Source organism: Mytilus californianus, unplaced genomic scaffold (assembly GCF_021869535.1).
Source record: "Mytilus californianus isolate M0D057914Y unplaced genomic scaffold, xbMytCali1.0.p SCAF_14, whole genome shotgun sequence".
NCBI classification, from domain to species: Eukaryota; Metazoa; Mollusca; class Bivalvia; order Mytilida; family Mytilidae; genus Mytilus; species Mytilus californianus.
Window position 1 is genome coordinate 37,525,837 of NW_026262626.1, and position 138,099 is coordinate 37,663,935.

General features: G+C 32.7%; 4 protein-coding genes across 5 annotated transcripts in view; 2 read left to right on the forward strand and 2 right to left on the reverse strand.

Moving 5' to 3' along the window:
- LOC127724492 (uncharacterized) overlaps nt 1–10,009 on the forward strand; it is a 10,122-nt gene extending 113 nt beyond the window's left edge. The window contains exons 1-4 of the mRNA XM_052231480.1: nt 1–289; nt 2,817–2,879; nt 4,855–4,916; nt 5,159–10,009. The exon at nt 1–289 is cut by the window's left edge and continues 113 nt beyond it. Of these exons, the coding sequence (XP_052087440.1) occupies nt 1–289; nt 2,817–2,879; nt 4,855–4,916; nt 5,159–5,218 (474 nt within the window). The 3' untranslated portion in view covers nt 5,219–10,009. The remainder of the gene's footprint in view (nt 290–2,816; nt 2,880–4,854; nt 4,917–5,158) is intronic.
- Nucleotides 10,010–16,856: 6,847 nt separating this feature from the next.
- LOC127724482 (protein arginine N-methyltransferase 3-like) lies at nt 16,857–46,686 on the reverse strand. The gene is made up of 11 exons (XM_052231463.1): nt 46,560–46,686; nt 41,987–42,258; nt 39,469–39,574; nt 38,804–39,026; nt 36,507–36,648; nt 35,515–35,702; nt 33,011–33,189; nt 28,903–29,090; nt 26,687–26,824; nt 19,226–19,313; nt 16,857–16,995 (listed from the first exon to the last, which is right to left on the reverse strand). Exons 1-11 carry the CDS (start codon nt 46,642–46,644, stop codon nt 16,886–16,888), a joined length of 1,719 nt encoding a protein of 572 aa, XP_052087423.1. The 5' UTR covers nt 46,645–46,686; the 3' UTR covers nt 16,857–16,885.
- A 4,526-nt stretch (nt 46,687–51,212) lies between these two features.
- On the reverse strand, nt 51,213–103,148 carry LOC127724481 (cold shock domain-containing protein E1-like). The gene is made up of 18 exons (XM_052231462.1): nt 103,080–103,148; nt 102,109–102,297; nt 94,499–94,624; nt 93,983–94,079; nt 82,648–82,808; nt 79,479–79,633; nt 78,760–78,961; nt 78,042–78,205; nt 73,691–73,862; nt 72,862–73,005; nt 71,707–71,848; nt 69,900–70,021; nt 68,540–68,712; nt 67,723–67,849; nt 55,886–55,997; nt 54,507–54,694; nt 53,707–53,870; nt 51,213–53,097 (listed from the first exon to the last, which is right to left on the reverse strand). The coding sequence occupies exons 2-18, from the start codon at nt 102,145–102,147 to the stop codon at nt 52,944–52,946; spliced, it is 2,442 nt and encodes an 813-aa protein (XP_052087422.1). The 5' UTR covers nt 102,148–102,297; nt 103,080–103,148; the 3' UTR covers nt 51,213–52,943.
- Nucleotides 103,149–103,299: 151 nt separating this feature from the next.
- Nucleotides 103,300–121,257, forward strand: LOC127724490 (charged multivesicular body protein 2a-like). Of its 2 annotated transcripts, none has more exons than XM_052231477.1 (6): nt 103,300–103,407; nt 108,845–109,041; nt 113,193–113,372; nt 114,406–114,536; nt 118,186–118,247; nt 119,156–121,257. In XM_052231477.1, exons 2-6 carry the CDS (start codon nt 108,868–108,870, stop codon nt 119,284–119,286), a joined length of 678 nt encoding a protein of 225 aa, XP_052087437.1. In that variant the 5' UTR covers nt 103,300–103,407; nt 108,845–108,867; the 3' UTR covers nt 119,287–121,257. The 2 variants fall into 2 exon arrangements, with proteins under 2 accessions (XP_052087437.1, XP_052087436.1); XM_052231476.1 differs by having other exon boundaries at nt 103,309–103,407; nt 108,859–109,041.
- The last annotated feature ends 16,842 nt before the right edge of the window (nt 121,258–138,099 follow it).

Below are 138,099 nucleotides of genomic sequence, written 5' to 3' on the forward strand. Positions count from 1 at the left end.
AACGAAAGTGATGTTGATTTGACTATCCAAGCATTGGATGATATAGAAAAATTGGGTGTAGAATATAGAAAACAATTGCGTATGGTTAATACCCGTATACGGAATTTGCAAGAAGACAAACTTATAGAGGCAACATTAAATGAACAGAAAACTGATATTATCTCAGGGAAACTAGAGAAAATTGCAGCTGGTAACAATGAAGTGACGATTCTATTAGCAAAATTTCAAAACAACACGAAAATATGGAAAGAACTTGCAAATCTACCTATGAAACGTGAGGAAAAGGGAAGTAAGTGCAATTTGAAAAATTAGAGCTATTTGTGGAATATCGAGTAAGATTCCTAATTAATTATTATATTCATATTAGTTAGATATAAAATAAAATAAATGTTAATAAAGAGATGCGAAAGATACTTTCAAACTCATAAGTCGAAAAAAACCTGACAACGCCATGGCTAAAAAAGAAAAAAAGACCCAACAGACAAACAATAGTACACAAAACACAACATTGAAAACTAAAGACTGAGCAACACGAACCCCACCAAATACTGGGGGTGATCTCAGGTGCTCCGGAAGGGTAAGCAGATCCTGCTCCTCATGTGGCACCCGTCGTGTTGATCATGTTAGTACAAACCCGGTAATAAGTCTAAATCGTAGGTCACATTCTGGAAAATGGGAGGGGATTGTAGTTACGACATAACGGACATATCCGCTATCATCTGTTAAACGGATATTCCATAACGGTCAACCAACTCGTGCCAAATAATGCATGTTACATAATGATGGCATCCGTAAAACTTTCGAAAAGACTATTTTAAATCCTTACTTAAACAAGCATTCTGAGAGTATTGCATGGCACTACATAGTCCCTTACCGGTTAAAAATTCATAGTACTGGAACAAAACTTGATCTATAAGTTGTGATGGTGTAAACTATATAACAGATATCAAGTCAATATATTCAGGCATGACGAAAATAAGTGTGTAAAACTGATTATTTAAATGAACTTTCTAAGTCCAAGGACCACAACTCTGCACAAAATCATCAGACCGGAACAACATTCGAACTTGATCTGTAACTTGTCATGATAAAACTATATACCACTTATCAAATCAATATCTTCAAGCATGACAAAACAATAGTGAGAAAAACTTATTATTTAAGTGAACTTTCTAAGTCCAAGGACCATAACTCTGCACAAAATCATCAGACCAGTACAAAATTCGAACTTGATCGGTAACTATAACTACATACCAATTATCAAATCAATTTCTTCAAGCATGACAAAAACAAAGTGCGGAAAACTGATTTGCCGGACTGACGGATGGACAGACAGACAGACAGACAGACAGACAGACAGACAGACAGACAGACAGACAGACGGACAGAGTGCAAACCTGAAGTCCGCTTCGACTTCGTCGGTAGGGGACTAATAACGTCTTTGTAAGCAGGAATCTCTGTCAATGATATCATAACGGGAAATGCAAACCAGGGAATATCTTTTCAACGGGGAGATCTATTATCCATATGCATGTTTTCCTGGAATGTTGCTTCATAGGTAATAAAAGCTCGCAATTGGTTAATTTGAAATCAACTCTTTCGTCATGAATAATGGTCAAGGACGAAACATCAATAACCGAATCTAAGAAGCAGTAGGTAATGAAAGGAAAGACAATTTAAAACATCACGTTCAAGTTGTTTTCTATGATCATTTTCTTTATATAGGATAAATCAGTTTTTACCTTAATTTCACGTTCTTCCATGAAAGTACAGACCCTGCAATCCCTCTACTTATCTTCCGAGATATACAGACCAGAATACAACAGACAGTAATAAACAGTTAGGATAGTGATTTCGCATTTTGGACTCGGTGGATTTGTCATATATAAAAGTTATTGTGCAATACAATTGATTTTCAGAAAGCAGAAGAATAAGACAGTTGTCAAAATTGGTGTATGTGAACATAAAGATTGTAGTTTTTTCATGTTTTATTGACTATTTTCTGTTTGAAAATCTTCTTCGAAACTGTACCATGTCAGGATATGATAGTTGTTTTCTGCTCGTTCTTTTGGTTGATAAAGTATAGCGTTTGATTTTGTCGGTTTGTTTGGACTTCCCCTTTTTGAATTTACCTTGGAGTTCGGTATTTTTGTTAATACTGTTTTTATAGTCATTCAGGTCAAGTAATTATTTCAATGATTACAAACTCACAGGGATTCAAATTTTAGTTTGGAAAACATTTTTGGATAACAGCTTCGCCCCGCTTATTTAATATTTGATGTCACATAAATAAAGATTGTTGCCATGGATACTTCGAAAAGAAATAATTCTTACTATTTAAGATATTGTAAATCCAAATCTATGAAAGATATTGATCACATACATATGCATATAAAATTATAAGACACAAACAGTAAGCTTAATATGTTTATTTACAGGACAAAAAAAATCCTTCGAAAAGGCATTCCAACTCATTCGTCCCTTCCTTCTATTGTTGAGTCGGACATTTGATTAGAACATCAGAGCATCAGAAAAATACTAGTAATATGAAAGATAATATAACAATGAAACAACTACTCAACAGACGAATATGTATTGACATTGAAATCTTTTTGCTTGATCAGTACAAAGCTCGACATTAATAGTTACCTGAAAGTCAGGCAACATGAACATGTGAAACAATTCGATTTTTTAACGCGATCATTCAATACTATATTTAACTCAATGTGATTTCATTCTTTTTTACTTTTTTATTTATTTTAGTATTTACATCTTTTCTTAGTACTGTTTATTTTTGGTTTGTTTCTTATTAACAGGGCAAACAAATCAAGAAACAGACAGTGGATTTGGCAGTGCAACGTCAAAGGTTCTCAACAGTAGTAAGTGAAAATCGGATAAAAAAACTAAACCAACAAACGCTGAAGTTAACTTTAATTTTTATCCCATGAATCAGCTGATATTGAAAACTTGAAAGGAATTGCTATTATTAGACTGTATTTGTAAATTTATGGGGATTTTCGAAGGTTTTTTTAAACGATATAAATAGGTTTTCATAAGAAGGAAGAAATCTTTAAGATTCTTCCTGAATGGTGATGTCATTTGTATCGTGGATTATGTTGAAATTTTTTTAAAGAAGAAAATAAAATATAATAATGAAAGTTGACCGGAGCTTAGATTTCAGTCCTGGTGTGTACGAACGCATGCAAACTGACAGACCGGAATAATAAAAATAATGACGATATTAAAAAATGACAAGATGCACCTACAAGGTTGCTGATAGGTTGATGGGTGCTTAATGTCCAGAAGAAACTTGTAAATTCATATCTTTATATATTTATCATACCCGGAAGCATTATTCTGACTATGAATCAACATGTCTTTGGTCTTTCCGTATGAGAAAGTTATGACATTTCTGCTGCACGAAAAGAAAGTCATGACATTTCTGCTGCACGAAAAGAAAGTTATGACATTTCTGCTGCACAAAAGACGAGTTTGCTGCCACGAGATCTGATCATCATCCAGCAGATTTGAGTTTAAGTTATAATATTCTATCTGTTAACGATTTTCTCTTTCGTTTTAAGGGCCACACAGGTTCACAGTAAAAAAAAATAAACGTAATAAGATACATCGTTTCCGCCGATCCGTTCCCCATTTCACTTAATGAAATAGGATATTTGAGTTAGCTTTAAAAAAATTAATTATCATTTCTGAGGCTTTTTTCCCATTTTGTCGATTTTACTTATTTCTATCTGAATTACAAAACTCTATCCATGTAAAAAAACAACTGTAAAACAGAGATATAGATTTCATAAATTAATCAAAACTTCAATTTTATAGAAATAAGAAGATTTAGTATGGGTGCCAATGAGACAACTCTCCATCCAAGTCACAATGTGTAAAAAGTAAACAATTATTGGTCAAAGTACGGCCTTCAACACGGAGCCTTGGCTCACACCGAACAGCAACATAAAAAGGGCCCCAAAATGACTAGCGTAAAACAATCCAAACAGGAAAGCCAACGGTCTTATTTATATAAAAAAACGAGAAACGAGAAAAACTTAAGAACCAAATCAACGAACGACAACCACTGAACAACAGGTCTGACTTAGGACAGGTGCAAACAAATGCAGCGGGTTTAAACGTTTTAACAGATGCCTACACCATTTTATTACAAATATAGAGATTTGTTATGGGAGTAAAATTACACATAAAGGAAGGTATCAAAGTTGGTATTTCCCAGCCATCGTTTTATCATCTATATCAAACTACAAAGTTAATGAATTGTATTCTAATCTTTTCTTTTTCTTAATTTTGGGTAAAAGATTTGTAAAGCTTATGTTCACATTGTTGTGTTCGATAATTGCGTCTGGTATTTTTGGGATTTAAAAAAAAATTCTCAAATTCAAAGTTTGAAACAAGATTATAATTCTTACATGTAATTTTTTACGACTTTGATCGAATAAAAAAAATTGAGTATCATTCCAAATGAAAAACAAAATCGCTCATTCTCCGAGAATGGAGTTAAAAAAACTGTTATTCTTTGCATTTAGATTTCTATCTCGAGTGGAAAAATGTCATAAACAAGAGAATCTTATGGTCAACAGATATATAACATCAACAATATGAAAATAACACTTTATAAATATTATGCGTCTGAAGCGTTTTTCTTTATTTTCCTTCATCCATTTTCTTGTCCTGAACATTATTTATGTACTAGCGTTAATTTTACATCAAATGGAATTTAAGCTTTATATATAAAAAAGAAGATGTGGTATGATTGCCGATGAGACAACTCTCCACAAGAGACCAACTGACACAGAAATTATAATGGAATATGTATTATGTTCGTTTTAGATATCTTGAGTGGAATACAAGATACAAACCCACCAGGAAATGAACACCAGTATTGTTCAGAGGCAAGTTAAAATAATTTTTTAGTATAAGTGCTAAATGTACAAGTGATATGAATAATGTGAATTATTTCCTTACCGAGGTATGCAATTTGATGAAATAGTGTGTGGTATAGATTAATTCATTTTTATAAAAAAAATTTGTTTATCAATATTCATTTCCGAAAATATATCACTTAGTTATAATTTTTCCATAATTTGTAACAATGCATGCTATTTTTTCACGTATTACGTATACTCCTTTACAGGTGGATGGCGAAGGTGATGATAATACAGAAAATGACAAAGATTCTGACACTGAATGTTGAGAGCAAACGTCTGATGCATAGGATATGGTATTGCACTATACAAACATGCAATCATTGTATTGTATATTGTGGATTCATTATTTTTGTGGGATACCAATTTTCTGCAGAATTAGTGGGTAGGGACAAACCCCGAATTTTAATGTTAAATAAAGTACAAATTTCCCATAGACTTGTATGCAGACGTTGTCTAAACCACGTAATCTCCTATTCACTAACATACAAGTTTTCCTCAATCCACGAAAATTGGTACCCACGAAAGTAGATGAATCCACAGTACATGTTTGTAAGAAATTAAAATTGTTAAGAAACTTAAGCAACTTGTGATGTAAAAAAAATACCCGAACCATACTGAGACATATATTCGAAGGTAAGGGTATTCTTTATATATAGATTATAACATGGCATTTTTCATATCAGACCCCTTATCAGCCCTAGGTCATGATATCAGCCCGAGAGCCGACAGGCTCGAGGGATGATTTTGACCATGGGCTGATAAGGGATCTGATATGAAAAATGACATGTTATGTTCTTTTTATCATATACTTCAGCAGAAGCCATACAGACATGAAAACTTTTTTAAAACTTTATAAAATTCAGTTATTGTATTATTTGTTTTGCGTTTTTTAATAATATATTTTCCTGTGTCCTAATATTCATTCTGTTATTCTACTTAGCTATGTTTTTCACTTAAATGTACCACTGAGGTTTATTTTCCGGAATTTGCAGAATGACGTCGAAATGCTTTGCGATTACGTTAAAGAAAGGCATGCGATGATAACCGGAAGCAGTTGATATAAACCGGAAACAGTTGATTTTCACCGGAAGCAGTTGATAACAAAAGTCATATCACACGGCGAAGACAATTCTTCAAATTTATTGAATAAATATATGTATAAATTAGTTTTATCAAGAGGTACAATTATACCATTATTTTCTACAAGTATATGATAAATTATGAGATATCTTTATATAGAGTTTATGAAATATCTCATGTAATTCACAATAGACAAATATTTCATATAATGTATACGATATTTTATAAACGAAAATCGAACTTATATTGATAAAATAAAAAAAGAGATATCTTTTATTTTTATTGTATCTTACAAATTTTATCGGATAGCTTGTGAAAAATAGATCATATCTCATATATGATAAATTGAGTATTCTATATATGTAAATACGTCGCAAAAGCTCACATCTATCACATAGTATTCTTCATGGCTTAGCTTTGGAAAGTATCTTAGGAAAAACACATGTCCTAAGACTATTTTAGGACATGTCTTAGTTCTAAAAGTATTCTAAGTTAGTATACACCCAAAGTTTATCATTGAGTAAGGACATCAAAATGCATAACTTAAGATGGTCATATGATAACTAGAAATCAATATTTAGTTAAAACAGTTAATTTGCTATCCCTTTAGTCGTTCCATGCTTTATAGATATAGGTGCAAAAAAGAATATTGTTACATAAGGTTTAATTATAAATAAAATATTGTATGTCAATATGGTTATTTTCTACTTAATTTGTATTACTCCTTTTTATGAAAGGGTATATTTGAGGGTTTTTTTTTTTCATTTAAAGAATGTTATGATTGTTTTTATTTGAATGGTTGGTATTTATATTTGTATGTGTGCTTGGATGTAAGAACAACACTTTGTATAGAAACTTGGACTAATGCATATATTTGTTCTGTATGCCATACATAACATTCACTCATATACTTTTTCAAAATAATGTGATACAGGTGCAATTGTTATCTTAGCGAATATGCAGTCATCAAATATCAATTATTATAAGACTGTCGCAAAAATGTTTTTGTCTGAATGTTGGCCATTATTCCCGGTTTTGTTTTCTGTACATTCAAATTTTTATGATATGTTTTTTATCTGACTTTTGACATTTCTTCGTTCACCTGCTAAGCATTGTAGAAAATGTTGCTTGCCATCTATGTATATTATTTTTTACCTGAAACGGATACGATTTTATTGGCATATCCAGTGCTTTAGATAATTCCGGCCAGTAAAGTTTTCATGTGATCTTCATAAGGACATTTATTATATTCAATGTAGATATTACAATGTAAAAGATGCACTCATGTTGTAAAGCTCACTATACATGACTTTATATATGTAGATATTGAGTGTTTTGAGTGAGGAGAAATAATTTAAAAATCAGTTGTGTATAAGATATTTTTTATTTGATCATTATCACTATCATTTGATCAATCAACATGCACCAAAATAATGTTTCGTTTATGTTCAATGTAAAACAGATTGATTTTCATTTATCTATGTTTTTTAAATGTACACATTTCCAATTTTTTTGTTTACTCTTAATTTTGTTTTGAGCATCATTTTTAGAAATGCTCTTCTTCAAATGTACATTTGCTGCATCAAATGAATTTCGGTATTTTTTAATTGTACAAAAGGGATTTCATTTTTGATTTAATCCAACATGCTGTCATGTTTAGAATGTCGATGAATTATTCATCAAGCGACTAACCAGCAATACAGTTTTTTTTAAATATCAACAGCATTTATTATCTTTTAAAATTATAATAGAAATGAATGTGCATTCATTTAATGCGTTCGTCTAAATATTCTCTAATGTCTTCTACTATATAATTGATGCTCACTTTTATCTTAAAGGAGCATGAGCTGTCAAATTCGTGTTCATCGGTTTGACGCAAATTCTCATATTTGATTTATAACATACTAAAACGTACGTATATTTCCAAATTATAAAATGTCTAAAATAGTCAATTTATAATGCATGGGCTAGATAATATGTATCAGCATTTCGTGTGTATTTTAGTCTAGACGCCATCAAATTAACTATCGAGATGACCTCCGAAGACTGCCGACGGTCATATAATCCGATAAAAACATAAATATAGATATAAATAGATAGATAGCGAACTCGTGCAATTGGATTTTTTTAGGTCTGTTAGATTTCATTTTATAGGTTAAAAATATATGTTAATCATCGTTTTTACCTGTATAAGAATGAGTTTTTGTGGTCGAATCAGTCAATCAAATGGTTTACTCTTGTTTCACTTTCAATGTTGACATTCTTTTCCTTTTAATAACTGAACACGCCTAATTCATACGTAACCCCTCTCTAAATGAAGGTCACATGAATACGGATTCAATGAGGTCGAATTATTCACTTGCAAAAAAAAAGAAAAGTCGGACTCACCGTTCACGAACATCCCCTTACATTTTTTACTTTAGCCCTTGACGACAGATTTTAGTTGTGGATCATTTTTATGCATAACTTTTAAAATAATATCATATGTGTGTGAGTGTTATCTAGGGTAATTAGTCTTCAACCTCTGAAAATTTTTAGTCTGCCCTTCCATGAAATATTTAATTAGAATTTTTTTACTGATTTTTAACGTACAAAAATTCCCCCCTGACAACCAGAAAATAGTGAAGTTGAGAAAAGGCCTAAAAGTACATTGAAAGGTGCTTAATAGCTAGATACGATTCTTATACGACAGTTGTGTTTTATACAAATACAACTGTCATGTAAAGATCGTAATAACACTATGTGCATTAATTCGTCGTTTTTCAACAGATAAATTGACAGCTCGTCATCCATACAATGGTTTCCATTTTCGCGATTGAAAAAAATAGGTGGTGTAATGGGGAGATAATTTTGACAAAGTAGAATCCTGACCTGACTGTTTAGAACTCGTTGAACTGATATAAGTATAAAAAATATGGCATATGCAGCATTTATATTTCTAAAGTTGTATAAATGTATACAGTGTAAGTAACCAGCGACAAAACTACATTTTATTCAATAGACTATTTTCATATTACCGACTTTTGACTCCGGATTTTATTATTTTTCGACAGGTTACCTATTCTGTGGTAAGACATTCTAGTACTCGGTCAAGTAAGAGCAACCAGAAGAAGTAAAATCAAACATATAATCGGTGCAATTTTGGGGGAAAGTTTTCTGTTTTCCGATGATTTTGTCGTGTAAAAAAATATAAAACAGTAAATTTCTCCCCTAATTTGTAAAGAGTGTAAGCTTGATTTTACTTCATTAAATTGCTCTTACTTAACCTGTCGAAAAAAGATAAACTCCGGAGTCAAAAGTCGGTAATATGAAAACAGTCTATAAAAAATGTGTTTTCTTAAAATTCCGTCCACAGTTATTCCTGTGATCTGTCTTTAATGCTGTTTTTACTGTATATACCGAAACTAATTGATTTCTATTGACGAAACGAATCATTAAACGGGTATATTTATAGCAATAACATATCATTTATAAACACAATTCTGTGGACAAATTCAAAAGGACTAGAATGCATTTTCAAGCCGTTTCTAACGTGCATCATAGATATAAAAGGCTACTATATTTATGCATACATTGAACATGTATACATTTATATACTCTATTTTTGAATTTATTTATGTATCGCTGTAAATATAAATGATACACATAACATTTTAGGCATATAGATGCGTTTCAAGGATCAAGTTCTGCATAATAATATGAAATACTGCCCAATTCAATCTATTTAAAATATAGATCTCTGATTTCGGTATGCTTCTAGGAGCACACGAGACATTAATTTTAATCAGATTGCGTCCAATTACGTATGTGTTGTCCTAATCTCTCCAATGAAGTACATAGTATCTTAATCCGTGTTCTTCCTACCATTTTATAAGGTTTCTATATTAGTTTTTACTATTATTATTGTTGTTGTTAATGTTGTAGATACTACAATGGCTTTGTAACGAAACTAATAAAATTGTGCAATGATTTAAAAAGTATTTTAGCTTTTTGATTTATTTGTCTATTTATTTCAATTTGAAAATAATGGAAAAAATTAATACAATACTAAGTTTTAACAACCAATTTAATGATCCTTTGTTATTGAAAAAAAACATCCCCCACAAAAGCCTGAGAAGAAGAATGGTTGGTGTATTATTGAACCTACCTAAAACTACACCAACAACTTCTTGACATAGTTTCGATCATAATTTACATCAAACAGTAGACAAGTTAACATGCAAAGACCGAATCTAAGAAAAAAATGACATCTTCACCACCAATTGGTAAGGCAGACCATGATATAGTATATCTTGAAATTGACATATGGTTGAAAATGGTAAAGGCACTAACTCGTAAAATTATTTAATAAAACCAAATTGGAAAACATAAAATCTTATTGAAGTATAAACAGCAATACAAGAAAAATACAAAAACAGTAGTGTAGATAAATTATTGGAAAACTCTTTATAAACTAGATATATTAAAATCTTTTAGAAAAAAGTTTCAGACAACATCATTACCTACAAACTAAAGGAACTCACTTATACTTTTTTAATACAAAGTCTCTTGAAACTGCGTGGAGTAACACCTAAGGATTGGAAACATGCAAATGTAGCACCAGAAAATCAAGGTCTTGTGAAACACAACTTCTATATTTTATTCAAGAAATGACAAAGGGAAACAATAGTAACAATCAAACTGACTTAATCATAATGGACTTTGCTAAAGCTATTTAGACTCAGCGGCAAGATAGAAGTCAGATCTGTTCATGGCATTTCCCTAAAATAAACTACTAGTATTTCACAGATGTTCATTTTGTGAAAGATAGAACATTCAAGAATAATTTGAAAGACTTTAATATCTTAATGATGGACTATTCGGAAAATGATTGCATTTCCGTCTACTTTTTTCATAGAATTATGTTTGGATATGCATGATAAAATATGTCTAACAGTAATAATATCGCTTAGAATGTGTACATATAAGTATAATGTTTTTTTATAAATAGCATGTGAAAGTTTTGTGAGAAAAAAAGTACTTGACAATGTATTTGGTGTCGATTTGATCGATAGATATACATTTTGAACTTTATGGTGTTGTTTTTTTTAATTATTAATCTAACGATTGTTTATTTCATACAAAATATCGAGAGAATATTCGCTTCAGTATTGTTATGATAACAGTATTCCACTTAATAGTCGGTTATACAGAGCAAACTATTATGAACGATAACACCAGCAGAACCCTTGGTTCTTATTATATAGAAATACAATTAAAGCAACACATTGATTCGATTCACTGCCTCAACTAATATAACCAAAAAAAGTCTAGTATCGTTCACCAAATCCGTCTTTACAAATGACAACACTGTTGCTCAAGAAAACGCAAAGTTTTTTCTTTTAATTACTTAACTTCAATATTTAGTATTAATCAACATCCAAAAATGATTATTCAATTAAAAACAAACTCTAACATAAACTTTCGCATTAAAAAAAAATACTTAAATTCGAAACTTTTACTACTAACCTTACTTGACTACTATAAAATCGTTAGACTTAAAAATATATAATTAAGAAACAGTTACTTGAAAAAAAATCTTTGAAAACTGTTATCACGACAATACTGAAGCAAATAATCTCTCGATATTTTGTATGAAATAAACAATTAAAAGAGTAACAATAAAACAATCTGTAAAGTTCAAAATGTATATTATATTGATCCAATCGACACCAGCCATTACGTTGTCAAAAACATTTTTCTTACAAAACTTAAACTTTCTATCTATTAAAATATTAGACGTAAAGTTTTGCAAATTAACTAGTGTCTCTTTTCCAGTTTTATCTGGTGTACTTGTCATTTTGCTTAGTTCCTTCTGTTACCTATTCTAACATCGGACTCGGCCTTTTAAAACTGAATTTTACTGTGCATATTGCTGTGTGTTTGTTTATTCTACATTGGCTAGAGGTATAGGAAAAGGGTTGAGATCTCACAAAACATGTTTAACCCCGCCGCATGTTTGCGCCTCTCCCAAGTCAGGGTTAGTCTTGTATGTTTTTTTTTTAAATTTTGGTTCATCTATATGTTTCAGAGTTTAGTGTGACGTCCATTTTCTCTTAACTAGTACACATTTTTGTTTAGGGGCCAGCTGAAGCCCACCTTCCGGGTGCGGGATTTTCTCGCTGTGTTGAAGACCCATTGGTGTCCTTGGGCTGTTTTCGGCTCTTTGGTCGGGTTGTTGTCTCTTTTACACATTCCCCGTTTCTATTCTCAGTTTTAGTGGATCACTGGCGTTTACTATTCAAATGACATTTCGTGGCTGCATAACCATGGTGATTGACACATTACCAGCGTGAAAACAAATTTCGTATTTAACCATATTTCTCGAGTTTCAACTGTTTCGAACCGTTTCAATAACATTTTGCATAATTTCGAGCTTCTCCGTAAATCATAAATTCACCAAAAAAACAAGGTATTTGTCTTTAATTGTTACTGAAAAGAGGTTATGCAAAACGGAGGTTTTGTTGCAAAAATCAAAGAAAAGGCAACAAGTTTAAGTTTCAGATAAATTTATTTAAGAAAGATGTAATTAAAGAAAAGGGTTCCAGAACAATCATCATTTCCAAAAAGGATTATAAACTGCAAGAAGATGTCACGAGTGGCTAAAAATATATAAAGGACAATTACCAACACTGTTTACAGTTTATAAATTCGATGTGACTTTTTAATATAATTATGTAGAAACTCATCAAAGATACCAGGCGCTTATAATTTTTTACGCCAGATGTAGATAAGCTGATGGTCTATGATGTTGGTTTTTTTTAATGAAACCATGGTTTGAGGAAACTGATGAATTATTCAAAGAGATCAATAAGTTTAATAATATGTATAACACTTTTCCCACATATCAAAAGTTGATAGAACAAGGATAAATCTTTTTTTTTCGGATTTGTCAATGTGTATAATGGAACTATTCACTCACACATGATTGAAAAAAATCATCAAGGATACCAGATTAATAATTAAGTACGCCCAAGTCACCCCCATTTTTCACAAAGCTCGTACAGAGACGCTTTAATCAAAATCGTTGGAAGGCCACACCAAATACGAGTTCCCTATTATTTCAGTGATTTTGTCAAATACCCATGCAAAATCCCTAAAAACTTTAGTGGTTATGCAGAACTCCTGAAATTCCAGGGATTTTACAAAATCACTTATAATACAAATTCACTGGACAGATATATTTTTCAAAAGATAAAACTTTGACTGAAGTGGACTATATTTTGCAATACTAACGACTTCTTTATAAAGATTGATTGATTTTTGGTTGCTTAACGTCCAGCTGCAAACATTTCATTCATGTTCAGGACAACCTTTATAAAGTCACAGACAGCTGAAATATATTTTTATTTCGTTGATTTCGTTTTTGTAATGTGCTTTGACCCATATGGGATTACTGCAAAACAAATTTACTCCTTTTGAGGAATATAAAATATCTTTATAACACAAAAATACAATTTTCATTCTTTTAATTCAAAATTGATAAAAAATAACAATTTTAGGGTCAAAATCATGATTTTAGCCTGCATTTAAAACTACATTTTTATTTTTATTACAAAACATTTATTTCTATAGGATTGGTATCTAAATTTGTTTGTGTGTTAGGATGTGACTTCAACACAAAAAAAGGCGAGCTATTTGGTGTTCTTCTTTTTTTTTCTCGTCTGGATTTCCCAGCACAATGTCTCAAATGGTCTTCCAATAAATGTGATACATGTACCAGTGCAAATTTGATCTTACCCAATATACAGTCGTTGCCTAGGATCAATTAAAATATTCAACAAGCGAGTTCAAACCAGCCATCAATATCAAGTTTATTGACTGTCACATAAATGTGTTTGTCCCATTATGTTATTTATTGTTTCAATTGATCTCTGTTGGTTTTATTTTTTTCATAAATTTATATTTCTATAATAATCTTTTCAATCTTACTTTATGCATTTATTCGTTGTTCTGTTTTTATAGCCCTGTACAAAATACACATATGTAAGATATGTCTTGTCTACAACGAAATTATCACAAATCAATACATTGACTATTAAGGCCAGTTTATTTTTTATGTAATATGCATGAGGACAACGCTTCTTTATGTATATATATATTTTTTATTTATCTTATTTAATATAGAAATTATGTGTCTGAAATTCAAATTAATGAAAATAATTTAAAATCAGGGTTTTTTTAAATATTGTCTATTTAATCATTGTCACTAGTACTTATCCTTTTGCCCAAATATTATATCCAATATATCGTATTCAAATAAATCAGAACTACTATTCAATTAATCAAACATGAATATATGTGTTATGACTTGTGTAATTTAATTTGGTTTTGAGCATCTCTGTACATATTTTCTTTTTTAATATTTACATTTGGGGAATCACATTTATTTTGAAATCTTGTAATTTTGACCACAGCCCCTCCTCTTTCACAATAGCCGAGGTATAAAAGTTCAAAACAATCTATATTTTTCTTTTGTATTAATCAGAATCTTAATAAAAGAGGTGTCATTTAGAATGTTTGTGATATTAAAGTATGCATACACATAAGGTCCACAAATTGTGGGTTTCAGCACAATTATATACTTAATCCAAAGTAGTCATTGTGCAGTGTTTCAAAATATTTATTGAGTAGGTAACCAGCAATAAATTGTGAAATATTTTTATGATCCTACCCTTTAAAAATTACAATATTATTAATATGTTCATCCAAGGAGGTTTATCTAAATGTTGTCTGTTGTTTTTCGATTAATCGATGCTCATTTATACATTAATGTGTAAATGCTGGTTTAATTCCATTTTTATTTTTATCTATGATCTCTCTTTATAATATTGACATTTGTTTGTGCAACTTTTATGTTGCTTTTATTCTATAGAAAATGTGTCAACTTTTCCAAGATTGTACATAGTACATAGTATCTATAAAAAAATGTTGTGGTATATTATGCAGAAGTAGAAGCTTTGAAATTTGAAATACACATTTTTGTTTTACAATCACAGTATATGACCTGAACAAATCTGTCAAAGTGATGAGTTTGACTTTACCATTAAGAACCCTTTATTTAGTAGATTCCTTGTCAGCACCAACCCTTTATCAAGTAAATTCTGATTTAACAACAAAACATCTAGAATACATTTTCAATAGGTATATATACATACTCCATATGTAGGTGATTCTGGAATATTGCTTAATGTAATATGAAAACTTAACAATCTGAATGTGGTGACAAATATATTGTCATTCTGTGAAAGTATGATTTCGATTGTAGAAATCTCATTAAAAACTAAGTAAACTAAATCATGAAATTAAATATCCATGAAAATACAATGTTTCCTCTATCGACCAAAATACCAATGAAAATAAGTGAATAAGCAGTATGGCCTTGTAATCACATAGAGGAAATTTGGGAAACAAATAATCAGAAAGCAAAGTTTCTTGAAAAACAAGACATATGAAACATTTCAATAACAGACGTTTGTCTTATTTGGGGTTCTAAGACGACAGAAAATGTGAAAATTAACAGAAATTGAGTCTCAAGTATCAAAGTCTAAAATGAGTTAAAAGTTAATAAACAGATGCTTCTAAATTAAGTGATAAGTGACCTAATGATTCAATATGAGAGCATTTACAGTTTTTTCCTCAATTGCTTTCAGTTTGAAAGCTGCAATGATTCAACAAAAGTTAAGTAGATACAAGGTGAACTTGGGAATACATGTACAATAATCAGTCAGGAGAATTACATAAATGAGTGAACAAGAAATCACTGATTCAAGTAACATTTTTTTCAGAAATGTTGGAAGAAAGAGTTGTCTTTCTTTAATAATCACCTATTTAAGTGGTACAAATAAATCACTAGACTAAGTGATTTAATTTTATTGTAGCTTTAAATATATAATACTAATGATCCAGGGACTAATTATGTTGCTAAAATTATCAGAAACAACATCTGTGTTTATAGGATGACCGGTCATGTCAGGTGATGACCTTGTACTGAATCTTGGATAATGACATGAAAATCACTTGTTTAGGGCTATTCCATTAAGATGTATGTGGGAGGGTAGGAAGGGAAGTTTAATTATTGAATGTGGGTCATGCGTCTTTTTTCAGTATGCATCTATTACCATTATGCAAAATTATCTAAAAATAGTTCTTGGTTGTAGGGATATTTTGAAAGTCCCTTCCTACCCTCCCACATACATTTTAATGGAAAAGCCCTTAAGTACCATACCTCTAGTTTTAAAAAAAAAATCTTCTCTAAGTATTATTTTTTTAATTATCCCCCACTAATTTCAACACCCCCGAACAGTGAAATTTTGGTCGCGAACAGAAAAATTTTATCACAAAATCTGTAAGATGAAATCTTGAATTTTAAAGGTAAAATACTCCCACTGCTGGGAAAAATCTGTTAAGAAATTAATAAATCATTATGCAAAGCTTCATTATAGCATTTTTTTCGACAAATATAGAATTTACAGATGAATGGTTGCATCAAAGGCATAAACCTTGCTACTTAATAGATGCAAAAGGTTCATTTTTTTTCCAATTTTACTAATAATTACATATAATCTAAACCTGTATGTTTAAAATTTTGTTAAAACTACAAAATCACAGAATTTCTAATTTGCTACTTAAATGAGTGATTAATAAATCACTTATTTCAGTAATTCCCCTGACTGATAATGGGACAACAATGTTACAGCAAACAAAATAAATCAGCTTACTTTGGTGCTCAGCATTCTCAAGACAACTGTTGCTTATTGATAAGAAAATAGAAGTAACAAATAATACATGATTAAAAAGGTATTTATTTTTTTTTATTGCATGAGATAAGTCTGTGATTGATTCTGTATTCTGAGTGTTATCAGTAATGATCTTGGATCTTGTCTATTCTTCCTGCAGTAGACTGTGCCATTCACTATATCACCTGAAAATTATATAAAATTTAACCATTACAATGCAGTAGCATTCAAAAGCTGAGGAAAGAAAGGGCAAATACACTATGTTTAAATAGTCTTCTTAACTCATTTAAGATCATCATTTATACTAGATTGCAGTCTTGGCCAATAAGGCCCATTGTAAGACTAAATAATTCCATCATTGTATGTTCTGTTATATTTGTCATTGGTGAACGTCAGCAACCAAAGTGTATATATGCTTAAACTAAAGTCATGATGTCATTATTAGTGTATATATAGATGTCATTAGTGTATATATATATCAGCAGGGTTTAAGAACATCCGTTGTTTGACCTGCTAGTCAAATGCGTTTTGTTAAAATATACTTTTTCACTTTTTTGGTCTTTTGGAAAATGTTGTTTGTGCTGTATTTAGACCACTCTACCAAGAAATTTGTTTTGCATGCACACGTATAAAAATTGCGGTTTTTATTCAACGCAATCATAGGTTTGAACATTGTTTTCAATTTAGACTTGTATATATATATATATATATATATATATATATGGCCTTCCAAATACTGTTTCGATTCCTTACATCACTAAAGAGACATTAATTGTCCAAATCCAGATATGGTGTACAAATTTTTGCACCTTTTGTTTGCGGTATACCATCTTTTCCGCAAGTTTATTGTTTTCTGTTTGGTATTAAAGTAATAGTTAAGATCCATTTTGTTACATCTGGTGATCCGTTTATTTGGCAATCCCCAATGGCAGTCAGCAGGGTTTTAGAACATCCGTAGTTCAACCTGCTAGTCAAATGCGTTTTGTTGAAATATACTTTTTCACTTTTTTGGTCTTTTGAAAAATGTTGTTTGTGCTGTATTTAGACCCCTCTACCAAGAAATTTGTTTTGCATGCACACATATAAAAATTGTGGTTTTTATCCAACGCAATCATAGGTTTGAATGTTGTTTTCAATTTTGACTTATTTATATTTTTCCGTTTGGGCTTGTATTATATTTTCTTTCAGGTTTATATGATCCGTTCATCCTACTTCGACTCTTTAAAATTCAAGAGTCTATCCTTAATTGAGGTAAATCATATGGCCTTCCAAATACCGTTTGATTCCTAACATCACTGAAGAGACATTAATTGTCCAAATCCGGATATCCCACAAAGGCTATATAGTTCTGGAAGTGTTGAAGAAAGTTCTAAACAGTACCAAAAATAGAAATGGGTTTCTACAGAATTAATCTATGTTTTAACCTTGCTAATAACTATAACTTTAGAGCATTATTTTTTTGGTGAGCGAGATAAACAACTTTACGCATAAATTTACTCCTTCAAAATAACTTGTATAAAAATTAACACCTAATGACTATACAGTACCTTCTATACCAATTTAAATGCTATAGATATATAGGCAAAATTGGACAAACCACAAATTCAAATATCCACAAAAATGCAATTTTTCTTCAATCCACGAAATTTGGTACGCATGAACATATATAAATAAAACAGTACACTATGACTTTACTCATCATTAATATAAGTGGTAAAATGTACAACCATACACACTAATAATAAAATTTCAATGATATTTTCAAACACTTTCTGTGTAATATTATATAAAAAATATCAATTCTGATTAACTTTGTCTGAAATTTAGTCAAACAAATTATATCTACAAATGTAGATAGCAAATCTTAGTTTCTTACCTAAGTTGTATTTGAACATTTGAACCTATATTTCTTTTCATTTTTTTTATATAGACCACTAGATGTTTTTGTTATTTGTCTTAAAAATGACTAAATTGTTTACTCATTGTTGTACATCTTACATCTCATTTAATTCATATTGTACATTTTACCAACAGCAACTCTCTTGTAAGATAGACAAAGGTTTCTCAATTTGTTTTATTTGATCATCTTATCTTAAGGCAATAGGTCAAACTAAAGTTGGTTTTATGAAAGAGTTACATCAGTTGACCAGAGGTCAATTGTCATAAATGACATCATTGAACAATCAATTCTTACTGTGATGTAATAACATAAGCATTGCAACACTGGAAATGTACAGGAAAATGTACACATTTAAAAGGCATCTATTGGTAGAATGGAATCTTATCACAAATCAAATTTTGTTATCCAATATAGTCGTCCAAACACTGAAATATGTAGACATAGAAAAGTGACAATGTATTGTCATCATATGAACTAAAAAGCATTCTTACCATAAACATGCTAATATACTTTACCTTTTTGTACAGGTATAAATTTTTCTAACAGGAATACAGTCTGTTTCCAATGGGTTGCTGTGTCTCTAGGTCCAGTAGAAAACATCACCTGTATACAATAGAGATCTTCATATCACAATACAATTTTATGAAGAAACAGTTGTCTCCTTTTCAAACTTTTCATAACCATCTGTGTTTTATAAACTGGACAATTAATAAAGTGTCTCCATGAAGGGTTATAGAATATAAACTATTGGAATGAGTAAATTACCTCCCTTGTATTTATAACTAGTCTGGCATTTTACGTCAATAAATACGTTACCATCATAAATTCTGAGTACATCCATCTGCGCAAGTCTGACAGGCAGAAAACCCCAAATAAAAATATCATCCAATGAGAAGAGGGATGACCAAGCAGTGCCCGTATAACCATGCCTTTATATCATCCATTTAATTTCCGCCTGCGCATCGAGACACACGTGTTACAACTTACAGAGAAGACTTTTAAGTTTTTTGTTTTTTCGATAGTGAATATTGTAGGTATCCCCATACCATTGTTTATTAATTATTGTTTTTATAATATTATATTTTATAAGTATTTAACTTCATACTTATTTAATTATGGAGTTTAATGCTTCCAGTCCTTTCGAGGCCATTACAGGTAATGATGTTTTTTTAGACGGTTCGTTACCCTTTACTGTTACCGCAACAACGGTAAGGCAGGGAACCCCCCTATTAGTAGTCAACTAACCGACGTTTTTACTTCGGTGACTACTAAGACCGGTCAACAGACCCTCAATACAGGTTCTGTCGGTTATCATGGAGGTGTCCCTACCACTGTTACGCACACTTTTTCTAGGCCAGTTGACACCACTGGGTCTATTTCATCCTACCCTGGTATTTCTATGGGTCTAAATTTACCTGGGTCTAGAGCGCCAGCGTCATACTGTGGCTTCACTTTACCTGCTTCGGCTAGTAACGCCATGTCTTGGTCTAGACCTCCTTGGTCTCAGGGTTATCCTTATTCAGGCTTTCCTGGTCAGGGGTTTCATGGTCAAGGGTTTCCTGGTCAAGGGTTTCCTAATCAGGTTTATCCTAGTCAGGTTCCTGGTCAGCCTTTCCCAGGTTTCTGGCCTTATTGTGGACCAATTACCACACCAGTTATTGTTCCTCAGAGTACTACATCTAATCTGTCAGTTCCTGCTCCTCCTTTAGCAGTGTCAGCTAGTAGTTGTAGTAGTGTATCTGTACCTGCTGCTCTGTCTACCTCTTCTGTTAGGCATCAGTTTAATCAGGTTACTGACTCTGGCCCCTCTTTAGATGGGTTTAAGAGTATTCTGGACGACTTTCGTCAGTCTATTTCTTCTGAATTGACGTCTTTCTCCAACCGCCTGGGTACGCTAGAGAATATTGCCAATAAGTCAAATTCTCCAGTGATTTCACTCCTTCCAGATCATAATATTGGAAGTGACCGGGAGGACAGTGATGAGGAAGAACGCTTTTCGGTGGCCCCAGGCAGTCAGGAAGAAGGTTTTACTTCTGATGAAGAAGGTGATAATCCAGCTCAGGTCTCTCGGAATGTTTCTTAACCTTCTGTTCCTGTGTCTATCTCTTCTTCTGTAATTGGCCATTCTTCTACCAATTCCAGTAAGGATCCTGAGGCAGAAGATACTCCTTCTACTTTGAAGGATCTTAGAGATTCGGTTTATACCATTATGAGAGACGTCAACAAGGTACCATTTCAGTCTCCTCCCAGACCCAAGAGACTTACCTCTACTTTCGAGGCTTCATGTGGTCTGTCTATAGACAACGCTAAGTCACATACTAGTTTTCCACAATCCAACCGTATGTCTACTTCTCTGCAGATCATCAATGATGGGATTGTGGCTAATGAGTCCCAATTTTCTCAAGTGAGTGGTTTTGGGCTTGCCTCATTTACTAAGCAGTTCCGTTCTAAAGATTATGATATCTTTGATTCTACCTTGGGTAAATTGGTACCTAAATGTGACAAGGTTTTTTCATCTTCGATTGCTTCTAAACCTGCCGATGGACTGCGTCTTTCTCAGTCTGTTTGGTCCAAAACGGAGAACCTTCTCAGGAATGCCTCATGTTTTAGGCACTGCTGAACATTTTTTATCTGCAGTTGCTCCAGTACTTAAAGACTCTTCTCTTCCACCAGAGGTCAAGCCTTTTCTATTACAGGTGGACTATGCTTTGGGTGCCTCTCAGTTGTTGATTATGGGTTCTATAGCCAACTGCACTTTATCCAAAATAGCTGAAATTTGGGATAAAGCAAAGGTTTCGGATAATCTTAAGGATGCTTTAATTAAGTCTCCTTTAGATGATAAGATTTTCGGGTTGCCACTTAATGAAGTACAGAAGCATCTCAATCAAATCCCAGCTCCAGTGAAGGTGAATGTATCTCTTTCTGGAAATAATTCTAAACGAATTAGTTATTCTTCCGCTGGAGGCTCATCTTATAATTCTCAAGAGAAGAGGAGGAAAATGACTAATGATGGAGGTAATAAACCTAAGAAGTCTTCATTCCCTAAGTCTAAACCTAACAGTTTTAAGAGAGGTGGCAAGAGGGCCAATCCCTTTTCCTAGGAAGTTGCCCCCTTGTACGTTACTGTCAGAACCCAATCCAGAGATGTACTACAAAACTCCTCTTTCTCAATTGCCAGTAGCGGGGAGGTTAACTCATTTTCTAAAAAAATGGACAAGTATTACCTCAGATTGTTGGGTTCTGTCAGTAATTCGAGGGGGATCGTCTCTTCAATTCAAAGAGCAACTTCCTCTTTCTTCTGTTCCTATCCCACTGTCCAATACTCAAGATCCACAGAAGTTTCTTCTTCTGTCAACAGAAGTAGAGACTCTTTTGACAAAGAGGGCAGTGGAGGAAGTCCCTGTATCTTCAATAGATCCAGGTTTCTATTCTCGTCTCTTCCTTGTTTCGAAGAAGACAGGAGGAATGAGACCAGTCATCGATTTGTCTATCCTCAATTCTTACATGATTATTCCCCATTTCAAAATGGAGACCAATCGTTCAATCAGAGCTTCTATTCTTCCAGGTATGTGGACAACATCCCTGGATCTGACGGACGCTTATTTTCATGTTCCAGTTTGCCATTCATACCGCAAATTCCTTCTGTTTGTTTGGAAAAAAAGGGTTTACCAATTCAGAGCTCTCCCTTTTGGTCTGTCAACTGCACCACTAGCCTTTACCAAACTCATGCAGGTAGCCATAGCTCACCTTCATTCACAGGCTATTCAGATTCATTCTTACCTGGACGACTCACTGAACAAGGAACTTTCTCCCTAGAAACTCTATCTCAATACCGATGTAGTCATCAGATTGCTTCTCTCTCTGGGGTTTCTCATCTCTTGGAAAAAGTCAGACCTTATTCCGTCTCAGGACTTTATTTTCCTAGGCGAACATTACCTCACTCATCAGTGCATAGTTCGACCTCCTCAGGAAAAGTTTCAGAATCTTTGTTCAAAAATTCATCTGTTTCTTTCTCAAAAAACAGTTACTGCTCGCCAGTTTTCACAACTGCTAGGTCTCTTGAATTCACTAGCGGATGTTGTTCCACTTGGTCGCCTCCACATTCGACCTCTTCAATTTTATCTACATCAACATTGGCTCCCAGCTTCACAGGATTGGGAATTTCCAGTTCCAATCATTCATCAGGAATTGTATCCTCATTTGGTTTGGTGGACTTCCCAAGCAAACGTTTTGAGAGGCCAACTTCTGTCCTCTCCAGTTCCAAATCAGACTCTGTTCACAGATGCCTCCAACCTCGGTTGGGGAGCCTATCTGGAAGGTCTTTCAGTTTCAGGAGTGTGGACTCCAGATCTTTTGAAGGAACACATCAACATAATAGAAATGAAGGCAGTTCTTCTTGCACTGTCTCATTTTCAGCCCCTACTGCAGAACAAATCTCTTGTTCTAGCATCGGACAACACCACTGTGGTGGCTTATTTGCGAAACCAAGGGGGAACTCATTGTTACGAGCTGTTCCTTTTAGCAAGAGAAATCCTCCTTCTTTGCAATCACCTTCATCTACAGATTGTAGTTCGTCATGTCCCAGGGAAACTCAATGTGTTAGCAGATGCTCTGTCCAGGACACTTACCCCAGTCAATACAGAGTGGGAACTTCTCCAATCAGTATTTCAGGCAATAACACTTCAGTGGGGGTCTCCTCATGTAGACCTGTTTGCAACAAGCCTCAATTACAAAGTTCAAGTGTTCATGTCTCCTGTACCAGATCCGAAAGCTTATCCAGTAGACTGCATGAGTGTTCCTTGGGACGGAATGTTCGCTTACACCTTCCCTCCGTTCAGATTTCTGTCAGAAGTTCTTCGGAAGATCTCAGCAGAGCAAGGGTTGATCATTCTTATTGCTCCAGCTTGGCCCAAACAAGCCTGGTTTCCAGATCTTCTTCATCTGTCTTGTGCTCGTCCACTGGACCAGTACGACACAACCTTCTGTCCCAGTTCAAGGGCAAGATTCTTCATTCCAATCCAGAGAAGCTACATCTGTTCGCGTGGCTTCTCTCAGGGATAGCTTCAAGGAGAGAGGTTTTTCTGAATGTGCAGCCAGACATCTCTACCGAGCAGTTAGAGATTCCAATAACATCGTCTATGATGCCAAGTGGACTATCTTCAGTAGTTGGTGTAGTGAGAAGGAAATTGATCCTTTCCAAATTTCTGTACAGCAACTAGCAGACTTTCTGATCCACCTTTTTGAAAAGAAAGGATTATCCCCTCTACAATTAAAGGCTATAGATCAGCTATTTCTAGGACGATTCAACTGTCTGGAGGTCCAGATTTTGGTAATAAAGAATTCATTTCTCTTTTAGTTAAGAATTTCACTCTTGAACGCCCTAGACAGAGTGTTTTAATCCTGTCTTGGAATTTGAGTGTAGTTTTATCAGCTTTAAAAACCTATCCTTTTGAACCTGCTGAAAAGGTTGAAATCAAGTTTTTATCGTATAAGTGTTGTTTCCTTCTTGCCTTGGCCTCTGGTAGAAGAAGAAGTGAAATTCATGCTTTTTCACTGCTGATTACTGCCTTCGTTTTATTAGGGATAAGTCATCTGTTACTCTATTAACAGATCCAGCCTTTTTAGCCAAAAATCAAATTCCGAGGAGAGGTTCAGAACCAATAGTGATTCCAGCCCTTCCTGATGATTCAAGTTCTAAAGTACTCTGTCCTATCCAAGTCTTACTTTTATATCTTCAGAGAACACGGAGTCTCCGCACCTCCTCGCCCTAGACAGAGAGTTTTAATCCCGTCTTGGAATTTGAGTGTAGTTTTATCAGCTTTAAAAACCTATCCTTTTGAACCTGCTGAAAAGGTTGAAATCAAGTTTTTATCGTATAAGTGTTGTTTCCTTCTTGCCTTGGCCTCTGGTAAAAGAAGAAGTGAAATTCATGCTTTTTCACTGCTGATCACTGCCTTCGTTTTAGTAGGGATAAGTCATCTGTTACTCTATTAACAGATCCAGCCTTTTTAGCCAAAAATCAAATTCCGAGGAGAGGTTCAGAACCAATAGTGATTCCAGCCCTTCCTGATGATTCAAGTTCTAAAGTACTCTGTCCTATCCGAGTCTTACTTTTATATCTTCAGAGAACACGGAGTCTCCGCACCTCCTTAAATTCTAGGTTATTTATTCCTATTTACAAAGGAAAACAAGATTTGTCTGCTAAAACCATTTCAACTTGGATCTGTAAAACTATTCAATTAGCTTACAACTCTTCTAATGAAGAACTTCTGAATAGTATGCATGTTAAAGCCCATGATGTTAGAGCTATTTCTACCTCCTGGGCCCTTTTTAATAACGCTTCTTTAGAGGAAGTCTTATCTGCAGGTTTCTGGAGAACTAAAAATGCTTTCATTTCTCACTATCTGCAGTCTTTATCTACTCAAGCTCAGAGTTTGTACTCCTTAAGACCTTTAGTTTCCACACAAAGAGTTGTTTTTCCTCCTGCATCTTCTGGTTCAGGGGATTCAGCTTTGCGTTAGATTCTATACTTTACTCAGAATTTATGATGGTAATGTATTTATTGACATAAAATTGTACATTTTTAAAGTAAAATGAGATTTTATTAAATAAATACTTACCATCATAAATTAAAGGTCCCTCCCAACCTCCCCTTCATCCCCTGTTTTTTTTCCTAGGGCTTCTTGCTTACTTTAGGAAATTAAATGGATGATATAAAGGCATGGTTATACGGGCACTGCTTGGTCATCCCTCTTCTCATTGGATGATATTTTTATTTGGGGTTTTCTGCCTGTCAGAATTGCGCAGATGGATGTACTCAGAATTTATGATGGTAAGTATTTATTTAATAAAATCTCATTTTACTTTAAAAATGTACAATTTTAACATGAAGTATAAAAAACAGGGATGTGATATAAACACCATGAAACAAGTTTCTACACTTTACCAACCTATCCTTTTAAATAATAATGTTAAAAAAAGATGGTTGAAGCCATATCACATCCCTTTTTTTTATACCTCATGTTAAAATGCCAGACTGGTTATATATACAAGGGAGGTAATTTACTCATTACAATGACTTATATTCTATTGCCCTCCATGGACACACTGTATTAATTGTCAAGTTTATGAAATACAAATGGTTATTCTATAGAAGAAGTCATAGTTAACTACTTTCAATTCCAATTTAAAAGACAATAATGACAGATCATTCAGTGTAATCATTTAAAAATAGCAAATAGCTGAGAGGACTTCGCCTCGGTTGACAATATTTTCTCCACCAACAATTTGCTCTATCACCCTCTCAGCTTTTTGTTATTTATATTAAGTTATATATAGTTTAACTTTTACAGCATCTTGTTCTTGCTGATGTGCACTATTTAAATCAAAGTTGTTGATTGATTGCTGCTGGCTTAATGTCAAATGACAAGTATTTCATGCATAATCAGGAAAATAAATAATGCTTAATAGGTAGGTTGACAAGGCTGTAGGGAGGTAAATTTGGACTGCCACAGAATAATTAGGGTATATTGGTTGGGATAGAAATTTTGCCTTACACCAGATCAAATACAGCCCCCTAAGAGAAGTGTTTTAAGTGTTAAACATACAGAGAGCTTCACATTCATTCTACATGGGGCTTGGGGTTTAATATTTCTATTCCCATTGGACTAAAATGTGGACTAAAATGTGGACTAAATTTATGTTATGTTTCATTGGAGTCATTTCCTTTGATTATTTTTTCTCATATTCAGAATCCTTGACTTTTTTTCAGGGATGTTTACCACTTGGTGAAGGTTTAAAAATAGCAGAAAATTTGTTGGGATTGTTTAAATTGAAAGAATTTGTTATATTGACTTCCGTAGGAAAGTGGTTGTTTATACACTGCACACAGGTTTCCAGTTCAATTATGGACAATTTTAGCAGAGTTCCCTGAATTATGAACTTATAAAGTATAAATTTACCATCTATTTACTTACCTTATTGCCACAATTTTTATTAAAGTGAATATCAAAATAACCAATGACAGCAGTTATCTCCCCTTTTGTTGTCAATGACAACTGGAAGTCTTGTTTGAACTGTAAATCACTAATACTACAAGTGCAGCAGTCAAATTCCTGCAATAAAAATCTCTAATTTAACATCCTCCTGTTTTACATTGAACTAGAACACACCTGCGAGATCGCGTGTCAATGACTGAATAAACGTACCTATGCCTTATTTTTAGCATGGATTTTTAGTATTCGTACTGTCATCTTTTGCTGATGTCAGTGTAAAAGTGTTATGTGGACTTGCTAAACTAAAACAAAGTCCACTTATCAGGAAAAATTACTGAAGAATAAACACAAGTTCTGTCAAATTTTCTTCTTTAGATGGTATTTCTTGATTATGAAGAAGCTTCTATCCAAATTTGAAACATCATGATTGTTTATCAAAGTTATTGATATTTTAAATAAAATCATGAATGTATCGTATGTAAATGATATTTGCCAAAAAAAGTATATCTATCAGTAAAAATACTGAATAACTTAAATATTTTCACAAAAGTTCTGACATTTAAAAGCTTCTGTCAAAGTTTCATCAAATTCTATGAAGGTTTGATAAAAGTTATTGAAGTCTTAAAAAAAATGTTTAATTCTAGAGTGTATCTAAATATTAACTGTAAAAAACAACGTAAAAATAAGAAGGTGTGGTATGATTGCCAATGAGACATTTATCAATAAAACAAAAGATAAAAAATGTTACCAAAAAATATTTAAAAAATTTGGCTCATGATGTCTTTTGATTGTGAAAAAGCATCTTTAAATGTGGTTTCACATTTTAATTTTGATAGCACTATTTGTAAACAGCATATTTACTGAAATCAATATAATTAACCTTGCAATTTTGCCAATTCTTCAAAACTCGTAATAATAAAAAAAAATTATGTGGTTTCCATAGAATTCCTGTACAGTGTATAAATTTTGTTCCAGCCACCTTAATATATAGTCATTATAACTGACCTACTTTTGATTTAAGAAATAATGACTGTTATTATCCCTACTATTTGGTACATTGTTGTACAAGAAGAACATTAAGATTAGTTAATAGATTTATTCAAGTTGACATGCTTTATCATGGCTATTGAATTTTGTAATTCTATGGCTATTGTAATTGAATTTTAAAATTATGGAGCAAAGAACTATTGATCATTAAACTCATCATCTACCAACAGGGATGATTGTAGGGAGGAAAATCATTTTATGAAATTCAAATACAATAGCCATGGTAAAGCAGGTCAACTTGAATAATCTATTAACTACTCTTCATGTGGAATTCCTGAACATTTATATGAATGTTGGAAATACAAAAAGGATATTAAAATAACTACTTGATGTATTTGATATGTATAGTATTAGAAAATATTGAGGACTACATATTGAGGCTGCTGGAAAAAAATGTATGCACTGTACAGGAAAAGGTCAGAATGATTAAAAAGATAAAGAGAACACTGAAAATATGAGCTGCCAACATCCTTAAATTCAAATAATTTCTTTTGATACAAATATCCTGTAAATTTTTGCTTATTTTTCGCGGACAGAATACAATCGCCAAAATAAATTCCACCAATTTAAAAGTGTACATGCAAAGGTGTTGATAAAAGTTTTGAATCCGCCAAAATAATAACCACAAAAATATTTCGTATGCCTTATTCAATGATAATCGCGAAATTTTAAACCCGCGAAAATAACCCGCTATACGGTACTGTAAATTCAGAAATTATTGCGAGGTTTTTATTATTGCGAATAATGTGACTCCTTGAGTATCGCAAAAATAAGAACTTGCATTCTGATATCTTGTACATATAGCTTTGTGTAGCTTTTCCTAAAATCCCAATAATTAAAATTGCATTTTTGTTCATTCTTCAAAAATCACAATAATAAATGCACGCAATAATTTCTGAATTTACAGTAACTCCTTTTGATACAATTTGTATCCTTAAACTCAAATAATTCCTTTTGATACAAATATCCTTAAATTCAACTAATTCATTTTGATACAAATCTTCAACCTATCTTTTGTTTTTCTATCCTTGACAACACAGAAGCAAAACTATGACATGAAAATGCCATCAATCAGTCTTTATCACATGAGGACCAAATATTACTTATTAAGAATTAAAAAAAAAATTTGTTTTCAGAAAAATCAAAATCACCTTTATAACAGCAGGTTCAGAAATAATTTTATCTGGTTTCACAATATCTACACTGGCTTCTTTTACAACCTCAGATTGCATACAACTCATTTTAAAACCATACACATCTTCCCAGAATGAAATGTGTTTATCGTGGAGGTCTTTATTGTCAATAGCTACCAACTGGATGTTACATTTATCTGGATATACTGTTGTAAAACAAAAATCTCACATAATATTCATAAAGCAATTAAGTGATATTTGTTCAAGATGAAGCAATTCAAAATATATTATTTGTTTTTCTTATTTTATTATTTCTGGTCAGGGCTAAACAAAAATACCTGTGGTTATGCTAACCCTAACTTTTTGAAAAAATTAAATTAATTACCTACCTACTGTTAACTGTTAACAGAAACACAGGTTTAATTTTTTTAAGCCTTTAGGAATTTAGTTCTAAAACTGGTACAAACAAGCACCTGGATAATTGATACTAACTTTCATTTTTTATCAAATATAAAGATACATGTAAAGAATAAAATGCTTCGCTGGGCGCAGCATGATACGACCGCAGAGGTCGAACCCTGAACAGTTGGGGCAAGTATGGACACAACATTCAAGCTTGATACAGCTCTGAATTTGGATTGTGATTAAATATTTGACACAGCATAGGTTTCTGACACAGAAAGAATGTGGTCTAAGAACTTCAATTTTTTTAATTTACCTATTATGGTCCAATGTCCAAAATCAAAATACATGGTTAGATTCAGCATATCAAAGAACCCCATATATTCAATTTTTGTTGAAATCAAACAAAGTTTAATTTTGGACCCCAACTTGGACAAACTTGAAAACTGGTCCCATAATCAAAAATCTAAACACATGTTTAGATTCAGCATATCAAAGTACCCGAAGAATTCAATTTTTGTTAAAATCAAACTAAGTTTAATTTTGGACCCTTTGGACCTTAATGTAGACAAATTTAAAAAACGGGACCCAAAATTAAAAATCTAAAAACACGGTTAGATTTGGCATATCAAAGAACCCCAATTATTCAATTTTTGATGAAATCAAACAAAGTTTAATTTTGGACCCTTTTGACCTCAATATGAACCAATTTGATAGCGGGCCCACAAATAAAAAATCTAAATACATGGTAAGATTCAGCATATCAAAGAACCCCATATATTCAATTTTTGTTGAAATCAAACAAAGTTTAATTTTGGACCCCAATTTGGACCAACTTGAAAACTGGGCCAAAAATCTAAAATCTAAATACATGTTTAGAATCAGCATATCAAAGAACCCCATATATTCAATTTTTGTTGAAATCAAACAAAGTTTAATTTTGGACCCCAACTTGGGCCAACTTGAAAACTGGTCCCATAATCAAAAATCTTAACACATGTTTAGATTCAGCATATCAAAGAACCCCAAAAATTCAATTTTTGTTAAAATCAAACTAAGTTTAATTTTGGACCCTTTGGACCTTAATGTAGACCAATTTAAAAAACAGGACCCAAAATTAAAAATCTAAATACACGGTTAGATTTGGCATATCAAAGAACCCCAATAATTCAATTTTTGATGAAATCAAACAAAGTTTAATTTTGGACCCTTTTGACCTCAATATGAACCAATTTGATAGCGGGCCCACAAATAAAAAATCTAAATACATGGTAAGATTCAGCATATCAAAGAACCCCATATATTCAATTTTTGTTGAAATCAAACAAAGTTTTATTTTGGACCCCAATTTGGACCAACTTGAAAACTGGGCCAAAAATCTAAAATCTAAATACATGTTTAGATTCAGCATATCAAAGAACCCCATATATTCAATTTTTGTTGAAATCAAACAAAGTTTAATTTTGGACCCCAACTTGGACCAACTTGAAAACTGGGCCCATAATCAAAAATCTAAACACATGTTTAGATTCAGCATATCAAAGAACCCCAAGAATTCATTTTTTGCTAAAATCAAACTAAGTTTAATTTTGGACCCTTTGGACCTTAATGTAGACCAATTTAAAAAATGGGACCCAAAATTAAAAATCTAAATACACGGTTAGATTCGGCATATCAAAGAACCCCAATAATTCAATTTTTGATGAAATCAAACAAAGTTAAATTTTGGACCCTTTGGACCTCAATATGGACCAATTTAAAAACGGGGCCCAAAATCCAAAAACTTAATACACGGTTAGATTCAGCATATTAAAGAACCCCAAGAATTCAAGAATAAAACCCCATTGAAATTGATCAAGAAATAAGCAATTTATACGAAGTATCTTCTTTTGCACAATACTGTGCAATTGAATATTTCTTGCTATTGCGCAATACTGTACAATTGACAATTTCTTGCTATTGCGCAATATTGTGCTATTGGATATTTCTTGCTATTGTGCAATACTGTGCAATTGAAGATTTCTTGCTATTGCGCAATACTGCGCAATTGAAGATTTCTTGCTATTGTGCAATACTGTGCAATTGAAAATTTCTTGCTATTGCACTATACTTATTATATAATAATTTACACATCCTGTTTGGTGTGTATCTCCTACCATATCATTATTATTTGCTTTTAAATATAAATCAGAAATAACCAACTTAAAATGGAAAATTTTAAAAGAAAAAAAAAAGGAAAAAAAGAAAAAAAAAAAAAAAAAAAATCCCCCCCCCCAAATTTTTTGAACCCCCTTATGATTCATCACCCCCAAACTCAATCCCAGCCTTCCCTTTGTGGTATGGTACCTTGCAGTACAATTTCAGAGAGATCCATACACTTGAACACAAGTTATTGTCTGGAAACTAGAAAAATGTGTTTTTTGGCCCCTTTTTGGCCCCAAATTCCTAAACGTTTCGGGCAATTACCCCCAAACTCAATTCCAGCTTTCCCTTTGTGATATGGAACCTTGTAGTACAATTTCAGAAATATCCAAACACTTACACACAAGTTATTGTCATGAAACTAGAAAAATGCTTGTTTTTTGCCCCTTTTTTGGCCCCTAATTCCTAAAATTTTGAGGCAATTACCCCCAAAATCAATTACAGCCTTCCCTTTGTGATATGGAACCTTGTGGTACAATGTCAGAGAGATCCATACACTTACACACAAGTTATTGTCTGAAAGTTACAAAAATGCTTATTTTTGGCCCCTTTTTGGCCCCTAATTCCTTAACTGTTGGTACCATAACCCCCAAAATCAATCCCAACCTTCCTTTCGTGGTATTAAACCTTATGGTGAAATTTCATGGAGATCCATTCACTTAAACTAAAGTTAGAGTGCGAAAACCAATGTGTCTTCGGACGACGCCGGACGACGCCGGACGACGACGACGACGACGACGACGACGCCAACGTCATACCAATATACGACCAAAAAATTTTTAATTTTTGCGGTCGTATAAAAACTTGTCTAACTAAATTCTCTTGATCACTGTAGTTTTTGTACAGATTTAACAGGCAGGACTGATTGCTATTTTTTTCTTTCTTTAATGGTCTGTTTTGTCTACAAATTATTGCTGTAATCAACCATTCCAACTTTTGTAAGATAAAAATGTTGTTGTTTTTTAATGCTTCCAGAGTCTCCTTTTTCATGTTTTCTAATGTATCCACATTCAGTGGATGTCGTTCGTTGTTATTTGTATATCATATTTGTTTTTCATTTATTGTTTTGTACATAAGTCAGACCGTTAGTTTTCTCTTTTGAATTGTTTTCCATTTGACATTCCAGGGCCTTTAATAGCTTGCTATGGGTTATGGGATTTTCTCATTGTTGAAGGCTGTATATAGCACCTATAGTTACTAACTTCTATGTCATTTGGTCTCTGGTAGAGAGGGATGAACACTAAAAATTCAAAAAAAGAAAAAACAACTCATGTAAAGAAGCACTCCTACATTTTTGGCCTGGTCTGAGTTGCATCATTTTCACTCTATCTCTATTCATTTCTGTTGAAAAATTGAGTTACAATGTGTTTAATGTACATACATTTATATTAGGTTTTGGATTTTCAAATATTTTGGCCTCAAGCATCACTGAAGAGATATTAATTGTCAAAATATGCATCTGGTGCAGAAAAACTGGTACCGTTTATGTTATTATATGTACCTTCTTCTACAATATAATTACCTGATCCATCAGCTTTCAGATATTTATCTCTTGCATACAAAACAGAATCCAACATGGATTCAAACAATAAGAAATATCCCATCCATTCTGATATTATAATGTCTACCTCTTCTACAGGAAGCTTAACATCCTCAATTCTGCCTTTTAATATGGTTATCTTGTCCTGAAGGTTATTTTCTCTGAGGTAAAAAATCAAAATCTACTAACTGATTGTATCAAGGAATTTTCTCTGAAACTTCTGAATTGAAGATTTATAGAATAAAAGAAGATAATGGGGATACTTCAATAAGACTGCAACCTAATGACAAAAATAACCAAAATACACACAAAAGGACCCATGTTATTTTATCAAATTTTTTTCAAACAAATTGTGATTAATTAGGCATTTGATCAATTAATAGATTGTTGGTGTTTACACCACTTTCAGCACTGTTGGCAATATCGTGGCAGTCAGTTTTTATTGGTGGAGGATGCAACAGTGCCCTCAGAGAACCACCCACCTTTGGCACGAAAACTTGGCAATCCTAGTCAATTAAGATTGGAATAAAATTGTATGAGGTCAGGAAAATTGTCCATATTTATAAATTGGTTTTTTTTTCCCCAAAGAATAAGGTATTGATGGTAATCTTTGATGGGGAGACTTTTTAATTTTTTTCACATGTCTAGACTCTAAGTACTTAGACCTTGACCAATTTTGTAGACACTTGTATATTGTATACCCCACATCTACTGTAATTCATATTAAAAGATTTTTTATTAGTGGCATCAATATATTATTGTGCATAAACATTTACATAATCTTTATAAAACAAATGAAACTACTGTGGTCCACCGGTTCACTATTATTCATTGATAGTAATTTTCGTGGATTTCGTGGATAAAGGATAAAGGTAAACATCAAATCTTATTGTTCAACAAAATTAAATAAATTTTTTTTATAGGCATGCACTGTGAATTCATTTTTAGTCGTGGGATACCAATTTTCATGGATTTCGTAAACGTGAACCACAAATTTAAATGTTCAATAAAGTATAAATTTTGTATAGGGTTGTATGCAGACTTCAACAAACAATGAAATCAAATATTCATAAAAATGTAAATTTCCCTGAATCCACAAAAATTGGTAACCATGAAAATAAAGGAATCCCAAGTATGCAGAAACCATCAAGTCAAGTTTCAGCGAAAAAGTCAAATTTTATTTAATCCACAAAAGTTGGTACCTATAAGAATTAATGAATCCACAGTATTTGTTATTGAAAATGATACAATTTATGTTAATTTGCATTTTAAGAATGTCTATGGTTATCTATTTCATTGAAATTATTGGTAAGTTTGTTTCTTAAAAAAATTCGTAAGGGTTCCGCGGAACCCAGTGTCTCGCCTACTTTTGCTGTTAATCGCAGGCTCAACAAAAATGAGGAAAAAAATTAATAAAAATATTCCTCTCTATACTATCTTTTGATTGTAAGTAGCTTCTGTCCAAGTTTGGTAAAAATCCAGGATAGTTTATGAATCTAATAAATGTTTTAAAAACTTAAAGTGCAGACTGTATGTAATGTTAACTGGAAGAAAAACTAAGTCCATTTATAAGTAAAATACGGAAAAAATGGATTTTTTTTTAACTTTTTTACAAAATTTACTTCTGGATACTATCTTTTGATCATAAACACGCTTCTTTCCAAGTTTGGTAGAAATCCAGGATAGTTTAAGAAAGTTATTAAAATTTCAAAAACTTTAACCACAGAGTGAATGTAATGTTTCATGGCAGAAAAACTAAGTCCATTTATAAGTAAAATACGGAAAAAATGGAATTTTTTTTTTACAAAATTTACTTCTGGATACTTTCTTTTGATCATAAACACGCTTCTTTCCAAGTTTGGTAGAAATCCAGGATAGTTTAAGAAAGTTATTAAAATTTCAAAAACTTTAACCACAGGGTGAATGTAATGTTTCTTGGCAGAAAAACTAAGTCCATTTATAAGTAAAATACGGAAAAAATGGAATTTTTTTTTTACAAAATTTACTTTTGAATATTATCTTATGATCATAAACAAGATTCTGTCCAAGTTTGGTAGAAATCCAGGATAGTTTAAGAAAGTTATTAAAATTTCAAAAACTTTAACCACAGAGTGAATGTAATGTTTCTTGGCAGAAAAACTAAGTCCATTTATAAGTAAAATACGGAAAAAATGGAAATTTTTTTTTTACAAAATTTACTTTTGAATATTATCTTATGATCATAAACAAGCTTCTGTCCAAGTTTGGTAGAAATCCAGGATAGTGTAAGAAAATTATTAAAATTTCAAAAACTTTAACCACAGAGTGAATATTTGTGGACGCCGCCGACGACGACGACGACGACGACGCCGACGGAATGTAGGATCGCTATGTCTCGCTTTTTCGACAAAAGTCGAAGGCTCGACAAAAATTCAAGCTAGAATTGATTTTGAAATTCTAGTAAACTCAGCAAACATTGACAAATTATCTATAATGGAAAATCTTACCTGACTATATCCATAGCTTGGTAAACAATTTCTGATTGGTCAACAGCTATCACATGTTTAGCTCCAGCAGATACAGCAAACATGGATAGAATACCAGTTCCACAACCCACATCTAGGACAACCTTATCTTTTAACAGATCTTTGTTCTGGTACATAAAATCACGATAACTTTCTGTTCGAACTTTGTCCTACAAAAATAAGAGTAAAATTAACTGATCAATTCATTATTGCTATGATGATTAGTATGAAACATTATATAAAAGCACTGACAATCTCCTATATTCATAAAATCAATGATGTGATTAGATGCTATTATTAAGGGTATGTTAAATTGTAAAAATCTATTCATTGATATTTGAACAGAAAATTCTTCAATTGCTTTAAAACAAACAAAAATGTATAATATAGGTCAACTTTCACATGTGAAAAGAAATAAGTCTATTGCCTATCCTAATCAGTTCACTATTCAAGAATCTTAAGGATTGCGGCCATGGGTAATTTCATTCTTTGAACACAGAATTAAAATAATGTTATATTTTTGTAAAATTATTTGTTGCTGGGGACTTGTTTACCAAACTTAATCATTTTGATAAACAAAATATTACCAAGAATGCATTAATTTTCATTTTTTCAAATGCATCTATGATAAATAAGATTATATAAATCAACAGAAATCTAATTCATCAAAAGAAAATAGAGTTTCTTGCATTCAGAATGTGTAAAAATAGCTTTAGTTCATCACAATAGGATCAACTACAGTAATACTGTAAACATACTATTTAAATTGTGAACACAAATTAACATCACCTACGGAAAAGCTGAAAATTTTTTAACAACTGAAATCACAGTTTTTGACTTTGAATGTAACACAATAAAAATTGTTTGGTATCAAATTTCGTTGCTGTGGTCATTTGGTGGTTGAAACATTTTGCAGTATTAAGATTTCCTCCTGATATATACATGATATACCTTCAGCATATAGTGTTAATTACCTTTAACATATCTTCATGAATACTGAAATGAGCATACGATCCAAAATACTCCTCATCTTCATCTTCTGTCAAAGTATGTACTGCACTCTCTGATTTGATTGGTTCATTTGGCTGTGACATTACCAAATTCTGTACCATAGTTCTGTTAATATATATGTGTTGGTTATTGAGTGATTACACAACATCCTCATGTCAGTGATGATGCAATACATTGTAAATTGTTATTAAAACAATTACTCAGGTCTCCCTTTAAGTTGTTCTGAATTCTGAACTCACTGTGATACAATGTTGCTGTTGTATTTATTGCATTCGATGATTGACTGTACAAGTCCTTCACCACTTAATAAATCCCTTTAACTATTTTATTTTATTTCAAAATCATTTATTTAGCTCTAAAATCTAATTTCAAAGTATTTCTGTTACAGTTACACAGTAAATTAATGTTATCTTTCTGTAGACACTAACTAGAGGCTCTCAAGAGCCTGTGTCGCTCACCTGTATTTACTGATGCTTTGGAAATCATGTAAAATAAGGTTAAAATCATAATTAATAGTTTTAGATATTAGATATTATAATGATATCTAAGATAATAACAAAAAACTGCAAAATTTTTGTAAATACTAACTCAGGGGCAGCAACCCAACAACGGGTTGTCGGATTGGTCTGAAAATTTCAGAGCAGATAAATCTAAATCTGATGAACATTTTTGCCACCTGTCAGATTTGATCTAAATGCTTTAGTTTCAGAGATATAAACCAAAAACTGCATTTTACCCCTATGTTCTATTTATAATCAAGTCGGCCATGATGGTTGGAAGGCGGGGTCATCGGACAAATTTTTCAAACTAGATACCCTAATAATGATTATGGCAAAGTATGGTTAAATTTGTCTCAGTAGTTTCAGAGAAGAAGATTTTTGTAAAAGATTACAAAAATTTACAAAAAATTGTTAAAAATTGACTCCTAAAGGGGTCGACTGACAATTTTGGTCATGACAACTTATTTGTAGATCTTACTTTGCTGAACATTATTGCTGTTTACAGTTTATCTCTATCTATAATAATATTCAAGATAATAACCAAAAACTGCAAACTTTCCTTAAAATTACCAATTCAGGGGCAGCAACCCAACAACAGGTTGTCAGATTTGTCTGAAAATTTCAAAGCAGATAGATCTTGACCTGATAATCAGTTTTACCCTTTGTCAGATTTACTTTAAATGCTTTGGTTTCAGAGATATAAGCCAAAATCTACATTTTACCCCTATGTTCTATTTTTAGCCATGGCAGCCATCTTGGTTGGTTGGCGGGGTCATCAGACACATTTTTTAAACTAGATACCCTAATGATGATTGTGGCCAAGTTTGGTTAAATTTGGCCCAGTGGTTTCAGAGGAGAAGATTTTTGTAAAAAGCTAACGACGACGGACAACGACGACGGACGACGGACGCCAAGTGATGAGAAAAGCTCACTTGGCCCTTCGGGCCAGGTGAGCTAAAAATGACATAAATATTGAATATCATTTTATCAGTAATAAAAAACATTTTGTTATCAATATATTAAAACAAAACTAATTATTATTGATATATACTTATGAACATTCAAGGTCCTACATTCTATTGATATCTATATTTTGGAATTGCTTTAGATCATGTTTTCTCCGACTGTTTGTGACATCTTAACAATAAATCCATTGGATGTGTAAACTTATACTGATTTTATATTTCAAGTCCTAGACACACAATTCTGTTGTTAGTTGGCTTTGGACTAGCTTTTAGTAACTGTGAGTAGTCTCAGATTTGTACTTCGTGTCTTTAGTGTTTGTGTTAGTTGTTTTTGTGCTTTGTATTGATCTGATGAGTCAAGCCCTTTTCAACTGATTTTATAGTTTGTTCTTGGGTTATGCTGTTACACCACTGTCTCATGTTAGGGGAGGGCACCCTCAAACTTGGTAAACCCTGCCTCATTCTGAGTGTGCCTGTCCCAAGTCAGTAGCCTGTAATTACATTTGACATAACATTGCCATTTTATAGCTGGCTATGGTGTGTGTGTTTTGCTAATTTTTCTAGGCCAAACAGTGACCTACAGTTGCTAACTTAGACATCATTTGGTCTCTAGCGGACACAAGGTTTTGACTAATGAATGGATTGGTGTTTCTGATTGGTGGTCTGAGTTACTGTATATATTATGGATTCATAAACCAGCTTCAACCTTCAATAATTTTTTTGTAATAAGGGCTTTGTATTATATATTTAATGACGGTTTCATCTGCTGTTTTTCATAAGAAACAGAAAAGTTACCTCATTTTCTGTAGGTCATGTAAAGCCCTCTGCAATTCGGTTTCTGCAGATTCTGCTCTCTCATTGGCTCCTTGCAACTTCAAACAGAGGCCATGATATTCAGATGGCGTCATGACAACAGGTGTTAGTTGTTTATGTCCCTGTTCACTGTTATTTGAGTCTACACTCATTGCTTCATTTTGTACATCTTTCCCAACTTTTTGACTGATGAAATATTCAATATCTGAAAAAAGTGTATAAATATATTAAGTAGATTATTATACAGTCTATGTATGTTTATTCTAAAAATTATTAAATTATTGGCGATTGGAAGGCACTTTTCATTTTACCACACCATGCATCAAATTCAAAACGATTATGTCCTACATTAAAGTACGAAACTTCCTTCCAAAACAACATTAACCAATATAAATGGTATGCTGATCTCTTTGAACAAAAATATTTTTTTGTATAGACCATAGGTTAACTTGTCATTTTTATTCTTTTTATATGTTTTTGCTAACTTCAAAACCAGCATCAATAAAGGTGAACTGCAAAATGAGTAAGACACACATTATCATATGGTGTGGACTTAGATCTGATAAAAAATTCCTTGGTTTTGTTATGCTGTTGGGAAACTCTTTCATTTATGAATATACTCCGACACCTCCTTTTATTCTTATTACCATATTGAAGAAGTCCATCCTCCATGTTGTATGGTTTGAGGTAATCATCTGAGTCCCATGGTGGTTTCTCTCCTTTCACTTGTGTAATTTCAAGAGATGTCGGTTTCTGAAAGAAATTTGTATCTTTAACATGTTTAATTAAACTTGAAATCTAAGATTGTGCAAGCATGTCCAATTGAAAAATGTCACATGACCAACACTGTACAATAAGTTGCATTTGATATTTCGTCATTATTCCTTATAATCACCTAAACATTAACCTCAAGTTTCCTTAAATTACAGGAGTTTCTTCCATTTAGATTGGGGGCCTCGGTGGCCGAGTGGTCTAAGTAGTTACTACTGTAATCACTAGCCAGTCAACACTGAGGTTGTGAGTTCGAACCCCGCTCCTGCGGGTGCACTCGACTCCAATCTTAATTGACTAGGATTATCAGTTTTCCTATCGACGGTCGGTGGTTTTCTCCGGGCTCTCTGGCTTCCTCCACCAATAAAAACTGGCTGCCACGAAATAGCCCAAAAGCAGTGCTTAAAAGTGGCGTTAAAAACACAAAAAATCAAAAATCAAAATCAAATCCATTTAGATTGTTTACAAAAAGAGAGAAACAGTTATTTTTATGCAACATGATTATGAGCTGAAACGGTTCTGCCCTGTCAAACAAGTACAAATAAACCTTTCAAGCAACCTTTTTATGATAAAAGTCCATGCATATTTATACAGCATTGTTTTTAAGTAAAGATGAAAATAACTATGGCATATAATAAAAAAAATAAAGATTTAGTATGTAAATGAAGATGAGCTTAAAAATAAATAAAACTAGAGGCTCTAAAGAGCCTGTGTCGCTCACCTTGGTCTATGTGCATATTAAACAAAGGACACAGATGGATTCATGACAAAATTGTGTTTTGGTGATGGTGATGTGTTTGTAGATCTTACTTTACTGAACATTCTTGCTCCTTACTATTATCTCTACCTATAATGAACTTGGCCCTGTAGTTACAGTGGAAAATATTTTGTAAAAATTTACAAAATTTTACAAAATTTATGAAAATTGTAAAAAATTGACTATAAAGGGCATTAACTCCTTAAGGGGTCAATTGACAATTTTGGTCATGTTGACTTATTTGTAGATCTTACTTTGCTGTACATTATTGCTGTTTACAGTTTATCTCTATCTATAATAATATTCAAGATAATAACCAAAAGCTGCAAAATTTTCTTAAAATTACCAGTTCAGGGGCAGCAACCCAACAACAGGTTGCCTGATTGGTCTGCAAATTTCAGGGCAGATAGATCTTGACCTAATGAACAATTTTATCCCATGTCAGATTTGCTCTAAATGCTTTGGTTTCAGAGATATAAGCCAAAAACTGCATTTTACCCTATGCACTATTTTTTAGCCATGTCGGCCATCTTGGTTCGCGGGCGGGGTCATCGGACACATTTTTTAAACTAGATACCCTAATGATGATTGTGGACAAGTTTGGTTAAATTTGTCTTAGTAGTTTCAGAGGAGAAGATTTTTGTAAAAGATTACAAAAATTTACGAAAAATGGTTAAAAATTGACTATAAAGGGCAATAACTCCTTAAGGGGTCAACTGACCATTTTGGTCAAGTTGACTTATTTGTAGATCTTACTTTGCTGAACATTATTGCTGTTTACAGTTCATCTCTATCTATAATAATATTCAAGATAATAACCAAAAACGGCAAAATTTCCTTAAAATTACCAATTCAGGGGGAGCAACCCAACAATGGGTTGTCTGATTCATCTGAAAATTTCAGGGCAGATAGATCTTGACCTGATAAACAATTTTACCCCATGTCAGATTTGCTCTAAATGCTTTGGTTTCAGAGATATAAGCCAAAATCTACATTTTACCCCTATGTTCTATTTTTAGCCATGGTGGCCATCTTGGTTGGTTGGCCGGGTCACCGGACACATTTTTTAAACTAGATACTTGAATGATGATTGTGTTTAAGTTTGGGTGCATTTGGCCCAGTAGTTTCAGAGGAGAAGATTTTTGTAAAAGTTTACGGACGACGGACGCAAAGTGATGAGAAAAGCTCACTTGACCTTTCAGGTCAGGTGAGCTAAAAAAATGCTTTAACTTACAATATGAAAATACACAGGTCCTTTCTTTTCCTATTCATAAAATTGCTCTAAAAAAGGCCATTCTAAAAATATTTATTTTAACCCCTGGGGCTCTTTTCACAAAAATGGATCGTACATGTAAGTTTTACTGAAATATTCATGACTTACGAGTAATTTTTCTCGTAAGATTTTTTGTGAAAAGGGTCACAACTTCGAAAATACAAACGTTCAAAGATAGGGTCAAATCTGTGTATTGTTGAAGGTTGTACGTTGCCCTCTGGATGTCTTTCGGTAATTTTGTGGTTGTTTTGTTGTCTCATTGACACGTACTCCTTTCTATCAAAATACTCCTTTTGGGGATTTTGTCTTTTTTTTTATCAATGAATTTATATAAACAGTGAATAATTATGACAGCAAGCTTTACCTTTAACCTGATATAGTTGACCAATCTGATATACTGAATACAATCTAACTTCCATTTTCTACCAATATCTATGATGTTGAAAAAGTGTTCTTTTTCACAATGTGTAAAAACTTCATTTACAGAAGGAAATATCTGTTCACAAAACAAACATTGATTTTCTTCTGGATTTTCATCTCCATCTTCATCCCATACATCATCATCATCATCGTCATTTTCATCGATTTCTTTGTCCTCTTCATAGTCAATGAGCTGACCTTCATAGTCTTCAAATTCTTTCAATAGAAATTTTTTCTGAACAATAAGATCAAGTAGGATAATTCATCTTCAAGTACCAAGAAAATTCCCCTTTTTTATGAATAAAGTCCCAATACTCCAAAATGTAAAATCAGAAACTTTAAAAACTCGAAAGGAACCTTATGTCAATATATATCAACAATTCACCAAAGTTTCATGATAATTGATCAAAGCATTTTTGAGTTATAGTCAGAAAACTGGAAAATACCACATTTTTTAAGAAAAAAATCCCATAACTTGAAAATGTAAAATCTAAAATTTATAAAAATCAAAAGGGAGCTTATATCAATTGATAGAAACAATTCATCAAAGTTTCATGAAAATTGGGGAAAGTGTTTTTGAGTTATCATTATTATTATTTATTAAGTGTTGACAACGGATGGACAGACAGAAGGACGGACAGAAGGACAGATAGACAATGGTATATCATAATACATTCCGTCTTAGACGGGCATATAAAAGATTTTGTGGATTTGCCAATGTATACATACAAGCCTATTATAAATTTGTATTTTGTTGAACATTTAAATGTGTAGTAAACATGGTAGACTAAATCCATGAAAGTTTTTATCCCACAAATAATAATGAATTCACAGTACCGGAGAGTATGTGTGCATTTGGACAATAGAACTAATTGTGAACCCTTGACCTTTGAAGCATACATCTTAACGTGAAAGTACAACTATACTATTTTATTATAAATCTTTTTTTTAGATTCCATGAAACTAAAAAGGTTATCATAATTTATAGACTATAAACTCAATTGGTAAATATGAACAATTGATAGACACAAAATTTTCAAGAGCCCATAAAATAGTGGAAAACATTATTACCACTACATAATTTTCAGACCTGCCTACTTTCCCGTTTTATAGGGGACATGCCCTATTAGAGGTGTTGACCTGATCCTTATAATACTCAATTATTTAGACTAAATGTTTTAAAAAAATACATTCAGAGGAGTAAAAATTACATTTAATAGATATAGGAAGATGTGGTATGAGTGCCAATGAGACAACTCTCCATCCAAGTTACAATTTATAAAAGTAAACCATTATAGGTCAAGGTACGTATTCTCATTCAAAACAATTGATCTTCTAATTTAGTACACTAATGACATGTATAGATATGCATTATGTTCTCTTGTGTTTAAAATCCCCACTGAAGCTTTTGAAAAGTTGGCAGGTTTGAATTTTCATTTAAGAAAATAAACCATCGCATGACATGGATTATCAATTGTGTTACCTTTCAAGAACATTAATAAAAAAAAGCCTTTGGATTTCCTATAAAATTGTAAGTCACGGACTACTTCTCTTTGAAAAATTTGGCATTGCTTTTTTCAGACTTCTAATTATAAGGTGTCCATTTATTAGTCAGTTCACCTTAAACCAGAAATCTTGGTCGGTTCGCTCACAATAACATCCGCCCACTTCCCTGTTCACCCATATAATCATTTTATTGTGTTTATTGTGTTGTAATATATATGTTATAATATAATGAGGTATAATGTTCAAATTATTTTTTTAGATAGGCTGATGTAAAAAATATTTCAGAGGGTTTAATTTGGTCGTGTAGGTTTATATTGGTTTGGTATAAAATGCAATATAATAATGTTATAAATAGACTAATATACAAAATAATTCAGATGTTTTAATTAGGTTACATGTACTTTTAGTTTGGTACGAAATGATTGATTGGTTGATGTTTGCTTACAGTCCAGTGCCAAATATTTCATGCATGTTCAGGATGAGAACAAAATAACAAAAGTTACAATAAATACAAGAGTTAGTTCCTGCAATAGAGGCTGCCCTGGATGAACTTGTGGAAAATTTGGACTGCAACTGGAAATAGAGGATATATATATACATTGTAACTGGATAGGGACAGAATTTTGCTTTGCAACAGGCCAACTACTGAACCCTTAAAGAGTTGTTGCAAGGGTTCTTAAAATGCAAATACCATGGCGCTCTCTCTACACAAGACGTTGGATTTAACACATTTATTCTGACCGGATGTGGCTGCATACTTCTACATGATGCACAGCCAACTATGTATGCCCCACTTTGGCAAGAGTTTAACTGTCGAACATATTTATATTTCCTTGAAATCCAATACAATCATTAAATAGACTGATATAAAAACAGTTCATATGATTGTTTCATAGAAGAAAAATATATGTAATATTCTAACATGACGTTCTTCAAACGCTTTGAGTACACACCCGTGGTAAAATATGAATATATTGTTTGGGCTGTTCCAATCGTACTCCCGCGTCATATGTTTTTTTATGAATGAGCTGCCCGACGTCATAGAACGATGACGTAAGAATATAAGCATTTTACGGGAAAATACACGCTTGTGAAACCGAAAATCATCACAACAAGGAAACGTAAATAAACGATGCAAAAATGTGTTATATAAGCCATTTTTGTATACATATAAGACATATAAGTACAATTATCATTTAGATTCATCCAAACCTATCTAAACATGTTATTGTAAATAGTTTAAGCATGTCATTTATTCAGTTTGCTCTGGTCTTTTACGTCAATTTAATAGTGCGTTTAGTTATGGGAACGGCAAATAATGCCTTCATCTAGAGCGCTTCGATCCAAAACAATTGCCGTATTTGTCCTATTAGAATCGAAATAATTCATGGGGGCTTGAATATATCGTGATTTTACCACGGGTTGTCCCTTTATGCTGATATTTTACCCCTGGCTATCGCTCAGGGTAAAATATTTGTCATAAAGGGCCAACCCGTGGTAAAATCACGATATATTCAAGCCCCCATGAATTATTTCTTAAACAATGATAATTTTGATGGTAATTAAAGAAAATTAAAGTATTAATATCATTACATTTTTACAGGGATACTTCTGTCTGGTGTTGTAGATTGTTTTAGGTGTACCATCTGACCATGGCCTTCTTTCCATGGTCTATTGGTGATAGAACATGGTTTCATGGTTAATATAAATAAGAAGATGTGGTATGAGTGTCAATAAGACAACTATCCATCCAAGTCACAATATGTTTCCCAGACACTATAGGTAAAACATGTAATAGGGCAACTATATTGTGTATGGAATACTTTGCATAATTCATTGTGAAGTCATCCTAGTCAATGTAACAGACAACATGGACAAGCTGTTAAAACAAATTACCTTTTTTTATTAACAATTCCTACATTTGAACTAATCTTAAGCTATCTACATGTTCTAGTTTATTTTATAAAGTTTTTAATTTCAAAATTAAACCATGAAAGCTATAGTTTTTTAAACAATCATGGAGATTAAACACTATATAAATATAAAGATTTATAAAAAAGTCAAACAGATTGTGATTTCAAAAATGTTTTTAACTTTTCTCCCAATCATTAAATTACCTTTTCTTTACATAAACTACAAGTTTATGAATTATAAAACCAAATACCATTTAAGGTGTAATACCACCATTAATTTTCCCCTATTAGTCTTTGATAAATTTGCACTTTTCAAAATATGCTATAGAAACACCAAATAAAAAAATAAGGGTGCTTTGAAACACCTAAGATATATGTTTATGATCCCTCAGAATTTTTTTACTGCAATGAAATGTAGGATTAATTTCATACAACTGTCAAATTTAAGGGAATATTTTTTTTCAACCCTTTATCCTATGCAACCGGATGTGACATACTATGATTTGGTGGTATTACACCTAAAAATAAAGATGTAAAAATATCAAAAATCAGGGTAAACAGACCCTGGGTCAATGACTTGTGTGTCAAGACCCATATATCTCTTTATGTCCTTATGATATTTTTAGACAATTTTCTGACAAGTTCACAACTTGTCGAAAAAATATCATAACAACCTGAGAGGTTGCGGTTCCTCAGCTTTACTGCAGCATGCAATACATTGACAGCTCAACCAACAATTCTTCAAGTTCTTGCATAGGACGCTGTAAAATGGACATTTGATATAAGTTTAGGCCGTTAGTTTTTTCAATTGACTTGTTTCATGTTTTTGATATCGGGGACTTTTATCGCCGGCTATGCGGTATGGTTTTCCGTTATTGAAGGCTGTACGGTTGACTATAATTTCTTACATCCACTTCATTTGAACTTTGGGGATAGTTGTCTTATTGGCATTGGCAATCATACCACATCTTCTTATCTTTATATGTACATTTCATACATACCCAGGGACGTATATGTTAGAATAGCATATGTATTTTAATAAAATGTTTAGGAAATAGATTGCTGTTTTGCCGTAGTTTTTACTAAACACGTGTTTACCTGCCATATTCTTGTTTATGTTTTCTTGAACAGTGAATGGAAAACAACCGAGGAGCTCCAAGTACAACTTCCGTAACGTGTGCATTTCTCAACTTCAAGGACAACACTGGAATCGTGTGCGTTATATTTATAAGTAAATGTATTTTACTGCATATATATATTGAGACATGTGTTATTGCTTCATGTTTTTGTTTTAAATTTCAATCCGCATGTAAATAAGTGTGGACAGGCAAAAATGTCCTATTCGCTGTTGTTTTGTGATTGATTGATTTGATTGTTTATTTTTGTCGAGCCTGCGACTTTTGTCGTAAAAGCGAGACAAAGCGATCCAACATTCCGTCGTCGGCGTCGTCGGCGGCGGCGGCGGCGGCGTCCACAAATATTCACTCTGTGGTTTTTCAAATTTTAATAACTTTCTTCAACTATCCTGGATTTCTACCATACTTGGACAGAAGCTTGTTTATGATCATAAGATAGTATTCAAAAGTAAATTTTGTTAAAAAAAAATCCTGTTTATCCATATTTTACTTATAAATGGACTCAGTTTTTTCTGCCAGTTAACATTACATTCACTCTGTGGTTAAAGTTTTTCAAATTTTAATAAATTTCTTAAACTATCCTGGATTTGTACCATACATGGACCAGAAACTTGTTTATGATCATAAGATAGTATCAAAAGTAAATTTTGTTAAAAAAAAACCTGTTTATCCGTATTTTACTTATAAATGGACTTAGTTTTTCTGCCAGTTAACATTACATATTCACTCTGCATGCATGTGGTTAAAGTTTTCAAAATTTTAATAACTTTCTTAAACTATCCTGGATTTGTACCAAACTTGGACAGAAGCTTGTTTATGATCAAAAGCGTATCTAGAAGGAAATTTTGTAAAAAAAAAAAAAATTTCTGTATATTACTTATAAATGGACTTAGTTTTTCTTCCAGTTAACATTACATACAGTCTGCAGTTTAAGTTTTTAAAACATTTATTAGATTCATAAACCATCCTGGATTCTTACCAAACTTGAACAGGAGCTTCTTACATTCAAAAGATGGTATCTAGAGGAAAATTTTTAATAATTATTTCCCCATTTTTGTTGAGCCTGCAACTAAAATTAAGCGGATTAACCCTTACAAATTTTTTATTATGTTGTTGGCTTGTGAATAGATGTTTTGAATGATAGTACTGGGTAGCTTGGTTCCTCAAGTATGATTATATATCAAGTGTGTCTATTGTGTTGTGTCAAGTTGTTGAACCCAGATTTTAAAGATCTTTAAACTTTTTTCTGGTAAAATAAAATTTTTATCATGTTAAGGAAGCATAAATTGTAGGTCAGAATGACCATCATGTACTCTTCTAGATACATCTTTTCACAAATTATGAAACTGGAGGTTCAGTTAGTTAATATGATAAACAAACTTGGATGTTGATGTTAATCAGAGTCAATCTGAACAGTGGATATTGCTCCTATAAAGTTCCTTTATAATGGGATTGAACACTCCAGATCTAACATGCATCTGCCTTTGGTTAATTACATAAATATAAATGAATGTATTTTACATGTTACTTTGCACTGTATATTCTACAGCTTCTGATGTGGTGTGGAAAACCATACAGTTAAACAAATAATTTCCTTGTTAACCATGTTAATCAGAGGCGGATTTATTGGGCTTGAGGTCCCCCTTATAATATGGAACCGACACCGACTGCCCCAACAAGTCCTAATAAAAAGGGTCATCAAACGCCAGAGCAACAACAGGCTTCTATTTGACCTGCACTTCAAGTGTTACATTAACTGTTCTTTAAGATATATGCAATGTTCAGTAAAAAAGATATGGTAATTGATGTTTGTCTGTGACAGAGAGTTTCATGATATGTATTTATTCATAACATATATATTTCATATTCACCGTAGCTGCTTCTATTGTACCTGCCTCAAGTATGGAGATGGATGCTTCTGGAAAACTGCCTACTTATGTGTTTCAATATGTTCTACCTCATTGTGTAGAAAATAAACTTGTAAATACTACAATTGATAAAGGAAGTCAAGACCTGATCATAACAGAATTTGTACCTAAATCAGACGGAACAAGTAGAATTACCAGGAATGCAGTTGTATTGCCAAGGGAGATAACTAGCAAGAGAATTATTGGTCAGCCCATTTGTATTGGGTGTAAAGGAAGTTTTTATGTTTTTCAATTTATTTGTACAACAGTTTCACACATACAATTTTTCTGTGTGGATGTAGAAGAAAAATCGGTAAATGTATTCAAGGATTCGGTATGTTATTTCAGTCGTGATATTATGACTGTGGCACCAATCGAATGTCACATCAGCACAGACAAGAAGCTTATTTTACTAAGACTTCCACAAACTGTACTAAAATTGAATAGATATGCAAACATTCTTTTGACAGTAAATAGTGGTATATGTAATATTGTTAAGTCGAAGCTGCATGACAAGAAATATACCTGTGTCAGATTCCTTCCACAATATCCAAGTCAACTTTTAATGGTAGAATTTAATAACATTTCAACAAAATGTCATCTAAGAATATATGAAATGACAACACAAGAAGTTAAAGCTGTCAAAGATCATTGTATAAATACTTTCAGCATTGGTAATATTGATGGCGATTATAATGCAGACAGCTCCACTGAAGAAAATACAGTTATGTCCCTTTGCCAGACATCACTTTTGTATGATAGAACTTGTGATTTAATATTTCTAACTTGTTTTCCTACAGTTAACACATTTGTGGCAGTATTTGGTTTCAAAGCAGAGACTTTAGAGGCAACATTTTCATATAAAATTAACGTAAATCTAAAATGCAGCAAAACAAATGCGGGAACAAATATATTTTCTACAGCAATGTCAAACTGCAGTACTATGGTGAATGTGTATAGGCTGTCAAAATCTCAACAGAATAGTGGTTTGATTCAGCAGACAGTAACTTCTGTTAAACTGCCTGTTATGCTAAATTTGAAATTCCAAGTCAGGGCGGTCATACTTCAACACTTTACAGGAGACAAACTTGCACTTGTGCTAGATGCATTACCGAAACAGTTAAAGACTTATATTTTACTAGGTTATAATAAAAAAGTATGAACATTATGTACTGAACAAATTCTTATGAATTCAATTGGTATAAACATGATAAATTCAGAATTTAATGTATGGATTAATTATTGTTAATCTTCAACAACCAATATTAATGGAGACATTAGTGCAATTTGGGGTTTTCGCACAAATCCTTTCGATTCGAACAATTTGAATAAATGTTTCTTTCTTTTTTTGTACATCAAGTTTAACAAAATTTTATGTGTATACAATATAAGCTAGTTTTGAACATGTTACTGGTATCTAAAATGCATTTCCCTCCAATTTCTAGACATCAATTTTCTCTGAATAATTTTATAGGTTATGGATGCCATAAATATATAGCTGGAGAAAGCAACAGCCTTCTTTAAACAATTAGTTTTTATCCTCTTAATAAAGTTGTAATTCACATTAAAACACTATGGTGTATTATAATATATCCCCTATATTTTTAATTTTATTGTTGACTTTTTTAAGGTTGTTCTGCCCTAGTTCAAGGTACTAATGTGCCAGTCAATTATTCACAAACTGATACAACAAAGCCACATTTACATGAATGGCCAACAATCTTGTCAGCTCAGTTCTTTCTGTAAATTTCAATCTCCAGAACTTCGTATTGTCAAATTCAAGTCATGAGTCTTAGCAATTTACCAAGGATTTAAATTAGTTTCAGTATGTCAAATAAAATCTTGCTTTACAAAATGGACATCTTGTTTATTGTTGAAGGGTATATAATAGTAATCTTTCCATATATACATGCCTGCGCCAAGTCAGGCTATCCGGATCATGTAATGTTTATACCTATGATTTCTTGGGAGAGGCCGTCAGTTGTGGTTGGTGTGGACTGTTGTTCTGTCCAATATTTATGGTAATTCTTGTTAGTCTAATTATATACGATGTAATCTGTAGTACGGTTTGAATGCTTTTGTTGTTAGGTTACTGTCTCATTAAGGCTTCAGTCATATTTCATCATATGGGAGATCATGTAATGATTTATGAACAACAGATGTGAAAGACTAATTTGATATACCATATCCATATTGATCCTCCATTACATTTAAGTGGTTCAAAACATGTGTAAATTTCAATAGATTAAAAAAAAAAACCTCTTTAATGAACTCTTTACTGAAGAAAAACATGGACTGATAATGAGGTGTATAGCATATCTTTAGTTAAAGTTCTACTCCTCATTGATTTGAATATATGTGGTTATAATATAATTCTCATCAGTCTTTGTGATATGTCATATCTTAATGTTTTTTGTTATTTGGAGAATACAGTTTGAATAGCAGTTTGATGGATCTTGTTAAATTAATTCACAATTGTTATAGACTGGGGATGATTTAGAGCTTGATCTATTGTTTAGACATGTTTATTGTTGAAGACTGTATGTTGCCCTCTAGATGTCTTTTGGATATATGTGTCATTTTAGTTGCTGTCTTATTGACATATGCCCCAAAAATCCTTTTATTTAAATAAATTTAAACAACTTTTTCTGCCATTTTTTCTTACGTTCAAGACTATAAATAGCTTCTTTAGAAGTAACAAAACTACATATGGTTTTATCTTTTTTTTATTTCGTTTCATAGTTCAATGGAATCAACCATTTGAAACAACTTCCATCGGCTCTTGACTTGAAATAATGTTTACATCTCTTTAATTTACATCAATATTCATCAAGCTATCAACTTGTGACTTGTTTTACAAATGTAAAAGGATGGTAAAGGCAGTTCACACTTAATTAAATACATAAACTGTTATAAAAACATTGAAAGTTATTAAAGGGAGATAATTCATAAAAAAATGAATGCTAACAGAATGTAGACAACAGGAATATTTTTAACTTAAGTTGTATTGTCCGAAAAATAAACTATTAGATAATTAAGAAACTGAACAGTGAAATAATTCCAACTTAAATCTTGTTAAATTCAATTTTTTAAAATCTGTTACATTTTTTTAAATATTTATATGTAGAAATAAAAAAAATGAAGAAAAAAATTTTATCACAGTGCATTCAACAGACATGAATTTGAGCTTGGCATATTTTTGAGCAATAAATATGTTTCATTCTAGGGCAAAACATATGTACTTAAGTAACTTGTCAACTGAAAAACTTGAACTCATCAAAAACTATGATCACTGAAGATGAAAATTAAATTTACATATCAAAAATGAAAAATGTTTTAGAAACAATGCTTCCCTAAAATAAATATATATACTGTGAAATAAACAATACAAAATTAATATGTTTATCTAGGCATATCAACAGATTATAAAACATACCTTGAATACTAAAACCAATGAACATATCTTTAAACAGATGTGGGTATACCTTTCAACTATTACTGTTATCATGTTTATAAGATTAATGATGTTCAATGAAAGATGTTTCTCTCTTTTAATAAATTCAATGCATTATTTTTCAAAACCAATCAATTTGATCTATTTTTATGAATTTCCAGCATAAGAGTTAAAACACTTTTTTTTGTAAGGCCATTGATTAGTTCTTATTTCTGGTTAGAATAAATTAGCCTTCTATTCTGGCATGGAAAAAAAATGTCAAAATATATTCTTTATACACCAAACTAAACAGATTTTGGCTTCATCACTTTACCACCCTTTTACAAACTAATATTACAAATATGACATGTTTGTATGAGGAAATATATGTCTGGGGTTGAAGAAAATTCTTTTATTTTCTTCCCATTTTTTAATATGTAAATATAAATATAAATATCACATTTTGTAATATACTGGCACACAGTAGACTCTTAAAAAAAGAATTTGTAAATAAGTATGTTTCATCGGCTAGGTTTGGATTTTGATTTTACACAGGGGTCCATATTTGGACCCCTTTCATTTTTATAAATGATCTTATCTAAATATTTTACCAAAATTCAGAATTTCCATTCCTTTTTTAAATGTTCATTGCTTGCTACAAACAAAAGCCTGGTAAAAAAGGAAATTTTATGGGTATGGGGGACATTTTTCATTATTTTTCATTGCATACAAATGACTTAACCTTGGTCCTGCTTTCACAATGGGGGTCAAATGAAATTGGATTTATTATCAAGCTTCTGATCCTATGTAAAATTTCTTTCACTTTAAGGTGTAAAATAAAAACAAGTGCACACTAACAAGTAACATTTGTGATTAAAACCTCTGACTTTTTTTACAATTTTTTTCACTATAAACAGTTAAAGCCTGTCAATTTGACGATATATATAAAATGCTGTATTGAAGCTGAAGAATGCTTGACAATTTGTTATTATAGCCGAGAGAATGTTCAAGCTGGTGGAGTCCATGGAACACGGGTCTGTGTGAACCCTTTGGTGCCGTCTGGACCTTTAGGCTGACGAATGACAACAATGCGAACACTAGACAGGTCTTCTGTTACGCTCTTTAACCTACTAACAAGTCTTTCTGGTCTCCTGCGATCTCTGTAATTGATAAAATTTATAACATTTACAAGTATAGGAAAGGGCTACTAGATAATTGAAAGTGGTGGTGGAGGTTCAGTAGGCACTTACATTGATATTTGATGGATGGTTGTATTTTTTACAAGATTAAATAATCATATAAAATGTAAAAATATAATGTGGCTGAATGGGCTTATTAAAAAAGTTTCTTCTGTACAAAAGATATAAATCTAATGAAATGATGAAAATTGACAACCATATTAACCATTATAAATGTTGTCACTGACTGAATTCTTTTCTTTTGAGGATTCCAATTGATTTTTACAGAAATGACTAATATTATTTTTAATTTTATTGTGTTTTTGGGTTACTGTCTCACTGACATTTACGCATATGTTCATTTTCTTAAGTCAACTTTTCTAAAAAGAAGGCAGACTTTTTTCAAACTCTTACATTAAGAGAATATGATCATCATAACAATACTTTGCTTTGGTTTTTGACAATGTGTGTGTAGGGATTTTGTATCAGAAATTAAAAACACTTTTTTAAAACAATGTTCCAATTAGAGATTTTTTTTTTTTTTAATTCCTAATGACAACATACAAATTATATGACACCATATAAACTTACGTTATCTTTCTAAGACTGCAGGCAGAGTATTTTCCGTTCCTCTGATTCTGTACAACAACAAATTCAACCTCATCTCCGGGCTGTATCTCAACTCCATCATGTACTTCTGTCATATGGAAAAACAACTTCTTTCCATCTTCTTTCTCATAATTCAGAAAACCAAACTGTAAAAATGATGTCATGAGCATAATTAACAAGTAAAGAAATTTATTATTTTTGAATATTTGCCATCAGCATTTTATTGTAACAAATACAATTTTCATGCTGTTTTTAAGAAACATTAGGATTGTGAACTCTTGGTTTGATCCTTAACTTTACAAACAATAAATGATTTTTATATATATACTTCTAACAAAATAATTTGAGGTATTATAAGCTTGTATCCTAATATGATTTTTGTTCTCTTCTGTTTTTTGTTCCCATGCTCTTAAATGTTTTAAGGTTTTGGCTGATCAAACTTTTTGTCTTGAGGTCACATAAATTTCAGTGTTCTGCCCAGATTTTGCATACATGATGAATGAATTCATTTTTGAAGAATTTTCAAGGACACTGGTGACTTTTTTTTTCAGCACTAAAAGCAGCTGATTATGTCTATGTAATAAACAAAACTTTACATGATCCAAGAAAACAAATCTTTTATTATCATTATGCATGTATCATTAAAGATCTTTCTGATTTGCCTTTATAGATTTCGCATTTCTGAAAACTTTTTTCCAAATTTTCAATATAATGATCATAATATAAAACTATGCTGGTTTTATTAATAATGAAAACTGTATGTAATACACAGGTAAACTTACCTGTCCTTTTACAGAGTCCACCTTAGATCGGATGAATTTTCTGATAGCACTTATGTTAACTGCTCTAGTTTGATTATTTGACTTGTTCAAAGCCAGGTTAAACTTGACAGAATCCCCTTTCTGTAGAAAATCCCGTTTATCTGCAAGACTTGTTATTCCATAGGGATAAACCTCAGGCTCTGTGTCTTCTAAAATATAAAAGTATCAATCAATTAAATATTAATTAGTGATCTGGTGATACTTATTACTATTATTACTATTAAGGTGGTACCAAACACCTTGACTAAAATTAATTTAGCTCGTTTAATTTTCATAAAATTTTGACAAAATATTTACTTTGACCCTTTGACAAAAATATAAAAATTTCAAAAAACTTGAACCACACAATTTATCAGAAAAATTTCATTGGATATATAGCAGTTTGACCAACACTAATTTTGATCATTGAGAAGCTTAATATTTCCTTAACAATAGAACGTGATTAAAACATTCAGCTGATTTTTACAGAGTAAGCTCCCTGTAGTGTTAAGTACCATCTTAAACATACTTAATATTAATGAAAAGGGGAAGAAGAATTTATTTGCTTTGTTCATTTTATTGTAAAATGTGTTAAAAAAACATACAGGTCACCAACATTTTTTTTAAAAAGATAATTTTAAAGAAGGAAGCATTTTGCTAAATTTGAAAAAATAATTGGGGAATGTGTCCATGGGACACAGATGATGCCCCTGCTGCATATAACATTAAAGAGGAACATAACTCAAGAACAGTATTTTGTGGTAATAAGCATTGTGTATAAGTTTTATAACATTTAGTTGAGGCAAACTAAAGTAAGAGAACGGAAACTTAAAATGCAGCAATTTTTCCATTTGTAAAGGGGCATAACTCTAGAAAGGTAAAAGTAACGCCACCAAAATTCAAACTTGATATTTTCTTTTGTAGTAATAAGCACTGTGTATATAAAGATTCATAACATTTTGTTGAGGCAAACTTAAGTTAGAGAACGGAAACAAAAAATTCATCAATTTTTCCATTTGTAAAGGGGCATAACTCTAGAACAGTGAAAGTGACATCCCAAAAATTCAAATATGATCTGTGTTTTGTGGTAATAAGCATTGTGTATAAGTTTTATAACATTTGGTTGAGGCAAACTAAAGTTAAAGTTAGAGAACGGAAACCAATTTTGGGACATAGGGACGGACAAGGGTAAAACTTAATGCTCCCTCCGCTACGGCGGGGCATACAATTTTTTTTTTTTTGGAAAACATGTGTAATGAACAAATTGAACATTATATTTCTTCTGTTTATAATATTTTCAATTATAATATTCATATTAACAATGTTAAACAAGATATATTAACAGTAACAATATAATATACCTTCAACATTGAAAGGTTGTACAAGTCCACAGTATTCTTCTTGATCAGGATTGACAATTCTCATTGGTCGCAATACTTTCCCCTGCTGTTGGCCTTTATCACGAAGAATTTCCTGTAATTTAAATAAATTATCATATAGTATGAAATTAATTTTTTTAATTAACAAGGGTGCACACGCTGAAATGTCTCGCCTTCTTTACTAATCATTGATATGATGTTGATAGTCCTAAATATAAAGCTTTATTACAACTGTCACATAAACTTAACATTAACCAAGTAAACTAAACATTGACCAATGAACCATGAAAATGAGGTCAAGGTCAGATGAACCATGCTAGGCAGGCATGTACAGCTAACAATTCTTCCATACAACAAATATAGTTGACCTATTGCTTATAGTTTAAGAAAAACAGACCAAAACACAATAAAATGCTTCGCTGGGGCGCAGCTTGATACGACCGCAGAGGTCGAACCCTGAACAGTTGGGGCAAGTATGGACACAACATTCAAGCTTGATACAGCTCTGAATTTGGATTGTTATTAAATATTTGACACAGCATAGGTTTCTGACACAGAAAGAATGTGGTCTAAGAACTTGAATTTTTTTAATTTACCTATTATGGTCCAATGTCCAAAATCAAAATACATGGTTAGATTCAGCATATCAAAGAACCCCATATATTCAATTTTTGTTAAAATCAAACAAAGTTTAATTTTGGACCCCAACTTGGACAAACTTGAAAACTGGGCCCATAATCAAAAATCTAAACACATGTTTAGATTCAGCATATCAAAGAACCCCAAGAATTCAATTTTTGATAAAATCAAACTAAGTTTAATTTTGGACCCTTTGGACCTTAATGTAGACCAATTTAAAAAACGGGACTTAAAATTAAAAATCTAAATACACGGTTAGATTTGGAATATCAAAAAACCCCAATAATTCAATTTTTGATGAAATCAAACAAAGTTTAATTTTGGACCCTTTTGACCTCAATATGAACCAATTTGATAGCGGGGCCCACAAATAAAAAATCTAAATTCATGGTTAGATTCAGCATATCAAAGAACCCCATATATTCAATTTTTGTTGAAATCAAAAAAAGTATAATTTTGGACCCCAACTTGGACCAACTTGAAAACTTGGCCCATAATCAAAAATCTAAACACATGTTTAGATTCAGCATATCAAAGAACCCCAAGAATTCAATTTTTGTTAAAATCAAACTAAGTTTAATTTTGGACCCTTTGGACCTCAATGAAGACCAATTTAAAAAACGGGACCCAAATTAAAAATCTAAAAACACGGTTAGATTTGGCATATCAAAGAACCCCAATAATTCAATTTTCGATGAAATCAAACAAAGTATAATTTTGGACCCTTTTGACCTCAATATGAACCAATTTGATAGCGGGGCCTACAAATAAAAAATCTAAATACATGGTTAGATTCAGCATATCAAAGAACCTCATATATTCAATTTTTGTTGAAATCAAACAAAGTTTAATTTTGGACCCCAATTTGGACCAACTTGAAAACTGGGCCCATAATCAAAAATCTAAATACATGTTTAGATTCAGCATATCAAAGAACCCCATATATTCAATTTTTGTTGAAATCAAACAAAGTTTAAATACTGGACCCTATCTTGGACCAACTTGAAAACTGGGCCCATAATCAAAAATCTAAACACATGTTTAGATTCAGCAAATCAAAGAACCCCAAGAATTCAATTTTTGTTAAAATCAAACTAAGTTTAATTTGGACCCTTTGGACCTCAATGTAGACCAATTTAAAAACAGGACCCAAAAATTAAAAAACCTAAATACAGGGTTAGATTTGGAATATCAAAGAACCCCAATAATTCAATTTTAGATGAAATCAAACAAAGTTTAATTTTGGACCCTTTTGACCTCAATATGAACCAATTAGATAACAGGGTCCACAAATAAAAAATCTAAATACATGGTTAGATTCAGCATATCAAAGAACCCCATATATTCAATTTTTGTTGAAATCAAACAAAGTTTAATTTTGGACCCCAATTTGGACCAACTTGAAAACTGGGCCAAAAATCAAAAATCTAAATACATGTTTAGATTCAGCATATCAAAGAACCTCATATATTCAATTTTTGCTAAAATCAAACAAAGTTTAATTTTGGACCCTTTGGACATTAATGTAGACCAATTTGAAAACTGGACCCAAAATTAAAAATCTAAATACACTGTTAGATTCGGCATAACAAATAAATAAATGTGATCAAAGATTTTACAAATCTAATGCGCCATACTGTGCAATTAAAGATTACTTCTTGAAATTTTTCAATATTTGAAATTTGAAAAAAAAATAATATTTGAAGAATAATTCTTTTTAATTTCTGAAATCTGAAATGAGAAAAAATTGGCCCCCCACAATTTCTTTTTATCCCCCCCCCCCCCCCTTTTTCCCCCAAAAAAATTCTTTCCCTCAAGATATGGTCATAATCTCAATTCAAATTTCCAATGGAGTTGGCAACCATAATTACCCATTTAAATTTACCATAGTGCTAACTTAATCTATTTTATAATAGAATTAATAAAAATATAGTGTCAAATCTTTCATATGGATTTTTTTGTAAAAAAAAAAGATGAAAACATTTGCAGATATTTTTACTGGTCTTCCTTTATAAATATGCATTTCTTTAAACATAATTTAAAAGCAGTGTAAGGGAAGTAACCAAAACGTTGTATTTGGATTACCTCCCTTACACTGTTTTAGATTATCTTTATTGTTCATTAACCATTACTTTATACATAATTTAAAAGCAGTGTAAGGGAGATAATTTCAATGATGTATTTGATTTATCTCCCTTACACTGCTTTAAATTATGTTTTGTACTAAAGTATTTGTCCATTAACCAGGACAACCTTGTTTTTCCCCCTTTTTTGCCCCTAATTCCTAAACGGTTTGAGCCATAACCCCCCAAAGCAAATCCTAACCATCCCTTTGTGGTATGGAAACTTGTAGTATAATTTCAGAGAGATCCATACACCCTTCCACAGTTATTGTCTGGAAACTAGAAAATGCTCATTTTTGGCCCCTTTTTGGCCCCTAATTCCTTAACTGTTGGTACCATAACCCCGAAAATCAATCCCAACCTTCCTTTTGTGGTATTTAACCTTATGGTCAAATTTCAAAAAGATCCATTCACTTAAACTAAAGTTAGAGTGCGAAAACCAATATGTATTCGGACGACGACGCCGGACGACGACGACGCCGGACGACGACGACGACGACGACGACGACGACGACGCCAACGTCATACCAATATACGACCACAAAATTTTTTTGCGGTCGTATAAAAACTAAACATTGAGCAATGAACCTTGAAAATGAGGTCAAGGTCAAATAAAACCTGTGTGACTGACATATAGATCATAAAATATTTCCATACACCAAATATAGTTGAACTATTGCATATAGTATTAGAAAAAAAGACCAAAACTCAAAAACTTAACATTGACCACTGAACCATGAAAATGAGGTCAAGGTCAGATGACACCTGCCAGCTAGACATGTACACCTTACAATCATTCCATACACCAAATATAGTAGACCTATTGCATACAGTATAAGAAAAACAGACCAAAACACAAAAACTTAACTATAACCACTGAAACATGAAAATGAGGTCAAGGTCAGATGACACCTGCCAGTTGGACATGTACACCTTACAGTCCTTCCATACACCGGATATACAAGACCTATTGCTTATAGTATCTGAGATATGGACTTGACCACCAAAACTTAACCTTGTTCACTGATCCATGAAATGAGGTCGAGGTCAAGTGAAAACTGTCTGACGGGCATGAGGACCTTGCAAGGTACGCACATACCAAATATAGTTATCCTATTACTTATAATAAGAGAGAATTTAACATTACAAAAAATCTTAACTTTTTTTTCAAGTAGTCATTGAACCATGAAAATGAGGTCAAGGACATTGGACATGTGACTGACAGAAACTTCGTAACATGAGGCATCCATAAACAAAGTATGAAGCATCCAGATCTTCCACCTTCTAAAGTATAAAGCTTTTAAGAAGTTAGCTAACGCCGCCGCCGGATCACTATCCCTATGTCGAGCTTTCTGCGACAAAAGTCGCAGGCTCAACAAAAATCATATTCTTAATTCTGAATGCATTTTCTGATACAGAATTAAATAATTTTGTTTTTTCGTCAGTGATCTCCCCAGGCCGTTTTAGCGTCACGGCACCGTGACGCTATAATTTTTTCCCATGACACTATAATTATTTCCGCGACGCTATAATTATTTTGATGATGCTATTTTTTCTTGTCTCTATTACAGGGCTTCCAAAATTATTTTTAGCCAGCCGGACATTTTATATATATTATCCCGATTTTAATCCCTTAAGACTAAATAAATAAAAGGCAATTATGGTAATCAGTTGCCGAGTTGGCCATCCCAATGATTGACATTAAAAAAAAAAACGATATTAAACTTTCTTTGATTCAAATTCGAAGTTCTGACGTTAACTATTTAATTGGCAGTGCATCATTCGAAGTGTACAACATCAGCGTACTTATATCTGCTTAGACTCTTTATTTGTGCAAAATAACGTTGTCAAAAACTTTACTTTCGTTTTTTAAATCTAAACGGGATGTTATCTTGACAATGGTAAAACATGGACCAGAGACGGATACGTAAATTCCGTGTACGTTTGCAAAGCATGAATGAGTGTAAGTAGCTCATTCTACGTTATTTCTTCAAGAAAATATTCGAAATAAACGTGAGATAAATGTATCAATGACAATTTAAGCATTTTTTGAAGAAATTAGGATGCATAATTAAATTTCACACCTGCGCACACGTGTACTAGTTCAAACAGAGACATGTCTCTGGTTCAAACAACGTGGTTATGACGATTTTTCATTTTCACCTTTTTAATTTTTTCATCAAATCATATTTGTAAACGTATTTCTGATAATTTAAATCTTTTTAACTAAATTAATTAGATGCAAACCGCTGAAATGTAAGAAAATAACTTTGAATAGACCGATCAATGTCCGGTTCAAAATAGTTTACCTGTCACCTGATCAGGTAAATTTCAGCTGTTCGACAACTAATTAGCCTCGATTAAAATGAGAAGGTATTAAAGTAGGGGTTGTTTTGATAGTACTTAATGGTCATGTCACTTTTATGACCGGAAATGTGTGGCTGTTAAAGGCAAAAGGTTGGGTCAAAAAGATCGCGAATTATGTTAAAATGACCCGTCTCTTAAGACTTAAGCCTTGAAAACTAAAAAGTAGATGTCCGTTTCATGCTTTGCCCAGCCGGACTTTTACCGGACATTATACAAATGACCGGAATATATGACCGTTTTGGAAGCCTTGCTCTATTATCTATACATTGCTGCAAAATTGATGTCCTAAATTTTGAACTTCCATCTAATTACCGCTTGTAATCATAAAAAATATATCACCTTTAATTGTAATCCCTTCAAGTCTGACAATACAGACAATTAAGAGTGATTAAATAGGTGTTAATTGCCCTTTGCGTGATAAATGTTTGGATACGAATACCCTAAGATGACACTTATGACATGACTAATAACACGTGGTCCAATCGAAAATTTTGACATCGAGAAAATAGAATCAGAAAATCATAAGGACAATTCGAATTCTACGATTGCATCATGGCATAACCGTCTCCTAAGAGAAGAAAAAACTACGTGGGGTACCTCGATGTTGACAAAATGGCTGACAAATTCAAGTTGTACAAGTACGCAATTTTTGTTATGCCAATGTAACAGCAATTTTTCATTTATAAGTGAAGAGATTCAAAGATATAAATGATTTATTTCTTTAGAAAAGAGGTGAAAGCACTGACTTTACAGATTGGTTGTATGTTATTTCAAATTAACAACTTTTAAAGAAGTATTTCCTTTCCGGTACTTCTTACTCGAGAGCGTACATTAAACATTCTGATTTTCAGCAAAATAAGTTTGTTACTTCATTAGAACGTGATGAAAAATTTGCTCAAGTTAATCCATTTATTGTATTAAAAGCTTCATATTCATTCCAAATCGCTTGTCAAACATTGTTTATTTCTGTTAATTTTTCTTCGACCGCCATTGAAATATTTGTACAAACTATGGATAGGATGCGGGATTCATTGTAAGCGGAACAGCTATGACCAAAATCCACATTTTTACGATAATAACTACAGACGCACAAATGGCACAGCTGACAGAATAATAATGATCCCAAAAGGAATAAAATGCTTCGCTGGGGCGCAGCTTGATACGACCGCAGAGGTCGAACCCTGAACAGTTGGGTCAAGTATGGACACAACATTCAAGCTTGATACAGCTCTGAATTTGGATTGTGATTAAATATTTGACACAGCATAGGTTTCTGACACAGAAAGAATGTGGTCTAAGAACTTGAATTTTTTTAATTTACCTATTATGGTCCAATGTCCAAAATCAAAATACATGGTTAGATTCAGCATATCAAAGAACCCCATATATTCAATTTTTGTTAAAATCAAACAAAGTTTAATTTTGGACCCCAACTTGGACAAACTTGAAAACTGGGCCCATAATCAAAAATCTAAACACATGTTTAGATTCAGCATATCAAATAACCCTAAGAACACAATTTTTGCTAAAATCAAACTAAGTTTAATTTTGGACCCTTTGGACCTTAATGTAGACCAATTTAAAAAACGGGACTTAAAATTAAAAATCTAAATACACGGTTAGATTTGGAATATCAAAGAACCCAATAATTCAATTTTTGATGAAATCAAACAAAGTTTAATTTTGGACCCTTTTGACCTCAATATGAACCAACTTGATAGCGGGGCCCACAAATAAAAAATCTAAATTCATGGTTAGATTCAGCATATCAAAGAACCCCATATATTCAATTTTTGTTGAAATCAAAAAAAGTTTAATTTTAGACCCCAACTTGGACCAACTTGAAAACTGGGCCCATAATAAAAAATCTAGACACATGTTTAGATTCAGCATATCAAAGAACCCCAAGAATTCAATTTTTGTTAAAATCAAACTAAGTTTAATTTTGGACCCTTTGGACCTCAATGAAAACCAATTTAAAAAACGGGACCCAAATTAAAAATCTAAAAACACGGTTAGATATGGCATATCAAAGAACCCCAATAATTCAATTTTTGATAAAATCAAACAAAGTTTAATTTTGGACCCTTTTGACCTCAATATGAATCAATTTGATAACGGGGCCTACAAATAAAAAATCTAAATACATGGTTAGATTCAGCATATCAAAGAACCTCATATATTAAATTTTTGTTGAAATCAAACAAAGTTTAATTTTGGACCCCAATTTGGACCAACTTGAAAACTGGGCCCATAATCAAAAATCTAAATACATGTTTAGATTCAGGATATCAAAGAACCCCATATATTCAATTTTTGTTGAAATCAAACAAAGTTAAAATACTGGACCCTATCTTGGACCAACTTGAAAACTGGGCCCATAATCAAAAATCTAAACACATGTTTAGATTCAGCATATCAAAGAACCCCAAGAATTCAATTTTTGTTAAAATCAAACTAAGTTTAATTTTGGACCCTTTGGACCTTAATGTAGACCAATTTCAAAAACAGGACCCAAAATTAAAAATCTAAATACACGGTTAGATTTGGAATATCAAAGAACCCCAATAATTCAATTTTAGATGAAATCAAACAAAGTTTAATTTTGGACCCTTTTGACCTCAATATGAACCAATTTGATAACGGGGTCCACAAATAAAAAATCTAAATACATGGTTAGATTCAGCATATCAAGGAACCCCATATATTCAATTTTTGTTGAAATCAAACAAAGTTCAATTTTGGACCCCAATTTGGACCAACTTGAAAACTGGGCCAAAAATCAAAAATCTAAATACATGTTTAGATTCAGCATATCAAAGAACCTCATATATTCAATTTTTGCTATAATCAAACAAAGTTTAATTTTGGACCCTTTGGACCTTAATGTAGACCAATTTGAAAACTGGACCCAAAATTAAAAATCTAAATACACTGTTGGATTCGGCATAACAAATAAATAAATGTGATCAAAGATTTTACAAATTTAATGCGCCATACTGTGCAATTAAAGATTTCTTCTTATATTCAATATTTGAAGAATAATTTTTTTAATTTCTGAAATCTGAAATGAGAAAAAATTGACCCCCCGCAATTTCTTTTTATCCCCCCCCCCCCCCCCCCCCCTTTTTTTTCCCCCAAAAAATTCTTTCCCTCAAGATATGGTCATAATCTCAATTCAAATTTCCAATGGAGTTGGCAACCATAATTACCCATTTAAATTTACCATAGTGCTAACTTAATCTATTCTATAATATAATTAAAAATATAGTGTCAAATCTTTCATATGGATTTTTTTGTAAAAAAAAAAAGATGCAACATTTGCAGATATTTTTACTGGTCTTCCTTTATAAATATGCATTTCTTTAAACATAATTTAAAAGCAGTGTAAGGGAAGTAACCAAAACGTTGTATTTTGATTACCTCCCTTACACTGTTTTAAATTATCTTTATTGTTCATTAACCATTACTTTATACATAATTTAAAAGCAGTGTAAGGGAGATAATTTCAATGATGTATTTGATTTATCTCCCTTACACTGCTTTAAATTATGTTCTGTACTAAAGTATTTGTCCATTAACCAGGACAACCTTGTTTTCCCCCCTTTTTTGCCTCTAATTCCTAAACGGTTTGAGCCATAACCCCCCAAAGCAAATCCTAACCATCCCTTTGTGGTATGGAAACTTGTAGTATAATTTCAGAGTGATCCATACACCGTTCCACAGTTATTGTCTGGAAACTAGAAAATGCTTATTTTTGGCCCCTTTTTGGCCCCTAATTCCTTAACTGTTGGTACCATAACCCCCAAAATCAATCCCAACCTTCCTTTTGTGGTATTTAACCTTATGGTCAAATTTCAAAAAGATCCATTTACTTAAACTAAAGTTAGAGTGCGAAAACCAATGTGTATTCGGACGACGACGCCGGACGACGACGACGCCGGACGACGACGACGACGCCAACGTCATACCAATATACGACCACAAAATTTTTTTGCGGTCGTATAAAAACTACGCATTCCACATGCATTAACAGACTATTTGTTAGATCTCCTTGCTAAATGTATTTATTTCTATGTAAATGCATTGTTTCAATTTAGTGATTAAAGTAGCTTAACTTCTTAAAATTATATATCTTTTTGATGAGAAACAACTGGGACTAACAGTGTTCTCCACAGGATTTTTGGATAGCACCAGGGTAACGCGTGTGAACAGCTTGGTGAAATGATTCATACAATCAGTTGTGGCGCGTGGCAACGCTATATTTCTAGTTACTGCAGTTTTTATGTCTCTTGTTTTGTTTTAATACTGTGGTACTGTGTTATGTCAGAATATTATTGGTTAAAAAGATCAATAAACAGTTTGTATACTTTTAATATTTTTTAAAAATAAATAAAACATGATTCATTACATAATATTCATCTAAATTTAAAGTAATTAAATCTTTTATAAAATCCATGATCAATAAAAATAAAATATCATTCAAACAGGAACATATACATTGTTAGATATACTGTTCCCAGATTCAAAAGAGAACAAAAATATTCAATTTAAAAAACTTTCTAGTTTCTAGAAAGAAAGTTGTTGTATGTGAAAGGATTCCTGTCATAAGGAGATATAAAATTAACAAGAACAAAATTGTGTTATAATTTGAACCAGTTTCTATCTTAAATTTTGATAAAAAGAAATTTTTCATAAATTTTAAAACATTTTGCCATAGATTTCATGTACATGTAAATATTAACCTTTCTTGTCTTTGGTGATAATCAAACATAGATACAGACTTAATACTGCACTGAAATCTAAAACTTTATTTGTCATGACCCATTTAAAAAGAATTCCTAAATCTATAAATTTATCTTAGGTCTATAGATCTATAAGTAACCATATTCAATGTCAAGAACAAAGTCTCCCTATTTTCCCGCCTAAATGACAGGAAGTAGAACTGTAGATATAAATAGATTTAACATGTGCTTCTGTTGTTTACCGACTGTGCAAGGGCTGTATAGCCAGTCAAGGTCGTTAAAAACTTCCATTTGTTGTCTGTTATTCATTAATGATCATATGGATATAGATATCCAGTTTGAAGATACAGTCATGCATTTTATTTATAAAATAGAATAGATTGCAGTTAATTGTAAATAATCTTGAATATTCTATGTGAACTAACTGGGTCATATGATCCTTCCCCTTTGAATTACTTGTTGACAGTTTGAAACGGGAATATCATGCAATAACTATGTCATAATTAAAGATAATTTTGGCCATGGTTTAATCAGAAACATATAAAACTATAATATAAGTATTGAGCTAACTTTATAATGTACAAAATATGTACCGTCGTGTGTACAACTATCGGGTCAACACGGTTTGTGTACAAAGTATTTGCCGACTTGTCAGGTGGTGAGTTAAGCCTTAAAATAGTTATCTTTGATCATAAAGTTATGATCTCTAAATTAAAACACAAAAGAATCATGTAAAAAGTGTTAATTACATCGATTAAATCCAATCAACAAAGGTTAACCTCATAAAGGTAAATCGATCACGTGGTGAAAACAATCTGTGTTGAACTGGTTTGAACTGGTCAAATTTCACCTAGAATTTTAAACCGCACGGAAAAGATTTAACAAGTCGTTTAAAACTTTACCGATTTACGATTTATTAACTGAAAATTTTAGCACCACGGAGAAAAATTATACATCGCGGTAAGAACGATACCACCATGGTAAAAAATTATACATCGCGGGCCCGCGGTCCTTTAAGGGCCTGGGGAGAACACTGACTAATACAATGAGTCCTAGGAAACAATGAATTTCATTAACATGATAAACAGAATAGTTTTTGAATTGAAATTTTATTAGTATATGATACTTTCTTTTTCTTTTTGTACTAGATATTTAGTTGGTAGTTTCTGACAATAGTAAAAATATAATTGTGTAACTAAAAATGAATATTGAAGACATAAACTGAAACAACTGCTATACTTTGTTATGAATTGAACAATTTAAACATTACTTAAAGGAAATAGAGCATCATCGCGATGCGACAAATGACATTGAAAAAAAATACTATTTATTTTTTACGACAAATGTGATGCTATCCAAAATTTCTGGGGAGAACACTGTTCGTATGTTTAAAACCTAACATCACAATAAATAAATCTGATTTACAATTTTGGCTTTGCTGAATTTTTACAATCAGACTAACCAAGACCATTAGATCTGAAAACCATAAAAGAAGTCATAGATAGCTTGAACGCAAGTGTCGTGTGGTTTTCGTGTGACAATCATGATCACGCACTTTTCGCTTTATTGAGCATAAACATTACCAGATAATCTGATCAATGCACAAATAAATCTATAAATTCAACAAACTATAAATTTTTATAAGTTTGTATGACTTTTTAAAATTCAAATATCCATCAAAATACCATGTTCTCTCAAGCAAAGAAAATTGGTACCCTTAAAAATAGATAACTCCACAGTATAGTTCGAACATACATACCTCGAGTGAAATGGTTACTTTTGGCAGTGTGTCTATATTCTAAGCATACATACTTTGGGGGGAATGGTTATCTTTGGCAGTATGTGTATATTTTGGACATACATGCCTTGGTTGGAATGGTTACTTTTGATAGTTCATGTGTAGAATGGCTTATTTTGTAAATTGTATAAATTATAGCATACAAACCTCCGTTGGAATGGTTCCTTTTGGCAGTTTGTGTATATTTTCAGCACTGTGTTTGGCACTTTTTCTGCAGAGTGTATATTCCACTTCATCTCCAAGATCAAGGTCATTTGGATCACCTTCATATGAGCTGTAAAAAAAACAATTGTCAAAGAAAGCTGTTTTTTTTAATATTTAACTCTTTTTTAATTTGAGTAAAAAGAACATTTTATTCAATTTATATTCCTATGCATATAGTGTTCAAAACGACAATAATTAAAATGTTTCCCAATTGGGGATTTCATCAGTTGTTTTTACATCGTATTTGGTTTTTTTGTTAGTTGAAAAGTTTGATTTGATGAAAGCTTAAGATCTTTGATTTGATTCTGATTTTTGGTGTTTTAACGCCACTTTTAAGCACCGCTTTTGGGCTATTTTGTGGCGGCCAGTTTTTATTGGTTGAGGAAGCCGGAGTGCCCGGAGAAAACCACGACCTTCGATAGGAAAACTGACAATCCTAGTCAATTAAGATTGGAGTCGAGTGCATCCGCCCAAGCGAAGTTCGAACTCACAACCTCAGTGTTGACTGGCTAGTAATTACAGTAGTAACTACTTAGACCACTCAGCCACTGAAGCCCCTAAGATCTTTGATAATTTCAGTTTAATTTATTCTCTATGTTAGTCTTGGAGCAATTAAGAGTTTGACATATGGAAAAGACACACATCCCTTGTTGAAAATATTTCCAATGACCTATAAATGTCTTTTGGTTGTGTTGACTGGTTGCTGTCACAATGTTTTATACCACACATTTCCATTTATTTCTATGATATTCTGCCTTACCTAAAGTGAAAGAAGACTTCCTTTTCATGATCAGAGTTTTCAATAAATCCGTAATTATCTTTCAATGTGGCCACAAATCCCTGACACTTGTTGTTGAGGTTACGTAAAACCACTCTAACGTTTACACCGGTTCTTGTTTTAGTTGATTTTACTTCGCCGAGATTGAATTCCACCTGAAATTATACATTAATGCTTGGTTGGTTCAAATATGAGATATAACATGGTTGAGATATGAGATACAACATGGTTGAGATATGAGAAATAACAGGGTTGAGATATGAGAAATAAAATGGTTTAGATATGAGAAATAACATGGTTGAGATATAAGATATACAACTGTTGAGATATGAGAAATAACATGGTTGAGATATGAGATACACCAAGGTTGAGATATGAGAAAAAACAGGGTTGAGATATGAAAAATAACATGGTTGAGATGCGAGATATACCATTGTAGAGATATGAGAAATAAAATGGTTGAGATATGAAATAAACCAAGGTTGAGATATGAGATATAACAGGGTTGAGATAAGAGAAATAACAGGGTTGAGATACTAGAAATTACATTGTTGAGATATGAGATACAAAATGGTTGCGATATGAAAAATAACATGGTTGAGATATTAGAAATAACAGGGTTGAGATATGAGAAATAACAGGGTTGAGATACTAGAAATAACAGGGTTGAGATATGAGATTTTACCAGGTTGAGATACGAGATATTTAATGATTGAGATATGAGATATACCATGGTTAAAATATAAAAAATCTAACACCAGCAAAAGAGACAAAGAAATAAAAGACACATGAAGGTGAGGCATGCCTCAGAGAATTATAAAATCTTACCAGATGGTGTTTTGTATTTTTATCATTCGTTGATTCTTTGTCTTACCGTTTCAAAGTTCATGCTCGAGCAAAAAAAGAATCATCATATTTGTGTGGTTAATCATGTTCAATGATGATCTAAGCCTTATTAGTTTGAGCTTGTCTGACTTTAAGATTTAGTAGCATGATAAAATTTTGCAAAGTAATCACAATTTTACTTTACTTTATTTTATTAAATACATTTAAAACTTCATTACTGCAAAATCTGGTTATATCCTTGTTATTTCTTCAAAGATTTTTACAGTGAAGACTTCTCTTCACAAAAGTTTTTAAATGCTTATATCTTTAACACATTAACAGTAAACACAAAGTTTTTTTAACCTCTGACAGCTTCTTTCGTTTAAGACAAAAACCAAGAGCAAATATATATAAATTTCTGGCTTAATATTACTTATTTGGCAAATATCTTTTAAAATATATCAACTATTTGGAACCTGGTAATTTTGAAACTTCTGTAAATCACATTATTTCTTACCTTATCTCCATATCTGGGAGCATTTTTCAGTTCCAAGACATCTTTGATTGTGTAAGAAATTTTCTGAATTTTTTCATCAAAATCAAATATTATAATTCCAGTTTCAGCTTCTTTTATTTTACCTGAAATAATTCATAGATACATGTATAGTAAATAAAATTACACATTAAAAACTATTGAATAAAAGTAATTAAATTGGACCCAAGTTCAAAGTTGAAAGAACAATGCAGTTGTGTTGATTTGTTCGCATAAAGTATATCAATATTTAAATTGGAAAAATATTGGTTTTCACCAGACATAAAATGATCAAATCTGCATCTGACATAGAAAATAAGGTTAACAAAGAATGACAATGGTCCTATGATGTAAACATATAAATATAAATACACAAACATGTACAGTCAATAGTACATATCTGGGATATCTGCAATAGTATATATACATAGTACATACACTGATGATTTCTATAGGTACGTTTGATTTCATATCAAAGATTAAAAAAATTGTAAATTATTGTTTCTGCTGTATAAGAATGATTTTTTATGGACTAAATCATCAGTCAATACAATGGTGCTTCACTGTGGGTCCCTTGTTTCAATGTTTGTGTTTCCTTTTTGAAGATACTTTTCTGAGCAAGTAGTCGAGTATCATTTGGTAAAGCCAATGAGTTCATGATAAGTAATTCTTCACCATTGACATCCCTAATAAATATATACCTGGACTTATATGGTAGGCCTCTACAATAACTTTTTTTCAACTTGCCCAATAGGACAAGTACATACCAAAACTTACTTGTCCGAATGGAATTGTAACTTGACCAAAAAACAACTTTAGTTTATATTAACCTTTTTTGCATTTTAGGTTGATTCAATGAACAAAATGAATTAAAACAATAGAACAGAATTTGATCTATATCTCTTGATATCCTTTTCAAAAACATGAGTCGAGAACAACTGAATCTAGTCATGTCTAGTCACAGGACTTAGGTTCTAGTTTTCATCAAAGCCAAAATCTCATCAGACTCTGCACATCAGGCACAGTCTGGTAGGCCTGTCAGTCTACACTCATTTGGTTTGTATCCTGGTCTTTTATGTTGATATTGATTATTATGATTAATGCCTTACTACAATCAGATTTGTTTTTAATATATTAAAATGTTTATTCAAACACAATCAAAAATTGTTTGTCTAAATATGATCAAATATGATTTTCTGAATTCTATGGTCAATAATTTCTTCATTTTTATTTTTAAAATGTTTTTGTTGAATAAAATTTATAATATATTCATTATAAAGCAACAGAATAACGTAGGGAAAGGAAGTACTGGTTTGTCTTGATCCCGAAATATCGCCATCGATGAAAACATGGAGCCGATTCCTATTTGTTGATTCCTATTTGTTTCGTGCCGGTGTCTTGTTACCTTATATACAAAGCCCACTGCTGATTCCATTGGTAAGACTGGTTTCCAAGAATAGTATGCCTTTTATCTGTTATAAAGTTTTTGACAAAGAACCAGTTTTAAATAATTGATCGCAAGTAAACATGTCAAATTAATATTTGTTTTTTATCTTCTTTTCTGGATTTTTGTTTATTACTTTGATTATCAAAGTTGGATTTAATTTATTTTCTACAAAATGATTTTACTTCTCCTGTCGGACAAGCTTGATATGGCTTTTACTTGTCCGACCTTTTTTTACATCTGGTACCGGACAATCGGACAAGTCTTAGTGTCGAGCCCTGTATGGGGCTATGGGCATTGGGTTCCTTATCCACAGTTCCAAGGTTGATTTTGATGATAAATATTTACCTGGACTTTTATGGGCGTTGGGTTCCTTATCCACAGTTCCAATGTATTTTTCTGGATGGATGACTAGAAATGATACACTTCCTTTAGATAAATATTTGATTCTGATAGCCATAAGTTTGTTACCATTTGATGCTGAAGGATCCTGAAAGCAAAGTTAAACACTTTAATTTACAACATAAACCATATCAATTTTTTTAAGCTAGGTAAATTTTATTTCATATTAAGAAAATCTTTACAAATAATTGCAATAATGGCTGAGAAAATAAATTGATTAATTAGTTTTTTTTCTTCTTTTTGTTAACCTCTAGCTGATTGTTGCTGTAGTTTTTTTTTTATTTTATTTTGTTCTATTCTATATTTTGTGTAGTTGGGTATATATTGATACATATATAAACCAACATCTCCTGCTCTCCATGATGTTACAATAATGTATAGGAATCTTTAAAACAAAACATATCATTACCTTGATTTAATTATTTTGTACATAAATAGGCCATTAGTTTTCTCATTTGAATTGTTTTACATTTGTCATTTTGGGGCCTTTTATAGCTGACTATGTGGTATGAGCTTTGCTCTTTGTTGAAGGCTGTACTGTGAACAATAGTTGTTAATTTCTGTGTCAATTTGATCTCTTGTGGAGAGTTGACTCATTGGCAATCATACCACATCTTATTTTTATATTAACTCGTAATTTCCTTGTATAAGCAATACAATTTACTGGCTTTTGAGCTTCATACAAAATGTGCATACATCGATTCAGATAATTCCCAAAGATTTACATGAATTAAATCTGTCAGAGAAATTTTTGTTTTCAAAATAATATCACCATAAAAATCAAATTTCACTTTTAACACATTTGAACTAACATAAAGCAAATGTGAAAATTTTGTTGCAAAAAATCTGTCCTACTGTCAAGTCCTAGGAATAAATAATTAATGACAATATAAAACAAGTAGTGAGCTAGCTTGGATCATTTTGGATATCCCACTTACCAAAAAATCCTCATTTTGGCTTCAACGTCTTAAATACAGTTAGGACTGAGATACAGTAGCTAGACTAATATCATGAAGGTGCACCTATATGAAAAATATTTCTGGTGAAAGACATAACCAAAGATTTCTACAGATAGGTCTTGAACAATGCTACTATGTGTACCTGTGTTACTGTAAATTCTACTTCTTCGTTAGTTTTGACTTCTTTTTTTGGATCCAGTAATTCACTGAAGTGGAAAAACATCCTTGCTTCTCGCTCCGTACATTGTATAAATCCATATCCATCTTTTAAATTTGTAATTACACCCTGAAAAAGCCATTCAATTGTATTAAAAAACATCATCATCTTTTTTCACATCTTAAAAGAATTCACCTAAAAACAAACTACATTGGCCTACAAATAGCTTTTCTCTTAACAAACTACAATAAAAACACATTATAATTTATACTCAAACTCTCTGAGTTTTATCAAAGTGTCCCACAATCTCTGGAAAGTTATTTTTCATGAATATTTCTGGACTAACAAGAAGCAATGGCCAAAATCTGCACTGTGTCTCTAAGGATCAGATAGTAGATACATATATAGCTATACACTTTGAACCTTTAACTTTTTACATTTATTATTTTTTGAGTAACAGAGTAACAGATGCCATCTCAACATAGACAAATGACGTCATTATATTATAAATTCTTAAGGTGTATGGATCCTATGATATTATGCACATTTCTAAATATAGCTATAGAACACATCATAAATTAATGGAGAATGTGAGATGATGCACCCCCCCCCCCCCCCCTCCCCTCCCCCCCTTTGCATATAACTTTATAAACTTTATAATGGGACATAACTCAAGAACGGTAAAAGTGACACCACCCAAATTCGAACTTGATCCTGCTCAATGCTGAAAAAATTAAATAGGGAAAGCTGACTGATTTATGTCAATTTTAATCCTATAACACCAATTGAATATGCTTCATGAATTCAAACTTACTGTTTCCCTGTTCTCTTTATTGGCAGTAAATGATTCATCCAGAAGTTTGATATTTGTTGCTCGCTGAAGTTTATCTCGACGGTCAGTAGCAATGTTACATTCTACAACGTCACCTGACAACAAGGTATAGTCACCACCCTGATCCTTGTCACCAAATGGAATTTCTACAGCTCTGTTCAAAAAAAAATTCATTTTTATATCTTATGTATCTTGTGTATTGTAATAATATGTATTTTGCTTTTACGCAAGGATGCACCGACCTTGGAACAGGGAAGCAAAGTGGAGCATTTTATAGCAAACCTATAAATGTTGAATGGCTGTTTAATATAGTTTTATTAGATGACCTAAATTCTTGAACCATCAATTTACAAACATTATATGATCCTTCATGCCGATTAATTTTAAGATTGCAACTCAAGTCATGCTTACAAGTTTGATATGGAAAGACACATACAAGAACTGCGGACACTGTTGCTATGTCCCTTCAGCATTAAATAATAATCAAACATTTCTTGACATTAAATCTGTTGGAGGTGTAGTGATTGAAATTTTAGTCTGGAAAAATATGTGGATTTTTTATTATTAAGAAACTAACATTTCAACTCCTTAAGGCAAAGTTGACCTTAGATGGATTTGGCTATTATTTTTATGTCTTTTTTGGTCATATAATTCTTCAACTGTTTCGGTTCTTATATATCCTTGGCTTTAAAACATATGGCTTCAAGCTTTCCTGATGAAGGTAAATCCAGAATAGTGCCCTAGAAGCATGAAATTTAAAAAATGTGTTGTTTTAATGGACTTTGAACTGGCTTTCAGTAACTGCAAGTACTCTTAAAATCAGTACTTCAGGTCTTTTGTTTACCTATTATTTTTTTTGGTGCTCAGAACAGATCTGAGAAGTCCAGCCTTTACCAGCTAATTTTTACAGTTAGTTCTTTTTTGTGTTGTTACACCACTTTCCCATGTTAAGGGAGGGTTTAGAGCTTACTTACATGCTTAACCGCTGTCTGTTTTCAAGTGGTTTTCATCGGTTGCTGTCTGCCATAATTGTTCTTTAATTATTGCGGTCTCTTTTTAATTGTTTCACATTTTTTCATCACAGGCCTGTAATAGCTTACTATACAGTATGTGTTTTACTCATTGTTGAAGGTCGTACAGTGACCTATAATTGTTCGCATCTTTGTCCTTTGGTTATCAATGTACCACTTCTCCATATTTTTTTTTAACCATATCCAGACCTGAACTTAAATTTTAACCAAAGGCAACATGTAAGCAACGTTGCTGAACTATTATACTTTATAAAAGACAATTGAGATAAAATAGTTTTACCATATACCCTGTGCATAATAAGAATCAAAGAGAATTTTCTTTTTGAAAGAACAGGTCTTTGCACATCCATTTTAAAGGGCCAACATTTTCAAAAAGACCATTATTTCACAATAAAATCAAAAAAGTCAAAGACTACCTACAGATTTTTTTAAATAAAATGCTCCGCTGGGCGCAGCTTGATACGGCCGCAGAGGTCGAACCCTGAACAGTTGGGGCAAGTATGGACACAACATTAAAGCTTGATACAGCACTGAATTTGGATTGTGATTAAATATTTGACACAGCATAGGTTTCTGACACAGAATGAATGTGGTCTAAGAACTTAAAAATTTTAATTTACCTATTCAAACCATATCATTATTATTTTCTTTTATATATAAATCAGAAATAATCAATTTAAAATGGAAAATTTTAAAGAAAAAAAAAACCCTCCCCCAAAATTTTTTGAACCCCCTTATGATTCATCACCCCCAATCTCAATCCCAGCCTTCCCTTTGTGGTATGGTACCTTGCAGTACAATTTCAGAGAGATCCATACACTTGAACACAAGTTATTGTCTGGAAACTAGAAAAATGCTTATTTTTGGCCCCTTATTCCTACACGTTTTGGGCAATTACCCCCAAACTCAATTCCAGCTTTCCCTTTGTGATATGGAACCTTGTAGTACAATTTCAGAGAGATCCATACACTTGAACACAAGTTATTGTCTGGGAACTAGAAAAATGCTTGTTTTTAGGCCCCTTTTTGGCCCCAAATTCCTAAACGTTTAGGGCAATTACCCCCAAACTCAAACCCAGCTTTCCCTTTGTGATATGGAACCTTGTAGTACAATTTCAGAGAGATCCATAAACTTGAACAAAAGTCATTGTCTGGAAACTAGAAAAATGCTTGTTTTTAGGCCCCTTTTGGCCCCAAATTCCTAAACGTTTAGGGCAATTACCCCCAAAATCAATCAGAGAGATCCATACACTTGAACACAAGTTATTGTCTGGGAACTAGAAAAATGCTTGTTTTTAGGCCCCTTTTTGGCCCCAAATTCCTAAACGTTTAGGGCAATTACCCCCAAACTCAAACCCAGCTTTCCCTTTGTGATATGGAACCTTGTAGTACAATTTCAGAGAGATCCATAAACTTGAACAAAAGTTATTGTCTGGAAACTAGAAAAATGCTTGTTTTTAGGCCCCTTTTGGCCCCAAATTCCTAAACGTTTAGGGCAATTACCCCCAAAATCAATCCCAGCCTTCCCTTTGTGGTATGGTACCTTGCAGTACAATTTCAGAGAGATCCATACACTTGAACACAAGTTATTGTCTGGAAACTAGAAAAATGCTTGTTTTTAGGCCCCTTTTGGCCCCAAATTCCTAAACGTTTAGGGCAATTACCCCCAAAATCAATCCCAGCCTTCCCTTTGTGGTATGGTACCTTGCAGTACAATTTCAGAGAGATCCATACACTTGAACACAAGTTATTGTCTGAAAACTAGAAAAATGCTTATTTTTGGCCCCTTATTCCTAACGTTTTGGGCAATTACCCCCAAACTCAATTCCAGCTTTCCCTTCGTGATATGGAACCTTGTAGTACAATTTCAGAAAGATCCATACACTTACACACAAGTTATTATCATGAAACTAGAAAAATGCTTGTTTTTTGCCCCTTTTTTGGCCCGTACTTCCTAAAATTTTGAAGCAATTACCCCCAAAATCAATACCAGCATTCCCTTTGTGATATGGAACCTTGTGGTACAATGTCAGAGAGATCCATACACTAACACACAAGTAATGTCTGGAAGTTACAAAAATGCTTATTTTTGGCCCCTTTTTGGCCCCTAATTCCTTAACTGTTGGTACCATAACCCCCAAAATCAATCCCAACCTTCCTTTTGTGGTATTGAACCTTATGGTAAAATTTCATAGAGATCCATTCACTTAAACTAAAGTTAGAGTGCGAAAACCAATGTGTCTTCGGACGATGACGACGACGACGTCATACCAATATACGAACGCAAAAAAGGTCGTATAAAAATAATGACAATTATTGACAGTATAGTATTTGGCAATAAACTGCTTCGCTGAGCGCAGCTAGATACGCCCGCAGAGGTCCGACCCTGAACAGTTGGGGCAGAAATGGACACAATATTCAAGCTTGATTCAGGTCTGAATTTGGATTGTAATTAAATATTTGACATATTATAGGTTTCTGAATAAATGTATTCAAAGAACTTAAATTGGTTATATGAATTGAATTTATATTCAATTAAAAATTTCTTGCTGTTGTGCAACACTTAGTAAATCTGTTGTCAAGACTATAAACAAATAAAGTTCAATTAATTCTCAATGCCATATTAGAAATTTATGAAAATAAAAAGGGAGCTTACATCAATAGATATAAACAATTCACCAAAGTTTCATAAGAATTGGTGACAGCATTTTTGAATGATTGTCTGAAAACTGGAAAATCACCCTTTTTTTAATGAATAAAACCCCATAACTCAGAAATGTTAAATGTAAAATTTATAAAATTCTAAAGAGAGTTTACATCAATACATACAAACAATTCACCAAAGTTTCATAAGAATTGCTGAAAGCATTTTTGAGTTTTTGTCCGAAAACTGAAAAATCCCCCCTTTTTTTATGGATAAAACCCTGTAACTCGGAAACGTAAAATCTAAAATTTATAAAAATCAAAAGAGAGCTCATGTTAATAGATATAAACAATTCACCACAATTTCTTGCAAGTTGGTGAAAGCATTCTTGACTTATTGTCCGAAAACTGGAAAATCCCCCTTTTTTTAATGAATAAAACCCCATAACTCGGAAACGTAAAATCTAAATTTTATAAAAAACGAAAGGGAGCTCACGTCAATAGATATAAACAATTCACCAAAGTTTTATGCAAATTGGTTAAAGCATTCTTGAGTTAATGTCCGACATGTTGACGACGGACAGACGGACGGACAGACGGACAGAGGTATACCATAATACGTCCCGTAAACGGGCGTATAAAAAGTATATAATATTTTACCCCTTGGCAGATTCATAAGAGATTCGTCCTCCCAGAGGATCACTTTGTCGACGACTATTTTTAAGAGTTCTCTGGACTGAGCCTTGTATTTTGTTGACACTTATGTCCTCAAATATAACAGTTCCAATGGGTAAACTTTGAATATTTACTGCGACTTCCTTTGTCTGAAAAATAAATATAACAGTGCCAATGGGTAAACTTTGAATATTTACTGCGACTTCCTTTGTCTGAAAAATAAATACAACATTTTTAGTTGGTAAACTTTGAATATATACTGCAATATCTTTTGTCTGAAAAACAATATAACCATTCCAATGGGTAAACTTTCTATAATTACTGCGAATTTCTAAAAAATTGATAAAATATTTACTGCTACTTCCTTTGTGTGAAAAATAAATACTTATATTTACTGAGACTTCCTTTATCTGCAAAATAAATATAAAAGTTCAAATTGGTAAACTTGAATATTTATTGTGACTTCCTTTGTCTGAAAAATATTATGACATTCATGATTACTATCTAAGGAGTGTAAACTTTGAGATTTTCTTCACCAATGGTCATGTTAACCTCTTCAGGACTTACAAAAGTAATATCCCTTAACTGCTATGCATGGCCTTAATATAAATTGATGTAACATTTACTTCAAAAGGTCAATTGAAGTTAAATTTACATCATCTGTTTTATTGGGACAGCTAATCATAATTCATATTGAACTTACATTTCTACTTTGAACATCAAACTCAACATCATCCCCTAGATTTAGTTTGTTGATATCTCCTTTATATTCACTGTAGTGGAAAAAGATCTCCTTGACCACATCAGCTCGTTCGATAAAACCAAAAGAATCTTTTAAAGAGCAGACAACTCCTTGTACTTTACAACTGACTGGTTCAATCTGTCTTGCATGTAAGTTACCATTCCTGGGGAAAAAAATGTGTTTGTTAGCTTTACGTGTGATTTTCAATGTATAGACCATGGGGATGACTTATGAATCATGTATGACAGGAAAAACTCTAACTATTGATATTTTTTTACATCAATGAAATCCTTTTCAATTCTAAAATAAATATCTGAATATAAAATCAGACTGATTTTTCTCAGTAATTAAATAATTATACCAAAATAATGAGAGATAAAAAAAAACAATTGATATAAATACTACAACTTTCTATTCAAAAATGAGTTTTATAAATTACAGCCATAACTTACTGATCAGTGTTGAAAAACATCACATATTTTCACGAAGGATTGACTGATTGTTGGTTGCTTTACGTCCAGTGGAAAATATTTTATGTATGTTCAAGATGATTGAACAAAGGAGAAAATTTCCATAATAATTCGCAAACCATTTGGCATGTTTCAGGAAACCAGTTTTATAATAAAGTGTTTGTATTTGAACATTCTAATTTGAACTGACCTGTTTTTATTCTACTATACCTTTTATCAGTTGCTATATAAAACTGGACTTGATCTTGGGCTATTGGTTTAAAAGTCTTATCAATAACATCATCAGATCCATACGGTAAAAAGAAAACTTCTCCATTATGTTGGTAAGTTACCCTCCCAAGGCTATCTTCTGATAAAGCATAACCCTGCAATTATAAAATAAATACTGTAAATTAAGAAATTATTGCGTGCATTTATTATTGCAATTTTGTCATTTTAGATTAAAATGCGATTTTAAATTTTGCGATTTTGAGAAAAATCCTGTTTAATTCATATACAAAATTTTAAAATGCGAGTTTAAATTATTGCGTTTATAACCCTGTCGCATTTTTCGCAATAATAAAAACATCGCAATAATTTCTGAATTTACAGTAAACAAAACTTCAATTGTTATTATCATTATAAGATCAATGCCTTTAATACATCCCTTTTATATTACTGTGGATTCATTATTATTCATCATGTTCATGGGATACCAAGTTTCATTGGGTAAAGGTGAACCACGCATTTAAATGTTTAACAAAGTTCAAATTTTCTATAGGCTGAAGTCTGCCTCCGGGTACGGGATTTTCTCGCTGTGTTGAAGACCCATAGGTGGCCTTGGGCTGTTTTCTGCTCTTTGGTCGGGTTGTTGTCTCTTTGACACATTCCCCATTTCCATTTTCAATTATATTGTATGCAAACTTTGGCAAAACCATGAAACAATATTTCCCGTGATCCACGAAAAATAAATGAATTCACAGTACATAATGTATAGAGTAGATTTGGGTTATATATAAGTCAATTAGAATCACAAACAATCACCAGCCTTCACTGTGAAAAATCAGGACAAAGCATTACTTTTAACTGAAGGACTTTCTGTGTACTGTACCCTTCACAAGGACCTGAGGACTGTTCCAAAATTAACCTTGGTGAGAGGGGGGAGGGGGCACTCAAATTAATAAATTGTACGTGGTTGCATTTTCTTTACAATTTGAAAGATTTTATGAGACTAAAGTAAAATAAAAATCATATCTTTTTTGGGTGGTTAGGGTCTTGAACAAGTGCCTCCAATGAACACCTTTCTTTTAATTCTGGGACAGTCCTACAGTGTTCTCCCCAGGCCATTAAAGGACCGCGGGCCTGCGATGTATATTTTTTTACCGCGGTGGTATTGTTCTTATTGCCATGTATAATTTTTCTCCGTGGTGCTAAAATTTTCAGTTAAAAAATCGTAAATAGGTAAAGTGTTAAACGACATGTTAAATCTTTTCCGTGCAGTATATAAAATTCCAGGTGAAATTTGACCAGTTCAACACGGATTGTTTACACCACGTGATCGATTTACCTTTATGAGGTTAACCTTTGTTGATTGGTTTAATTGATGTAATTAACACTTTTTACATGATTCTTTTGTGTTTTAATTTAGAGGTCATAACTTTATGATCAAAGATAACTATTTTAAGGCTTCACTCACCACCTGACAAGTTGGCAAATACTTTGTACACAAACCGTGTTGACCCGATAGTTGTACACACGACGGTACATATTTTGTACATTATAAAGTTAGCTCAATACTTATATTATAGTTTTATATGTCTCTGATTAAACCATGGCCAAAATTATCTTTAATTATGACATATATTATTGCATGATATTCCTGTTTCATACTGTCAACAAGTAATTCAAAGGGGAAGGATCACATGACCTAGTTAGTTCTAGTAGAATATTCAAGATTATTTACAATTAACTGCAATCTATTCTATTTTATAAATAAAATGCATGACTGTACCTTCAAACTGGATATCTATATCCATATGATCATTAATGAATAACAGAAGTGATCTTGCAATTTTAATCCATAAGCACATGTTAAATCTATTTATATCTACTTCCTGTCATTTAGGCGGGAAAATAGGGAGACTTTGTTGTTGACATTGAATATGTTACTTATAGATCTATAGACCTAAGATAAATTTATAGATTTAGGAATTCTTTTTAAATGGATCACGACAAATAAAGATTTAGATTTCAGTGCAGTATTAAGTCTGTATCTATGTTTGATTATCACCAAAGAAAGAAAGGTTAATATTTAGGGAGCTACCATTTGATTTTTATGGGGGGGGGGCTAGGATGAAAAATTTTGTCCTGCATTTTTTTTTAAGTTGTAATCTCTGTCCTGCCTTTTTATTTTTCACTCTAAACGGTCCTGCCTTTTTTTTTTAAAGTTTATCCTGACTTTTTTTTACCTAAATTGTCATCCTGACTTTTTTTTTTGGCAAGTGTCTCATCCTGCCTTTTTTTTTTACCCAAAACTCCTGTCCTGCCTATTTTTTTCAAATTTCATCCTAGCCCCCACCACCACCACCACCATAAAAATCAAATGGTAGCTCCCTTACATGTACATGAAATCTATGGCAAAATGTTTTAAAATTTATGAAAAATTTCTTTTAATTAAAATTTAAGATAGAAACTGGTTCAAATTTTAACACAATTTTGTTCTTGTTAATTTTATATCTCCTTATGACAGGAATCCTTTCACATACAACAACTTTCTTTTTAGAAATTAGCAAGTTTTTTTAAATTGAACATTTTTGTTCTCTTTTGAATCTGGGAACAGTATATCTAACAATACATGTATATATGTTCCTGTTTGAATGATATTTTATTTTTATTGATCATGGCCATGGATAAAAGATTTAATTACTTTAAATTTAGATGAATATTATGTAATGAATCATGTTTTATTTATTTCTAAAAAATATTAAAAAGAATACAAACTGTTTATTGATCTTTTTAACCATAATATTCTGACATAACACAGTACCACAGTATTAAAACAAAACAAGAGACATAAACACTGCAGTAACTAGAAATATAGCGACGCCACGCGACACAACTGATTGTATGAATCATTTCATCAAGCTGTTCACACGCGTTACCCTGGTGCTATCCAAAAATCCTGGGGAGAACACTGGTCCTAATGTAAATAGTGTTGCTTCTTTTTTTTAATGAAAGCATTATTTGAAGTGGTTTCTGTTCACAATCATCTCTTAGTAGATTGAAAATCTGTCATGTTATTTTTGGTCCCCTTGTTCGTGGAATATACTCTAGATTGATTCCACTTTTATCATAAATGGTTTGGTACTTCTCTACTTGTCACTGAAAATACAAGTCTTACATTTTTGTTCTTTGTTGGCTTGGCTTCCTGTGCAATAGATCCTGTAAACTTCTCCTCACTCAACACTTCATAAGATTGGCTTCCAGAGTTTAACAATACAATATGGCTTGCTACTGGTTTACCAGTCCTACGGTCATAGGTCATTTGGAACTCTACTGGGTCTGTTATATAAGAAAAGTTATCACATCGTATATGTTTATCCTATCAAATAATAATGATGCCCCCCCCCCCCCCCATGTGATTTCAAAGATGTTTTATTATTAATGAATCAAAAGCAAACAAACAAATATTGTGTATGTACCTGTTCGAAATCAGGAGACTGTTATTCAAAGGTTGTCAGTGCATACTGTTTACAATCCTTGTTTTTTGTGTATTGTTATCATAAATCAGGCCTTATGTTTTCACATTTTGTTCATGTCAGGGCCTTTTATTAGCTCCTTGTTGAAGCCTGTACCCTGACCTATAGATGCTAACATCCTTGTTAAGTGGTTTGTGGTGGAAAGTTGTCTCATTGGCAATCATACCACATCCCTTTTAAAAGTATTTTACTTACAGTTCTTAATAAGCAGATACTTTGCAGATGGAAAACTGTACCTACATGTATAACCTTATCTTTTTCACATTTAAATGTCTGTTTTTAAAATCTGATGTCATTATTTAATCCTTAAACAAATCACTCAAAAAAAAGTTGTATAACTGCCAGCAAGCAGTGTGATTAATTCTGATCAAGTTCTGTGCATTCAAATATTATTAAGTGTCTTTATTGTGATTTTTGAAGAATGGACAAAAATATGAGATTAGTTATTGCAATTTCAGGAAAATCTTAATACAGATATGTGTATCAGACATCAGAATGCCAGTTCATATTATTGGCCTGAGAACACAGTTATTTCGTAGTGCATTTCTTTTAGACAATAAATTCAAATTAAAATAAAATGCTCCGCTGGGGCGCAGCTTGATACGACCGCAGAGGTCGAACCCTGAACAGTTGGGGCAAGTATGGACACAACATTCAAGCTTGATACAGCACTGAATTTGGAATGTAATTAAATATTTGACACAGCATAGGTTTCTGACACAGAATGAAAGTGGTCTAAGAACTTAAAATTTTTTAATTTACCTATTCAAACCATATCATTATTATTTGCTTTTATATATAAATCAGAAATAACCAATTTAAAATGGAAAATTTTAAAGAAAAAAAAAAGGAAAATAAAATCCCCCCCAAAAAAATTTTTTGAACCCCCTTATGATTCATCACCCCCAAACTCAATCCCAGCCTTCCCTTTGTGGTATGGTACCTTGCAGTACAATTTCAGAGAGATCCATACACTTGAACACAAGTTATTGTCTGGAAACTAGAAAAATGCTTGTTTTTTGGCCCCTTTTTAGCCCCAAATTCCTAAACATTTAGGGCAATTACCCCCAAACTCAAACCCAGCTTTCCCTTTGTGATATGGAACCTTGCAGTACAATTTCATAAAGATCCATACACTTACACACAAGTAATTATCCTGAAACTAGAAAAATGTTTGTTTTTTTGCCCTTTTATGGCCCCTAATTCCTAAAAATTTGAGGGAATTACCCCCAAAATCAATCCCAGCCTTCCCTTTGTGGTATGGTACCTTGCAGTACAATTTCAGAGAGATCCATACACTTGAACACAAGTTATTGTCTGGAAACTAGAATAAACTGCTTCGCTGAGCGCAGCTGTATACGCCCACAGAGGTCTAACCCTAAACAGTTGGGGCAAAAATGGACACAATATTCAAGCTTGATACAGGTCTGAATTTGGATATTAATTAAATATTTGACATACATCTATTATAGGTTTCTGAATAAATGTATTCATACACTTACACACAAGTTATTGTCATGAAACTAGAAAAATGCTTGTTTTTTGCCCCTTTTTTGCCCCTAATTCCTAAAATGTGAAGGCAATTACCCCCAAAATCAATCCCAGCATTCCCTTTGTGATATGGAACCTTGTGATACAATGTCAGAGAGATCCATACACTTACACACAAGTTATTGTCTGGAAACTAGAATAAAATGCTTCGCTGGGGCGCAGCTTGATACGACCGCAGAGGTCAAACCCTGAACAGTTGGGGCAAGTATGGACACAACATTCAAGCTTGATACAGCTCTGAATTTGGATTGTTATTAAATATTTGACACAGCATAGGTTTCTGACACTGAAAGAATGTGGTCTAAGAACTTGAATTTTTTTTAATTTACCTATTATGGTCCAATGTCCAAAATCAAAATACATGGTTAGATTCAGCATATCAAAGAACCCCATATATTAAATTTTTGTTAAAATCAAACAAAGTTTAATTTTGGACCCCGACTTGGACAAACTTGAAAACTGGGCCCATAATCAAAAATTTAAACACATGTTTAGATTCAGCATATCAAAGAACCCCAAGAATTCAATTTTTGCTAAAATCAAACTAAGTTTAATTTTGGACCCTTTGGACCTTAATGTAGACCAATTTAAAAACAGGACTTAAAATTAAAAATCTAAATACACAGTTAAATTTGGAATATCAAAGAACCCCAATAATTCAATTTTTGATGAAATCAAACAAAGTTTAATTTTGGACCCTTTTGACCTCAAAATGAACCAATTTCATAGCGGGGCCCACAAATAAAAAATCAGATTAGATTCAGCATATCAAAGAACCCCATATATTCAATTTTTGTTGAAATCAAACAATTTTAATTTTGGACCCCAATTTGGACCAACTTGAAAACTGGGCCCATAATCAAAAATCTAAACACATGTTTAGATTCAGCATATTAAAGAACCCCAAGAATTCAATTTTTGTTAAAATCAAACTAAGTTTAATTTTGGACCCTTTGGACCTCAATGAAGACCAATTTAAAAAACAGGACCCAAAATTAAAAATCTAAATACACGGTTAGATTTGGCATATCAAAGAACCCCAATAATTCAATTTTTGATGAAATCAAACAAAGTTTAATTTTGGACCCTTTTGACCTCAATATGAACCAATTTGATAGCGGGGCCCACAAATAAAAAATCTAAATACATGGTTAGATTCAGCATATCAAAGAACCTCATATATTCAATTTTTATTGAAATCAAACAATTTTAATTTTGGACCCCAATTTGGACCAACTTGAAAACTGGGCCCATAATCAAAAATCTAAATACATGTTTAGATTCAGCATATCAAAGAACCCCATATATTCAATTTTTGTTGAAATCAAACAAAGTTTAATTTTGGACCCTTTCTTGGACCAATTTGAAAACTGGGCCCATAATCAATAAAATGCTTCGCTGGGGCGCAGCTTGATACGACCGCAGAGGTCGAACCCTGAACAGTTGGGGCAAGTATGGACACAACATTCAAGCTTGATACAGCTCTGAATTTGGATTGTTATTAAATATTTGACACAGCATAGGTTTCTGACACAGAAAGAATGTGGTCTAAGAACTTGAATTTTTTTAATTTACCTATTATGGTCCAATGTCCAAAATCAAAATACATGGTTAGATTCAGCATATCAAAGAACCCCATATATTCAATTTTTGTTAAAATCAAACAAAGTTTAATTTTGGACCCCAACTTGGACAAACTTGAAAACTGGGCCCATAATCAAAAATCTAAACACATGTTTAGATTCAGCATATCAAAGAACCCCAAGAATTCAATTTTTGCTTAAATCAAACTAAGTTTAATTTTGGACCCTTTGGACCTTAATGTAGACCAATTTAAAAAACGGGACTTAAAATTAAAAATCTAAATACACGGTTAGATTTGTAATATCAAAGAACCCCAATAATTCAATTTTTGATGAAATCAAACAAAGTTTAATTTTGGACCCTTTTGACCTCAATATGAACCAATTTGATAGCGGGGCCCACAAATAAAAAATCTAAATTCATGGTTAGATTCAGCATATCAAAGAACCCCATATATTCAATTTTTGTTGAAATCAAAAAAAGTTTAATTTTGGACCCCAACTTGGACCAACTTGAAAACAGGGCCCATAATAAAAAATCTAAACATGTTTAGATTCAGCATATCAAAGAACCCCAAGAATTCAATTTTTGTTAAAATCAAACTAAGTCTAATTTTGGACCCTTTGGACCTCAATGAAGACCAATTTAAAAAACGGGACCCAAATTAAAAATCTAAAAACACGGTTAGATTTGGCATATCAAAGAACCCCAATAATTCAATTTTCGATGAAATCAAACAAAGTTTAATTTTGGACCCTTTTGACCTCAATATGAACCAATTTGATAGCGGGGCCTACAAATAAAAAATCTAAATACATGGTTAGATTCAGCATATCAAAGAACCTCATATATTCAATTTTTGTTGAAATCAAACAAAGTTTAATTTTGGACCCCAATTTGGACCAACTTGAAAACTGGGCCCATAATCAAAAATCTAAACACATGTTTAGATTCAGTATATCAAAGAACCCCATATATTCAATTTTTGTTGAAATCAAACAAAGTTTAAATACTGGACCCTATCTTGGACCAACTTGAAAACTGGGCCCATAATCAAAAATCTAAACACATGTTTAGATTCAGCAAATCAAAGAACCCCAAGAATTCAATTTTTGTTAAAATCAAACTAAGTTTAATTTTGGACCCTTTGGACCTCAATGTAGACCAATTTAAAAAACAGGACCCAAAATTAAAAACCTAAATACACGGTTAGATTTGGAATATCAAAGAACCCCAATAATTCAATTTTAGATGAAATCAAACAAAGTTTAATTTTGGACCCTTTTGACCTCAATATGAACCAATTAGATAACGGGGTCCACAAATAAAAAATCTAAATACATGGTTAGATTCAGCATATCAAAGAACCCCATATATTCAATTTTTGTTGAAATCAAACAAAGTTTAATTTTGGACCCCAATTTGGACCAACTTGAAAACTGGGCCAAAAATCAAAAATCTAAATACATGTTTAGATTCAGCATATCAAAGAACCTCATATATTCAATTTTTGCTAAAATCAAACAAAGTTTAATTTTGGACCCTTTGGACATTAATGCAATTTGAAAACTGGACCCAAAATTAAAAATCTAAATACACTGTTAGATTCGGCATAACAAATAAATAAATGTGATCAAAGATTTTACAAATCTAATGCGCCATACTGTGCAATTAAAGATTACTTCTTGAAATTTTTCAATATTTGAAATTTGAAAAAAAAAAAATATTTGAAGAATAATTCTTTTTAATTTCTGAAATCTGAAATGAGAAAAAATTGGCCCCCCACAATTTCTTCTTATCCCCCCCCCCCCCCTTTTTCCCCCCCAAAAATTCTTTCCCTCAAGATATGGTCATAATCTCAATTCAAATTTCCAATGGAGTTGGCAACCATAATTACCCATTTAAATTTACCATAGTGCTAACTTAATCTATTTTATAATAGAATTAATAAAAATATAGTGTCAAATCTTTCATATGGATTTTTTTGTAAAAAAAAAGATGAAAACATTTGCAGATATTTTTACTGGTCTTCCTTTATAAATATGCATTTCTTTAAACATAATTTAAAAGCAGTGTAAGGGAAGTAACCAAAACGTTGTATTTGGATTACCTCCCTTACACTGTTTTAGATTATCTTTATTGTTCATTAACCATTACTTTATACATAATTTAAAAGCAGTGTAAGGGAGATAATTTCAATGATGTATTTGATTTATCTCCCTTACACTGCTTTAAATTATGTTTTGAACTAAAGTATTTGTCCATTAACCAGGACAACCTTGTTTTTCCCCCTTTTTTGCCCCTAATTCCTAAACGGTTTGAGCCATAACCCCCCAAAGCAAATCCTAACCATCCCTTTGTGGTATGGAAACTTGTAGTATAATTTCAGAGAGATCCATACACCCTTCCACAGTTATTGTCTGGAAACTAGAAAATGCTCATTTTTGGCCCCTTTTTGGCCCCTAATTCCTTAACTGTTGGTACCATAACCCCCAAAATCAATCCCAACCTTCCTTTTGTGGTATTTAACCTTATGGTCAAATTTCAAAAAGATCCATTCACTTAAACTAAAGTTAGAGTGCGAAAACCAATATGTATTCGGACGACGACGCCGGACGACGACGACGCCGGACGACGACGACGACGACGACGACGACGACGACGCCAACGTCATACCAATATACGACCACAAAATTTTTTTGCGGTCGTATAAAAATCTAAACACATGTTTAGATTCAGCATATCAAAGAACCCTAAGAATTCAATTTTTGTTAAAATCAAACTAAGTTTAACTTTGGACCCTTTGGGCCTTAATGTAGACCAATTTAAAAAACAGGACCCAAAATTAAAAATCTAAATACACGGTTAGATTTGGCATATCAAAGAACCCCAATAATTCAATTTTTGATGAAATCAAACAAAGTTTAATTTTGGACCCTTTTGACCTCAATATGAACCAATTGATAACGGGGTCCACAAATAAAAAATCTAAATACATGGTTAGATTCAGCATATCAAAGAACCCCATTTATTCAATTTTTGTTGAAATCAAACAAAGTTTAATTTTGGACCCCAATTTTGACCAACTTGAAATCTGGGCCAAAAATCAAAAATCTAAATACATGTTTAGATTCAGCATATCAAAGAACCTCATATATTCAATTTTTGCTAAAATCAAACAAAGTTTAATTTTGGACCCTTTGGACCTTAATGTAGACCAATTTGAAAACTGGACCCAAAATTAAAAATCTAAATACAGTGTTAGATTCGGCATAACAAATAAATAAATGTGATCAAAGATTTTACAAATCTAATGCGCCATACTGTGCAATTAAAGATTACTTCTTGAAATTTTTCAATATTTGAAATTTGAAAAAAAAAATAATATTTGAAGAATAATTCTTTTTAATTTCTGAAATCTGAAATGAGAAAAATTGACCCCCCACAATTTCTTTTTATCCCCCACCCCCCTTTTTTCCCCAAAAAAATTCTTTCCCTCAAGATATGGTCATAATCTCAATTCAAATTTCCAATGGAGTTGGCAACCATAATTACCCATTTAAATTTACCATAGTGCTAACTTAATCTATTTTATAATAGAATTAAAAATATAGTGTCAAATCTTTCTTATGGATTTTTTTGTAAAAAAAAAAGATGCAACATTTGCAGATATTTTTACTGGTCTTCCTTTATAAATATGCATTTCTTTAAACATAATTTAAAAGCAGTGTAAGGGAAGTAACCAAAACGTTGTATTTGGATTACCTCCCTTACACTGTTTTAAATTATCTTTATTGTTCATTAACCATTACTTTATACATAATTTAAAAGCAGTGTAAGGGAGATAATTTCAATGATGTATTTGATTTATCTCCCTTACACTGCTTTAAATTATGTTTTGTACTAAAGTATTTGTCCATTAACCAGGACAACCTTGTTTTTCCCCCCTTTTTTGCCCCTAATTCCTAAACGGTTTGAGCCATAACCCCCCAAAGCAAATCCTAACCATCCCTTTGTGGTATGGAAACTTGTAGTATAATTTCAGAGAGATCCATACACCATTCCACAGTTATTGTCTGGAAACTAAATAAATGTGGATAGTGTCCACATGTGGACACAGATGATGCCCCCGCTTGCATATCATATAGTTATAAAGGGACATAACTGAAGAACGGTAAAAGTGACGCTACCCAAATTTGAACTTGATCTGAGTTTTGTGGTAATAAGCATTGTGTGTAAGTCTCATAACATTTGGTTGAGGCTAACTTAAATAGAGAACAGAAACTAAAAATTCAGCAATTTTTCTATTTGTAAACATGCATAACTCTAGAACGGTTGTGTATAAGTTTTATAACATTTAGTTGAGACAAACTAAAAAATTCAGCAATTTTTATGTTTATAAAGGGACATAACTCAAGAATGGTAAAAGTGTTGCCACTTAATTTCGTACTTAATCTGTATTATGTAGTAATAAGCATTGTGTATAAGTTTCATAACATTTGGTTGAGGCAAACTCAAGTTAGAGAACGGAAACAAAAAAATTGTACTTGATCTTTACTGAGTTTTGTGGTAATGAATATTGTGTATAGGTTTCATAATGTTTGGCTGGGGATAACTTCAGTTACAGAATGGAAACTAAATATTTTGCAATCTTTCGATTTATAAAGGGGCATAACTCAATAATGGTTAAAGTGACACTACCCAAATTCAACTTGATCTGTGTTTTATCAGTGGAAGTCAAAATTAAACATTGCATTGTATAAAGCATTGTTTGTAGTTGATTCAACTATAATCAATGTCAAAGGAAGATAACTCCAATTTTAAAATATATTATAATTATCACTGAACTAGTATATATATTTGTTTAGGGGCCAGCTGAAGGACGTCTAAGGGTGCGGGAATTCTCGCTGCATTGAAGACCTGTTGGTGACCTTCTGCTGTTGTCTGTTCTATGGTCGGGTTGTTGTCTCTTTGACACATTCCCCATTTCCATTCGCAATTTTATAAACTTGATATTTAGAAGAAAATAAATATTTTGCAATTTTTCTATTTATAAAGAGACATAACTCTAGAACAGTTAAAGTGATGCCACCAAAATTCAAACTTGATCTGTGTTTTGTGGTAATAAGCATTGTGTATCAGTTTCATAACATTTGGTTGAGGCAATCTTAAGTTAGAGAACGGAAACTAAAAATTTTGCAATTTTTCCTTTTATAAAGGGGCATAACTCTAGATTGGTTAAAATGACGCCTCCAAAATTCAAACTTGATCTGTGTTTTGTGGTAATGAGCATTGTGTATAAGTTTCATAACATTTGGTTGAGGCAAACTTAAGTTAGAGAACGGAAACTAAAAATTTTGCAATATTTCCTTTTATAAAGGGGCATAACTCTAGATCGGTTATAGTGACGCCACCAAAATTCAAACCTGATCTATGTTTTGTGGTAATAAGCATTGTGTATAAGTTTCATAACATTTGGTTGAGGCAAACTCAAGTTAGAGAACGGAAACCAATTTCGGGACGTACGGACGGACGTACGTACGTACGTACGTACATACGTACGTACAGACGGACAAGGGTAAAACTTAATGCCCCCTCCGCTACGGCGGGGGCATAAAAATGCTTATTTTTGGCCCCTTTTTTGCCCCTAATTCCTTAACTGTTGGTACCATAACCCCCAAAATCAATCCCAACCTTCCTTTTGTGGTATTTAATCTTATGGTCAAATTTCAAAAAGATCCATTCACTTAAACTAAAGTTAGAGTGCGAAAACCAATGTGTCTTCGGACGACGACGCCGGACGACGACGACGACGCCGGACGACGACGCCGGACGACGTCATACCAATATACGACCACAAAATTTTTTTGCGGTCGTATAAAAATGCTTGTTTTTTACCCCTTTTTGGCCCCTCATTCCTAAAATTTGGAGGCAATTACCCCAAAAATCAATCCCAGCATTCCCTTTGTGATATGGAAACCTTGTGGTACAATGTCAAAGAGATCCATACACTTACACACAAATTATGTCTGGAAGTTACAAAAATGCTTATTTTTGGCCCCTTTTTCCTTAACTGTTGGTACCATAACCCCCAAAATCAACCCCCACCTTCCTTTTGTGGTATTAAACCTTATGGTACAATTTCATAGAGATCCATTCACTTGAACTAAAGTTAGAGTGCGAAAACTAATGTGTCTTCGGACGACGACGACGCCAACATCATACCAATATACGACCACAAAAATTTTTTGCGGTCGTATAAAAATTCGTAAGGGTTCCACGGAACCCAGTGTCTCGCCTACTTTTGCTGTTTATCGCAGGCTCAACAAAAATGTAATAAAAATATTCCTCTCGATACAATTTTTTTATTGTAAGCAGCTTCTTTCCAAGTCTGGTAAAAATCCAGGATAGTTTATGAATCTAATAAATATTTTTAAAAATTTAACTGCAGAGTGCAGACTGTATGTTATGTTAACTGGAAGAAAAACTAAGTCCATTTATAAGTAAAATATGGATAAACAAGTACAAAATTTTAATAAAAATTTCCTTCTAGATACTAGCTTTTAATCATAAACAAGCACCTGGCCATGTTTAGTACAAATCCAGGATAGTTTAAGAAAGTTATTAAAATTTTGAAAACTTTAACCACAGTGTGAATTTTATGTTTCCTGGCAGAAAAACTAAGTCCATTTATAAGTAAAATACGGAAAAACAGGATTTTTTTTTTTAAATTTACTTCTGGATACTATCTTATGATCAAAAACAAGCATCTGGCCAAGTTTGGTAGAAATCCAGGCTGGTTTGAGAAAGTTATTAAAATTTTAAAAACTTTAACCACAGAGTGAATGTAATGTTTCCTGGCAGAAAAACTAAGTCCATTTATAAGTAAAATACGGAAAAACAGGATTTTTTTTTTTTACAAAATTAACTTCTGGATACTATCTTATGATCATAAACAAGCATCTGGACAAGTTTGGTAGAAATCCAGGATAGTTTGAGAAAGTTATTAAAATTTTAAAAACTTAAACCACAGAGTGAATGTAATGTTTCCTGGCAGAAAAACTAAGTCCATTTATAAGTAAAATACGGAAAAACAGGAATTTTTTTTTTACAAAATTGACTTCTGGATACTATCTTATGATCATAAACAAGCTTCTGTCCAAGTTTGGTAGAAATCCAGGATAGTTTAAGAAAGTCATTAAAATTTCAAAAACTTTAACCACAGAGTGAATATTTGTGGACGCTGCCGACGACGCCGACGGAATGTAGGATCGCTATGTCTCGCTTTTTCAACAAAAGTCGAAGGCTTGACAAAAATCGCACTTGCTCTATCTCAAAAAGATTTTTACAGTGTAGTGTACTACTTTTGGGACACAAAGTATCAAAATTACAGACAAGTCTATCAGCTCTAACTCAAAATATAAACAATGCTGTGTTTAGGGGGTCTAAAGTTCAGTTTGACAGCTTCAGACATACTAATTTTTGACCTTTTTTAACTGGACCAAATCACTACTTAACAAAAAGATTCAGCACCCAAATTTTTTTAACATGTAATTTCATCCCTTTACTTAATATTTCATACATAAAATATAAAGAAATAAATTTGGAAAGTGTATGAAAAAATTTTGCAAGTTATACACTGTACACACTTGGGACTATATTTATAGACAACGAAAATCAAAGGACGATAACTGTGTCCTCGGACCTATTGCCATACTAACCCATTCACATTAATAAAAACACTCCCAATAATTTCTGAAGAAACAGTACTTAAAAAAAGTTGTATAATAACTGCCAGCAAGCAGTGTGATGAATTCTAATCAAGTATAAAAAAGTGCTAACCTCCAATTTTAACCAAGTTTATATCATCTCCATATTCACTAAAATGAAAGAAGAGTCGTGAATCCCTTTCACAACACTGAATAAATCCATAGGAATGCTGAAATTGAAACAAAAGATGAGAGTTTAAAAGCTGAAAATTTCTTCTATAATTTTATACATGTTAAATCATAATATGAATAAAAGCATTTGAAATTCTATTCAAATTTCAATTCACAAATATAAAACTATACTGACAAATTGCTTCGCCTTCAAATATTTTTTTTCTGTTTACATGCAAATACAAAGAAAACATATTGGAGTTTGTGATTATTTCCTCTTTCTTGTTGCCTTAATGTGAGCCTCACATAGTTTCGAAAATTGTTTTCTTGGAATGAAAATTATATATTTTTTAAATGATATATCCTTATTGAAATTCAATAGTCGTGTATGACTATGAACAAAATCCTTTAGTTTATCATAATTCATCCTTTTCACCATAAAGTCATCAATCCACTAATGTCAAATTTAAATATTTACCAAAAGCTTCTCAATAAATCCTGTTTCTCTCCCTACTCCATTGTTGTTGATATGTGAACTGATCACTGGTGCTGCGGCTCTTTGAAATGACACTATTGCAGGATCTTGTGTGGACGGCTGGAAATTCTAATTAAACAAAAATTCAATTTAAGTTACTTCTTGTACAGGCAATACATCGGCCTTAAACATGCTTGAAGTATGTTGTGTTTTTTAAGTGTTTGTTGATGTCTAATATAATAAAATGCTCCGCTGGGACGCAGCTTGATACGACCGCAGAGGTTGAACCCTGAACAGTTGGGGCAAGTATGGACACAACATTCAAGCTTGATATAGCACAGAATTTGGATTGTAATTAAATATTTGACACAGCATAGGTTTCTGACACAGAATGAAAGTGGTCTAAGAACTTAAAAAATTTTAATTTACCTATTCAAACCATATCATTATTATTTGCTTTTATATATAAATCAGAAACAAGAGTGCACACGCTGAAATGTCTCGCCTTCTTTACTAATCATTGATATTATGTTGATAGTCCTAAATATAAAGCTTTATTACAACTGTCACATAAACTTAACATTAACCAAGTAAACTAAACATTGACCAATGAACCATGAAAATGAGGACAAGGTCAGATGAACCATGCTAGGCAGGCATGTACAGCTAACAATTCTTCCATACAACAAATAGAGTTGACCTATTGCTTATAGTTTAAGAATAAAATGCTCCGCAGGGCGCAGCTTGATACGACCGCAGAGGTCGAACCCTGAACAGTTGGGGGAAGTATGGACACAACATTCAAGCTTGATACAGCTTTGGATTTGGATTGTGATTAAATATTTGACACAGCATAGGTTTCTAACACAGATTGAATGTGGTCTAAGAACTTAAAAATTTTAAATTGGACATTCACCTATTATGGTCCAATATCCAAAATCTAAATACATGGTTAGATTCAGCATATCAAAGAACCCCAAGAATTCAATTTTTGATGAAATCAAACAAAGTTTAATTTCGGACCCTTTTGACCTCAATGTGGACAAAGTTGATAACGGGGCCCAAAAATCAAAAAACATGGTTAGATTCAGCATATCAAAGAACCCCATATATTCAATTTTTGTTGAAATCAAACAAAGTTTAATTTTGGACCCCGATTTGGACCAACTTGAAAACTGGGCCCATAATCAAAAATCTAAATACATGTTTAGATTCAGCATATCAAAGAACCCTAAGAATTCAATTTTTGTTAAAATCAAACTAAGTTTAATTTTGAACCCTTTGGACCTTAATGTAGACCAATTTGAAAATGGAACCAAAATTTAAGAATCTAAATACACAGTTAGATTCGGCATATCAAAGAACCCCAATAATTCAATTTTTGATGAAATCAAACAAAGTTTAATTTTGGACCCTTTGGACCTCAATGTGGACCAATTTAAAAACGGGGCCCAAAAATCCAAAAACTAAATACACGGTTATATTCAGCATATTAAAGAACCCCATGAAATCAAGAATAAAACCCCATTGAAATTGGTCAAGAAATAAGCAATTTATAGGAAGTATCTTCTTTTGCACAATCCTGTGCTATTAAATATTTCTTGCTATTGCGCAATACTGTACAATTGACAATTTCTTGCTATTGCGCAATATTGTGCTATTGGATATTTCTTGCTATTGCGCAATACTGTGCAATTGAAGATTTCTTGCTATTGCGCAATACTGTGCAATTGAAGATTTCTTGCTATTGTGCAATACTGTGCAATTGAAAATTTCTTGCTATTGCACAATACTTATTATATAATAATTTACACATCCTGTTTGGTGTGTATCTCCTACCATATCATTATTATTTGAATTTAAATATAAATCAGAAATAACCAACTTAAAATGGAAAATTTTAAAAGAAACAAAAAAGGAAAAAAAAAAAAAAAGGAAAAAAAAATAAATCCCCCCCCCCAAAATTTTTTGAACCCCCATTATGATTCATCACCCCCAAACTCAATCCCAGCCTTCCCTTTGTGGTATGGTACCTTGCAGCACAATTTCAGAGAGATCCATACACTTGAACACAAGTTATTGTCTGGAAACTAGAAAAAAATGTGTTTTTTGGCCCCTTTTTGGCCCCAAATTCCTAAACGTTTAGGGCAGTTACCCCCAAACCCAAACCCAGCTTTCCCTTTGTGATATGGAACCTTGTAGTACAATTTCAGAAAGATCCATACACTTACACACAAGTTATTGTCATGAAACTAGAAAAATGCTTGTTTTTTGCCCCTTTTTTGGCCCCTAATTCCTAAAATTTGGAGGCAATTACCCCAAAAATCAATCCCAGCATTCCTTTGGTGATATGGAACCTTGTGGTACAATGTCAGAGAGATCCATACACTAACACACAAGTTATGTCTGGAAGTTACAAAAATGCTTATTTTTGGCCCCTTTTTGGCCCCTAATTCCTTTACTGTTATTACCATAACCCCCAAAATCAATCCCAACCTTCCTTTTGTGGTATTGAACCTTGTGGTAAAATTTCATAAAGATCCATTCACTTAAACTAAAGTTAGAGTGCGAAAACCAATGTGTCTTCGGACGACGTCGACGACGACCGACGACGACGCCAACGTCATACCAATATACAACCACAAAAATTTTTTTGCGGTCGTATAAAAACAGACCAAAACACAAAAACTTAACACTGAGCAATGAACCTTGAAAATGAGGTCAAGGTCAAATAAAACCTGCGTGACTGCCAAATAGATCATAAAATATTTCCATACACCAAATATAGTTGAACTATTGCATATAGTATAAGAAAAACAGACCAAAACACAAAAACTTAACTATAACCACTGAACCATGAAAATGAGGTCAAGGTCAGATGACACCTGCCAGTTGGACATGTACACCTTACAGTCCTTCCATACACCAAATATACTAGACCTATTGCTTATAGTATCTGAGATATGGACTTGACCACCAAAACTTAACCTTGTTCATTGATCCATGAAATGAGGTCGAGGTCAAGTGAAAACTGTCTGACGGGCATCAGGACCTTGCAAGGTACGCACATACCAAATATAGTTGAACTATTGCACATAGTATTAGAAAAAAAGACCAAAACTCAAAAACTTAACTTTGATCACTGAACCATGAAAATGAGGTCAAGGTCAGATGACACCTGCCCCCTAGACATGTACACCTTACAATCATTCCATACACCAAATGTAGTAGACCTATGGCATACAGTATAAGAAATACAGACCAAAACACAAAAACTTAACTATAACCACTGAACCATGAAAATGAGGTCAAGGTCAGATGACACCTGCCAGTTGGACATGTACACCTTACAGTCCTTCCATACACGGAATATACTAGACCTATTGCTTATAGTATCTGAGATATGGACTTGACCACCAAAACTTAACCTTGTTCATTGATCCATGAAATGAGGTCGAGGTCAAGTGAAAACTGTCTGACGGGCATGAGGACCTTGCAAGGTACGCACATACCAAATATAGTTGAACTATTGCACATAGTATTAGAAAAAAAGACCAAAACTCAAAAACTTAACTTTGACCACTGAACCATGAAAATGAGGTCAAGGTCAAATGACACCTGCCCGCTAGACATGCACACCTTACAATCATTCCATACACCAAATATAGTAGACCTATGGCATACAGTATAAGAAAAACAGACCAAAACACAAAAACTTAACTATAACCACTGAACCATGAAAATGAGGTCAAGGTCAGATGACACCTGCCAGTTGGACATGTACACCTTACAGTCCTTCCATACACCGAATATACTAGACCTATTGCTTATAGTATCTGAGATATGGACTTGACCACCAAAACTTAACCTTGTTCACTGATCCATGAAATGAGGTCGAGGTCAAGTGAAAACTATCTGACGGGCATGAGGACCTTGCAAGGTACGCACATACCAAATATAGTTATCTTATTACTTATAATAAGAGAGAATCTAACATTACAAAAAATCTGAACTTTTTTTTCAAGTAGTCACTGAACCATGAAAATGAGGTCAAGGACAATGGACATGTGACTGACGGAAACTTCGTAACATGAGGCATCCATATACAAAGTATGAAGCATCCAGACCTTCCACCTTCTAAAATATAAAGCTTTTAAGAAGTTAGCTAACGCCGCCGCCGCCGGATCACTATCCCTATGTCGAGCTTTCTGGGACAAAAGTCGCAGGCTCGACAATAACCAATTTAAAATGGAAAATTTTTAAGAAAAAAAACCCTACCCCAAATTTTTTGAACCCCCTTATGATTCATCACCCCAAACTCAATCCCAGCCTTCCCTTTTTGGTATGGTACCTTGCAGAACAATTTCAGAGAGATCCATACACTTGAACACACAAGTTATTGTCTGGAAACTTAAAAAATACTTGTTATTTGGCCCCAAATTCCTAAACATTTAGGGCAATTACCCCCAAACTCAAACCCAGCTTTCCCTTTGTGATATGGTACCTTGCAGTACAATTTCATTAAGATCTATACACTTACACACAAGTTATTGTCCTGAAACTAGAAAAATGCTTGTTTTTTTGCCCTTTTATGGCCCCTAATTCCTAAAATTTTAAGGGAATTACCCCCAAAATCAATCCCAGCCTTCCCTTTGTGGTATGGTACCTTGCAGTACAATTTCAGAGAGATCCATACACTTGAACACAAGTTATTGTCTGGAAACTAGAAAAATGCTTATTTTTGGCCCCTTTTTGGCCCCTTATTCCTAAACGTTTTGGGCAATTACTCCCAAACTCAATTCCAGCTTTCCCTTTGTGATATGGAACCTTGTAGTACAATTTCATAAAGATCCATACACTTACACACAAGTTATTGTCATGAAACTAGAAAAATGCTTGTTTTTTGCCCCTTTTTGGCCCCTAATTCCTAAAATTTGGAGGCAATTACCCCCAAAATCAATCCCAGCATTCCTTATGAGATATGGAACCTTGTGATACAATGTCAGAGAGATCCATACACTTACCTACAAGTTATTGTCATGAAACTAGAAAAATGCTTGTTTTTTGCCTCTTTTGGCCCCTTATTCCTAAACGTTTTGGGCAATTACTCCCAAACTCAATTCCAGCTTTCCCTTTGTGATATGGAACCTTGTGGTACAATGTCAGAGAGATCCATACACTTACACACAAGTTATGTCTGGAAGTTACAAAAATGCTTATTTTTGGCCCCTAGTTCCTTAACTGTGGGTACCATAACCCCCAAAATCAATCCCCACCTTCCTTTTGTGGTATTGAACCTTATGGTAAAATTTCATAGAGATCCCTTTACTTAAACTAAAGTTAGAGTGGGAAAACCAATGTGTCTTCGGCCGTATAAAAATAAGGAGATGTGGTATTATTGCCAATGAGACAACAATCCACAAAAGTTCAAATGAAGCGGATGTGAGCAATTAAAAGCAACCCTTCAGCCTTCAACAATGAGAAAAACCCATACCGTATCGTCGGCTGTAAAAGGCCCTGACATAAAAAATATGAGACAATGCAATTGAGAAAACTAATGGCCTAATTTATAACAAAACAATTTTCGAAAAACAAATATGACAGATATCAACCACTGACAACCACTGAACTACAGGCTCCTGACTTGGGACAGACACTGTCACACATAAAGAAAGTGGTGGGGTAAAACATGTTTGTGAGTGCTCGATCAGCCCTCCCCCTAACCTTGGACAATGGTGTTACAGCACAACATAAGAACAAACTATCAAAATCAGTTGAAAAGGGCTTAACTCATCAGATCGATACAAAGCAGAAAAACATCAAACAATAAAATGCTCCGCTGGACGCAGCTTGATACGACTGCAGAGGTCGAACCCTGAACAGTTGGGGCAAGTATGGACACAACATTCAAGCTTGATACAGCACTGAATTTGGATTGTGATTAAATATTTGACACAGCATAGGTTTCTGACAAAGAATGAATGTGGTCTAAGAACTTAAATTTTTTTAATTTACCTATTCAAACCATATCATTATTATTTGCTTTTATATATAAATCAGAAATAACCAATTTAAAATGGAAAATTTTAAAGAAAAAAAAAGGAAAAAAAAAATACCCCCCCCAAAATTTTTTGAACCCCCTTATGATTCATCACCCCCAAACTCAATCACAGCCTTCCCTTTTTGGTATGGTACCTTGCAGTACAATTTCAGAGAGATCCATACACTTGAACACAAGTTATTGTCTGGAAACTTAAAAAATACTTGTTTTTTGGCCCCTTTTTGGCCCCAAATTCCTAAACATTTAAGGCAATTACCCCCAAACTCAATTCCAGCTTTCCCTTTGTGATATGGAACCTTGTAGTACAATTTCATAAAGATCTATACACTTACACACAAGTTATTGTCCTGAAACTAGAAAAATGCTTGTTTTTTCCCTTTTTTGGCCCCTAATTCCTTAAAATTTTTGAGGCAATTACCCCCAAAATCAATCCCAGCCTTCCCTTTGTGGTATGGTACCTTGCAGCACAATTTCAGAAAGATACACTTGAACACAAGTTATTGTCTGGAAACCAGAAAAATGCTTATTTTTGGCCCCTAATTCCTAAACATTTAAGACAATAACCCCCAACTCAATTCCAGCTTTCCCTTTGTGATACGGAACCTTGTAGTACAATTTCAGAAAGATCCATACACTTACACACAAATTATTGTCATGAAACTAGAAAAATGCTTGTTTTTTGCCCCTTTTTTGGCCCCTAATTCCTTAAATTTGGAGGCAATTACCCCAAAAATCAATCCCAGCATTCCCTTTGTGATATGGAACCTTGTGGTACAATGTCAGAGAGATCCATACACTAACACACAAGTTATGTCTGGAAGTTACAAAAATGCTTATTTTTGGCCCCTAATTCCTTCACTGTTGGTACATGTACCATAACCCTCAAAATCAATCCCAACCTTCCTTTTGTGGTATTCAACCTTATGGTAAAATTTCATAGAGATCCATTCACTTAAACTAAAGTTAAAGTGCGAAAAACCAAGGTGTCTTTGGACGACGACGACATAATTGGTCGTATAATAAAAACAGACCAGACATGGCGCAGTTATTTTGTAGTGCAGTTAATGAACAATAAATGCAAATTAAAAAAATCCAACCTACATGTACATGTTTACTCGGTAAGATTTTTACACTGGAGTGGTACTTATGTGACAAATAATATCAAAAGTCTACCAGCTCAGACTCAAAATATGGACAATTACATGTTAATTCAAATTAAATTCAAATTCAGTTTTGATAGTTTCAGACACACATTTTTAACCTTTTTAAACTAGACCAAATCATTACTTTACCTTAAAACTAACATGACTAAAGACCCAAATCTTTTGTACATGTAATTTCACCCACCCATCTACTACTTCTCTACTTTGCTTTACATGACTTACTATTTTATGCATTATATATGAAGAAATAAATTAGGAATTTGTATTTTAAAAAATTGCAAGTAACACTTTCCATACTTAGGACTTTATTTGAAGACAATGAAAAATCGAAAGGATGATAACTGTATTCTGGGACCAGAATGAATCAATTATCATCAATTTATACATGCCTTCCACTGAGGACTGTTCAACTTCTTTACAGCTGACATGGTTGTTTAGTTTCCTTGGGAGTTTCCTAGTCCTCAGAAGTGCAGTCTGTGCAGTTTAGTTCTTTTTGGGCTCTTGTTGTTTATTTCTTCCTTAGATTGTTTTGGTTTTTTTTCTCAGTTTCTGATGCTGGGTGGTACTACATCTATTGGCTGAAATATGAAAAAAGAAAGACTGAATTTTTTTTCCTGTTTGGTTTTCATTTCATTTTTTACAAAATGTATACAAAATGTGCTTTACAGAAAATGGAATTACCATTAACATGATTAATGATTTATATTGACAGAACTGGCAGATTTGATACTGCAGTTCCTCAATCCAAATCTTAACCAGCGTATATCCTTTAAAAGCACAGAGAGAAATATATGTTGAGCGTAACGTACTTAGTAATGAGTTAATCTGCACATTTGAGACAATTTGTGCCAACAGGCCTCAAGATTGAAGATTGAGGAAGATCTGGCATTTTAACCTGAGGCATAATAATACGCATAATTAATTGTATAAGACAGGTCATTACATAGAATAATGTAAAGTATACATTAGACATTTATTACTATTAGTTCATTCTATTGATTTATTTAATTTGAAAGTGAGCCAAATAAAAGACCAATCCCCCAATTCATAAGGATTTGATTCAATACACTTTTCAATATTTCAAATGAAATGAAATATATCTTTTTCGTCTAATAATAACAATTTATTCCGTAACTTTTAACGAGGGTATAAATTTGAAAACCCAGTGCATGAATTTATTGCACTAAGTACGTATTGCGCAAATCCATCAGCTGACGTTGAAGGTTTGAAAATACGGGATTGTGAACTACAAAGGATAACCAAAATACTAAAATAATAAACGTTAAATGTTTCCCTATTAATTCGTTTTTCTTATTAAAGAAACTTTCATCATATTTCACAGTGATTAGTGAAATTTTACCCCAGATTTTGCACAGCACTGCAGCATAGCCGCCATCAAACTCTCGAACTCATTAATTTTTAACAATTTTTTAACTGAAAGGTTATTTGTTCAGTTACATAGAAATGTTTACAAAATATTTTATATGACAGATTTTGTGTTGAAAAAAATTCAATAAACAAAAAATGCAAAACATAAACAAAATTTTTATTTTGTATTAAAGACTAAGCACATTTTTCCGTGACGTCATTGTCAAAATACACATTGAAGTGATTTCCTGACTCACAGTCACTCATTCCTTACAATTCAGTTATTTTACAGTTGAAGAAACTTAATTTTCATATAGAAGGTAAAATTAATGTTGTACAAATGTTCAAGATGTAAAAGATAAGCACACCAATGTTTGCCTGCAGAATTGAGTTGTCATTCTGTTCATCAAACAACTGTCATATTCCTTACATGGTACAGGCATTTTTTGAAGATAATGCCTGTTAATGGTGGGCTAAACCTAGTTTCATAGTACTAAACCAATTAAAAAGGTGAGGAAAGGACCAAAAACATACAGATGACAATAGTGACGATTGTGATAAGCAATTTTTTGGCTCATATATAACCAAAAAAACATGATTGATAAAACAGTAATATCGGTATCATATTAAATGAATCCAGGTCCGTTTGCTAAAAATCATGTTCGCTCCCCTTCTTGTTCGCCCCTTTCATGTTCACACCCCACACGTTCACAACGTGGGTCCATTCGCACCCTTTTATAAAGGTTTTGTGTTGAATAATTTTTAAATTATGCTTAAGTTAATGCATTGCTTTAAAAATAAATAAAATAAGTTTTTTTTATTGTTTTAAAAAAAAGTGACATTCTAAAAACGTAAACCAATTTACTTTTTGTTAATTATTTTAAATTTGACAAAATGAATAATGAATATTGTTATGATGATCAAAGACTAATTAAGTCATTCTCTCTAATAAGACTTGTGAAACAGAGACAGAAGATTCCGTAAAGGCTATCAAACTCGTCACAAGCTGTTAAAATAATTATCATTCATTTTTTTTAATTTAAAGTCTTCAATGATTTTACTCCTACCTGAAGCTAACTACTTGTATTTTACTTTACACCAAACACATAGCAATAGTTCCAAATTAGCTTTGTAAATACCAATTAGCAGTAATCTTAAATAAATCACAATCGATAATTAATCATCTAATCACAAAAAAAAATTTCATTAAAAAAATTCACGAATTTTTATTCATGAAAATATAAATATTTTGATATATACATCTAAAAAGACATCTAATAATGCAACCGGTATTTGAATAAAAATAGGGTGCGAACGGACCCAGGGAGTGAACGTGTAAGGTGTGAATGTGTTTTTGGAGCGAATGGACCCAATACCATATTAAATAGACAAAGACGAAAAAACACTAGCATTCCGGCACCTCATGAAAATCTAAACCATGAATGAGCTCTTCAACTGACCAGTTTACATTTTTGTAAATACTCTTAGAATATATTTCTCGCATTAATCATCTTCTTTAATATCTTATCAAAATGTACCCCATCTCTTTTTATACGCCCGTTTACGGGACGTATTATGGTATACCGTTGTCCGTCCGTCTGTCGTACCGTCCGTCCGTCCTCAACATGTCAGACAATAACTCAAAAACGCTTGAACCAATTCGCATGAAACTTTGGTGTATTGTTTATATCTATTGACGTGAGCTCCCTTTCGTTTTTGATAAATTTAAAATTTAAGTTTCCGAGTTTTGGGTTTTTTTCATTAAAAAAGGGTGATTTTCCAGTTTTCGGACAACAACTCAAAAACACTTTAACCAATTTGCAAGAAACTTTGGTGAATTGTTTATATTTATTGCCATGAGCTCCCTTTCGATTTTTATACATTTTAGATTTTACGTTTCAGAGTTATGTGATTGTACAGGCATCTACAATAACTTTTTTCTCAACTTGCCCAATAGGACAAGTACACATCAAAACTTACTTGTCCGAATGGAATTGTAACTTGTCCAAAAAAAATTTCTTAATATTAACCTTTTTTTTGCATTTTAAGTTGATTCAATGAACATAAGAACAGAATTTGATTTATATCTCTTGATATCCTTTTCAAAAATATGAGACGAGAACAACTGATTCAAGTCATGTCACAGGACTTATGTTCTAGTTTTCATCAATGCCAAAGTCTCATCAGACTCTGCACATGAGGCACAGTCTGGTAGGCCTGTCAGTCTACACTCATTTGGTTTGTATCCTGGTCTTTCATGTTGGTAAAATATTGATTATTATGATTAATGCCTTACTACAAACAACTTTGTTTTTAATATATTAAAATGTTTATTCAAACGCAATCAAGTATTGTTTTGTCTACATATGATCAAATATGATTCTGTGAATTTTATGGTCAATAATTTCTTCATTTTTTATTTAAAAATTTTTTTTTGTTAAATAAAATTTATCATATTTATTATAAGCAACAGAATAAGGTAGGGAAATGAGGTACTGGTTGGCTTGTTCCCGAAATGTCTCCTACGGTGCCATACTGTCTATTAAACATGGAAGGATTGGTTTCCGTGCCGGTGCCGAACTGTCTTGTTACCTTATCTACAAAGCCATTCTTGATTTCATCTAAGACTGGTTTCTGAGAATATTACCCGTTTTATCTGTTATAAAGTATCTGTCAAAGAACCAGTTTTAAATTATCGATTGCAAGTAAACATGTCAAATTAATATTTGTTTTTATCTTTTCTTGTTTTTTGTTTATTATTTTGTTGATCAAAGTTGGATTTAATTTATTTTCTACAAAATGATTTTACTTGTCCCGTCGGACAACCTTGATCTAGCTTTTACTTGTCCGACCTTTTTTTCCTCTGGTACCGGACAATCGGACAAGCGTTATTGTCCAGCCCTGTTGTATTCATAAAAAAGGGGGTATTTTTCAGTTTTCGGTCAATGGCTTGAGCAGTTATCATGAAACTTTGGTGACTGGTTTATATCTATTAAGATAACCTCCCTTTAGTTTTTCATGAATTTCTGATATGACATTGAGAAGTTATTGAACTTTATTCTTTGAAAAAGCGACGGGCGTATCATGCACTCATGGCGCAGCTGTTTATTAAATCTGATACTCATAAAATAACTAGCTATCAAACAAGTGTACAATTCTTTCTGTAATTTTGGAACAGAAATGGAAACAATGAATTTAGAAATGTTTTACTCTAAAATGGAAACATGAATAAATTGTAAAGAATAAGATAAAATTAAAGTACAACTTACCAGTAGGAAAGCTTTCCTTAATCTATAGAAATACTGTCCGGACAAGGTTTCAATATCAAAGTCTCGACATCCAGTCTCTTGTACAAGAAAAACAAATCTATTAATTATAAACTAAGGTTATATATAATACATGTATCTAAAAATAGAAAAAGGGGATTTACACTACTAGTTAAAAAGGATGGAAAAGTTATCAACATGCATGACATGTGCTGTCATACATATTTATACGACCGCCAAAAAATTTTTGTGGTCGTATATTGGTATGACGTTGGCGTCGTCGTCGTCGACGTCCGGCGTCGTCCGAAGACACATTGGTTTTCGCACTCTAACTTTAGTTTAAGTGAATGGATCTCTATGAAATTTTACCACAAGGTTCAATATCACAAAAGGAAGGTTGGGATTGATTTTGGGGGTTATGGTACCAACAGTAAAGGAATTAGGGGCCAAAAGGGGCCAAAAATAAGCATTTTTGTAACTTCCAGACATAACTTGTGTGTTAGTGTATGGATCTCTCTGACATTGTACCACAAGGTTCCATATCACAAAAGGAATGCTGGGATTGATTTTGGGGGTAATTGCCTCAAAATTTTAGGAATTAGGGGCCAAAAAAGGGGCAAAAAACAAGCATTTTTCTAGTTTCATGACAATAACTTGTGTGTAAGTGTATGGATCTTTCTGAAATTGTACTACAAGGTTCACAAAGGGAAAGCTGGAATTGAGTTTGGGGGTAATTGCCAAAATGTTTAGGAATTGGGGGCCAAAAAGGGACCAAAAATAAGCATTTTTCTAGTTTCCAGACAATAACTTGTGTTCAAGTGTATGGATCTCTCTGAAATTGTACTGCAAGGTACCATACCACAAAGGGAAGGCTAGGATTGATGATGGGGGTAATTGCCTCAATATTTAAGGAATTAGGGGTCAAAAAGGGGGAAAAAACAAGCATTTTTCTAGTTTCAGGACAATAACTTGTGTGTAAGTGTATAGATCTTTCTAAGATTGTACTACAAGGTTCCATATCACAAAGGGAAAGCTGGGTTTGAGTTTAGGGGTAATTGCCTTAAACGTTTAGGAATTTGGGGCCAAAAAGGGGCCAAAAAACACATTTTTCTAGTTTCCAGACAATAACTTGTGTTCAAGTGTATGGATCTCTCTGAAATTGTACTGCAAGGTACCATACCACAAAGGGAAGGCTGGGATTGAGTTTGGGGGTGATGAATCATAAGGTTCAAAAAATTGGGGGGGGGGGGGTTCCTTTTTTTTTCTTTTTTTCCTTTTTTTTTTTTTTAAATTTTCCATTTTAAGTTGGTTATTTCTGATTTATATTTAAAAGCAAATAATAATGATATGGTAGGAGATACACACCAAACAGGATGTGTAAATTTTTATATAATAAGTATTGTGCAATAGCAAGAAATTTTCAATTGCACAGTATTGCACAATAGCAAGAAATCTTCAATTGCACAGTATTGCGCAATAGCAAGAAATCTTCAATTGCACAGTATTGCGCAATAGCAAGAAATATCCAATAGCACAATATTGCGCAATAGCAAGAAATTGTCAATTGTACAGTATTGCGCAATAGCAAGAAATATTCAATTGCACAGTCATGACAGTATTGTGCAAAAGAAGATACTTTGTATAAATTGCTTATTTCTTGACCAATTTCAATGGGGTTTTATTCTTGAATTCTTGGGGTTCTTTAATATGCTGAATCTAACCGTGTATTAAGTTTTTGGATTTAGGCGCCGTTTTTAAATTGGTCCACAATGAGGTCCAAAGGGTCCAAAATTAAACTTTGTTTGATTTCATCAAAAATTGAATTATTGGGGTTCTTTGATATGCCGAATCTAACCGTGTAATTAGATTCTTAATTTTTGGTTCCGTTTTCAAATTGGTCTACATTAAGGTCCAAAGGGTCCAAAATTAAACTTAGTTTGATTTTAACAAAAATTGAATTCTTAGGGTTCTTTGATATGCTGAATCTAAACATGTATTTAGATTTTTGATTATGGGCCCAGTTTTCAAGTTGGTCCAAATCGGGGTCCAAAATTAAACTTTGTTTGATTTCAACAAAAATTGAATATATGGGGTTCTTTGATATTCTGAATCTAACCATGTATTTAGATTTTTGATTTTTGGGCCCCGTTATCAACTTTGTCCACATTGAGGTCAAAAGGGTCCAAAATTAAACTTTGTTTGATTTCATCAAAAATTGAATTCTTGGGGTTCTTTGATATGCTGAATCTAACCATGTATTTAGATTTTGGATATTGGACCATAATAGGTGAATGTCCAATTTAAAATTTTTAAGTTCTTAGACCACATTCATTCTGTGTCAGAAACCTATGCTGTGTCAAATATTTAATCACAATCCAAATGCAAAGCTGTATCAAGCTTGAATGTTGTGTCCATACTTGCCCCAACTGTTCAGGGTTCGACCTCTGCGGTCGTATCAAGCTGCGCCCTGCGGAGCATTTTATTACTATAGCTTTTCTTTTTCAGTGTGTCAACATGCCGTTAGAATGGCTCTTTGGAAAGAAAAAGACTCCAGAGGAAATGTTGCGACAGAACCAAAGGGCATTAACCAAAGCAATGAGAGATCTGGATAGAGAAAAAGCAAAGATGGAGCAACAAGAGAAGAAAGTTATTGCTGATATTAAGAAAATGGCAAAGCAAGGACAGATGGTTTGTTATTTTTACTTCCTGGTTTAATGTTGACATGCACATGCTCCATTGGTTTTTAAAGTGTAATTGTGAAATAATTTTTGTGGAAGAGAATTTTCAGGCATTTTACATATATTCAAATTGTGCTTGCTTATATATAATCAAGTGTATGGGATCATGAGTTAAATTTGTTTCTCAACCTAAAAAATATTTAATTTGCATTACCGGTAAATGCTTTTCTGCTTAGCATGCATTTGTGTCATCACAAATTATATATTTCCAATTCTGAGTGAACTGGAGACAAGGATTGTATATACTCAGTCGTGAAAAAATAAATACAAGAAGAAAAGGTAGAATGACCCAAGTGATTTGACTTAACATATAAATTAACAAAATTAGTTCATGTATATAACAAGTGAATCCTGTAGTTCAGGTTGATCACCACTCAAAATCGCTCTTACAATACTAAGTCGTATATTTCTGGTTCAACTAGATGAAGCGAAAATATCTTTAGGGTAGTTCAGTCCTGAAGGGTACATTTGTAATCCTTTTAAGTACTTTTTGCTACACATGTGCCATGCATTTTTTTTTTTAATTGTATATTTATACAAACAAACCAAGTTTGTATTCTGTTGTCTCGTATAGTAATATTTTTCCGTAGTCTCATATTTTTAATTTTTTCTCCAGTCTAATGTTGTATATTTATTGAGTCTCATAAAGTGAAATATTGTTTCTGTACTTTTTGTGTGAGGTTGTCCAATTCTTTTATAGTTGTTAGGGTGGTCTGCAAAACTCCTTGTTTATGCCTCTAGTGTCAGTGATCAAAACATTCCAGGTCACCAGTGGAAGGCTTACTAAATTTCTAGAGACATTTTTATTTACCTTTTCCAAAGATCAAGGTAGGTATATGCAAGCCTTCCATTGATAAGATGAAATGTTTAATGATCACATCAATCTATATTTAACTGATGTAACTTTTCTGGTAAAATTATGTTCTGTTTGTATTGATAAGCAAGTCCTGACATCCCACAATTATTTACACTAAAACTCTCTTAATAGAGCAAATCTCAAATAAAGTCCCGATCTCATCCTTGTAAATGAGCAAATACCAACTCCGAAAAACTATACCAAATGTCACAAAAAGGGGTATCTGTGTGTAAAACAAAAACATAGTCTCAGCAAAATCATACTGGCTTAAAGCAGAAAAATATTTTAGAATGAATAATAATTTATTTATAAAAAACAATTAATCAATCTGGTTTTGGCCCTAGGGAAACACTCAGCATACAAGACAATTTTTGAGTTCCTGCCTGAGCAAGTCAGCTTGCAACCTCCAGTGTGAGGAAGAACCTGCCTGCCCGACAATACGCCAGCCGGGGAATGTGAAGCGAGGGTTCTCCACTTTGGCGATGAGACTAGGCGTCTCATCTGAGGCCGGGGAATGTGAAGCGAGGGTTCTCCACTTCGGTGATGAGACTAGGCGTCTCATCTGAGACTTGGGAATGTGAAGCGAGGGTTCTCCACTTCGGTGATGAGACTAGGCGTCTCATCTGAGATCAAACTGGCGCTGGAATAAATTTGATAAAATTTGTCCCCGAAATGCTTGGGGATGAATGAAATTTTAGAAATAACCAGTGATAAAATTCCATCAAGGTCCAAAAACTCAGATGGAAACAGCTGAGTGCCCCCAAGGATTTAGGATTAAGATTTTTTCACCTTCAATAAAGTCATGAGAAAAAAAAAAAAAAAAAAATTACAATGAAAATATATGTACATACATGATATATACATGATATATATATGTGTAGATCTACATCCAAATTTACAATTATGTAACTAAAAGTAGTCAGTATTAAAACATTAAAATGATTTAAATTAATATTTCCTAACAATTCTTGTGCATACTTAATTGAAGTAGATGACACTCTTACCTATATACCTGCACTAACTATCAGAGGACAGCGTCCTAGTATTTTGACCAAATGGTCACATGATAATACTATAAAATTATATTCAATATTCAAAGTTCTAACATGAGAATGCTATAACAAGATATTCAGTAATTCAATGATGAGATTACTATAAAAATGAATATCAGTAATCCAATGATGAGAATGCTATAAAAATTATTATCAGTAATTCAATGCTGAGAAAGGTAAAATATGATTATCAATAATTCAATGATGAGAATGCAATAAAAATTATTATTAGTATTTCAATGAGATGAGAATGCTATAAAAATGGTATTCAATATCAAAGATTTTGAACTGAGAGCTACACTAGATTGATTCATATAGATTTTGAACATCATGAGAGATGCATTCAGTATTGTAATTCGGAGAGCAAGAAACTGCCTGTACAACAATATGCCAGTTTGGGAATGTGGAGCGAGGGGTCTCCACAAGGGGGTGAGACTTGGTGTCTCATCTGTAGCTGTTAGTGTGCTAGGTCTGTATGGGGAATATCCCATGTGCTGGTAGATTAGCCAATGTCTATCATAACTGGTACTGAAATACAGGCATGTTAATGCTATAAAACTATATTTAGTATTCAAATATGATAAATTTTCCTAAAAAGATTTTGAAGAAAATACCACTGTTCAGTATGCAGTTAATAAATAATTCTTTCGAAAGCCTGAAGCTCTCATCATTGAATACATGTTATATGCAGTTATATATTTAATAATTCTTTCGATGTGTTTGTCTAAAGTTCAAAGTACAGCTATAAAGAACAGTTAGATTCTGAGTTGGTATTGACTGTTTGTATATACTGCTGTCTCCAATGTGAACATTGGGTGTGTAAATATAAAAATTTTGAAATGCATGTATACTCTACGGTAAACATCACTGTATTCCCAAATATAAATCTCTTTAACATATTAGGTTTCAACAATAAAACTCCACTGTGTATATATATATAGAGCAATAATACCTATGTACATACTGTCTTTGTTATTGTAAAAAGTGGTAAAAATACCTGTCTAAAACATAATAAAATCTCTATAATATCTTTAAAGTAATAGGCAAACTGTACGGTTCCTTGGTTCTTGGGTTTGCCGTATTTTAAATGCAAAGTAGTCTATTTAAAAAGTGTAAGTTGTCAGATTCTACGGATTCAAGTATGCTTGAAATAGCAATGTCCCAAGTAAGTTACAATTTGGTTTGAAATCAAATACTTCTGGACTCGTTCGGCACTGTTGAGGCTGTAGTGCTGCCTTGTAGTCAATATGCTAAAACTGTGTATCCTACATGCTCTGTTTGAATAGTGGAGGAATAATGTCCACACAGATAACAAATCTGAACATACTCTTGGGTCCATGTCGAAATACAGAGGCTCTAGTATCAAAATATGGTAGTCATGTCTGTTGTAATCCTGTTTACACATGAGAAATTCTGAACTTGATAAATGTGAGACTAGTTGCTGATTGTGCTTTAAACCCACAGATGAAAGATGAAATATTGTAAAGATTATCCAATTGGTGATACTATGATTATTATACTGCAAATGTTCATGAGAATATATAGGTATGAACAAAAGTAAAGTTTAATAATAAGGTCCCATTGACATATAATTCCAGCTGTAGCCACATCTTAGGTAAAATGAAGAACTTGATAGTGTCTAATGTCTTTGATTGTAAATCTGATGAACCTAATGTGCATACAGGAGGTGCAATCTGTCTCCATCCTCAGTGTTTAGATATGCGAATAAAGAAAAGAAGAAAGGTGTCAGTAATAGGCGATATCAAATGCTTATTTTTAAACTATAAATATATATAAATTTATATGTAAAACAAACAGTTACTGTTTATCTATTTAGAATCATTTGAAATCTGATATAAGGATGTAGTTAGGTGAAATTAAAAAGATCTGGAGTTAAAATTTATACTATAAACCAGAACTCATTAGTTAAGGGGAATTAAAAAAAAAATTAAAATTTATATAAAAACTTCAAAGTGTCAAATGCCAGGGAAATTAACCTCAAGATATAACAAGTGGTCTGTGTATGTTAATTAAATGTATCCAGAAAGTCAGCATCTTTATTATCACATTAATTATTAAGTGTAAGCTGGAATGGCTGTTTGTATAAACAGTACTTATATTACATATAAGTACAATAAGAATAACCAATTGTTCTTTTAATGAAATAAATGTTTATATGTTTCTTTCTTTTAGGATGCTGTAAAGATTATGGCCAAAGATTTAGTTCGAACAAGACGTTATGTAAAGAAATTTATTTTGATGAGAGCTAATATTCAGGCTGTGTCACTAAAAATACAGACATTAAAATCAAATAATGCTATGGCCAATGCAATGAAAGGGGTTACAAGAGCCATGCAAACAATGAACAAACAGGTAAGCCAAGAACCAGCTGTTGTCTTATGTCATATTTTAGTGTTTTTTTTTGTTATTGGAAAATAAGTTGTTGTTGGCAGATCTTTGATTGTTGCTTTTAAATTTATTCTAAACTTTTTATAGACTCTGGAAGTTTGTTGCTTGACATATTGTTTAGACACCCAGCTATTGTAGAAGACTGTTGTCCTCTAGATCATGATGTCTTTTGGTTGTTTTTGTGGTTGGTTTGCTGTCTCATTGACATATACCCCCACATCTCGTTTATTCAAAATATTATTATACATGTGTATAAATACTGCTACAATGGGTGAAAAATCAAAAGTAAAGTAAAAACCTACATTCATTAAATTATTTAAAGTTTATTTTTGGAAACAGACTGCCTTAATTACAAAAGTACTCTCCTGTATCATAAGGCTTTCTGGTAAATTTTCACCTATTTGTAACTTACTTTGCATTTAAATAAAAAAATTAATATATAAAAATAAGGATGTGGTATGATCGCCAATGAGAGAACTATCCACCAGAGTTTAAATGAAGTTGTATTATTCAATTATAGGCCACAGTACGGCCTTCAACAATGAGAAAATCCCCATACTGTATAGTCGGCTATAAAAAACTCTGTCATGAAAAATGTGAAACACTTCAAACAAGGAAACTAACAATTTACGACAAACACATGTGACAGACATAAATCAATGACAACCACTGTACTACAGGCTCCTTACTTAAGACAGGCACATACAGAATGTGATTGGCAGGGTTAAACATGTTTACAATGCCTTTGAATAAAAATAATTAAAATAGCCTTCTTATTGTATACAAATTGAAATTAAGGTTTTTATAAATTTAATGTTTATACACGTACACTAGCCTCTACAAAATGAAAAAAATTGATTGACTGGTTTGCGGGAACTATAAACAGATAAGAACATAACATTTTCTATAAGTGCAAATGTAATATCAAACCATTGAAATTGGTGTAAGAGAATACAATTGCATCCAAAGTAGTTTGACCTTTGTATTAATTCTGTAGTTGAAGCTTCCACAAATTCAGAAAATAATGATGGAGTTTGAGAAACAATCAGAAATAATGGAAATGAAAGAAGAAATGATGAATGATGCTATAGACGATGCTATGGGTGATGAAGACGATGAAGATGAAAGGTATGGTGACATCAAAAGTACTTTTTTAATTGAGGGCATAAATTGATGAAAAAAATTAGTTTATTTTTATTTAATTTCTTGAAAATTGCTCAGAAAATTACAAGCCTAAATAATTTTAAATGGCCAAAGGCATGCAAATCAATGCTAGTCTTACTGATAATGAAAGGCAAGGTACAGTAGAATTATGTAAAAGGAGTACATATGAAAATTGTTTCTAGTTGATACATAAATATATAAGAAAGTGAAATGAAATAATTTTTGTCACACTTTTCTTTCATGTCTTATGAAGTGTTGTTATTTACACATAAAACAGGCAAAGAAATTAAAAAAAATAGAGATTTTTTTGCCTGTTTTTGGGATAAGATTGCAATCAAAACCCTATGGTACTCAGGGGCAGATTCAGGCGGGGGCGTGGCGGGCGTGTGCCCCCCCTAAAATTTGCAAAGCATGGGTTGTCCTCAGCTTAATAAAGAATATTTCAATAAATTTACCTCAAAAAAAATTTTTGCCTCGCTCCGCTGGGCGAAAATTTAAGTTTGCGCCCCCCCTAACCTAAATTCCTGGATCCGTCCCTGGTACTGACTTGATATCTATATCTTCCAAGGTTGATCACTACCTTTGATAGTTCAAACAAAATAGTGCAATGAAGTGATCATTATTTAGATCCTATCCAGTCAATGTCATGCAATTCTTTGATGATATGTTATACTTTGATATTTAAGTTACAATATGATGTGTATTTGAATTACCATACTTGTCAAGAAAACATTTTTTTATCAAAAATTACATAAGTAATGCATGGTGTATGAATCTGTTATAAAAATAGGTTTAACTACAAATGTACACTCATGAACAAAGAAAGATAACTCCAACTAAAAATGCCTACCAAAATACAATTCAATATTTTATTTAAAAACTAACAAAATTGCAAAATGAAAGCAATCTTTACTCTTCAGTGCTCACAAGCACTTTGATTGTGTAAATGTCATTGCTTGGTAAAATCTTCTGGATTTCAACCACATTTAGACCTAGGTAACATAGAGCACAGGATTCAACAAACTAAATGTTGAAGTCAGAAAGGTTATTTGTAATAAAAGACATATATAATGTTAACATGTCTTTTTGTTGACACTTACTAATTTTGACATCATTAAGAGAACGCTGATATGTGAATCTATAGTGAATCCTATCTAGTCATTGTTTCACTGTAAAAATGATACATTTTGATAATGGCCAGTGTATCCTAACTTGAATTTTAAGCTAGAAATAGGGGTCATAATTGGCCCCTTACTAAACTTACTCCTTTATGATATTGTATAAACTTTGTCAGATAATGTTGACCTAAAATTTAAAATAATTTCCACTTTCAACCTGCCCAAAATTTTGACCTGCTTTTAAATTAAAGTTATTCCCATTTAAATTTTTAAATTGTATATACATTCTTTTTTAGCTCAGCTGGCCCGTAGGTGGCCGAAATGGCTAAAAATAGAACATAAGGGTAAAATGCAAGTTTTGTCTATTATCTTGAAAACCACTATAAATAGAGAAAATCTGATGAAGGCAAAAATGTTTGGAATGATGAGATCTACCTATTGTCCATTACTTCCTAACTGTCAGACCACTATAGGTTGCCCTCAAATGATGAACTTTTTAAATTTTTGCCTATTATCTTGAAAATTATAATAGATAGTGAGAAACTTTATACAGCAAAAATGATCAGCAAGATAAGTTCTACAAATAAGTCAACATGGTTGAAATCGTCTGAAGACCACTTATTGGAGTTAGTGCCCTTTAATGATGATTTTTACCAACTTTTTGTGTTCTTGCCTAAAATCTGAAAAAGTATAATAGATAAATACTAGATAGAAACTTAAATATGCGAAAATGATCAGCAAGACAAGATCTACCAATAAGTCAAATAGTTGAAATCTTCTGACGACCCCTTATTGGAGTTAATGCCCATTAATGATGGTTCTGACCAATTTTTTGCGTTTTTGCATTATATTTGAAAAACTATAATAGATAGATAGAAACTTAAATAAGCAAATATGATCAACAAGACAAGATCTACAAATGAGTCAACATGCTTTAAATCGTCTGATGACCCCTTATTAGAGTTTTCTCTTTAATAAAGATTTTTATCATTTTTAACCGGATTTTCAAAGGAAAAATCGGTTATTGATTTGGGGATGTATGGGGGGCGGGCGATGGCTGCCAAACAGTGTCCGTTCATTTACATGAAAACGCTTTGATGAATTTTTTTCAAATTTTGATATGTTGTTTCCTGTGACAAAAAGAAGGTCAAGTTCAATTTTCAACTTTAGCTTTTCCTGTTTTTTTAATTTTGGACCCTTTAGAAACCAGAAATTTTCTTATTATGTGATTGAGTTATTTCCCTTTGAACAGAAATTAATAAGTTTATGTATAGCTGAGATGTATAGATAGTCTATCAATGATTGTATCTGTTCAATTGATTAGTCAGGAGTTGTCAAAAATTTATAACTATTTTTTTTTTAAGTCATGTGTGTTTTGAAGGTAGATGTCACAGTTGTTATGTGGTATTTTATTTTTGTTGTGTGTGTTAATGTTAAATTTTTACTTGATCCTGTTTGGGTGTCCAGATTTGCAAATATCATTTTCATTAGATAATAATCTATTTTTATTAAAGGATATATTTCATTACATTACATTGTGTAGATAAAGTTGTTGACATTGAAAGATAAGTTGCAGATAAGATATTAGTTTCTGACAAATGAAAGAAAAAATATTGGGAACTATTAGTTATATTTGATTATAATTTGAAAACATCATATCTAATTTTAGAGAACAATTTTTTAGTGGTGAAATCATTACTGGTTCATGGAAACAAGTTTGAATTATTTCCCTTTGAACAGAAATTGTTTTAATTAATAAGTATTTCATAAAAAAATGAATTTTTGGGGTTCTTTGATAAGCTGATTCTAACAATGTACTAAGATTTTGGATATTGAACCATAATAGGTAAATGTCCAATTTCAAATTTTTCAGTTCTTTGATCACATTTATTTTGTGTCACAATCCTATGCTGTATCAAATATTCAATCACAATCCAAATTCAGAGCTGTTTTAAGCTTAAATGTTGTGTCCATACTTGCTCAACTGTTCAGGGTTCGACCTCTGCAGGAAAATCCGGTTTGCTGTCACTCTGACAGCCTCTTGTTTTGTGTTGTTATAAAAATAAGAAGATGTGGTATGATTGGCAATGAGACAACTCTCCACAAGAGACTAAATGATAAGGTACAACCAAACTTCAAAACCAAATCTTTATATCTATGGAAGAATTTAGTAAAGGTTTTAAGTAATTTGTGGTAACGAAATCCCTGAAATTGCCTACTATCTGAAAAACTATATTAGATAGATAGAAACTTAAATAAGCAAAAAATGATCAGCAAGATTAGATCGTCAAAGAAGAGATTTATGTCATGAATTCTATTCTAGTCCACTAAGATGAAGAGTATCCATTGTTGAAGATGCACATAGTCCTATGTGAGTGACACAGGCTCTAAAGAGCCTCTAGTTGTATTTTGTTCACAAAAAAACTAATTTTGATCCAGTTTGGACAAAGACTACTAAAAATTATCCTTCTATACTATTCTTATCTTTTTTTCAGTGATGCTATAGTTTCTCAAGTTTTAGATGAATTAGGTTTACAACTGACAGATGAATTATCAGGTAGGTTCTGTTATAAAGAATTGGGTTTACAACTGACAAATGAATTGTCAGGCAAGTTCTATAATATTGAATAAGGTTTACAACTGACAGATTGATTGTCAGGTAAAATGTGAAAGGGTCAGAAACCAGAGTGTTATTGCTATAAAGAAAAAACAGCAAACACCATGTCTCATTAAGGGAGCAACCATTTAACTTCAAGGAAGGGGGTTATGTTTTTTTGTCTTTTTTGGGGGGATCAGAATATTTTTTTTAGGAAAAAACCATAACCCTCCCCTTGAAGTTAAATGGTCGTTCCCTAAGAGATTCACTCTACACCACCAAATGTTGTTTTAATCAGAGCAATCGTAACTGCATGTACTGTATGCATTTGCCATCAAGTTCCCTTTTTAAACTAGCTTGACTGGTTTCTATTGAATAAAACTAACTTTCTGTTATCTAGCTTATTCTAATGTTTAAATTTATAAGAGATTATGTAACTGTTTAGAACATAATAAAAGATATACCCATATAATTTGGAATCTGAAATATTTTACTATGTCATATTTCTACCTGAAATAACTAGTTTACTCTATTTTTAGCAGAAAATAGGAACATAGAAATAAGAAGATGTGGTATGAGTGCCAATGAGACAACTCTCCATCCAAGTCACAATATGTAAAAAGTAAACAATTATAGGTCAAAGTACGGCCTTCAACACGGAGCCTTGGCTCACACCGAACAGCAAGCTATAAAGGGCCCCAAAATGACTAGTGTAAAACACTTCAAACAGGAAAACCAACAGTCTAATCTATATAAAAACCGAGAAAGTATAAAGATAGTTGAGGATAAATGAAAATATATAGATTATGATTTGATAACGTTTTGTCGTTCATACATTATTTATTTTAAAAATGATATCCTTTTTACAGGTTTGCCATCAACAGGGGGAACATTAGCAGCTGGGGCATCAAAACAACCGCAAGCACAGGCTGCCGGAGGAGGACCTAGCGATGCTGATGCAGATTTAGAGGCACGATTAGAAAATTTACGACGACAGTGAAACTGTGATAATATATAAACTGTGGTGTACATGAGCATGACATTTGTGTAGAACGAGAGAGCTGTTCATGTGCAATAGGGAACCTTCTTTCATTCATTAATCTTCACATGTGTATTCTTGGCATAAAAGGAAGGAACTCTGGGAATGTATTTTCTGTACTTAATAGTTATCTCTGTAGATTTTATACAGTATTCTTCCAGTATTTTCAAATAACGCCACATGATTTGAAATACCACTGGCCTGCTTCCCTAAAATTATCACACCAGACTTTTAAAACAATATATTATAAAATCTATTTCAGATAGCCCCATGGTGCTAGAATGCCCTGAGGAACCCACTGGTATAAATCAAATTAGGGAAAAATTATTTTGGAAACTTGAGTATTCCTCCTTTATTTTTAAACTGCGTTTTTTCCCTCATACATGGTGATGCAAAATATATTATGAAATATTCACATTTTAAGCCATAATATATTAAAAATAGTATACATTGCATTGGGTAATTTTCACTGGGTGTTCTGACAAACCAAGACGTTGTACTTTAACTTACATATCAATTAATTCAATTTCTGGTTGTAGTCATATTCTGTGTCTATGACTTTAGTCTGCATTAATCCATAAAAAGAATTCCTAACATGAGAAATAATGGCATTGATACATTTACAGTAAAGGAGCATCAACATTCAAAATGTAATTGTGCCTAAGTTTTATACTAATTAAAACCTAGATATTTTTTAAGGCTGCTTCTCTGTTGTATAAGTTCAATTATATAGTTCTTTTCAGATTGCTGCAAGTCATGTCCAAGATGACCTTTTCTCTTCCTGTTATTTATTTATATTCATACAATCTCTGAAACTTTTTATACTGTGTACTCTATGTACTATATTTTTCAGTACAAACAAGGTAATTTGGTTCAAAATTACTCTTGGTGGTGAATCACTCTGAAACTGGGGGACAGTTATTCAATTACAACCTCTGTGTGTATATTTATATGGAATATGCAGAAACTAACCCCTTATTTATTAACAATATCTGTTAACATTCACTAGTAGGAAGGATTATTAACTTATAATCTTGAGTGTATTGTTGTTTTGCAGGGTGACAAGCTTATCTTCAGATTTTAATTTTGAAAATATTAAAAAAAATATTCAAATTTTACATTTAAGTGAGAAGAAAATGGTTTTATCTGCAAACATAAATAAAAACTGTTTACCTCAACTGTAAGAGCTTTTTCATTAAACTGGATGTGGGATGGTGAAGGAGGGACTTCTAATAACCCCAAGAACCAACATGCTTTCTTCAATTTATTATGCATACTTTGAATGAACATACATTTTTGTATCTATGTCCAAGAAATAATTTCTCTTCATACTCTCTGGAGCCTTGGTGGCCAAGTGGTCTAAGTATTTCATCTGCTGTATCACTAGCCTGTCAACATAGAGGTGGGAGTTTGAACCCTGCACAAGGTAGGTGTTGTGTGTTTGACTCCAATCTTACTTGATTAGGATTGTCAGTAATCTAGCCTGAGGTGAGTGATTCTCTCCAGGCACTCCAACTTCCTCCACCATTAAAAACTGACCGCCATGATTTAGCTAATAGTGCTGAAATCGCCATTAAACCCCAACAATCAATCAACCATAATATTTTCTTCAATTTGAAAAAAGTACTATGAGGATTCCTTCCTACCAAAAGTGATAACCCTTGTTATATAGTGTTATTGAAATCCTATCTGGTATTATTTCTCAAATACAATTTTGCATGATGTGATTGTATATCTTAGTTGTCAACGTACAAAAAAAATGTATACTGATACACGTCTTAATATGAAGAAATGAAAATATTGTTCCACATTGATCCCTCAAATCATTTATTTTAAAATAAATTATTGTATTTGTTTTGATAGTTATATTGTATCATAGTGTAAAGTTATGTAAATAATTTTATATTGTGATTATTAAACAGTCATTTTATAGTTAACTCTTTATTTTGTCAAATTTAGACTATTGACAGGTAAGTTACCAATCTTTGTCTTTCTGAAATCAAACAGATATCTTGACCATTTTTCTTGTTTTGAAAGTAGATATAAAGCAGGTATCTTTAAGTTTTTATGACTACTGGATCGATGCCACCGCTGGATGACAGATAGTCCAAGATTGTGTCACCTTGTGTTGACATGAAATATCATTGACTTGGTAAATTTCTGTAAATTCTGTTTTTAAAATATGGAATTATTCTAAACACTACGGTTTTTCTAACACCAGTTAAAGATGGCCTTAGTCGTATTTGGTGGAATTTTTCGGGATTTTAGGCTTGCAATGTCCAACATCATTGTTTGAATTGGCCTTCCAACTTTTTTATTGGACCATCACTGACTTGGCCTATGTAGACGAAACATGTCTGATGTAACACAAGTTTTTGACAAAAGATTGACTGAGTATCTTTGATGAGGTTTTTCAACTCCTTTAGACATAGTTGGAATAACATAAACGGTACCAATTTTTCTGCACCGGATGCGCATTTCGACAATCAATGTCTCTTCAGTGATGCTCGAGGCCAAAATATTTGAAAATCCAAAGCTTATTAAAAATATGAAGAGCTATAAACCAAAATGGACCAAAAAGCATAGTCAAAGCTGGGCTTTGAATCAGAGCTTTGCATGAGGGAGATACATTCCTTTATTTTAAATAATTTCCAAAATTTTGTAACAACAAATTTTAATAACATAAAATCCGTATTTTCATGCTAGTACCAAAGTACTGGCTATTGGGTTGGTGATACCCTTGGGGACTATCAGTCCACCAGCAGAGGCATCGACCCAGTGGTAGTAATAACAAACGGTACCAATTTTTCTGCACCAGATGCGCATTTCGACAATCAATGTCTCTTCAGTGATGCTCGAGGCCGATTATTTGAAAATCCAAAGCATATTAAAAATATGAAGAGCTATAAACCAAAAAGGACCAAAAAGTATAGCCAAAGCTGGGCAAGGAATCAGAGCTTTGGATAGTTGACATTATAGGTATTGGTTTGTTTTGATTTGATCCTTCTGGTTTCCATATTTTGAAGATTAGTCTGCTCCAATTATCTCATATACCTATAGTACTAAAATTTTCAACTATAAATACTTGCTCTCAAATTTGAGGAATTCAAATCTTAACCTGGTGGTTGACCATTCATATTTATCCTAGCTTGCAGATTATGATTACTGACAGACTTGTCATTAAAGAATCAACACTTCTCTATAAAAATTGTTAGCCAAATGATTAGATTACTCTGAAATTATAATTTCATAAACTGAAAACAGACCTTTAAGATACTCTTAGATTATGTGTAGGATTATCCAGATATTTGACAAAACACGAAAAAAGAAGACACACGTTTTTCATAAGGTTATGAATGAGAGGTTGAGAAAAATTCATAAATAAAAAATAGAAAGGTTTAGAGAATACTTATACTATGTTTACATTGAAAGACCAAAATATTTTGTAGCATCTGTATTATCTACATCACAAATTAGTTCCAAACATTTTAAATGTGAATTTCAAATATAGACAGTATGATAAGGGAATTGGGTATTGACAATTCACTGGGAAACCTCGTACTTAATTACTGTAAATTCAGAAATTATTGTGAGCATTTATGAATTTAGCGATTTTTGAAGAATGGACAAAAATGAGAAATTAATTATTGAGATTTGAGCAAAAGCTGCATACAGATATCAGAATGTGAGTTCTTATTTTTGCGGTACTCACCCAGTCACATTATTTGCATAAATAAAAAACATTGAACCCGGATGACCAAACCTTGCACAAAGAGGAAATCCTAAAAGATTATAGATCCGTTTTGATTTACTTTGAAATTTCAACAATTAAGATGAAGATCTGCCCTCTCTCTCCCTTTTTTATACGACCGCAAAATTTGCGGTCGTATATTGGTATCACGTCGTCCTCGTGGTCCGAAGACATTTGGTTTCCGGACAATAACTTTAGTATAAGTAAATATAAATCTATGAAATTTAAACACAAGGTTTATGACCACAAAAGGAAGGTTGGGATTGATTTTGGGGGTTATGGTCCCAACTGTTTAGGAATTAGGGGCCAAAAAGGGGCCCAAATAAGCATTTTTCTAGTTTCCAGACAATAACTTGTGGAACAGTGTATGGAATTGTCTGAAATTATACCACAAGTTTCCATACCACAAAGGGATGGTAAGAATTGGCTTGGGGGGGGGGGGGGGGGGGGGGGGGGGGTTATGGCTCAAACCGTTTAGGAATTAGGGGGAAAAACAAGGGTTTCCAGGTTAATGGACAATTACTTAAGTACAAAACATAATTTAAAAGCAGCGTAAGGAAGGTTATTCAAACACAACATTGACAATGTGTTTGAATTACCTCCCTTTCACTGCTTTTAAATGATGTATAAGAAATGTTGTATTGTCTTGAGGTGATTAGCTGTCAATTTATTTTTAGAAGTTACTATTTTAAAAATGCAATGTAATTTAATCTTAGCCATGATTATGTATGTCATTTTCTATTTTAAGACTTTTATGATGTATTTAAATGGGTTATTATGGTTGCAAACTCCATTGGAAATTTGACAATAACTTTAGTATAAGTTAATATAAATCTATGAAATTTAAACACAAGGTTTGAAACCACAAAAGGAAGGTGAGATTGATTTTGGGGGTTATGGTCCCTACGGTTTAGGAATAAGGGGTCAAAAAGGGGCCCATATAAGCATTTTTCTAGTTTCCAGACAATAACTTGTGGAACAGTGTATGGAATTGTCTGAAATTGTACCACAAGTTTCCACACCACAAAGGGATGGTTAGGATTGGCTTTGGGGGATTATGGCTCAGTCTGTTTAGGAATTAGGGGCAAAAAAGGGGGGGAAAACAAGGGTTTACTGGTTAATGGACAATTACTTTAGCTTTCTTTCTTTATGTTGGTACTTTTTGCTATTTGTTTGCTAGTTCTAGTATGAAATATTTTTTAGCTGTTTCTAGAAACATCAAATACTGTGTATTATAATATTATAATAGTGTATATCAAATAGTTCAGTGGTAATATATTTTTATACACCGAATTGGTTATTCTTTGTTTTTTTTTGGGTTTTTTTTGGCATTAGAGTTACCTCCCTTACAAACTTTGTTTGATTTCAACTAAAATTAAATTTTTGGTTTTTTTTATATGCTGAATCTAACCATGTTGTTAAATTTTAGATATCAGACCATTCTAGGTAAATTAAATGTCCCATTTCAAATTTTTAAGATCTTTGACCACATTTATTTTGTGTCAGAAACCTGTATTATGTCAAAATATTTGATCACAATCCAAATTCAGACAGTATCAAGCTTGAATATGGTGTCTAAACTTGCCCCAACTGTTCAGGGTTCGACCTCTGCGGTCGTATCAGGCTGCGCTCAGCGAAGCATTTTATTAGTTACCAAATTACATAAGTGTCGTTACAAAAATCGTTATATTGCTGGACATAGATGATTTTCCATGAGGCTTTTGAATATGAGAAATTTCTTTGGTCTGTTTAAATACAACAAATACCCACTCTACATTTTGAGTCTCTTTTCTTTAAAACACAAGAATTCCTCATTCTAAACTTACAAGACAGGTTGAAAGATTAACTACAACTTTGTTTCATAAAAAGAGCCAACGTTGATTTATATATCCTGTTTTAGGAGAGGATAATATATACTTTATCAAGAACACATACACACACATGTTACGTTTGATGGACATATTTTTCATCTAAAAGTCGGCATTCCTACGGGGTTCAATTACATCCCTCTTCTAGTAGGATAATTCCTATGTGTATGAGATACGCTATACATATAAGAACTTCTCAATAAGAATCAATTGAATCAAGGTAGTATTTTCCTTTAGCGATACGTTTCCACTATACAAATGTGTTTTGTAACTACATCTATCAAAGTTTTGTGATTATGCTGATCTGATCTATCATAATGAAAATGGAAGTCTGATTCATGTCTTGAAATTTACAGCGAGGTTCGGTCGACATCTAAAGCTTGCAACAAAGGGGTGATTTAAATCTCCCTATGGCGAATTTTCCATTCCTATATTCCGTCATACCAGTATCTGCACATGGAATATATATCATTCAGCTGATACAATATTCTAGATTTATTCGATATTCCAGGACTTGAGAGTCCTGTCATTGTCGAATTGATAGGGGTTGCTGCTTAAGCCTGGTATCTATGCTGATATAAATAAAAGATGTTGTATGATTGCCAATGAGACAACTCTTCATCAGAGACCAAATGACACAGAAATTAACAACTATAGGTCACCGTACGGCCTTCAACAATGAGCAAAGCCCATACTGCATGAACATGAGTTAATTTACAACCATTGGCTTGATGTCACTGCTGTTGTGGGATTCATCCCCGAGGGTATCATCAGCCCAGTAGTCAGCACTTTTATGTTGACATGAATTCATTGATATGGTCACAATTATAAATTAACTGTTTACAAAGCTTAGAATTTTCATTCGAAACACTAAGGATTTTTTTGTACCACAGGGAATAGATTACCTCAGCTGTATTTGGAAAAACCATTCCGAATTTTGGGTCTTCGATTCTCGTCAACGTCTTACTGTATTTGGCGTTTTAATTTTTGATTCGATCGGCGCATCTGGTGCAGTAAATCTTGTGCCGTTAATGTGATCACTGATTATTTTTTCGTAGATGAAACGCGCCTCCGGCGTACAAAATTTTGAGCCTAGTATCTATGATGAGTTTATTTACAAGAAAAAAATGAAACAAAGGTACATTCAAACTGATAAGTCGGAAATACACTGACAACGCCATGGCTAAAAAAGACAAACAACAGCACACAAAACACAACATAGAAAACCAAAGACCGAACAACACGAACCCCACCAGAAACTGGGGGTTATCTGAGGTGCTCCGGAAGGGTAAACAGATCCTGCTCCACATATGGCACCCGTCGTGTTGCTCATGTTAGTACACACCCGGTGATAAGTCTTATTCGGTAAATCACATTTAGGGAAATGGTGACGGTATTGTACTTACGACAATTGGAACATACCCGTTGTCATCTGTGAAACGGATATTTAATAATGGTCAACCAACTTGTAATGGTGTCTGCAAACTTTACGAAGGGATGATTGCAACTTCACCACTTGGATCTCTTGGTTTAATAGCTTCCTTGTGAGCAGCAACCCTCTATCAAGGAAATCATGATAGGAAATACAAGCTCTGGAATATCGTATCAAGTGGGAGATATATGCTCCGTATGCAGGTGCTGCTGGAATGTTGCTACATAGAAAATGAAGTTCACAATTGGGAAGTTGAAGTCATTTCTTTTGTCGTTTTCAACCGACCATCGTTGTCAATTTCTGGATGTAAGTCAAGATATGAGACAGACTTAACTGTATCTGTTGTATCCTATAAGTCTTCTTTTCGAAAGTGCTTTGGGCGATTATGATTTGGATATGTTGAATACATTGTATATAATATATGTGTTACCAAAAGCCAATTACTATGTAATGGACGTCTGGTGTTACATACGAGGCGATAGAATTTTACCAATATTTGAATAGCATAAAACCATTAACTAGACTAAGGATATGTCTTACTAGTCAAAACTGCAAACCCATCCTCTTTCCCTCTATTATGACATTACCGAATGCGACTTATCGGCCGAATTTAACCTAAACACATCAAGCGTAACTATTGAACTGGAGCAGGAATTGCAATACAACGAAACCAACAGTTTTTGAATTATGTCTTTATCTAAGAAATACAACATCATGATTGTTAAACCGTATTGAATGAGGAGTTTATGCCTGTCTGACTTAGTTACGTCATACATACCATATGACACTGAACTCATTCTTATATTTCAGTGGACAGGATTATTAGGCTTCATTTAACCCTAATATCAGTCCCAGAGCTCATTGTCTATAAAACATTTAAATTGATGCAACCTTGTTTTAAATCTATTTTATTTCCTTGCTAATTTTGTTTAAAAGTATTAATATCATAAATTGCTAGAGCACATACAAAGGACGACGTGATTTTTCAGCTTTTTTGAAAATTTGAAAAATCGGCATTACTCTACTTCTCCAATTGTCTTCTCTAATTCGTGTAAATGTTTTTCATCAATTACATCAAGAAGATCGTCGGTCAAAAACTCTTCAGGATTCCTTATTATATTGTCAATTTGATTTAGTAAAGTGGTTTGGATTGATTTGTGCTCTTTGATCCATTTTTTGTCATTTTCTGTAAGCTGTTTCTTGTATTGGCCTATTCCTTCCATGACATTTAAGGTCGAAATGAAATAGTGCGGACACACTAAATTTTCAATGCATTTCTTTAAGCTACTCAGAAATACTAGAAAGGCCATACCAGGGTACTCAGCAAACTGTTGAGGGTCCCGGGTTTCACACATCCACAGATAAATCGTCTTCAAGTGGTATGATGTAAGACCGACACGTGAATCTCCGTTTTCCATTACCCCCATATCCAGATATTTTTTCTTCACTAGTTTGAGCAAAATGAAGAGAAACTTCTGATGAAAAGAAAACCTTGTTGTCAGTTGTTGTTCTGCCAGAGCAAATGTTATTTTCCACTGCAACGGATAAACCAACATTGACGTTTTGTGTGTCAACAAGCATCCATCTTGAACAATACTATCGACTACCTTTGTTTCCGGCCATTTTCTCTCGCGGCTCTGGAAACCTGATAGCTTATGGGGCCATGGACCTTTAAGGGCAGAAACGTTATCAAATAGAATCTTAAATTTGAGTTCTCTTCCACCAACAATCATAGTCTCCGTGTTAGTTCGACATGTTCTATACAATGGCAACATTCGGATTGTTTCTAACGGTTCAATTTCAATCTCGCCTAAAATACTTAGATCTTCTTGTCGTGGAATTAATCATGTATATCCTAACGATTTCAAGTAAGTTTTACCATTCCAAAGTTTTTTGAAAAATTTCCACCTTTGACCTTTGTCTACTTCATCAATATTACTGGTTACCTCTACTAAGCATGCACCCATTGGTAGTTCAACTAATCTATTCTTGTCATCCATAAAATCCATCTGAACTGTTATAAAAGGCTGTTTTTGAGTCGGTACGACAAAATTAGGTTCTTCTCTATTATACAGAACATCAGCCTCGTCACGATCAGAATAAATTGGAAGGGCAGCATTTGGCATTTCTCGGTTATACAGAACATCAACTTCAACTAGATAAGAACCGTCCGGCATGACCTCAGGGAAGTAAAGCTCGTTACCTACACTGCCAACCACTGTTACTGTATCATAAGGTCTTTGCTTTCTGTAATCTGCAACTTTGCGATGAACATAATCAAGCACAGGCTTTATTTCTTTTACTTTATTTGCTGCTTTTTCAATCAGGGAAAGTAATCTTTTGTCTAGATTTTCTGTACTTCTTATATCTAACTTAATTGAGAACTCCTCTGGTAAGCTTGTCATTTTGCACTCCTTCTTCGCGCCCGTCTTCGTATACCCTGAATCAGTGAAACTTTTGATGGTACTGAAAATATAAATAAGTTTATTACTCCTATATATGTATATAGATATTTTTCTAATAGAAATATTCATCATCACATTTTCGTAAATATGAAATCACACTAAAACTGAGGTGGAAGATACCAAGTGGACATTCAAAACTCATAATTCGAAGAAAAACGACATGGGAAAAAACGAAAAAACTACGAAACGATGAAAAGTCTAACAAACACTACATGAAAAATTAAGGACTGAGCAAGAAGAACCAACCCAAATAACGGGGTAGAATGTATGCGCTCAAGAAGGTTAAACAGTTCCTACTCCATATATGGCACCCGTCGTGTTGTTATACAATTAAACATCGGTGAAAATTCTTATTTAGTGATGTTACAGTCGAGGAAATGAGGACGGGATTGTGGTAACGACAAATTGAACATATCATTGGTCATCTTTGACACATGTATTCCATAACAGTCAACCAACTCGTGAAGTCGTTCGTAAGACTTTCGAATGAGACAGTAACCTAACGACACAAAACACATCTAGAAGTCAACGTCTAGTTTTGAATAAGAGACATTTGTCAATGCAAACTTTCAAGCTCTGATTCGCTCAAGTTCCCTCATTGCGGTTGTCTTGGGATACGAAAGCTTTTTATACGGAGTAAGCCAGCAGAGAACAACAGCCTAATTTATAACGATCGCAGTTTCAATAATTGTCGATTCAACTAACAAATTCTCTGCTTCTTAAGTTGACAACCAAATATCGTCTAGATTTGGGTTGCTCTCCTTAAGAGCGTCTCGGTGGGGTGTCTTCGTTTCTCATTCTTTACCTTGTGGTCCACTCATTTTTTTTTATATTATAACACCCAATTATGATGTATTCTTCTAGTCCATTTTTCTCTATCGTTTATCCCTCCTTTTATTCTCTTGTCGTTATTAACCCCATCCAGACCCCCATTTAAGCAATTTTTGTTTCAATTTTACTATTGGCTGATCATGAGATTATCCCAGAAATGTTTTTTAGTCAGACGAATCGAAATTATATCTTTGCTTTAATCATGTTAGTAGTTGTTGTTAATTTTGTCAATAAAGTTGCATTTAAACAAAGTGAAGTTAGAGTTTATTGCATGTGCAGTTTCGACTTTTAAACTATTTACATTTCAAGTCGATGTAATAAAAAGAATAAATCCAATAATTTAGATATCGACAAATATTCAACGAGTGACCGAACAATAATAGTTATCTTTGGTTCGACTCGAATAGTATCCATAGTCATAAAGTAAATCTTTTGCTATTAGTCATTTTTATAGATCCACTCATATATTAGCGGACCGTAGAAAATTGAAGTCTGTTATTCCATCTGTAATTAAAGTATTGTTACATTTAAACACTTTTCAAAAAGGCATTAGATACAGTTACAGGGGAGGTAATGACGTTTCTAACGTAAAATGTTATTTTTCGCGACGTCAAACTGTGACATATCGGGAAAAGATGCATTTTTCGACTGAATTTAATCATTCAGATTGAGTTAACTTGACAACGAGTTCATGGACCCCTCTTTTTTAAAATGACATTAGGTTTGAATACGTATGAAGATTATTTGTACCAATTTTTATAAATTAGATAAATATTCAGCAAAAACTGCCGTTTTTTTATTCTAAAATCATTGATAAAAATTAATTATTTCCAAAGAATTGTTATACAAATTTAGAGAATACTTAGATAATGAAGATTTTACAAATGTTTTTATAATAATTCGCTTGTGCTTATCTTTTGAAACAAAAAAGTTAGGTATGTCTATTCAAGGATTTGTATAGTATATACAAATCCTTTGTCTATCAAAAGGATATAAATGTCCAAAAAACCGAAACTTTGAGTAAATGTGCTAAAATTCCTACCCCATTCATATCTTAAAGTAGAGCAAGAAGGTATATTTTTTTTTGCATATTTGAATTGACAAGGTGTATGCAAATTTTCGTAAAAAAAATCACCGTGGGATCAAAACTGTATCGTATGCCCTTAATTGACACTGTTGATTTCAATAATGTACTTACTGTTAAAGATAACAGACTATCAACATCAGCATCAGCTTTTTTATTATTTGTTTACTTTCGTTTTGATGTGTATAGATCCTTGAACTTAAGCTACAAAACATATACTAGACTAAGCATATAATTAGTTTAAAATCATTCGGTTGAGAAAACACAAATCGATGACTTTATGATGCGTCATAAATCATAAATGGTTTTTGCTTGAGATATATTTAAGCATTTATACCACAAACGTCGTATATTGGAGAATATTTTCCTTTATTTGAAGTGCATGACCGTCTTATTTGTGTTAACTTTAAAACTTTTAGCTCGAGTGACTATACTAGCTTACTGCATTCAAGTTTATAGCCAGGATCTCAAAACTATTTGAAAACAGTTCTTTCCAGAAGTATATTGCCGTCAACACACTTTTTCAAACCCCAACACGTTCAGTCTGAATATACCATAAAAACCTGATAGGGACAATTACGAGCCTCAACTGAAATATAAGTTGTAAATAACATATAATCTTTAGTCTAAGTATTAACTTATTACGATTGTTGTTTACAAAACAGGTAAAGTTTGGTGTAGCAAACTAAATATAAAAATAAAGAGATGTTGCATTGTTGTCAATAGGACAATTATCCGCCACAGACCAAATGACGGGGATGTAAGCAACGCGTACAATTATTTATCGTAGGGCCTTCAACAATGAACAAACCGTATCGTATAGTTAGCTATAAAAGACCCCGAAATGACAATCTGTAAACAATAAAAAAAAACCAACGTTGTCGTTGGTTTTTGTTTGTCGTGTTTGTATTTCGATTGTAACTTTATTATAATAAGGTAATTTATGATAAAACAACAAACAATTCAAGCGAGAAAAACAAATGACATGTTTTTAGGATAAAACAATGAACGAAAAACCGACATCACAGACAGCAATCAACGACAACCACTACATTGCAGGCTCCTGACTTGGAACAGGCACATTAGCCCATGGAATAAAGGTTAATGAAGGTTATCTGTATAAAATTCTTTATATCTGACTAATATAATATGTCTTGTTTCTTACTTTGATTTTTTTCGGTGGATATAGGTTGTTTCATTTGCTATCATATCACATCTGCAATCTTTTGTTTAATACGTATATGTTATCGCGATATAGATCCAAACAACGGTCTAAGAAGCAAAAACAAATGAATATTCTCTAAATATGTTCACTATAGTACAAATTTTATATATGTAAGGTTTTCACTTAGCACTAAATGTAGAAAAGGTGCAACTTGATTTTTGATAAATAACACCTTCTGATTCAACTTGTCAATATTCTGATTTGTCAAATATGGAGAGTTAGTAAGATTCTGCTTAATAACACCTCCTTAAAATTTAGACAACTGATTTTTCTCCACATCTTAAAAGAATTTGACAGCTGTTGATACAAAGTGTATCCTTAGGTATATGCAGCTATTTTGTAAGAAGTGCAAGTTGACAAATGTAAATATACAAATTTTTTAGTCTATAGGAAAACATGAAGATTTCGGTCCCTTTTTGGCAAAACATAATCACATTGGGTACTTGCTTCCACTTGTGTACTCTGCTTGATGCTTAATATACTATTTTATTCAAATAGGACTAGCAACATATTAAATAAGCCAGAGAAAACATTTCAACAATAATTTACTTAGCATGTTCAAAAACAAAATAAATGAGAATAAGCATATACATATGAACAGTATAACTTTTTATTCGAACTTTTAAATTATGATTAATTTTTGATGAAATTCTGTTTGTCCAAGTCATCTGTATGAATAAAAACTGCATATGTGACACCAACGTGATGACTGAATTCAGTCATCTTTTCTATTTATATATCAAACATGCACTGGAACTTTCATCTTAATTAAATGAAATACCTTTGAAATATTCAATGGATAATACGTTTAAAATTAGAGATTGGTAGTAGTTGGGTGTGTGTAATATCTACACAACAATTAAATGCTCTAAGGGGTACAGTTTTGAAAGTAGTACATTGGAAAACTGTTGACTGAATTCAGTCAATTTACAAACATCAAGAACCATATTCTTTTTTCAAATATAGATTTTAGTATAGATAATTTATTCCAAATTGGTTTTAAATACACATATTAATGTTTACAATAATGAAAATCTTGACTGAATTCAGTCACCGGCACCATAATTCAAAAGGTACATGGGTTTGTACAGTAGAAATATCTATACAATATCCAAACAAATTTTAAATTTAAGTCTATGACTGAATTCAGTCACATATATTTATATATACTAATATCAAAATTCAATAATTGTGTGTAGTAGTTCCTATTTGCAATAAAGTTTGTATGTAATTTAAGCTTCCACTCTTTCGACCTGTCACTTAGGAATATTACAATTAAACATCCTACAATGTCTTGATAGGATGTATACACCAAAATGAATAAATAAAAACACTAAACTGTAAACAAACAACTATCTACCACCATGCAACTAAATCTCCATCTCTTGTTCCAAGAGTATCTACTTCTACATAGTCAGTTTCGCTGATGCAGGTTTGGTTGGTCATGTTGATTGGATCTATTTTCCTATGCAGAAGTGGTCGAGTACTTCTACAGGCATCTGTGAAAACAGAATGAATTGAGACGTTAAAAACATTTGCTGGGCCATTATGTTTATTTTCCCTGCCAAATTTCCAGTATGGCATGTTGGTAATGCTTCGTACATTCTGGTATCTTCCATGGTTTTAGCCATGTCATAGATTTTCAATAATTTATCTTGTGGTAAACCAGTAAACAGATGGTCAAGATTCCTATTGACTGTTTCAGGATGCCTTGCTACTTCTTCAAGTGGTGTAAGGTTGGCATATAGTTTTATCTTCTGGTATAACTCTAATGCTAGTAGAAGGCGTATTCTATCAGCAACATGTTCATTTTAGAAACATAACTGTATAGACAATTCCATTACCAGTAGCTTTTATAGCAAAACAGCTAGCTATGACTGGGTCCAGATCGGTTGGTAGCAATGCTTGTGATAAACTGTCTTTTTCATAATGATCAAGAGGGCAATTTTTATAAAACCCTGTAACTGTGATTTCTTTAATTTTTTCCACTCTTTTTTTCTGGACCTCTATATCATTATTATCCTCAGTTGCCAGTCTTAACTTCTCTAAGTAGTCCATTGCTCATAAAGCTTGTTCTACCTGCAAAGAAATCGGTTCTTTAAAATTTTATGTCATTTTTATGTGTTAATTCTTATATAGTTTATCTTTAACGACTATAAAGACCAATTTATCTTTAAATGTGAATATCTAGACGTTCATTATTATTACTTATAAAAATCAAGCAAAATAAATCTTTAAAATGAGTATAATTTGGATAGGTTGTTTTGAGGTGGTACACTTTACATCAAATATAGTTGACGTTTGGCTTAAAAAAATAAGAAATGAACCACAAAATTCTTCAAACAATTTACTGACCAAAGAAAAGAAAAAAAATCCAAAATATCATTTATTATAAATACAATGTCATAAATTTTGACTTGGATGGAGAGTTGTCTCATTGGCACTCATACCACATCTTCTTATATCTATCTTTAAAAAATCTATAAAACTTGTCTGTACAGTTCACATTCAACCTATAACGCTGTTCATTTGTCATCTTGCTTATATTCTTTTGTTACATATTTTAACATCGGAATCGGACTTCTTTTGAACTGGGTTTTACTGTGCGTGTCGCTGTGTGTTTGTTTATTCTACATTGGCTAGAGGTATAGGGGGAGGGTTGAGATCACACAAAACATGTTTATCCCTGCCACAATTTTGCGCCTTTCCCATCTGACCTTTGTTAATCTATTCTTGTAATACATGTACCTATGCCTCGGATACTACGACTTTCGTCACAGGCGATTCAAAATCTACACAAGCCGCACCAACACTTTGACATTCACTCAAGAAGGAACGCATGTTTGCATAAAAATTTGCAACTCTGGATGTAACCAATCAAAGAACTCGAAATAACAGGGAACTTATTGATAACTTTTCTGAAAATAATCTTCCATTGCATACGTATATAATTAATCTTTCATGCGATTGGAGATGACAGACACAAATATCTTCCATGAGGTACGAAATGGTTTTATCAGGTGAAATTATAAATTATCTTGCCCCTTCCCCCCAAAAAAATAAAATTTCCATCCCACTTATGCTTTAAAAGACTCGAGATGTAGACCGTAGAACTGAACTCTGTGTTTGCAAATTATCAAAACATTTATCACACGTACACAATTGGTTCAGGTATTTTTTCGACAGAGACAGTAGGGATGCATGTCACTGGTTTTTTGTTAACACAAATCAAAGTCATTTGGTTCAAGTCCGGTTTAAATAAAACATAAGGACATTATTCTATTTATATCATAGTATCGGAAATTCCGGAAATGCATTTGCATCAATGAAAATTGCAATAATAAATGTTATAGTGTTGTAAACTGAAGTCACAATTTTCAATCATTCAAATATTTATCATAATTGAAATGCTTCGCCGAGCGCAGCCTGATACGACCGCTCTAAGAACACTTGGTGCAAGTTTGGACACAATATTCAAGTCTGGATTTGATAACATTTTTGACATAATATAGGTTTCTGACACAAAATAAATTATGTGGTGAAAGATCATAAAAAATTGAAATGGGTTAGAATATATGTATTAATTTTCAATTGAAGATTTCTGCCTATTGCGCAATACTGTGATGTTATGCGCATGTACAATTGAAGATTTCTTGATATTGTGCAATACTGTGCTGTTTCACAATACTGTAAAATTGAAGATTTAATACTGTGCAATTGAAGATTTATTGCAATTGTGCAATAATATGTACAGTGGAGATCACTTCTAACCTCTCATTAGAACTGTCAGAATAATCTGTCATAGAACTGTTCTAAACTGTCCTAAAACAGTTCTACCCTAGAACTGTTCTAAGTAGAACTGTCAGAATCAGTTCTAGGTAGAACTGTCAGGATCAGTTCTAGGGTAGAACTGTCTAAAACTGTTCTAGGTAGAACTGTCCAAATCAGTTCTAGTCGTAGAACTGTCAGCAGAACTGACCAAATCAGTTCTAGCTGTAGAACTGACCAAACCTGTCAGGATTGTAGAACAGTTCTTAATGTATTTGTAGTATTTATATTTTTATCTATCTGATGAGTTAAGCCTCTTTCAACTGATTTTTATAGTTCGTTCCTATGTTGTACTGTTACACCACTGTCCCAGGTTAGGGGAGGGTTAGGATCCTGCTAACATGTTTAACCCCGCCACATTCTGTATGTATGTGCCTGTCCCAAGTCAGGAGCCTGTAATTCAGTAGTTGTCGTTTGTTTATGTGTTACATATTTGTTTTTCGCTCATTTTTTGTACATAAATAAGGCCGTTAGTTTTCCCGTTTGAATTGTTTTACATTGTTATTTCGGGGCCTTTTATCACTGACTGTGTGGTATGGGCTTTGTTCATTGTTGAAGGCCTTACGGTGACCTATAGTTGTTAATTTCTGTGTCATTTGGTCTCTTGTGGAGAGTTGTCTCATTGGCAATCATACCACATCTTCTTTTTTATAATTAATGACGTCACTGCAGTTAGAGCATCTCACTGGTCACCATTCAGTGTTATTATTATCGTTGATAAAGCCACACAAACTGTCTAAAACTGTTCTAGGGTAGAACTGACTAAATCAGTTCTAGGTTGAACTAACCAAATCAGTTCTAGGTTAGAACTGTTCTAGCTAGAACTGTCTAAAAGGTGTCAGGATGACACAATTTTTTTTAACACCCTTGGAGTAATTAACCTCAAACTAAATCCCAGCCATCCCTTTGTTGTATGGTACCTTGCAGTATAATTTTAGTTAGATCCATACACTTAAACACAAGTTATTGTCTGGAAACTTAAAAAGTGCTTGTTTTTTGCCCCTTTTTCCTGAACGTTTGGGACAATTACCTCCAAACTCAATCCCAGCCTTCCCTGTGTGATATGGATTCTTGTGGTACCATTTCAGAGGGATCCATACACTTAAACACAAGTTATTGTCCGGAAACTAGAAAAATGCTTGTTTTTGGCCCCTTATTCATAAACTGAGTCTGTTGGTACCATAACCCCCAAAATCCTAACCTTGCTTTTGTGGTATTGAACCTTCTGGTAAAACTTCATAGAGATCCATTCACTTAAACTTAAGTTATTGTCCGGAAACCAAATGAGTCTTTGGACGACGCATAAGCCGACGACGACGACATCATAGTATTATACGACGAAAAAAAAATGTTGCCGTCGTATTAAAATGTTATTGGCAATGATCAAAATTAATTGCAAACAATATGACTTTCGATCCTGCATAGAAGGTGCGACAATTTAAACCTCAAACAAGCGGGAAACCTCGGCAGAATTCGCTACCCTGCTACCTCGCTAGATTGTTTAGCCTGTGATCCTGAACCACTGCTCGACGATAGATATACGTAGTATTAGCTAACGCTGACGAAATGTAAGACTGGGTTAGGGTGCCAGATGTGACGAAAGAAACCTCAATACAACATATTGTAATTGTTTAATGATTTTTACCTAAATGCAAGGATTTGTATAGTCGTGCTATACCTAAATTATTCTTGCTTAAAGATGACGTCAATTAAATTTTTTTTAAAACTGGATATTAAAATTGATGTTATTATATACATCAGAAGAGCATTAGTTCTGAAACAAAAGGAGATAAAAAAGTTCATAGGTTATTGAACTCTTTTTCGAAATATTTTATTGAAAAAGGGCGGGAAAAGGCTAACTCGGTATTTTGCCTTATATTTAGCATTGACATTTTTTGGGTCTCAAAAGAAATTGAGACTCCTTTTATTAATAATCGTCTTGTATGAAAAGAAAAGGGGGTGATATGGGGCATTTACATTTCACCATGTATCGAAGGGAAAAAAAAACGGAGATCGAGCATTGACAAAAATTCCTTAACCTGAAATTCTTACTAAAATTGTTAATTGATGTTTTGAATCTTTGTGTCCTGGAAAAAAGTGTTTTGAAAAATAAAATCTAAAAATAGCTTTTTCTTGGAAATTACAGGGGAGAAAAAAATCATGTTACTAAAGTCTAAACAAAACAGTATTTCTTATTCTTAAGCAAAAAAAGACCCCCAAAAACAGAACATAACATATAGCTAAGTAAGTAAACAAAACTTCCACAAACAAACAGTTGTCATTTTCTACA

What these genes read in the sequence shown, in the direction of transcription:
- LOC127724481 (XM_052231462.1), bottom strand. Translation starts at nt 102,147, where the DNA reads ATGTCAGCTGTAAAGAAGTTGAACAGTCCTCAGTGGAAG. An exon ending in AGCCAACAAAGAACAAAAAT is followed by an intron (nt 79,634 to 82,647) that starts GTAAGACTTGTA and finishes TTATAATTGCAG; the next exon opens with GGTTATGCTTTATCAGAAGA. An exon ending in TATATAGCAACTGATAAAAG is followed by an intron (nt 78,962 to 79,478) that starts GTATAGTAGAAT and finishes TTTTTTCCCCAG; the next exon opens with GAATGGTAACTTACATGCAA.
- LOC127724482 (XM_052231463.1), bottom strand. Translation starts at nt 46,644, where the DNA reads ATGCACACGTTACGGAAGTTGTACTTGGAGCTCCTCGGTTGTTTTCCA. An exon ending in CATGACCTACAGAAAATGAG is followed by an intron (nt 36,649 to 38,803) that starts GTAACTTTTCTG and finishes ATATATTAACAG; the next exon opens with AACTATGGTACAGAATTTGG. An exon ending in TCTGAAAGCTGATGGATCAG is followed by an intron (nt 29,091 to 33,010) that starts GTAATTATATTG and finishes GTTTTACAACAG; the next exon opens with TATATCCAGATAAATGTAAC.
- LOC127724490 (XM_052231477.1), top strand. Translation starts at nt 108,868, where the DNA reads ATGCCGTTAGAATGGCTCTTTGGAAAGAAAAAGACTCCAGAGGAAATG. An exon ending in TGGCAAAGCAAGGACAGATG is followed by an intron (nt 109,042 to 113,192) that starts GTTTGTTATTTT and finishes TCTTTCTTTTAG; the next exon opens with GATGCTGTAAAGATTATGGC. An exon ending in GAAGACGATGAAGATGAAAG is followed by an intron (nt 114,537 to 118,185) that starts GTATGGTGACAT and finishes TCTTTTTTTCAG; the next exon opens with TGATGCTATAGTTTCTCAAG.